Raw genomic sequence first — 144,179 nt, forward strand, 5'->3', positions numbered from 1 at the left:
GAGTCCAACTCAACATACCCACAGCAGTTAGAAACCTTTACATAACCATAGATATTTTAAAAATGGGAATGATAAACTATATTTCTTTGATAAGTAACTGGTATATAATGAAGCAGACAGCTATGTTCACCAATTGTATTTGATCCATCCTGGATTAGAATTCTATCCAATATACAGATGGGATCCCGCAAGTTTAGATAACAGATAGGTAACTGAGGACTGAATAAACCTGAAGACACTTAAATGCCAAGGATGTCTTCAGATTCCTGCGCGTGGGAGGGCAAGGGTTGGAGAAGCAGTTAAAGTTGTTTTGCTGGGTTGGAAATAGAAAGGGTCAAGGGGTGAGAAGTCGGGGGCACTTAAGGGAGTAGGAGGCTACTTATTTGAGTATGAGATCACTTTATCTTGGTTTATTATGTTTATGATATGTCATGTTTATGTATTGTACACTAACCTCCTTTCACTACAGACGGGGTGCAGCAAGGTGGGAAAGCACAGCTGACGGGGTCCATGGGTGCTGCAAGCTACGGTCATACAGCACTTTATGTCAATGTGTGGCTGTGGGGTCCTGGCAGGGCCGGATTAAGGGAATGGAGGCCCCTGGGCTAAGGGCGCCTCCATTCCCCCGTGAGGCCCCCAATGTGAGACACCACCCGCCACCTCCCGTACCCCGTGAGGGCCCCCCCCAAGCGCTTACCTGTCACTGTAGTCCTCCATCCCGCGGCGCGCTGTAAGCTCCTTACTGAGGAGATCTCGCGAGAGTTCACTCGCGAGATCTCCTCAGTAAGCAGATTACTGAGCGCCGGGGACGGAGGACTACAGTGACAGTGACTTTGAAGGGCCCCCTGGATGCCCGAGGCCCCTGGGCTATAGCCCAGTTAGACCTCGGGTTAAACCGGCCCTGGGTCCTGGACACCATCCTTGCGGGATTCCAGTTCTGAGCCAGAGATAGTTGGTTCTTCGAGACCTGGCACAACCGATGGTGTAGGGTCTCCCCCAATAGCTCACTTGTTGTTTGGCTGGAGTGTGCTTTCTTGCTCCCATTTCAGACATAATTAAAACCGTGACCTCTTTCGCCAAATATGTCTACTGGCTTCATGTTATTATCAGAAATAAAGTTATGGGATTTGAGTCATGTGCAGAAGTGAGAACATCAACCAATAGACAGCTCAATACTAAGAGATCATATATGAAATGTGTATATAAATTGTAACATATATACCAGTCACTGCGGTATTACAACTGCTTATAGTATATTTCAATGGAATTAAGAAATGAAGTATCCAGAAAATACATGATTCCAAATATTCCCAATATTAGTGGACACGATTCGACATCACATTGGCAAACACATATTAAGTGATCTCAAATAGAACTATTTTAAAAAATATAGAATGATTTAAGAATCATTACTATAGTTTCATAAAACTTCTGAAGGACTATTCGGTACATAAATATGTATAATAGGTGCTAAGATAATAATTGTCTAATTCTCCTGGGAAGGTTGAATGACAATATTGTACATGGAATTTAGTGCACAAAGCGAAAATGTGAGTGTCCAAAATGATAAAACTGTTCACATAATTGCGTCAAAAATCTTACACAGAATTACCATAATAATACATTTTTATTGCGAGAGCTCAGTTAATTGTTTTCTTCTAACACTCCACAAAAGCTGTTATTTCTGTATTGCACATAACGGGTCTGATTCATATCCGAATACAACCTGCACGTAAGTTGCGTGTTTAAAAACAGCACAGACCTTGCGGAGTTCTGACTGTATTCAAATACAAGTTTATCTAAAGAAAAATTATATTAGAAATATTCCTTCTCAGGTCAGTGGCAGTTGCAATCGCGTTTATTGGCGTATTGTCCGTTTCTGGGCATTCGCAGAGCTAGTTCATGCAAGATACATATCACACACAAGTGATGTCGGTGTACAGAATGTGTAATAGATATGTTATATATGTGCTATATAACAAGCATTATCAGGAGAGACTACAGGCTAAATATTGTACTGCTTAGAGGACAGAGGGGAGTGATAGAACCGTAAAGATATTAATAGATCAGGATGGCCGTATTCTTTACAATAAGAGAATTTCTAGAATAAGGAGAGACGTTCGGAGGGAAAAAGACTGAAAGGTAAATAAGGAAGATTATTACATGATGGATTCATGTAATAATCTTTCATCGTTTGTGGTAAGGAGTCATACCCCACTCCCCTAGTCGATATCACCCTATTTGTGTCTCCCCCTGTCCTTTAGGATGTAAGCTCTCAGGATCAGGGCCCTCATTCCTTGTGCTCTCCTTCTAATATCCCATCACCCCCTGTACCTCTAGGCTACTTCCCCAGCCCTGTTACCTTCAGCTCAGTCCTACTTCCCGCTGATTACTACTCTCACTGTCCCTCATATACTATGATCTACATTACTGTGTTACCTGTGTATTTATTCATTCAGTATGTCTGGTCTTTGTATTTTGTTCTTCATGTATCTTGTTGTGTGTTATGTATCACTGCTTTCTGTATATGTCATGTACGGCGCCTTTGTGGCGCCTAATAAATAAAAGATAATAATAATAATGATGATAATAAGATACGCAGTGCAAACAGAAGTACATCCGAACATGGATCAGCTTGGAATTAGCACTACTTCTGTGTGTTGCCTGTATGTGAGAAATGACTTCAGAGACAGAGATGGCGAACACTTCAGAACAATAGGGATATGGTTCTATTTTCTATGAAGATCCCTGAAAAGTCAGGATAACTGTGAGCTGTTTGAGGGCAGCGATATGTGACTAACATTTTAGCTTAGTTAACCCTTGATCTGGAAACATCAGTTTAGCAACATCACAGTCATGAGCCGCCGGGCTCGACCGTTGCATCCACTCCGGCTGCCTCTTGGTGATCCTCCTTAGTCTTCCAGCTATAGCGGGTTTCCAGGAAATAGCATCTGTGATAAATTCTTACTACTCTGAGCATCTGAGTACCTGTGAGAATATCGCTGTCTGTGGGAAAGGCGTCTTGCTAGAGCTGAAGACCTCTCAATGTCTAGTTGTAAGAATGTATCCGGTCTCCGTGTGAGCCGTTACGATCATACCCCGATCAAATAAATTAGATGATAAATCTACCAGTCTAAGGAGGGCATTTAATATTGCTGCATTGTTCTTTCTGCCTTGTGCATACGTAGGTGCTTGAACACTTTTTTGGGGACTATCCACCATGGAAAAGATTTGCGCAAACATTTGCAGATAATGAAAAAAAAATAAAAAAATCCTACCACACTTTTGGACTGACACGTTTACATTTGTCTTCTAAAAAACTGCTCATTTGTAGCTTCATTTACGTTACATTTTTATCTTTCTTTTCTACACTTTTATTTTCGTGCCCATAGATGAGATTTCCTGCATACATTGTACCTGAATGAAAACCTTCGATGTTGAAAGTATAGGAAAATGTTTCTCTGCGGTCGTTTGTTGAGTTTTTTGCCTTTGAGCACATTTTACGGTGCGTCTCCATGCTGAGCTCACGGACAAGAGAGAACACCCTTAAATATCAAACTATAGTCAGAACCATTTAGACAAACTAAGCAAAAACATGGCGTCACAAAACGGCCTTTATGATGTATATTTGAAGCTGCACTAAGGACAGTAACAGTTTCTAGAGCGGTTTCCTGTAGACTTCTCTAAAGGTTCTGGATTGAGAATGTGTGAGAACATGTGGGATAGTTCATGAACCAGTCAACTGCATTAGTTCATCTGGAAGCTCTTATTGCATGGAATCCCTTGGAGTAATACAAGACATAGGGGGAGAATTCAATTTCCCCCCAGATCAATGCAACGTTATTTAACCAGGCTTTCTGCTCGCAGCTCAGGGAGCTGAGATCAAAAAGCAATCGATGATACTACAGTAACGGTATTAAGCGTACTATTACCATAATAACCATAATAGTGCGCAGGCCGTGTTACTTTTTACAGTAATGCGCCCAATTGAATTCCCCCATAGGGCTAGTACACACGGGAATTGGGGGGGGGGGGGGAATCAGTACAGGGCCTAGGCAAAACCTAGTACTTGGTCCTCACTAATATGAGCACTGGAAGAGAATTCATAGTGTGCTGCGTATTTAATCATCTTTCACAAAGAACTTCAATGAATATTGAGGGAGGCATCGTCAAAATTAATGTAAAGTGAATGCTTAGTGGTTAGCACTTCTGCCTCACAGCACTGGGGTCATGAGTTTGATTCCCGACCATGGACTTATCTGTGTGGAGTTTGTATGTTTGCGTGGGTTTCCTCCTGGTGCTCCGGTTTCCTCCCACACTCCAAAAACATACTGGTATGTTAATTGGCTGCTATCAAAATTGACCCTAGTCTCTCCCTGTCTGTCTGTCTGTCTCCCTCTCTGTGTGTGTGTGTGTGTGTGTGTGTGTGTGTGTATGTTAGGGAATTTAGACTAAGCTCCAATGGGACAGGGACTGATGTGAGTGAGTTCTCTGTACAGCGCTGCGGAATTAGTGGTGCTATATAAATGATGATGATGATGTATTCATTGATATTAGTTTGTGGACCGTTAGCATCTAAGCATAATTGCTAGGTTTTGAGAATTAAACACTTCAATATAGTGCCTGTGAATACATTTGCATATTACTACTGTATAGAACTAAAAACAGAATGAAACATTTCTGTTCTAAAACAACATTTCTCTTATATAATACTAAAACATTCAAGGCTTTTGTACACAAATGAAGAAAAGCGCTTTATACATATGTTAGGGATACATTTGTAACGTGTTTCCCTCTTGCTGGAAATGCATGTATCCAACGACAGGGAGAGAGTAACGAAAAATACCTAAAATAAATCAAACAATGAAAATACAATTATAAATGTACATACATAAGTCCGTTTAAGGAAAACCTTTTATCTCAAAACCTTTGACGCCACTCTTCAGTTGTTTATATACAAGGAGTCAATGCTGTATTTCACAAGCTCTCGTGAGGAACACCAAACCAAAAAAGTTAGAAAATGGGTAAAATCATAAAGCTGATAACTTCATAAACACCAACAACAATAACATTATACCTCATGCAAGATGTCTTTGTGGGCTGTATTATGAAGGATGAACAAAGATGCGATTTATAGGACCATTAAATCTAGGAAAACATGAGATACTAATGACATTTTTAAATATATACTTTAAAGTTTCAGGAGCTCATCTGGACTTAAGATATTTGAGATAAGTTGTGTGGGGAGAGATATTACTCTACACACAATAGACTTCCATTGAAAGTACTCTGCAGTTACCAGAAAATGGTTAAGCACAATGATTTGCAATTATCTTCACATTAAAATAAACATTTGTCTAACGCCCCCTGGAGGTCTTGGAGCGTATGACGCACAGATGAGTGTAAGTGAGTCAGAGTTACTCAAATAGTGGGAGCAGAATGCTGGATAAAGGACGGGAAGATAATATAAGATTCAATGGTGACAAGTGTTTGTGATTCACACAAGAAATGTACATCTTTTATTATTAATAGTGTTATATTAATATATTAATACAATATTAATACATTACTATTATAATAGTATTATATTAATATATCAATACATTCAGAGGCTGTGTATATCTGCTGTAAATACATTTACTAATGCATTGACAAACCGAGGATGGCCTGGTGCCAATTACAAGCAGTAAGTTAGTCTATGCACCATTCCACCTGTCTGACCTGTGTTTTTATTTTACCACACCCACATATGTGGGAACTTCTTTGTTCCCCCCTTAACCATACTTGCCAAATTTTCCTCGTTGACTTCAGGAAGATCCCAGGGGAGGTGGGCGTGTGGGGGCGGGGCTTGACAAATTGCATCATTTTGGCCAACCCCCTAAACGATTGTTACAATTTTGTCCGATTACAGCAGGGGGCGGGGCTAAGATGACACGCTATTTGCATCATTAAGCCCCGCCCCCACCACTTATCTATTGCAGGGACGAGAACCGGGGGGTTGCCCTGCTCTCCCGGGAAGTCTCCTAAAAATGCGGGAGTCTCCCGGTGATACCGGGAGAATAGGCAACTATGCGTTAAAGAAAAGCAGCTAATGAATCTCTAGAGACTGAAGTGTCTTTTACATTTCTGTCTCCATTAGTGAAGTCATGTTGTCTTACCTGTCAGTTTTTGATTAAATCTTGGTCTCCATGAAAATGGCCACCTCCATAGGCATCAATACATGGACATAGGACACAATTTCTGAACTGTGTCATCATGTCACAGATGGCGAAGCCAACCACGTCTTGTACTGGCTCAGCATCAGGGAGAATGCCGGACTCTTCAGGGAGTGAGGGAGATCACCCCTATTTCAGGGAGTCTCCCTGACATTCAGGGAGAGTTGACAAGCATGACCTTAACCCTCGAACCCTTGGATGAGAGAGACTGAGCTACAGGTGGGTACTTGACCGCAGGAGATCACCAGGTAGGTGCAAGGGAGGAGACGGTACCACAATGCTTCTGTGTAAGCAAAAGATGTGTTGCTAATTTAGAGTAAATTGTGTAAATATAAAATGTCTCGCAATCCAAAGAAATACCTATTTGCACTTTCTGCAGTCAATTTTCTAACAATTTGAAGCCCTCGTACCCGTCTGTATTTTGTTACCAAATAAATAACACAAATTTGTTAAGAGAAAACATTTACCCAACGCTATAACCAAAGAAAAATAAGAGAGATGGAGGCGGCTTAGACAATTCATTTCGTACTCATTAGACTGAATTAGACTGCAAAAGCAATGTTTAAACCTGTGTTTGTTCACAGTCTGTCACCGTACATTGATTATTTCAAAGACTTCACACACAATTAGAGTGAGATGAATGAACTAGTAACCAAATGATTGATTCATACCTCCTAAAAAATGAATGTGCCAGAGTCCCTTATGCTAAATTGATATTTATATAACTCCTTTTGAAGATGAAATTAAATTTTCTTAAAAAGATTATAATAAAAGAGATGGGAATTTTCAAACGGTGGAACCATTCGTTAATAAATCCAAGGAGTGGGGGAGAGGAAAAAAAAATGGATACGTGTTTTAAAAACTTTTCTGAAGTGCTTTTAAAGTGATTTATGGACTTCTAAGCAGTAATTACCAAAAGTGCTTATCTAGATAGTCTTTCTTCTATTGATCCTTTCACGACTTCTGATGAAAAGCTCATAATTCATGGCTTTCTTGATGTTTAGCAAAGGATAGAATTATTTATAACCCAAATCCAACTGATCCAGTCCAATTGAGTTTAAAGGGAAGATGGATTTAAAGGGCAGTGAACTGAGCCTTGTTTGGGAGTCAACTGGGATCTGAGGAACAGCTATGAATCATCATCATCATCATCATCTATTTATATAGCGCCACTAATTCCACAGCACTGCACAGAGAACTCATTCACATCAGTCCCTGCCCCATTGGAGCTTACAATCTAAATCCCCTAACACACACACATACACGCACAGACCGAGACAGACTAAGGACAATTTAATAGTAGAAAATTAACCTACCAGTATGTTTTTGGAGTGTGGGAGGAAACCGGAGCACCCAGAGGAAACCCACGCCATGGTCGGGAATCAAACTCATGACCCCAGTGCTGTGAGGAAGAAGTGCTAACCACTAAGCCACCATGCTGCTCATATGAATCAAGACCCTCGCCCAGGTGTAGGGCTGTGTGTGAGCTATTTGGCAGTAGATGTTAAAAGGTCGCATCTGACTTGTATATGAATATTGTTGACATGTAAAACAACACAAAAATATTCTGTCCCCCGGTCAGCTTACAGACTCCATCCTACCCAATGTCAGATCAGTTGCAATTTCTACGTTGTCCAAACTATTTACAGACAAGGCCAGCGCAAAAATTGGGGTCACACTAAGCAGTGCGACCCCCCCCACTCAAAAGTGCCCCCCCCCCACACTTACCTACTAAGGCAAGAAGCAGCAGCATCCTTGGTTCCTCAGACTGGGTATGTTGCTTTGACATCATAGCCAAGCGTCACACTCCAGTGCAATCATCATCATCATCGCCAACATTTATTTATATAGCGCCAGCAAATTCCGTAGCACTGTACAATTGGAAACACTAATGTGGAGGAGCAGCAGCTTCATAGATAAGAAGCGCTACTAGCGTCGATTAATGGTAACGCGGCTCTGGACGTAGGCCAGCCCCTGTCTTATCTTAGCTCGTATAGTTTTTATTTACATCAGTATTCTATGTTTTTATGTGTAACTATCAAAGGAGGTTTGCCAGCAAAAAAAAGAATCAAAATGTGTTTTTTTTTTTTTTTTTTAAAAAACGCATGTAGTTTGGGGAGACGCACGTCCGTGTTCAACAAGGAGCGGCTGTAAAGATACATCTATGGTTGAATATGACTCTACAGACAAGACACTGTGATATACGTCCAATACATATGTGGAATATAAAGTCCAAAAAGCACACACAGAAAAAACTATTTTTCATTGATTGTCACCTGTTAATAATATAGTCATTAATGACAATACAAAGTTGTTTTTTTTTACAAAAAATACATTAGGATGATCTTAAACTCTCCTGTACATAAAATGCAATATTACAGTTGCTCCTGATTGCAAACACATGCTCTGGTCGGTGGTAATAGTAAAAATGATGCCGACATGGACAAGCCCTACAAAACAAAATCCGAAATGCTGCAAAACCGAAATAAAAATAAAAAGACTTACCTTCAAGACGACGCTGGAGATCTCCGATTGGATCACCATGCTGATAGCAAGTGATTCCGGTTGAAGAAGTGTTCGGCACTGCAGGCTGACGTCATCGCAACGTCTGTCAATTGAAATTTGATATTGGCGCTTTAAATTTCCGTGCCGAACACTTGTCCAATCGGAATCACTTGCTATCAGCATGGTGATCCAATCAAAGATCTCCAGCGTCGTCTTGAAGGTATGTCTGTTTATGTTCCATTCGGTTTTGCAGCATTTCGGATTTTTTTTGGAGGGCTTGTCCATGTCGGCATAGTCAGAATAGTTAAATCGTACCCAACCCGCTCTAGCATGTATACACAGCCGTCAACACTATCACTCAGCACTTACATCTGACCTGTAGCCGGTGCAAGTGATACAACAGAAAAAACACGTATCCTTGAGATGCCCAAAGCTTTGCTGCGTGCGCTTGAGCTTGGCACGTCCTTACTGTACACTGACTACGGGCATACGCCCAGTCCTATCCTCGTTCTGCCCCTGAAATCATAGACTGCAGATAGTATCCTTTGTGCTCGAAGATGAATTGGACGTTGTTGCGTTCTCTGGCGCATGGGTTTTTTGTGAGCATGCGCAAAGCAATTTTACGCACTTTATGCGTGAATGTTCCACACAATAGTTCTCAATATAAAATCCTCTTATACAGCACTCGCACTGTATACGGGGAAGTTCTAGGACATTTTGTATGCTATGTAAACTGGCGAGTTCACCATCCAGTCCCAGTTACAGTAATTACCCCACTGCATGTAGGGTCCTCTAACGCGATGCAAATACGTGAATTGTTTTCCCGAACTCCCCCCTCCCTCTCATTTACCAAACGAACGTCAGAATAATTGTTACAGAGATCAGCTGAAGCTCATTTCAAATCAGTGACTGTGTCAGCCTGAAAGTAATCAATAGCAATAAAAGTCTAAATTGGATATCACTATGGATTCAACTTCAGCGTTACGTTTCCAGCCTTGAATAAATAAACATAATTAAATTTACTCAATGATAAATTTTACAGATATTGACTTCAAAGACATTATCCAAAGAAATCGTTAAAAAAGGCAACAAGTATTTTTTTTTTGTAATGAAAATCCCAGTGATGTGCTAGGATTATGAGCGTACGTTACTGGCGCAGCATTTGCTGATATTTATTGCAAAACAATTGTTTAGTTTCTATTTAGTTGTAATAAGTTTAGAACTGACACAGATGACAGCTAATCTAACTGGGCTCTCGCACATCTTACCCGAGACTCCAATTCATTAGGTTCTCATATTAACATAAAATCTGTGGAAATGTTATAAACACTGATTTATGCAGGGCAAGGTCAGAAATGAATTTATTCAGCCACAAACGCTGTCATGTGACATATAATGTACATGCATTCTCTATTTCTCATTATTTTTATGGTGCTGGAGCACAGGTCAGAAATGGTTTAATGCATTAATCAAACCAGCAAAATCACTTTAATTGGAAACAGGTTTTTTTCAGAATCTCAGAAGGAAAAAGTTAATATTTGCTGCTATGGGATAATGTTATAGGCTCAAGCTCCTCCTCTTGCTGTCACTGTGAGGAGCACTGCTGCAAACAATAATGAGGGGTATCTCATACTCACAGATATTGTCTCCAAACTCGAGCTCTGCTACATGAAAAAAAGGAAATTAAATACCCCAAAGTTCCTCCTCCTACAGTCACTGTGAGAAGAACTGTTGGCTACAGTAAGGAGGGGGAATCTCATAACGAAAGACAAGATCACTGAGGGCTTCCTCCTGCAGTCACTGTGAGGAGCTCTGCTACATGTGGTAATAAGAAAGGGAATGGACTATCCCAAAGCTCCTCCTCCTCCTACAGGCACTGTGAGGAGAACTGTTGGCTACAGTAAGGAGGGGGAAGCTCATAGCGAAAGACAAGATCACTGAGGGCTTCCTCCTGCAGTCACTGTGAGGAGCTCTGCTACATGTGGTAATAAGAAAGGGAATGGACTATCCCAAAGCTCCTCCTCCTCCTACAGTCACTGTGAGGAGTACTGATACATGTGGTAATGAGGGAGTAAGTCTTACAAACGGACATGATCACTAAGCACCTTGTCATAAAAGTCACTGTGAGGAGCTCTGCTACACAAGATCAATAGGAAAATAAAGACAGGTAATTGTAAATGTACTAGAGCATGTTTTAGACACATTACCCTAAATTCCTGAAAAACCTCTTATGTAAAAAACACGAAGTTCGGAGCATTCTAGACAGTTGATACCTGTACCAATAAAACCTTTAGTTCCCCTGAAAATAACTCTTGATTTCCATCAAATGTAATGGAGATACAATTCAATATGACCCATAAAAAAACAAAACTGAATATTTCCAAACCAGGGATAAGCTCAAATATCTTTCAGAATTAAAAGACACCCATGTGGCACGAAGTGCTTGGGCCTTAACATCCACTGCATGTTTTTTATGGGTAGTAAAGTAGACAGTGATAGTTTTTTATTCCTGTGAAACTTGTTATTCCAGAGGTAACAGAAGTATTAATTCTAATAATATTTCTGAGCTACAATTCCAGTCAAGTCTTTGAGACAATTCTTGGCTGAACCTCTGCTCACGCCCACTCAAACTGTGATTATTCACTTTGAGGAAGGGTTGTATGTAATCTAGTTTTGCCACTAACTCCACTGTATTGTCCGCAGGTTGAAATTTGTACTCCAATTGCATTTAGGTGCAACATTTCCATTAAATCACAGCAACCAATTAGATCCTCGCTATGCAGTGTTAGTTAATGAGCCCAAGAGTCAGGATATGATGCACTGCTGAAATTGAGAGCCAGGTTCGGCATCGATAGAATAAATTGCCACAACTTCAGCTCATTTGTGATCTTCCAATGGTCACAAATTCCTAGGAAGAGTGAACGTACACCTGCTATGATTTGACGTATATTGGCGTGGAGTCTAACACACATCCTGTGTTCACCAGTCACCCCCGCAAGAGGTTTGATCTTAGCTGCATGGAACGTACAGGTCACGGCTCTCAATGCCAGTCGCTAGCGAGGTAGCTGGAAACACTAGAAGACAGTAGTGGACAAGCCGGAACAGAACCAGAACAGACAATTGAAGTACTGAGGAGAAATCAGAAGAGGAGTCTGGGTAGCCAAGGTCAGAACCAGGAGATCCAAACAGAACCAATATGTCCGGGAGAAGAATAGTCAGAACCAGGATTTCCTAAACTGGATCAGAACCAAGGAGTACTGAGGAATTGAAGCACAAGTACCAACCCCAAATCATACTCTGGCGCTGGGTATATAGGCAGTCCAATCATGACACTGGTGGTCAGTGACATCAGACTGACTGCTGATAAAATAATTAAGGTTGTGTTCCAATGCCTAGCAATGAGATACGCATGCAACGACTGACAGCAGAGAACACAGAAGTCCCGTCCTATTGCTAGGCAATGAGCGGGCACCTCTGCAACTAGAAGGCGCCTGAACCAGCGGCAGAGGAGGAGAGCGTGGATGGCACGGTGGGCAGCATAGTGGTTTAGTGGTTAGCACTTCTGCCTCACAGCACTGGGGTCATGAGTTTGATTCCCAACCATGGCCTTATCTGTGAGCAGTTTGTATGCTCTCCCTGTGTTTGCGTGGGTTTCCTCTGGGTGCTCCGGTTTCCGACCACACTCCAAAAAAAAACATACTGGTAGGTTAATTAGCTGCTATTAAATTGCCAGTAGTCTCTCTCGATCTGTGTGTGTGTGTATGTTAGGGGATTTAGAAGCTCCAATGGGGCAGGGACTGATGTGAATGAGTTCTCTGTACAGCGCTGCGCAACTAGTGGCGCTATATATATAAATAAATAGACGACGATGAAGATGATGATGATGATGACCAAGTAGATAGATGCGACCTTAGAGACTGCTTGAGAAAAGAAAGCCCAAAATGATCATGTTATGTTGCATTCAGAATTGGTGAGATTTTTTCTACTTTTCACTCAAAGCAGGTGACATAAACATACTTGTAAACAGCTGTACCCCTTGTGTGAGGAAACCACGTTTTTTGGCAGCCAATTGATGTGCCATTAGCAATGTTTTACTTATTATACTTCTGTTAGAATAATCATTAAGCTATATGCAGGATAATAAGGGGAATCAGGTCAACAAGCTCGTACCCGCTACAACCTTGTTATCCCAAACACGTCTTCAAGTCCTATGTGTGCACTGATGATGATCATGATAATGGTGGTGATGATGATGATGATGATGATGATGGTGGTGATGATGATGACGATGATGGTGATGAGGATGATGATGATCATGATGATGATGATCATGATGATCATGATGATGATCATGATGATGGTGATGAGGATGATGATGATCATGATGATGGTGATGATGGTGATGAGGATGATGATGGTGATGATGGTGATGATGATGGTGATGATGATGATGATGATGATGATGATGATGATCACGATCATGATGATGGTGATGATGATGATGATGATGGTGGTGAGATATGTATCAATGATGGAAAGTAAGAATCATTGTGGAAGATTACTGAACCCAGTAAGAAGATAGTTTGGGTGGTGATGAGAATGAACTATTATGAAAGTGAAATAAGCGTAGTGAAAATAATAAAATAAAAAGAAGTAGAATGAATACAAAGAAAAAAAAGAAGAAACAAGAAAACACATAATTATCTCATTACAATTCTGCTGGCTACAAGTGGCCAGTGGGCACAAGGGTCGTGCACATAACTGTCACAAAAAACCCTTCCTGGGAAAGAGAAAATCCATTAATGCCACTCGAGAAAAAAATTATTTTGATAGGACTGATGTAGACGGAATGATAAAATTTATGCAAAATAATAACAAAAAAATGAACTATACAAAATGTACTGTACAGTTCCATGATAGATGTAGGAAGGAGCATTCTACGTACTAGTGTGTCATGTAATACTCCAAAGAGTATAAAACTTTCTTTTATCCAGCATAAGGACAGAAATAGTAACGGCCCTGTCCTCACAGCGCTCTGTCCCTGTTTTATATAAAAAAAACACAACGCAATTTACTTTCTATTTCACCCACAGTGTTCTGCATAAATTGAAATGTGCAATTTGCTGGAAATAAGATTTGTGATTTCCTTCCCTAGTTAGCGAGCCCTGATGTTTATCCCATGCAGTCATTCTCCCCGCTTCTGTCTTGGCTGTTTTCATAACTTACCGATGTCTTCATTAAGGCTTAAATACTGCAGTCACCACGTTCAACGCAAATGACTCAGTCTTTGAATGCTTGCATCTAAATTGGTCTGTTTGTGTGCTGAACAGAGAGTGCCAGATGAGACATCTTCTGTGGAAATGAAATCAAAATGGGCGAGAGAAGAAATGGAAATATTCTAACTGCAATTCCCATCAAAGTACTGATTTATGTGCAACACTCGCATCAAGTCCCAGGTTTGTGGAGAGGCAACATAGGCTTTGTCCTAAGGCAACAGAATTGTAGGGGCGCCAGTATCAGGACAGCCAGAGGAGAGGAGAATTTCACAGTCTAGTAGCCGCCGTTAAACTCTTCAGATTTGTTGGAAATGGACCTTTAACTTCACCAAATTCCTATTAGGAACTAGGAGGCAATATACTGGATATCCATAATAATATCTCACACCAAGACTGGAATGTCACAATATAGATTTATTAAAACCTACACAGAGGTTTGTAGAAACAGTCATAACTAATACATAGACATCCGGGTAGTATGCCCAAGCCTCTTGTACTTTTACAGGGGGTGGGACTACCCACAAAATCCCTAACAGCCAATAAAAATTAAGCATGAGTTCTGTGTTTGGTGAGTCCAAGTTCTCAGTAACCCCATTAAACAATGATTGACTTAGTCCCATAGACAGGTGCAAATAATCTGTAATAATCTCTAGTTATAAGTAAGTTAGGACCTAGGTCTCCTATGAAATGAAGTTGCCAAAGTGTTTTAAAGTAGAGGAATGTGCCCTTCTAGAGAAACAGTGGGTGAAAAAGAATATAAACAATTTATCAAGGCCAGCACAGTGGCACACTGGTTAGCATTGTTGCCTAACAGTGCTGGTATTTGATTCCAACCAGCGAACTCTGTGTGCACAGTTTGTATGTTCTGCCCATGTTTGTTTAGGTTTCCTCCGGGTGCTTGGGTTTCCTCCCACAGTCTAAGGACATATTGGTAGGTTAATTAACTTCTGACAAAAAATTTCATTAAATATATTAGATCCAAACGCAGATATGTTCAAATACAACATGGAGCTTTAGATGAAAGGGAGACACTTCCTGCTTCCTGTGCTGTAATATTGTTTCGGTTGGTTGTGCTGGGGAACACACTCTGCTATGCAGCCTTGGGACTGTCTGGCCAGACCCTTCCCATTTTGTGGCACCTTCTCTGCAGTTGTTAGCTGTGGGCAGGATTTACTCACAAGCTGATGCAACTAGACTATTAGAAGCCTGGTGATGAGGTCACATGGGAGGGACTAGTGGGCAGCATGGTGGCTTAGTGGTTAATGGTTATGGAATTTATACTGTAAGCTCCAATGGGACAAGGACTTATTTGAGATCTCTGCACAGCACTGCGGAATTATTGGCGCTATATAAATAGTTGCTGCTGCTGATGATAACTGATAGTTTTAGTGCTGCTGATGAATGTATTCATTTAATGGTTAAAAGTACTTGTTGTTTATGTACCAATTCACAAACCTCCCAAAATTTTGATGTTTGTTATTTGGGACAGTGGTGCCTTTAAAAAGGGGGCCATGGGCATTGATGTATACATAGAGTTGTTTGAGGATGTGCCTATTGCTTCTGAAGTGCTAGACTGCTTCAATCCCATCTTCTAATTACACCCCTGTATCACTGCACGCTCCCGCCACTGGTGAATGGGACATATAGCTCCAAACAGTCGGGACAAAAGTCGAGACTTTTGGGACATTCGCTTAAAATTGGACTGTCCTCTAGAACATGGACTGTCCTGTCTAAATCAGATCATTATCAATTGCACCAGTACTATGAGGTCACTAAAGGCTGCCCCTCACCAGAGGTATTTTAAAAATGCCAGAAAACTGCTGCTAGGATTGACAAAAGCATAGTTGCCAACATTTTCAAATCATTTCCACTGACTATTTTCTCAAGAGAGGATGCATCTAAGAATGTTGCACATGATACTGACCAGATTGGCCTTGTATTTCCACAATACCTATTATGTTGTAAAATACCGTCTATTCAACATACCATGTGATTAATCTCACCAGTGTTATATGAACCAACATAGAGCCACATATAAATACAGGAACACATTGTAGTGTGAGTTCTTTGTGACAGTTTGCTGCATTCTCGAGGATCCGACCACAACAAAAGATACATCTATTAGGCAGAAAGTAGAGAAAGAAAGAGCATAATAGTGTAATAATGTGTGTGCGCCAAGTGGCGCATACAGTGATTATTATGTTTATGATATAACAATGTAGTAGATCAGCTTAGGGACAATTGTAGATACAAATGATTACAGGGACATATTTTTTTAAGAGCTGGGGCTGTCAGTTTGTAACTATGCAGAAGTGTCTAAAAATACTATTCCTGGAGACACAATAAGAAAATAAGTACAAACTCTTCTTGCAAATTACAATTCGTTTTGATTCACCAGGTTCCACTATGTGCAATCTTTGTGGGAGCAGAAGGCAGCACAATACAGCCAGTGAAAGTTCGGGAGGGTGCTGTACTTCTCCCTTTGTCTGATACTTCCACCAGTGATATCTGATGGACATACTGTAGCTTTGGCTAGTTTGGAATTTTAACATCATTCCAAGCATTAAATGACAATGAGAATTTACAGTCTATACCTCACAGTAGTCATCAGGTGCTGCTTCTGTTATAGCTAAGTTTTTACCAATAAGTGTTAAGTCAAAGTCATAAGCCAAAGATCCAACTGTGAGCTCCTTTACTGAGGAATACAAGAGTGGTTACAGTATTCTGCCAAGAGTCTGAGCGCCAAATAATGCATTTACACAGTCTTATATAACTTACTTGTTACTGGGCAACATTTAGTAGCACACCCTATTGTAGGACTCTCTCCTTGCAAGGCATCAGTTGGACAGATTATTTATATGAGTTCAAGATAGATATATATAGATATATATATATATATATATATATATATATATATACAAATATATATAAATCTACAAGGAAAAGACAGCACGACGCCTCATAGTATAATATAATACAAATATGACGTTATCTTCTAGAAGGTGATATGCGTACCAGATAGAAACTTGTCAGCGCTCATAACATATCATGTGTCCATCTGGTTCTTGGAGTCCTCACGTAATGACCGGCAAATGTAAAATCCGACTTTGACAAATCTCTCCAGCAGTAAATGACGTCACTTCTAATGGCCACAGTGAAAGTGTGGTTTTTAAAGCGGCAATGACCGGACCCGCTGCTTGGATTACATTATACAGGGGACGGGTGAGGCCCTTGCCTTTTATAATGGCAACGGTCTATGGTCAATACAATTATTTTGATACTGGGGGTTAGAGAGGTTGGACTGACTGACTAGTGACAGTGTTAAAAATTATTTTTGCACCAGTCAATGCGTTGTAAAGAGTACACCAGTTTAGTGACCGGGTGTTTGTATACCGAGGTAACTAATGGGGCTAAACAAAAGTGACTGTTTAACAAAAATAAATCAGTTGAGATATCAATCACATAAATTATTCAGCAAATTTTGTGCAAATCTTGACTGGATCCTGAATTGATTTTGCAAATTGTCAGTGGCTGAATTTCAGAATCAGCTAAACCAGTGTTGGCTAACCTGTGACACTCCAGGTGTTGTGAAATTACAAGTCCCAGCATACCCTTCCAGCAATAAACTGCTATATATTGGCAAAGCATGCTGGGACTTGTAGTTTCACAAACACCTGGAGTGTCACAGGTTAGCCGACACTGAGCTAAACCAATTCAGGGGCAAACGCAGGATTTGTAGATGGGGGTTTCCACACCACGCCATCAGTGGGCATGACCAGCATGCATGGGGGCGTGGCTATAATTTTAGACAGTGCTTGGCTGCTCTCCAACTCTTCCTTTCCTCATAATATGTGTGGGCAATGCTGCATGCACTACTGCTCGGTGCACACAGCTCTCTCTTTTCAAGCAGAGCTGTGTGAAGCAGGGCAGGGTCCAGCCACCTCAACTATACAGTGCTCCAGGCTTGGAGGGGGGTTTCCAGGCACTAGGACCCCCCTCCTCGGTTTGCCTTTGCAATTCGCCCATCTCTGTCCCAACCTCAGCCCTCTGTCTCTCGACGACCTTTCGTAACATCCCAGATTTTCATCCAATCGCACAGCACGTAGCTCTCTCACTGTCACTGTCACAATGTTCCATCTGATCTTTTAGATTTTCGAAGCATTGCACAGTTTGTCACAGATGACAGCCCCTGCACTGAATATTACTTATCTGCTGAATTTTGCAGTCAGGATAATCATCTCTCGGCTCCCATGGTTTTTTTCTCAGGAAATTGTCTTCTTATTTATTTTTGCATCTGTTTTGTGGCCTAAATGAATAAGGAGGAGGAAGAGAACCTTCCAGAGAACGGCTGTGTCGATAAATCTTGTTTCCTTTATGTAAATCCTTGTTAATTTCAGCTACAATTTATTTTATCCCTCAAACTTGTATTTCACTGAAATAATCTTTTATGCAATTTATAGAGAGCCACAGAAAGACGCTGTTCAAATTTAAAGGTAAGGATGTAAATAATATTATACTGCAGGCCCAGCACACTTATCCGAGAATTTAAACTTTATGCGTACAGAACTTTTATATCAGTTTCTCCCTTACTTGTATGTGTTATATGAGTGTAGTGTTTAAACTGTGATGTATTTACTTGTCATTGTGGATGCAAATACATCTGATTAAAGGGGGGGGGGGGGGGGATAACTAGGGCTGTACTTTTTCCTTTTGCAGCTTTTAGTAAATACAGCACATTTACATTATAAATTCATTCTGTGCATTTCAGTCATGCCTTTACATCACCAAAAAGGTTTTTTTTTTTTTTTATACTGCCTTGGCATATGACACAGAGCTATTCTTTGGATACTAACAGAAGTTATACAGCACTGATTAATAATATAAACACAAAGCAGACAAATAAGACAAAATATTGGGCCTGATTCATTAAGGGACGTAAACAGCGATTTTCTGCGTATAATCCGTAAACCAGTGAATGCAGCAACATTCAATTCATCAACAAGCGCAAAAGACCCTTACTACAGCCAACGATTCAGGCAGGGGACAGGGTGGGGAAGAGTTACAGTAAGGGGATGCCAAGCTCAAGCGCACGCAGCAGTGACAGATTCAAGGTCTGGGCACTTCTCAGGTACGTGCTTTTCAGCCATGTATCTTGCTTCAGGTAAAGGTCTAGTCTAAGTGGTGATTACTAGTGATGACAGCTGAGTATGCAGCTAGAACATGTGTATTTTATGTGCAGTAGACATTAAGCACGTCCTAATAAATTTATTTCATGGGAAAACAAAAAAACACTTTTGAAAGTTTTAAATGTTTTGTCATTAATGACTATATATTAACAGACAACATTAATTTAATAGTTTCTTTTTTTTCTGTGCGTTCTTTTGTGACTTTATATCCCACATATGTATTGGACGTATCCTGCTGTGTATTGTCTGTTAGAGCAGAGCGGACATAGACCCGTCATCATCATTTATTTATATAGCACCACTAATTCCGCAGCGCTGTACAGAGAACTCACTCACATCAGTCCCTACCCCATTGAAGCTTACAGTCTAAATTCCCTAACATATCACACACACACACACACACACACACACACAGACAGACAGACTAGGGTCAGTATGTTTTTGGAGTGTGGGAGGAAACTGGAGCACCCGGAGGAAACCCACGAAAACACGGGGAGAACATGCAAACTCCACACAGCTAAGGCCATGTCCTGGAATTGAACTCATGACCCCAGTGTTGTGAGCAGGCCCGGCGCTCCCATTAGGCAAGGTTAGGCACTTGTCTAGGGCTCCGGGCTCTGTGTGGCGACCGCTGACTATACCTGTCACGGCCGCCGCACAGCATTCAGATGCACGGGGGAGGGGGGAAGAGGCTATTGCTCACCACCGCCGCCTCTCTGCTCCATCCCCTCCCCTCCACTCACTAGTGTCAGTGAGTGATGGGGAGGAGACAGAGCAGAGAGGCGGCGGTGGTAAGGTTAGGAAAGACGAGGTGAGGGGGGGGGGAGGGAGGAGGGCGCCGATTGTTGCGGGGGGGGGGGGGGGGCTGGGGCGCCGATTTTGTAAAAATGCCTAGGGCGCCATGGAGGCTAGCACCGGCCCTGGCTGTGAGGCAGAAGCGCTAACCACTGAGCCACCGTGTTGTCCCATATTCATCACCAGACGTATCTTTAGATCCGCTCCTTGTTGAATTAGGTTGTGAGTATACTGGAATTATGTTTTTTTTAAAAAAGCATGTTATATTTAGTATGTACCTCTTAATGAATCAAGCCCATTATGTGTAGTAAAAGTTTAGGGAAGACATGTACAATCCAGTATATATATAATCATTGGTTTATATTTCTGGTGTCACTTTTCTCCCTAACCAGATATTTATTTTACCAATCGCAAGTTTAGAAGGAAGGTTCTATCTCTTCAGGTGTAACAATGTTTCAAAAAGTAATTAGTGTTAATGTAGCCCTTGTGTAAAGGAAGGGGGGGAATTTCATTATCTAAAAAAAAATCTTGGTAACTTTTATGACGTGTCTGATAAAGCTAAAATACACCAAAAGGAAAACAAAATATCCCATCACGCTGTTTGTCATCTATAATATTCTTAGGGAGAAACATTAGAATATTTCATTGACAAGTCTTGTGGAACAGATCTCTGTGACTTTGGCAGAGGGGTATTGTTGGGGTACGTAGATAGAGTCTTCAGCGATGGATATTGCTGAATGTCTTGAGGTTGCAGTAGTTAGGGGTGATTCACTAAACATTTGATAATTCAAATAGCGAGATGAATTAGAGAATCAAACAGAAAGGGTTGCGCTGTTGAGTCTACACTGAAGGTGGTGGAAAATATCATATGGATTCTCTGAAGAAATAGAGAGAGGCACTGGATGAGTAGTAAAAAACCTTTTATAATGATGTGGTCTTCACAATGTGAAACAATATATAAACATAACATAAAAAGCTAGATACATAAAACACACATATGACACTTATGCTGTACGATAAGATGCACTCCAAACTTGGAACTGCATATACCAACCGCGGCTGAATGGAAAAAATGAATGTAAGTGGAACACTGCAATACGTAGGAAAGAAAGTGTGGCCAACACTAATCTATCACAGTCTCCATTGTAGAAACATGTCCAGAAATAGTGCGTCCGCTATAAAAAATCAGTACATCCCACAAGTACAATAGTTGAGTCGGACCAGGAATATGTAGTCCTCCTTAGATAATGATCAAACAGAAAGGTCATCCGGTTATAAATTCGAGGACATTAAGGTGTAAAGACAATGATATCCCACGGCCTGCACTCTCATAGCTCCCTCCTTATATAGCCAGACAGACTCCACAGATTTTTGCGGGGGGGCGCCGCTTTTTTAAAAATGCCTAGGGCGCCGTGGACCCTAGCACCGGCCCTAATTATAAAAGGTTTTTTACTACTCATCCAGTGCCTCTCTCTATTTCTTCAGAGAATCCATATGATATTTTCCACCACCTTCAGTGTAGACTCAACAGCGCAACTCTTTCTGTTTGTTTTTTGTGTCTTTGACCGTTTTAGTGGTTTACAGCAATCCACTATGGGTGTGCAGCAGTTGTGATACCAATCACCAGGAGTACCTCATTCTCCATCAGATCTATAGGATCCATAACCATCCTCCCTTTGTCATCTCCTGTGAGCGCCAACTAGACCTCCTAGAGGGGTATTTGTGGAATTAGAGAATCAAACTGACAGTTTGATCTCTATATGTATATATATGTATATATATTTGTGTGTATATATATTTATATGTGTGTGTATATATATATATATATATATATATATATATCACAATACAAGATATAAATATGGCGCTAATAGCATAAATCAGTATGCAAATTATAGTCCAACATAAAAGTCTATATTCTTCTCAAATGTACACTCCCCATGTACAGGTGGCCGCCAATCCTCCTTACGCCAAGCGGTGTAGCATTGAAATACCTGTAAAGAAAAGATGGAGGAGGAGGCGCACAATAGTGTAGTACAATAATATAAATGGAATCATACATGAATCCAAAGTGGGACTTTAGCACCGGTGAATAAGGAAACCAGAGACCATAATGCAACACCCAAGTGAGCCAATGGGAGTAAAACAGGGATATAATAGATAATAGGCCCCTCAGCATATATTATGGGTCACCCAATCCAAATCTGTATAGGTGTATGCGTACCAGAAATAAAAGCTTTTTCGCTTATCTGCAGTAATATTCCATACAGCAACACGATCAGGTCACATTCTCTTCATTACCAGACCATATGGCAGAGATCCTCAGAATGACAAAATTGAACAAAGGAACAACGATGTAGTATCTCAAAAATACAATTTATTAAAAAAGGTAGCCACTTACATGTCTAGTAGCAGATATACAGCCTCTACAGACAGGACCGCCTTTCAACAAGTTCAAGAGCAACAACACAGCAAATGGTCTCAAATAGTCTCAACGCGTTTCGTCTGCAATAGCAGACTTCATCAGGAGAAGTTATATACATGTGTGTGTATATATATATATATATATATATATATATATATATATATATATATATATATGTGTGTATATATATATATATGTACACACACATATATATATATATATATATATATATATATATACATACATACATACACACACATATGTATATATATATATATACACACACACACACATATATATATATAGCAGGTATGGCATTGCAAGCTGTCCGAATTTCAGAGAAAAGTTATGTCCATTAGAATACACAAAAAAGACTTCGGTATTGAAAAGAGGAGCAGTCACTCCCAAATGAGATCCTTTCTATAGAAAGTGTTTCCCCAAAAATGTTATTTTTAATGCATTTTGGAATTGAAATGGAAGAAATTAAGTTTTGAAAACACTGGATTAATTATTTTGAAGTTGCACATTTCCAAAATATTATTACCCCTTCCATGGCTTTAGCAACTGAAACATTTGTGCTGTTTTTACACTGAAGTTTGTTTTTGTTTTTTTATACAATAGTTTTATTTAAACCATAAAAGATTTCTGAATTAATCTTGCTGCAGGTGAAAAGATCAGGCCCATTAAGTAACAAGATACTTAATGGAGTAGCAAGAAAGTAACAAACAAGAAACAAGAACCTCTAAGATGGGATTTCACACATCTATAGTTACTTCGGGTCTTTTACTGAAAAATCATTTTCGCAGAGCTCGGTGTCTTTAATGGAATGAGAGAAAGTTTCTAATAATATCATAAAGCTGCCGTAGGAGTTTGTCTGTGTAACCTCTGTCCTCCCATGTACTGTCCATTATAGGTGAGTAAACGGATCTGTACAATTCTGGATAAACAATGTGCACTGGAGATTCCAGCCAATCACAGTGCATGGAATGTGAAGAAGCCAATCAGAAAGATGTGAGATAACTAAAGTGGTCGGTCAGCCAGTCGGGGAGAGAGGAGTCTAGTCAGGAGACATAGAGGACAGACATAGGAAGATAGGATAGATAGGGAGTAAGCAGCAGAAAAGACAGTGAGGTCCAACAACACCAGAGAGAGAGAGAGAGAGGGAGAGAGTGTCGTCACCACAGAGGGAGAGAGAGAGAGTGTCGTCACCAGAGACAGAGAGAGAGAGTTCTGTCACCAGAGAGAGTGTAGTCACCAGAGTGAGAGAGTATCATCACGAAAGAGAGAGAGAGTCGTCACCGGCAGAGGGCTCATCCACAAGAGGGGACAGGATAACTCTACGTGGATCCATCCAACAGAAGGCTTCAGTACCACCCTTGCATACTACCAACATCAGACTTAGGCTGGGTACAAACTACAGAGAATGTCTCCCAATGCGATATCGTTAGTGATTTTATAAACAACTGAAAAAAATAAAGTCCCGATCTGCAGCCGATTCCTGTGTACACACCAGAGCCGTAACTAGGGTGGTGCGGACGGTGAGAGAGAGAGAGAGAGATTAACGTTCCGCAGTGGAACGCATGTGCGTTCCACCGACAGGAAGTTCGGCATTTGGAACGCTTTGCCGAACTTCCTGTCGGTGGAACGCACATGCGTTCCACTGCGGAAAGTTAATCTCTCTCTCTCTCATGACGTCCGTGTGTATTAGTCCCTTTCAGAAGCTGGATGGAATGCTGCAGTCACGCCAGATCCAGGAGTTAATCACTCTCCAATTTATATAGGAGAGGTAACAAGCTCTGCAGATAGAAACCGGACACGGAAAGGGATATACTGCCACTAACTGTAAGTGAACGTTTCCACTATTCCTGGACACCTATGCCAATATTCAGGATTTATAAACATTAGGAGGAATGTTCATTCAGGACATTGTTTATAAATAGAAGCTTTGTGAATTTTAACTGGTTGTCATCTTTTAACCATTTCACATGTTTGCCTCAGTGCTGAACACTGATAAGAAATAACTTTCATTTCATGTGGTGCATAATATTACAGAGACTTATAAATGTATACAATTGTGTTTTATGTATGTTTTTTTTCTGGACAGAATTGTACATTATGTAAGTTGAATTTAACCAAACATTTGAAGTAATATGTAATTAATATCCAATAAAGGATAATGAATTGTACAATCACAGAGCCCTAAACTATGCGAAATGGATTTTTCTGACATTTTTAAGTAATGTGGCCATTTAACAAAAGTCTAACAGGAGATAGCAGAGATATCTTCCTCATTAAGCAAATTATCGCACAATCCAGCAGTCCCCATAATACTCAATGGGGACTGTGGTGTCCCATTGGTATATATATATCTCATGCATTTGCAAATATGTGTAACAGAATTATTTCAGTAAGGTGCTAGCCACACCCCCACATTAGGTTGGCCACACTCACTTGCCAAATGCCACTCCCACTTAGATGGGGGGCGCCGGTGCCTTGTCTCGCCCAGGGCACTAAAATGTCTAGTTACGGCACTGGTACACACTATACACGTTTTACAAGATTTACCCTCAGATCTGTGCTCTTCATCTGTCATAACCATTGGGTGAAAAGATGGTGACTCTGCACACTCCACGGAGATCTATAGACACTGCTGGTTGTGAGTGTATACACACTGCAGGATCGGAACGACATTTTTCCATCGTTGAACAAGATTTTTAGTCCAGTTTAGAAGTCAAATCAAATGATACGATGAGCTTCGAAACAATAATCGTTCATCATTTGAGCTTACATACTAATGCGATATCGGGTTGAACGGTCGTTTATCATGTGATTGGCCCGATATTCGTGTGAAAAACCCGCAGTGTGTACCCAGCCTAAGTTGACAGATAAGTAGTATTACAACATAAAATTAAACTAGTCATAAAATTCACCCTAACATTAGAACCAAGTCCTGGCCAGGTCAATAACACCCAACAACAAGAGTTTTAAAATGCAGAACCTGAAAAAAGATAATAACAAAGTTACAATCTAATTTTTGTCAGAATCACTAAGTCTCAACTAAGAGCTCATAGTTAATAGGCTTTTTGCGATAACATTAATTATAGAACTATAAAATGTCCTAGGCTCCTGCTGTGCTTAATTAGTTACTTAATTACAGTTAATTTGCATATTAGTGATGGTAAGATTATAAACTAACTTTAATACAAGATAGGTTACTTGCTATTTACCTGTATAGTCCTAATGGATATAGGCCTATAGTATGCAAAGAGTAAGATATATAGTATAGAATAGAAAGTAACTACTTTTGTTTTGTAAATGATTTATTGCCATAATCAGGATCAGTGATCTCTGTTATTATCTTTAATTTCTCCTTTATACAATTCATTTCCTTAGACCATCTTAATAAAAATCATCCTTTTAAAAAAGTTTGGTTCTTTGTAGTGTTGTCCAGATTGGGGTCGCACCTGTGCCTGCATCAGCGTTGGGGCAGCTTGGTGGCTCAGTAGTTAGCACCTCTGTCTGCATCAGCGTTGGGGCAGTTGGGTGACTCAGTAGTTAGCACCTCTTCCTGCATCAGCGTTGGGGCAGTTGGTTGGCTCAGTAGTTAGCGCCTCTGCCCGTTTCAGCTTTGGGGCAGCTTGGTTTCTCAGTGGTTAGCGCCTCTATCTGCATTAGAGTTGGGGCAGTTGGGTGGCTCAGTGGTTAGTGCCTCTATCTGCATCAGCGTTGGGGCAGTTGGTTGGCGCAGTGGTTAGTGCCTCTATCTGCGTCAGCGTTGGGGCTGCTTGGTGGTTCAGTGGTTAGCGCCTCTATCTGCATTAGAGTTGGGGCAGTTGGGTGGCTCAGTGGTTAGTGCCTCTATCTGCATCAGTGTTGGCAGTGTTCTCTCTGAAGTAGGGAAGAAATCATCGCTATTGACAGTCACAGAGGGGATATAGGGTAATACCTAGAGAGATTTAAGCATGCTTTAAATGGACATAAGATTTTCCGAAATCTGGAATAAAGTTAAGAATCAAACAGAGTCAAAGGATTCAGGAATAAAAATGAATAGAACAGATATGGTTCTAATCTGCTGTCAAATTCGATATTTCTACCATCATAAGGGGATATGAGCGCATTATCTAAATTAACAGATATATACTGAGAATGAACTTGGGCAGCACGGTGTCTTAGTGTTTAGCACTTCTGTCTCACAGCACTGGGGTCATTAGTTCGATTCCCGACCATGGCCTTATCTGTGTGGAGTTTGTATGTTCTCCTCGTGTTTGCGTGGGTTTCCTCCGGGTGCTCCGATTTCCTCCCACACTCCAAACACATACTAGTAGGTTAATTGGCTGCTGTTAATTTGACATTAGTCTCTCTTGGTCTGTCTGTGTGTAGGTTAAGGAATTTAGACTGTAAGCTCTAATGGGGCAGGGACTGATGTGAGATCTCTGTACAGCTCTGCGGAATTAATAATGCTATATAAATAACTGATGATGATGAATGATATATTCACTAACACTATGAGAAAAAAATGGAGGTTTGCAAACTATTCTGTAGGGACAATATGCAAATAAGGTTATCAATAATGTTATTTACATCGTATCATTTTGAGTCAATTTTTTCCTGTTGTTTTAGAACAAGACCCATGTTTTTGCCAAAATAGAGTTTCCACCTTCAGACACACTGTTTTCCCCTTGTCAGGGCTCATCAGTGCACTAACTGAAAGCACTGTCCTGTAAATGACATTTCCCAGAAGTATATTCTCCTAAATAGAAGTGGCTTATTTGCATATAGATCAATATGAATTCAATTTGAAGCTAAAAAATGTGTCAATTTGTTTTAGACTTTGTTAAGCAAATGTGTTCCCTTTAGGTTCAGCTAGCAGCATAATGCTTCTATGTCTAACATACATATCGTACAATTCTTTAAAAAAAATAATGTAAGAAGCATTTCTACCAATATTGCCTCTGTCCTTGAAAATATCGAATGCATTATTCTAATTATCAAAGAACATTTCACGCAGTGCCTCCATCATAGGAAATTTAGCTGCAGATAACAACAAAGGTCTTTGCAATCATTTAAATAGAACGTGTGTTTGTGAAGAAGAGGAAGAGGAAGAAGTGGAATAGTGAAACACTGGTCAGGATGTACTCAGCAGTGAGACTTAGTAGAACATTGTATCAAACTGAGCGATGTGAAATCCATATTGTACCACAGCTTGAAATGCTCGTGTTAATCTAACCTTGCCGGGATGGGGGCTGTAATTCTCACCGAGCAGGAGCTGGAAAGAGATCCTTTAAAACATCTGCACAGCCAGATGGAATGTTGCTTTAATGAAAATTGATCAGCTGTTCATAGTAAGATGTGCATTACTATAGTCATTATATCCTATGTTCTGAAATATAAATGTGGCAAATGTTAAACAGAGTTTCAATGTAACAGAGCTTTAACATAACATTCCGGAATGTTCACTATAACCTGTTTTGATTTTATTTATTTATATCTACAGCCCATTCTTCACTCAAGGTTATGATTCCAGGTAGAGCTAAGGCAGTTAAAATATTGTACATTGCAGACCAATTACCAGTTTGTTTAGTCTTTCCAGGTAAGTTTTGTGCTGTAGGCGATGAACCATTTTAGTTGCCCTTCTTTGCACAGTCTCTAATGTATTTATATCCGTCTGGAGATACGGCCTCCAGAACTGAACACGGTATTCTAATGAGGCCGTACCAATGACCTATACAGTGGTATTATTACTTCTTTCTTTCTGCTACTTTCTGCCCTATACAACCCAGCATCTGACTTACCTTCCTCATTGCTTTGTTACATTACTTACCTGCCTTTGTCACCTGAAATAGTGACTCCTAGATGCCTTTCCTCCTCAGTAGTTTCCATTATTGTGCCATTAATATTATATTTAGCCTTTGGGTTTTTGAGACCCAAGTGCATGATTTTGCATTTCTTGACATTAAAATGTAGTTGCCACTCTCTTGACCATTCCTCTAGTATCTAGATCATCAAACATTTATTTTACCCCTCCTGGTGTGTCTACCCTGTTGCATATATTTGTGTCATCTGCAAAAAGGCATACTATCCCTTCAATACATTTGCAATATCACCAATACAGATATTAAAAAGCACTGGTCCAAGTATGGAACACTAAGGTACTCCAGTAGAAACTTTAATGTATTGATTTGTACATACCTTCATGCAATATTTACTAAATATATTGTATTTTCTTTATAACTCCCTTCTTTGCATTACAGCCATGCCTTTATAATATCAGGTAGACCTGATGGTTTTATGCATCCATAGACATAGGCTGATTTTTGGATATAAATTAACTTTGCAGTCAAAAAAGCAAAAATGTTAGTTTCATCAGAAAATAACCTATTATATGCTGACTAGATGCTAGACTAACATTAAGCAATCTTTACCAACCAAGAGAGGAAGACAATAAATGATGCACAAGCGATATATTACAGATATTATGCAGTCTGAGAACTCATGACATTTTACATCCATATAACTTACAGATGGGAGTGCATTATACAATAAATAATCTCTCTAATGACTTACAGATAATTCCAGATAAATGGTCTCATACATCGACTGTTTGACATATACATAATACCAGTGAGAGATATTGCTCAGTATGTCATAGAGAAGATGAATAAAGGCAAAGGTTGATTTATGTAATTAAAGAACATTTATGGATTTTAAAGGTGTTTTTCACTTTAAATTAAATTTTCCCCTATTTAGATCCCTGCTTGAGATCATATTTTAATGTTGCAACAGCCACTGAAGCAGAGTCTGTACTTGTGTCAGGTCCTGACAGTACGTTTTTATGCCAATAGTATTTTATATATATTATATATTTATATATGCATTTCATAAGTCTATATATTGGGACCTGCCTTCCTTGTAGAGATGGACAGATTTGCAGCAACATTTCAAGGGAATTGAGTTTCCTGGTGGAACAGCCAGTTTTGTTGAGAAGCGATTCTTTGAGTTCTGCACTATATCCGTAAATTTACATTTCTCTGACTTTATAGTCAATGAATGGAGTTGGGGTGACAGCTGTCATTGATCATTGCTGTGGGGTGTTGTTGGGGTTCGGCTGAGAACATTTAATGTCAAATTTCTCCTGCAGAACATGTGAAATTCCGTGACGGAATGTGGAATGTTTCTCAAAGTTCCGCTCATCTCTGCTTCTCTGATTAACTGGCTCTTAATATTAAACCTATCTGCCAAGTTACTCTGGGTTTGGCGGTCAAGTGGCAAATGAGATGCGTGAGGGTGGCATGGAACCATGACCTGTGTCACCCCCCCCCCCATGGCATAACGCCAGGGTTACGTCACCACATCATGGTGGGCAAGGCTAAAATGCCATGTTTCGCATCATCGAGGCCCCCATCCCGCTCACTTTATTAGGATGCGAAAGGATGGCCTGGTGTCCCAGGTCTCTTGAGAACGGCCCAAAACTTGGGAGCTTCCAGCACATTCCGAGAGAGTAGACAAGTACGGTATTATTGCACATTATGGTTTTGTTAGCTATCGGTGTCAGGACACTGGTGATGTCCAAACTCGGACATTGCAGTCAGGACCCGTCGGAGTAACAATCAGCCCTGGATTATAAAACAAGAATGATTGGTCACCAATATTAAAATAAGAAATTTAAGGTGGATAATCACCTTCTGCACATAATATAACACAAAATCCTCAGACCCTTTATTTGCACTACTGACTGTTAACCGTTTATCTGCTGAGAACATTGCTTAGCAGCTTAGTAAATGGGACTTCTTGGTGTTCATGTCTTGTGCACAGTTCATTTGTCAAATGTTTAGAGAAGAAATAAACAATTATTTAGCTACAAACTGCACTAAAAAGGCTCCCACTTACCGGGCAGCAACACTTAAGGCAGATAATTTATGTCTACACGCAATTGCGGTGTCATTACTTGCTAATGACTCCCATTTGTTTATTGAATGTGCTACACGCTGTTTATGTATATTTATATGTGCACTAATAAGATGTCACTGTTGATTAATTATGACTCAATCTATAGTAAGAGAGCACTCAGAATAATTGCCTTCTTCATTGAATAAATTCATGTCAGAAGTGAAATACTCTAAAATACATAAAAAATAAATATACGTCTATTACATCTAAGGTACAAGAAAAACAGGACTATATAGAGCGTGTGATAATTATTAGCTCCTAAATGTTCATGTTTTAAAAAAAAAAGAAATCATCCCACCCAGTTTGTCTTTTACTAATAATGAATAGTTCATCCAAGTTCGTTCAGAGAGGATTTGCTGATGCGGCGTTTCTGTACAGAACACAACGTGAGAAAAACGTTCTGAAAATACTGCAGGAGTTTGGATCGTTGAGGGCTTTGGGTAAGAGCAAAAATTCGGAAATTGAGCGTACATAATTTTCCATCATTTTACGCTGACCTTCAAATTACACAGCTGCCTTTGTGCATATCAGGGGGGGGATGTATCAAGCTGTGATTTTCCTGCCAATTTAAAATTTCTGCAAATCACCTTAAATCGCTGATAATTTGCATTTCCTGACCGCCGGATGTATTATCCTGTGGTTTGTAGGGTCCAAACTCAAATCGCCAGCAATGTGTGACGATTTCAAACTAAATATCTTCCCGATGGTTTAGACAAAATTGTCAGAAAATCACTGAAAATTTGCCGGTTTTTAACCTGCTTCTGATAGGCTAGAGAGCTCAAAGAGCATGCCGTTTGAGTTACCTTGCCATTCAACATAAAAGGAGACACTATAAACTTATGAATTATAGAGCAAACATTATTTATTGATTAAGGGGCAAAATTAATTTATAATGAACATATGAGTTGAAACTAATTTATAACAAAATTAAAAGTGCAACCTTATTTTGAATCTAAATTAAAGGGAAATATTAATTGATTATTAAAGGGGCAATAATAATTTTTTATGATGGTGCAAAATATATTATTTTATGACGGGAAAGCCATTTAAAGTGCACACTTGTGCCTATAAAAAATTATTATTGCTCCATTAGTGATCAAAAATGATGCCCCAATAATATTATTATAAATTATTATTGCCCCCTTAATATAATCATACATTACATTTGGGCCACTATTATAGTCAATGTAATTTTGCCCCCATAAGTTAATGAATAAATATTTTTGCTCCCTTAATCAAGAAATAAGGATTGCACCCATAATGAATAATTGTATTGTGCCCAGTGGTCGAAGTGGCAAATTAGAAGTGCTGGTATGGAAAATTAAGCAATTGTCCAGGGGCTGCTGAGGCTCCCAGACACTTTAGACAATTTGACAATGTAAAATAAATTTTAGATGCATTTTAACATATAGGGCTAGATTTACTAAGCTGCGGGTTTGAAAAAGTGGGGATGTTGCCTATAGCAACCAATCAGATTCTATCTGTCATTTTGTAGAAGGTACTAAATAAATGAAAGCTAAAATCTGATTGGTTGCTATAGGCAACATCCCCACTTTTTCAAACCCGCTGCTTAGTAAATCTAGCCCATAGTGTGTATATATATATATATATATATATATATATATATATATATAGTAACAAAAGGAGGCATTTAGCTGGCAATATACATAGAAAGCAGGGCAGTAGAGTAAAACATTTGTGCAGTAATGCACCTAGAGTGAAGACTTGTGTATGAAAAGCAATAGTTTAAATTTGGTTAAACTTACATGATCTGAAATCCTTCCTATTCAGCAAACAGACAGGGCGTGTCTGGTTGTGCAAACAGAGGCAGTGATGGGTGTTTTCTTTTAAAGAGAAGGTGGGTGTGTCACCTGTCCATCAAGCTAAGGCTGGGGGAGGAGCATCATGTATAAAAGCTTGTTTGTTTCATTTGTTCAGGGAGACCAACGCTGGGATAGCTGGCTGGTCCTGAGAGAGAGCTGGTCTATGTATAGCTAGCGTTTAGGGTCTCCATGATTGCTGTACAAGTATACGGTGTCAAACATTTACCATCCTGACAATAAAGCACCATAAAAAGGAAGTTGTTGCTCGCGTGTGCGTCTGCAGTAGCGGGCTCTTGCCACAATATATATATATATATATATATATATATATATATATATATATATATATATATTATATAATGTAAACAATAAATGATGGTAGATTTGTTCCCTACTTTCCCTGTGTCCAGTTACCTTTCTCCTGTGTTTGGCCACTTCTCCATCATGTCTCCTGTGTAACTTCACCTTTCTCCAATGTTACCTGTGTACCCACGTATCCTTTGTGTACTACTACTTACATTCTCTAACATATCTCATGTGTCCCTTCAACTGCCCACAATGTATCCCCTGTGTTTCTTCCCCTCTTCTGTATGTTCTCCATAAGTTCCTTCTCCTTCCCCCCATATTAAACAGCAGATGGAAGACGTGTCATATACTGCCGATACCCCTTACACAACGTAAGACCTACTAGTTAAACCATAAAATAACGACACAGGACAAGAGTTTTGTCAAAATAGTAGGTCACAGTTTATTGAACAATAAATGAACTTAAATTGGTAGTGGAGAAGGCAAGTTGTGAAATAGCACAACCAATATACAATGTACAGCCATACGGCACTAACCACTGGTCTCAGGACCACAGTCCTATACAATTGGCTGGTGCTAAATCTGGCGACAGAGTGACTATACCTCCTCTGGTCCCACAATGCTGTGCCCGCACAAGGCCTAACACGGGAACCCCCAGCCGGGGGAACAAGAACCAAAGAACTTCGAGGAAGGCATTCACCTGCGGAAACTCAGAGTTAGCACCGTATTACTGGTCGCCGGCTCACAAATGCCTTTCTGCCAACTGTGCCTGTTCTGTATAGGAGGAAAAACAACTATAAACACAAACCAATCGCCCTACTGTACCGGCGGCAGGGAGGGAATTTCCAGCCAGGAAGAAGCTTGCACACATGCTGTGAGATCCTATATCATTGTTGGTTAACCTGGGACACTCCAGGTGTTGTGAAACTACAAGTCCCACCATACCCTTCCAGCAATAAGCTGCTATACATTGGCAAAGCATGCTGGGATTTGTAGTTTCAAAACACCTGGAGTGTCACTGGTTAGCCAATACTGTCCTGTATACTAACCAGGACACTCCCACAAACAAAACCATTGGCTGGAATCAACAGTGGGCTTAACCATGGCTGTGTCACCTTCAGACATTAACCCTATCCTCTTCGTTTAAGGACGTTCAGCTGAAGGCTTCACTTGTCATTCATTTATCAACTCTCCCCATGTGCCTCTGCCCTCTTCCAAGTCAATCTCCTGCTCCTAGACAATATATTATTCCAGGGTGCAACTTGGTGGGTCAAGTATGATTGATGAATTTGGGTACTTAGAGAAAGATCTTATGGTGTAATGAATATGTATCAGAAATGTACAATTAAAAAGGAATGGATCAATCTTGGTGTAATAAAGCTGTGCCAGTATTATTTGTATATTGTGTAAATAACAAAAGAAAGTTAGGACTTATTTCTCTTTTATGTGTATATATATATATACAATATTACAATACTTCCTAACTCTGAGCAACTGACAGTTAGGTATAGGCAAATGTACTAGAATTTAAGTGTTGCAAAGACACAATATATATTCAAAACCAAAATTGCAGACAGAAGAAAAGGCAAATGTAATAACAACTTTCAACACAAACATAATAATGAAAAAAATAAAATTAAATAAAATATGCTTATAACTCTGCCTTCTCCTAGTCTTTCCTTTCACTAGTGTCAGAAAATAAATCTCACTTCACCTTATTTTAGGGTGAACAAACTCACATTAACAAACCTATAACATTCTATGTAGCTTTTAAGGACAGGCAAACATAGAGCCCTGGGATTGGCTGGTTCACTGTCAGGTGCAGAAAGAATGCAGAGTGACACATGTCGCTGGAGCTCCCCCTTCCCCACTAGAGCTCCCCCTTCCCCGCTGGAGCTCCCCCTTCCCCCACTGATGACACATCAGCTGTCTGCAATCTCTAGTTTCGTTGTCTGCTCTGCTTATAACACTGACAGCATCCGACCCACATCCCCATACTCCCCCCTGGACCAAATATACAATCTTGGAGTTTCTGCATCCTGCTGGGGCAGTAGTGTAGTAAATGGCAACACGGTTTCTCAGTGGTTAGAACTCTGCCTCACAGCACTGGGGTCATGAGTTCGATTCCCGTGCATGGCCTTATCTGCGCAGAGTTTGTATGTTCTCCCCGTGTGTTTCCTCTGGGGGTTCTGGTTTCCTCCCACACTCCAAAAACATGCTAGTAAGTTAATTGGCTGCTATTACATTGACCTTAGTCTCTCTGTGTGTGTGTTAGGGAATTTAGACTGTAAGCTCCAATGGGGCAGGGACTGATGTGAGTGAGTTCTCTGCACAGCGCTGCGGAATTAGTGGCGCTATATAAATAGCTGATGATGATGCTCTCATTCTGTGCAAGCAAAATGCCTGCTTGCAGAGTGGGCAGCATCTTCAAAGACAGTGACAATTTACAAGTGCCGGTATGTCATACACACTTCGAGCACTGATTGTGCCTTTTGTCATGTAATGCATGGCCAGATATATCATAACACTGGCAATTTGAATGATTTGTATTCATATCATGGCTAAAAGTCGGGATGGAGCTTTTGAAAATTGCGTTTTTTTTAGCTTTTTTCTTTTAATCAGATCTCCCTTTGATACATCAGAGATTTGCATTAAAAAGTGTTGAATACCAAGACCTGTAACAAAATTTTCTGCACAAATTGACAACAACTTTTTTCCATTGTTGAATCCCATCACGGCCACGCCCCGTAATAACTTTTTTTTGACCATATACAGGGCTGTTCATCCTAGATCGTGGAAACATGGATTTCAGAGACAAGATTCTCACCTAACCTTCCAGCCTCCATACTGCCTTCCCTCTATTCTCAGTACCTATGGTCACCAAAAACTGATTGCTTTAAAAAAGTGACTTCATGAACCTGCGTTACCATTATGAGGGTGTTAACCCTGTAATAGGGATTCTACTCTATTCACTTTATCAGTCAACGGATGCGTCATTGCAGAAGGAGGTGCAGTTGACTGGTCTCTACTGAAGTGTGAGGAGCATCAACGAGCAGGGTGCGGTCTGTTAACTGATGACAGACGCATCAGGATCTTCCAAGACTTCTTCGTCTCTGTGGCTCATAAAAGAAAAGAGTTTTTGACAGTAGGCCGACACCTAATCGACAACAACCAACGATTCGCCCTCCTGTATCCAGCAAAACTCTGTGTCAATGCCAATATGCGCACGTTATTCTTCACTGATCTGAACAAAGCCAAAAACCCGTTTTCTCCAGGCCGTTCTCCATCCCAATCAGTTGCTGAACAACACAAATTTAATTGGTTGGAAAAATGAAAATGCTCTGCACTCTGAGGCATTGCTTTTTATAATGCTACTATTTGCTGTTTATTATTCCACTGTTTTAGGCTTTTTTCCCTGCATTTCCGAGTCTATTGATGGCTGCTTTGCGGGAAACCCTATAATTTCTGGCTCCATTGCTTGCTTGGACAAGGGGACCACCCAATTTCAGATGAGTACCTGTTCTGATAACAGACCTACTGATGGGGTAGGATGAGCTCCACTTCTTATACACATACCCCCTCACAATTAGGCCACAATCTAGTCTATAAGTTAACGTCCTAGAACATTGAAGGTCTAAATTCACCACTTAAACACAAAAAGGTTACCTCATTCTTAAGAAAGACATTGTGTTTCTACAGGAGAAACACTGGAGGGCTCAGGGACGACTGCACTCTTAAAGACAATTAGATAGGCAACTTTATTTCTGCTCCTTATGTAACAAAATTAAGAGGAGTGGCTTTACTCTTAGGTCGCAACCTTCAATATACAGTTTTGAACAGATGCTTAGATTCCGAAAGACGTTTCATTCTCCTGGATATTTCCACTCAGAAATCTAAATGTACCCTGTTGAATGTATATGTCCTCAACAATTGCACCACCAGATTTTTTCAAGACCTTTTATATTTGCTAGTACAAAGGGACACCCCGAACCGTATATTAGGAGGAGAACTGACTACAGTTTATGACCCAACTATAGATAGATAAGGCTCCACACTCACCTCTGTGGCAACATATCCAGAGGCTTAAATCTTCCCACCAATTTACAGACTCCTGGGGCCTCCTCAATCCAACAGACAAGTCTTATACTCACCTCTCCGCAGTACACAGATCATTATCTAGAATTGACTATATCCTGGTGGCGGATGCCCTCGTGACACAAATACACTCATAGTGATTTCAGACCTGATGCACATATCTACATGGTTGAATTGGATTAGTGGGACTGAATTGGATAATTTGGTTACCAGACTAGCATTTCCCTGGTTGGCCAAGAATGAGTATGCTGTTGTAATGCTATAGGTGGCTTGCCCAGGCTTATTTTATATATATTTTCTTTCGCACAGTTACACTTTCCTCTAGTCTTCAAACCTTCAAGCGTTCACTGAAAACCCACCTCTTCAGACAAGGTTATGATATTCCTCAACCATCATCTTAATTTCCCTAGATTAGCCTATTGCCATCCTCTACACAGCTAACGCAAGACAACAACCTTCTGACCAACATTGCAACACACACAGCCCACTCAGTACTTTTACCTTTGCAGTCTGGCTGGTCCATTGTGCAATATGATGTAGCACATGCCCTTGTGTTTCTAACTCCCATTGTCCTATAGATTGTAAGCTTTCGAGCAGTGTTCTCTTACCTCTCTGTCTGTATGTATTACCCAGTATTGTCTTATTAATGTTTGTTCCCAATTGTAAAGCGCTACGGAATTTGCTGGCGCTATATAAATAAATGTTGATGATGATGATGATGACCACGCTACGGTCTATATCTCAATTTACCACGCCTCTCCATCCTCTTTTGCTCATCTTTGGTGCTTCCCATCCTATCTGGCTTCTTCTGAAGATTTTCAAAGTTTTCTTAATGACAAATTAATGAACTATGTTGGTGACAACATTGAACACTGGATAACCCGGTTCTGCAGTAATGAATTGACAGATCATAAACTATTCCGCTAAACTCAAATGTGACACACGTGCTAAATGCCGCTCCCTTCAATAAGCAATGTCCTCTGCTTTCAGGACTTTTGTTGCTCGGTTGAGAGAGATGTCTACTTCACCACATACAAACAGTCGCAACAATTACTCAAAATGTTTCTCCACTACCAATCACAATGCACCTTAAATTACGCTACCCACAAATATTATTGCTGGGGAGGTAAACCAGGTAAAGTCCTAGCTAACATGATCAGTCAATGAAAAAGGAAAAAATTACATCACAGCTACTGAAGACCCCTCCTCAGGTGGTGTTCATACAAAGTCCAATGACATCGCCGACCAGTTTAGTAAATATTATGAAGTTCTCTATCAAGCACGTCCAATCGATCCTGTTATACCACGTCAAGTGTTGAATGAGGCCCTCTTATCGAAATTGACCCCCACTCAAAGAGATATCCTTGATATGGGCAATACCTTAGCAGAACTTACCTCCACTATTAAGGACTTACTCTCCCATAAAGTGCCTGGTCTAGATGGTCTCACAGGTGAGTATTATAAAATGACACAACATAACATATCATCTGTTCTCTTCGAATTATACAGAACAATTCACAAACACTCCTCATTACCCCGCTTTTAATGAGGCGCATATAATCTTTCTTCCAAAACCAAACAAGAACAAAAAACAAAAGTGCCACCTCAGGAGGCATAAGGAGGCATAATCCCCTGGGAGCGTTGGAGATAATACTGTACCTATGCAGAAAAATAGCAGTGTGCTACACTACCTAGCCGAATAGTTTTGTTCCAAACACATAATTTTTTTTTATGTAGAGATGTGCAGTAGAAGACAATCCGAATCAGAATGTTCTGTACATTATTCCTGGGAGTTCCGATATTGCAATGTTGTCAGTCAGCAGACGTTTCCTATGGGCATAGGATAATAATTTTAATTGTCCTTTTGAGCCTGTTTCTGCTTGATTGCAAACGCAGATCTGATAGACATGTCCGTTGTTCTGTAGTGTTACATTTTAATTAAGCCTCTTTCAGACATACTTTCCTCAGATGTTAATTAAGGCTAAATGCATATTATTATGTGAGATAATAATATAGGTAGACATCAATGTTGTCTTTTTATTATTATGATTTTTATTTAGAGTATTACAATGTTTTTATATGTCAGGTTTAGCTTCAGTGTAGAGAGGAATAATATACTTTTATATTTGTTTTTATTATATAAATGTTAACCACTATTACACAAAGAAATATATATCAAAGAACAAAATCTTAGATTTAGGGGATTGTAACTTCAATATTGTATGTGCTTTATTGTGTCTAGGATATGGGGATAGTATCTATATTATAGACATAGTTTTATGTCAACCATCGGCGCAGACTATACGCTAACTCTGAAACTTTGTTCTATCACCTCTCTGTTACAGTTTAGGTCACTTTTGGACCTTGCAATATCCCCGACCACCATCGCAATTTTAACAATGATGAACATGCAAACCACCAGATTTACTTAGCTGGGGTTTGCAAAACCGCCACAAAGCCGCCATCCACATGGCCAAAATAAAAGAGGCGAGGTTGCAGCATGCTGTGATATTTTGCCATTCAGAACATAAGAGAAATCACCATTGACATTTTAATTATTTGGGAAATTGTTATTTACAAGTTAACCCGTGCATGATACTCATGCATTCTAGTCAAATCAAGCTACTTAAGGTGTTAAAAAGGTTCTTGTCATGCATTTGGGCCTAGCCCAGGCCTCCTCAGGGGAAGAGCGTTACTTCCCGACGCAAGCGCCCTTTTTTAACATGGTTTTGTCCACATGTCACCACCTCATCATTTTTCTCCATCACCTCATCCATTATCTTCATCGCCACATCCTTCATCAAGCAACTTAAGGTGTTAAAAACTCCCCACTGTCACCCCCGGCAACCACTCCCAACTGTCACTTCTCCTTCAAGAAATATATAGGTCAGTGTATAACTCTGCCCAGCAGGTGGCGCTGCAGCTTGGTTTTTTTTTTTTCCACACACGCCACTAGGCATTTTTGTTATTTCTTGATTAAGGGTCAAAACTAAGAACTCATTCACATCAGTCCCTGCCCCATTGGAGCTTACAGTCTAAATTCCCTAACATATACACACACAGTCCGAGAGAGAGAGAGAGAGAGAGACTAGGGTCAATTTGGTAGCAGCCAATTAACCTACCAGTATGTTTTTGGAGTGTGGGAGGAAACCGGAGCACCCAAAGGAAACCCACGCAAAACAGGGAGAACATACAAACTCCACACAGATAAGGCCATGGTATTGTTGTTGTTTTTCATTGAAAAAGCTCTAAAAACATACAAATGTTCTGCAGCAGTGATTTTATTTTAATTTCTTATTTTCTAGCACTCCCCACCTGCAATAACCCATTGTGAGATACTTGTTGCAGCAGCACTAGTAACATTTATAACACCGGATGATTTGATCTGAGTTTAGGGTAATTATAGCAATCCCTGAAGCAACAAATATAAATCCTTAATGTGTATCCTGAGCCACGTTGTGTGCGCCGCGGATCTGTGGCAGACATGAAGATCCGCTAATGAGGATGAAACTCCTGCCTATAATACCGTGCAGCAGGAGGTTTAGTTCAAAGCTCACGGGAATCTCCCTTTAATTAATGTATTTTTAGATCTTAGAAACCTAGTTATTTAAGTAAAGATAACATTTTTTCTGTGTATCCACAGTCGTCTCGGTGAGATAACAGTCATGTCTGATGTCCCTCGATCTTGTAGAAGAAGTGACTCACATAGCTGTATTCATGGAATGTATTTATATATTTGCAATTTTTGCAATCAGTTTGTGAGCTCCCGTGTATCTTATATCAATTCGTATCATCACTGCTTTGCCTGCTGATGGAGGAGATGGTGTTTTGAACTTCAACAAAAGTTCTGGATACTGCGGTCTGTGCGGTTTGTATGGGGTCATCAGTGAGGTGGGACGAGGGGGGGGGCAATACGTAACCAAAGCAGTAAAATTTACATTTCACTCTAGAGATGTCCTCTGTGACCTTCTGACCAGAACTTGAAGCTCGAACAGCATTCCTGTGCTCATGCACAAGCCCCCACTCATGTTCAGAAGAGCAGAGACCTCTGTAACAGTAAGTATTTCTTGGGGACTGCAGATACTGGAGTGTGGGACCTCTTAAAAATATAGCGATGGGACCTGTGATTGCTAGCCATGTTGTCTCAATGAGAGAAGTATTTTGTTGGACCTCTGTCCAAAGTCTACAGTAACTTACCTCGGCCTTTAAATGGTCAGACCTGTAAATATGATTTTTTTCTGGTAGGATTCTTTTGAGTAAAAGCAGGATTCTTTGCATAACTGGAGAACTTAGTGCAGTGCTCCCCCTGCTGCAGAGGTGTTAGAGTAGTTACAGTATTTGATGTACATACCTTGTCATGGTGAACACCCCACATGATACATTGAAGTATATAGACTTGTACTGTATGACATGGTAAAAAAAGATATGGTTATTGTGGTGTAAAAGTGAATACACAGCATACTCGCTATCTACTTAGCGTGTCATGTGTAGCGCAGAACATGAGCAAAACTGTAGCATAAGCGGTATAGTAAATACAGCGTAGGAGACCCAATAGTTGACATATAATACCCAATGTCCAGCACATACAATGCATCCATATGTTAGACCTATAATGCCAACATATAGTTAATAGCGATTGTCTGGAGCGCACTAAGGACTAACTTAACTAATGACATCTTTCCTAGTAGCATTTTACCACACCAATCAACAATCTCTAAGCATCTGTCTCCCCTTCTATTCTCATGTCAAGAAATGGAACCCTGAAGATGGTAAAGAGATATTCAGACCCTACCTACAGGGGTAGGTAGAGAGAAGATCCGCTCATTGGATGTATACATGGATGTCTTTCTTACAGGAAATACTATCTGCAGGTATAATTGGTAAATGACATTATTGTGGTAACTGATCAATGAAGTAACTCGATGTACACAAATTACACTGTGTAACTGGTCACTGCAATGTTTCAGTCCGATTTTCAATTGTAAAAGATCCATATGTATCTCTATGCTCCCTCAAAGCTCATGTTTTCAAACTTGCCTACCCCACCCCATCCTAAACAATCCCCTCCTCTCGCTCCATCTACCTCTTCCTCTCATTTTCCTCCACCCCTGTCATCTCCGTTTACTCTTGAATGACATTTTGGCCCTCTCTACCTCCTATCCCCTCTTCCTCTATGTATCGCTTCCTTTGGTCTTCTTATGTAGTTGCATTCTCTATAATCTATTTTATTGCTTTTTAATGATCCTATTTTTTCTCTTGTCCCTTACTTATCTGTATTATATTCTATTTAGGTATTTTTGCTTGTGCCTCACTGCGGATTCTCTGGTGTCCTATATAAATAGATGATGATAATGATGATGATGATGATGATGATGATGATCCATACTGAGACTTAGGGCTAGACTTACTAAGCTGCGGGTTTGAAAAAGTGGGGATGTTGCCTATAGCAACCAATCAGATTCTAGCTGTCATTTTGTAGAATGTACTAAGTAAATGAAAGCTAGGATCTGATTGGTTGCTATAGGCAACATCTCCACTTTTTCAAACCCGTAGCTTAGTAAATCTAGCCCTTAGACTTTGATTATTTTTCTTCTATGGCTGAATAAGACTTTCACCTTTTGCATACATTTTATAACTGCTAATTTTATTTCCTACTATGGTGGTTGATTTTTTTTTTTTGTCCTAATAACTCTCAGATCCGGTGCCGCCGACAATGCACCACAATGAGAACGCATCACGACTAATTACAATTGATATGTACCGCGACTCTGGCTTTACAAAACTACTTGTGTTTGATCAGTAGGCGGAAGCAAATATCTGAGGCGCATCTGTTTAAAGAGCTTTGATTGCTGAAGCACAAAGATATCTGTTATTTTTTTTACCCAAGTTCTGTTTTGTACTTTGTCATTCAAGCAAGCTGGTAAAAGACGCTTAGTTCCCCATTGGGTAGTATGCAATTAAATTGTTCATTACTTAAAGAATAACAATGTAACAACACGGGCTTATTATGAAACATATCAGCATTAAACTACTTTCTGAATTCAGCCATTAATTACTGAATAATTCATTAGAGACTTCAGCAGGAGTTTAACTGATGTCCCTTCGCTAATTGTCAAAGAAAATTCGCTAAGGAGTAAGATGGAAACCAAAAGTAGCTGTTTCCGGAGCACCTGATAAGTTTATCGCGTTGGGACTGTGGATTTCAGATCAAGGATTGGAAAACAGATAATGAACTCATAGATTAATGACACGTTTGTGAAATGTCATCCAGAATGTCAGGTACGGCCATGCCGTTATAATCTTAAAAAAACAAAATAGAGGACGTGGTGATGAGACGAGACGATCGTGTGTGACTCAGATTAGATTCTGTCACAAACCATTTCTGAATAATACAATGGATTTTTATAATGTCCTGACTGTCAGACAGGACGCTGTGATTTTTATATCGCAGGTATATGTGCATCAGCCAGACGGCTCCTCTGCTGACAAGCTTCAAAGTTAATTTAATTTATTCCTCAATGTTCCGTCTGTATTCATATTTTTACATGTCTGCCACTTGGCTATTGTACGTGCATGTACTGGGTACATATGAGAAGAGATAGTTGAATACAGAGGCAGGGTAACGGTCTTTTGCTTGTCTCAATACCCCCACAAATGGTTTTGCCAGCATAATCCAGAGCTTTGTACTTAATGCAGAGGGACAGGCATAGCAACGAGTTACCCCGGATCCTCCTAAACATCATAAACTTCAGTCAATGCTGAGGCTGCTGCAGAGATCAGTTAAGTGTCGGCAGCATCAGAACACGTCACAGGTTAGGATAAGGCAACCTAGATCAAAGAGAGTCACTAATAACTTCCAATAATCCAACATTAGGTAAATGTGGAGGTATAGCAATGGAATCGAGGGAACTGGCTTACCTTCCCCATAATATAATAATAATAATAATAATAATTAATTTAATAATACTATGAGCAGTGTTTTGTCATGTAGCATCTAGCGCATTAGAATAATCATGTGTGAGATTTTGTTTACCAAGTTTTTGGGCTTAGTGTACTCTTTTTATTCTTGGTCACATACTCCGGTGGTGTCAGGTGGACCACCTGTTGAGTATGTTCACCTGGCCTGTACTTAATGTATTGGAATGTAGTATATAAGTCCCTTATCTATTCCTGGCTGATATTTCAGGGAGTTCCAAGTCGTCTCTATCTTCATTTCCTGGTGTCTCTCTGTGGCCACAACCAATATCGCTGGCTGTCCTCCTTGGATGTTGGCGTGGTCATAGGTAAGGTTATCTCCATGCTTGGGTGCTCTGGTTTCTGTCCCAGTTGCCTCTGTTTCACTTTCCCTACCCTATTCTATCCTGTTTACTATCACTTGTTCCCTATGGCTAGTCAGCACATGGGATGCGGCCATATTTTTGACAATGGAAATGTCGACAGTTATCCTGTCAGTGTAAAAATGTCAGCAGTCTAAGTGCCGATACTTCCATTCTGGAGACAGCTTCAAAATGTCGACAGTGGGATTGTCGACATCACAATGACAATTATAAAAGACCAATGCCAGGCATTTACCCTGCCGACATTTACATTGTCCACATTTCGTACCCAAACCCACCGCACTGTACATCTACTAATCCCATATAGTTATTGTCCCTATTGTTTCACTTTCTGATCAAAATTCGTCTTTTCTTTTCTTTCTTAAACATGTTCTCAGTCACTGTCCCTTGCAACTAACTACTTCTCCATCTCCTACTTCCAATACTTAGGGCTAGATTTACTAAGCTGTGGGTTTGAAAAAGTGGGGATGTTGCCTATAGCAACCAATCATATTCTAGCTTTCATTTATTTAGTACTTTCTATAAAATGACAGCTAGAATCTGATTGGTTGCTATAGGCAACATCCCCACTTTTTCAAACCCGCAGCTTAGTAAATCTAAGTCTCCCTTTTCCTTACACCGGTCTCCTGTCATCTTTGTTGCTTTTCTTCAGTTTTAACTTTACACCTCTCGTATCACTTAGATCCCATATCCCTTCCTTGTCCTCTCATCCTGTTGATTAACCTCTCAATTTCTTAACTCTTCTCCTCCATATTTTCCTTCTATTTCCGCCTCCCTCCCTCTGTTACTACTTGTTGTTTGCCGTCTGTGCCACTCTCTTTACCTCACTTAGTCTCTCAAATGCTTCTCTCATCGTGTCCTCAGATTTGACTGACCTCTGCGTGCTCTGAAATGTTCCTTGTCCTGGTATAAAATAACATTCCCGATCAAAATTTAAGCAATGAGATGTTTCTTCTTATGAGACTACAGTTGCATATACCTGAAAACACATAGATGTATCTCTGATTCCTTGTTCTCATTAACTAATTGTTTTTTGCAGTTGGAGCGCCGATTTTAGCAAATACCATGTAATCTTATCATTTTTATAACAGGCTTTATTATAACTCATTATTTTTAAAAGTCTGTACCCAAAATTTCTTAACCAACACCCATATGTTAGCTTTTCCTTAGTACCACCCAACGCTAGTTAAAACAAATTCTTCATAACCCTATCAGTCACCATATTGATCTAAAACCTGTCCCGCCTATGGTGTAGCACGCACTCACGCACTCACAAAATGCTACAGTTTATTTTAGATAAAAAAGTTTTAGTTATCTTTCAAGTGATTAATATCACTCACCAAGGTTTGCATAAGCTCGGGTGAGGATATTGTGATGCTATTGTGTTACTATAAGCCCCACCCAGGAACCGGGAGGGTTACCCAAAATTCATGAGTCTCCAGAACATTCTGGGAGAGTAGGCAAATGTGAAACAAAATAATACAACCTTTCTGCATGAGACCTCACAACACGACTTTGTGCTGCTGAGGACCCTGCTCAGTCTGTGGCTTCCTGCTGCCTCCATTCCCCTCCTCACATCATGTCACTACCCCTGTCACATGCAGCCCTGTCCTCACTAACGCATCACTCATCTCCTGATATACTCTGTGCTGTTGGGGACCTTACTTCTTCCTCCATATAACTCTCAGTCTGTGGCTTCCTGCTTCCTCCATTCTCCTCCTCACATCACGTCACTGCCCCTGTCACATGCAGCCCTGTCCTCACTAACACATCACTCATCTCCTGATATACTCTGTGTTGCTGGGGGACCTTACTCCTTCCTCCATATAACTCTCAGTCTGTGGCTTCCTGCTTCCTCCATTCTCCTCCTCACATCACGTCACTGCCCCTGACACATTCAGACCTGTTGTCACACTTCTGTGCTAAAGGCTGGAAATGACAGCTAGCAGCCTGCAGAAGTCCAAGGAAACAGGAATAGTAACAACAGCAACAATGACAACAACAACAATAACATCAATGACCAGCCAAGGTGAGCTGTAAGGAGGCAGGCATAAATAGGGAGAAAAGAGGTGCAGCAATTAACAGAAGCAGAAGGTTAACCCTTGTAAATGAGGGAAGAGGCAAGGATACAATAGCAGCACTTCTGGTGAGTCAGAGGTACTGCAAGGCTAATGCAAATAATTCCAAGTCCAAAATAGTCTAGGAGAAAGGAGCTGCCGAGACAAAGCATCATCTTAAGGCGGAATCAGATCCTGACACCTGTCCTCACTAACAAATTCACACAAATGGAAAGGTCACTGCCTCCAACCAGATCAGCTCACACCTCTATTTAAATACTTTGTACTGCTGTGAGCAGTCTGATGAATTTTTGGCATTTAGTTATATTGACGAAAATTGATACCAATCCTTTACTGCTGCCTCCTAGATTGATTGAAAGCCGCACTTCAATGGCTTGCATTATAATATGGCTCTTTAAATTGTCCTATGACACCTGTTATATTTTATATATCTTTATATTTTTTATTTTATTTTGTATGTGCAATTTTCTGTGTTATATTCCTGTTCTATGTACTGCACTGCAGAACAAGTTGGAGCTCTGTGTATAACCCTGCGCTGTGCTTTCTCTTTCTGCCTATGGTTTATTATAATGTGCTGTTTATTTATTTAGCCTTGTTTCCACTTCATTATTCCACCTGCTGTGACTTTGTGAATTGTGATACAATTCTAATAATAACATTTATGAATTAAACAGCCTTATAAATAACATTCCAGGACCGTACGCTTACTCCTAATTGCCGCAGCACATCCGGTGAGTGATATATGGAAATATTTTGAGTAATTAAATTACCTTGGGGTAGTGTAAATGGATCTTAATAAATAAATATTAGTGATAATGACACAAATTAGTGGTATTGAAACCCCAAATCTGGCCTTTTAGTTAAACTGTGCATGTACCTGTCAGCAAGTCATCTGCAATGACTGGCCTGGGAAAAAAGTTAACTCTTACCAATCCGTGCAGATATCGTCAAAGCATCAGTGTATCAGCTGCCTCTGCAATCCTTTTTCATTAAATTTCTCCAATTACTGATTTTTCATAGACCAGTGATGGGTGACTTGATGCACTTCAGCTCAAAAGAGCCGCCCATTACCCTCAATATCAGACATAAGTTAAAAGAACATATTTAATGATAGAAAGACACCTATCTCTAATACCATATCAGCAGGCATTCTAAACAAGTGTTACAAGCTATGACAAACACATCTGACAATAAAGCAGGAAAGAGCTGGAGTCCGTGGGCGACATCTCGGAGGGCCGTCTGTTGCCCATCACAAACATAGACCCTTATTAAAGTTATTTTATTGTTTCCCAATAATCATTGTGTATGCGATTTGTGTGGTTCCAAAGCACAAAGCGATTTATTATCAAAAGCAAAATGAATAAGTTCAATAAATAAGTACAGCCGATACATATGCTGCGCTCTGGATCCAGCATACAGTCATTTAATCCTGTAATCTGTGGTCAAAGTGACTGCCTGCTGGTCCCAGAGCTCCTGATATATACACTCAGTGATAGAGTGAAAACAATACAGATGATTTGGCATGTTTCCATAGGTTCAGGCTTCAGGAAGGTCCAGGTAATGCAGGTCATTGGCCAGTTAAAACGACACCTTCCAAGGGTGGGGGTCAGCTCTCCAGAAGATGCATACTAATCTTCCCGCCAAGAATTAGTTCAAACTGGTCTATTAGCATTACACACACAATACCATACATGATCATTTATTCCCTATAATCCATATCTAGCATACGCAAGGTGTGATCCTTTCGATGATTGAACCGGACGTCTGCGGATAAATAGGGGATTAGAATGATATCAGACATGATATGTTTCCTGTGTCCTGAACCTTAGATCTCACTAACGTTTACATAACTTTATAGTATTTAACTATAAACTCAACAACATTTGTTCATAAACGACTGTGGATTGGAACTATTATAAAAATGAACTATGTACAAGTGAATGTGTAAGTGTATGCGTGCGTTATTTATCGCGCGATTGCGCCATGACACGTGGCGTACTGATCGCAATCGCACGGTAAAACAATATTAATCAATATACTTTCTTTCATCCAATTATTCGACTTTGACACCCTCAACTGGAGGGACTGCGGTAAGGGCAAGACACGATAATGGACAGAGTAGGAGAAAATGACTAACATTTCAATAACAGGACAAAAAGGAAAATATAGACAGATACTGTGACGTTAATTACCAGAAGTGGGAACCTTTAATAGCGCAAATATCATACACTGATTATAATCAGTACTACAGCTCGTTCAGGGAGGAATATGCAACAGCCTTAATACAAATTCCATGAAAAACTGACTAATACTTCATGTACTGAGTATTCCTCCCTGATAGCTCTACGGATCACATATATCATATGAGCAATCAGCCGCTATTGATAGAACTCTGTGTAAACAGGCATAAGATCTATACAATGAACATTACCGTTATGAGGCCATGTAATGTCTGCAAATAGAAACATACTACACGTAATAGTGAAATTGTTCCCTATTGCCCACAAAGATCTCTGTCAACAGAGAAGGGGGCAAGAGATCTCCCTTATTGGAAACAGAAAACCCAGCAGGTCGTCAACTTTGCATCCGTTTAATACTTTTTTAATGTCTTTAGCTCTTTTTGTAACTAAAATGTCAATAAACAAGACAATGTGCTCTACAGAGGAAGTGAAAAGACGACACCAGGAGCAACAGCAAAGGACAAATTTCAGAAAGCATCAGGATTTAGCTGACTGATATAAACTGAATTAATTGTCCGTTAAAGTAATTCATATATAAACATAAAATAAATATATAATGAAGGTTGCTTTATAGGAAAGAAGTTACGTAGGTACAAATATACAGAAGAGTTTCTGTAGTTTATCAGATCTGGTTTTCGATGCTGCCCGGCACAGTCAAAAATTTGTTTTTTTTTCCCCGGACTTTAGATGCAATTATTAAACAGTTTATTAAAAGAAAAACTCTTCGGAATTTAATTTTATTAAAATTTTAAAAGAACATGTCACATTTTTTATTTGTTTAATATTGTATTTGAACATTATTAGCTAAATATGTATTTGTTTCCTCTTCTCCTGCAGTTTCCACCTGTACTGCTTTGTTACATGGTAATAAATATCTAAGCCCCTGGTGATAGCGTCATCTACATGGCGGTGGCCAGCGCTAGGTCCAGAGTGGACCCCAAAGAGAGGTACTTAGGGACCTGGGGGGTCCTCAGTGTTTTAATGACTAAGAGGACAGGGAGTAATAAAACAGAGTACTTGTCACACCCCAATACCCCATTGAAAAATCTCCTGTAGCTCAGGTTGCCCAACTGCATAAACATCCAATAATTGGTCTAACGATTATGGTATTCACATTTTGGGCTAACAAAAATGTCTTCTCCTCCCTCCCTTTACCCTTCTTGGTCACAATTCCTGTTGGCTCCTGTTTATTTTACAGATTAGATCAGTGGTGGAAAAATTCTAGACCAACATGTTATTTCTTGGGTTGATTTACTTTTGGATTCCCTGCATTCTATGTGGCCTATAGGGGTGGGGGATGGGGGAAGGGATGTGAGGCTCGTAGAGGTGTGTATTTGACAAATGGAAATTTTACCAAATTTAAAATCATTGCTCCTGTAAGGTTGTTCGACTGTCCACCCTAATTATGACAGGATGGATGCCAACTGTCTTTAATTTCTAGGGTCAGTTCCAGGTATTAAAGATTTATCAAAATTTTTCTTCCTTAAAATGTCTATAATTTTTAGCATAGACAATGCACACCATAGGCAAACCGAGGGGGGGGGGTTCCTAGTGCCTGGAAACCCCCTACAAGCCTGGGGCACTGTATAATTGAGGTGGCTGGACCCTGCCTACGCTTCACACGGCTCTGCTTGAAAAGGCGGAGCTGCGTGCACCTAATAGTAGTACACGTAGCATTGCCCATGTATATTATGGGGATAGGAAGACTTAGAGAGCAGCCAAGCACTGTCTAAAATTATAGCCACGCCCCAATGCATGCTGGTCACGCCCACTGGCGGCGTGGTGTGGAAACCACCCCCCCTCTGCAAATCCTGCAATTTCCCTTGCACAATAAAATCCCTATTTTCCAGCACGTTGACTGAAATTCTTACCATCCATTTCTATTTTCTGGGTTTTATAAGTTAATGTCTACTGTGGAGGAATGTTTCAAATGCCAAAAAAAAAGCATGCTATAATTAGATTCAGTAAACTTGTTATGATCGGGGACTATGGTTCTCCAAGTTCCGCCGAGGATAGGACATGATGCGCTTAGATGCCCCAATTTAGCTTTAATGCTTCCCTGGAAACTGCTTGAAAATGTTAGCAACTATGTGACAGCTTCTCGGACACTTTGCAATCTGGCCGTCAGGCTGCTCCGTTCAGTTGCTGATGACCCTCAGGTTGCTGAATCCAAAGGTCACTTTCCTATTTTCATCCTCTCTGCTGATATCAACACTACTCACAACTTTCTTTTATGTTTCATTCTCAAGTTATAATAGAGAAGGAGGAAATAAACAATTACTTGTTTTCTATGTCTGGACCCAATGAGGCTAATTAACTATCATTACAATGTAGATAGGAACGTTTGCATTAAACCGTAGCAACCAATGAGACACTTGCTTTCATTGTGTAACTTGCACGGCACAGATGAAAGCTAATTGCTAATTGGTTGTTATGGTTGGGGTTTTCACCTAAATGCAATGTTAGCAAATGCACCATATTATCTTTTATCAATCCATTTCCATGTATGAGATTGCCCCAAATTTTTATTGTGAGTCCTCTACAATTATCTTTTTACATGTTCCTGTTGATCTTATATAGTCTCTTTACTTTACCATCTTCATACAGCGACCTCCTTCATATATTTAACCTTATCATGGATCAGACAACATCATCTCAAAACCAATTTAGATAAAACTTATTTTTAATCTAGATCTGTCTGTCTATGTCTCCCTCATTCCACCCAGTACAAAAAGCTCTGCTCCATCACTAACCACCTTTTTAGCATAGATGACTGCAATACAAATTAAGGCTAGGTACACACTACAGAATTTTCCAACGATTTACTTTCAGATCTGTGCTCTTCGTCTTGACCAAGAGCAGTGTAGTCGGTCGTTCCTGTCACACTGATTATAACTAGAGATGCTCACTGATTGCTGTATTGTAGTTCAATATTGTAGTACAATACAACACCGCCGCGGATGCTTCTTTGACAGCACCGCGGCTGCTGTACAGTATAGTGCTGCTGTGTAGGGGCAATGTTAAGCGTCTGTTTATTCGCGGAGGGGAGGGGTTCCTGGAGAACCATAAACCACCCCTGCGTGCGCCCTTGTGTACAAAGATGAGCAGGAGCTCGTAACAGCCACACTCTGCATCTCGTCGGTTGTTCCTGACACAAGTGTCAGAAGATATCTAAACAATGGAAAATGAAAACGAGGGAGTAAGTTATTGGATGATGTGATTGTATCCCTGATAGTAACACAAAGTACACATGACCTACAATCTGCAGTAACTATTACATACAATGTGTCTATTATTATATATAGGACAATATTATTTACTATGGTATAAATCAACCAGACTGCAGACCACAGTGTGACCTTCTACAATCCCTCTGGGGGCTTTGGAGACCCCTTTGGGAGTTTACGCATCCTGGAATCACACGAATGATAGACGAGACAGCCGACTACATATAGGAGTGTGGAAAGTTTTGTGAAGCAGCCTGTAAATTATAAACTGTGCTTATTAGGCGACAAATCATCTATGTTTGTGAAATAATAAACCAGTGTTTAAAAAGATCTATACAACCACAACACTGCTCTTCAGAGACACAAGTCCCTCCTGTGTGCTGCTCTGTAAGCACTAAAGCGAGACAGTAGATAACAAACTAAATAATTCAGAAACCCATTACTGTAAGTACAGTAACAAACTGACAGCAGGAGAAATCATGTGACTGCATGACGGGCACCCGATCTACAGTAATACTCTATGTCTTGTGACATTGAACCATTATATTTAAAAGGTACATCGCTGTTACTGCATATATAAGTTACCAAAAGTTCCAAATACATATACCAATCTGACCAGAACTACTATTATTGCTATTTTGAGTATTATGTTGATATTTTATTTATTATTTGATATTATGACATTTGAAGTTTATGATTCATTTTTCAAATTGCTCTTTTAGATTTTATTCCTGATTTATATAAAATTGTTTTTCACTTATTGACATTTACATTTACCGACACTGCGCCGTGGGATTATCTAATGGTTTATCTCTAGTGTTTTTCTGGAGTTTTCAGTAATTTGCTCCCTACATCTCTGTACTGACATGAACAAGTGAATTGAAGTTTGAGAAGCAGAGCTAACTTTGCCCAGACAAAGAGTCAAAGCATTTCTTATGCTCAAGACGGGTAGAAGCGTATCTGGCTCTCCTGCCAAAATAGCTAATATCAGCTGCTATGTGAAGGCCATGCGCACCCATGGCCAGCATTAAGGACATTTATATCTGGCAATAGAAGAGTAGCAACTGGACCTACTGCCAACATTAGCTTTCCATGTCTGTCCAATTATGGGTTTTGTGTCTCTACTTCATTGTTCTTTCTGGTTGTGGTAATACTGTGTTGTTTCAGCATTATATCGGTGAAGAGTTTGAAGAGGATTCGGTAGGGGAACCATTGTAAGGCTTGGCAGAGAGGGGAGGGAGATGTGGAGCAGCAAAAGAGGTAGACAAGTCTAGCTGCAACATTAAGTATAGATCGAAGAGCGGGGTGGGAGCGGGGAAGGCCAGTAAGGAAAAGGTTGCAGTAGTCAAGATGAGAAATGATCAGTGAGTGGATTGGTGGCATCCTGGGAGAGGAAGGGTCTAATTAGGGATATGCTTTAAAAAGCCTTTTAGATTTGGACATACAGGTAGGGGATCTATTATTAAGAAACCCATTCTCCAGAAATAACTACTGCTGTCCATTGATAACCGAATAAACACAGACATCATCATGTATATCCTCAAACAGGTTCTCCAAAGGGGCTGTGGTATGTATTAACGATCCTGAAAATTCCAACAGGCTTTAGTCCTAAAAAAAAAACCCTGAATTCTGACAAAAACGAATACAATATAAGCAGACTTACCTGAACACCGAAGCTCCAGATCTCCAATGGAAGCGACATGCTGACAGGCAGTCATTTCGAAGATACAGGACTACAGCGCTTCAGCTTGACGTCAGCGTGACTTACATCAATGTTAATTTAAAGCGGCAGTGTTTTAACACTTAGCCTAATTAATGATCTCCAGAAGTTCAGATGGTACCACAAAGTCTGATATATTACATCCAATGTTTAACATCAGGATGTAATATATTCGCTAAACTTAGATTTAACAGAATTTAAACTTAACAAAATTCACATCAATCTGTGATTTCCCAAATTACTTGCTTATTCAAATAGTCTCTATCTGTGTATTCAGGCTTAAAGATGTGTTGGTGAAAAGACTTAAGTAGCATGGGTCTTCCTTTCTTCAGAAGAGTGACAGAAACAAATTTGCTCCATAATCTAATTAATAAATCTATTCATGACCAAATGCATTTACACTCCCACTGCCTAGTACCTGGACGTAACCTTTTCGGCGCTGCGCGGTGGTTGCTAACCGGCGCCACAGTGCCTATATATCAAATATATATGTTTAAATTAATAAATATTCCCTTTAATACATTTTTACATCCCCTAGCGCTGGGGGATTAACCTTCCTGTCGCTGGAGCACATTCCAAGATAGACCCGGCCACAGCGGCCCTTTAAAATCAATGTGCAATGGAGCTCACAGTAGGTGGGCCTGTGTGCTTTAAATGCCAGGGCTGACTTTTAGTCCCAGTCCGGCCCTGTATAGAGATATATATATATATATATATATATATATATATATATATATATATTATATATATAGTGAGATGGTGACTGGCAGGCTCTCCCAGGACATTTTCTCATAGAACATTGTCCCTTTGTCCTTTGTTTGTATTGCATTGTTTGATTGTCCACAGACTATAAACATGGTAATGTTTGTTTTGATGCAAGCCAGGCAGACAAGTGGACTATGTGACTGACTAAAAGCTGCTGAGTCTACCTGGAAAGTAACTAAAACCCCAATATATATATATATATATTATTTCCAACTAGTGTCAGGTGAGTCCCGGGTCTCCCATGGCTGCAAGTGCTTGGGAAAGACTTGTCTTTAAAAGTTGTGTGCAGGTAAAGCCTTCAGCCCAGATAAAAAAGTATAGCATTAGATCATGTTAGGGCTGACCAAAAGGGGAAGAGTTCGCTGTGAGTTGGACAACTTAACATATACGTCTATATGTGAAACTAACATTCCCTGTTTTTAAAATGGAAAAGTAGTTACGACAGCATCAGTTGTGCATTTGTTGATTTAAGAGTATTAATGATTTTTCTTTTATATAAAATGTGAGAAGTCCCCTCTTGTACTCCAGTTTGTACATGGTGGCTCTAACTCATCAATGAATATAAATGCTGATTATATGCGAATAATAAACAAATTTAATCTGCCAATGCCCAGAACTGGACCATATGCAACAAAACGCAGCAACGTTCAAATCATATTCGTGCGCAATGGACACTTTCTGTAGCTTATGATTTCTGGGAGAGAACGGGGCTGAGAAGGAGCGTTCACCCATATTCAATGTACAGTAAGGGCGTGCCAAACTGGAGGGCACGCTGCCACCTCTGATTCAAGCTTTGGTCATCTGAAAGTTACTTGTTTTTTTGCTGTACCTCTTGCTCCAGCTACAGGTCTAGTCTAAATGCTAATTACTAGTGATGATAGTCTTGTATGTATGCTATAACATGTATTTTCAATCAGGAGCACCTATTTTATCGTTAATGCCTATATTATTAACAGGTGACATTAATTGCACAGGTTTTTATTTTCTGTGTGTTCTTTTGCGAATGTATATCCTACAGAGGTATTGGACGTATCCTGCAGTGCATTGTGTAGTGAGCAGACCGACACCCGAATTCATCGACACACGTATCTTCAGATCTTTCCTTGTTGAATTTGAGCGTGCACAGACCCGAATCCCGTGCGTCTGAAAATAAACGCACATTGTCATCAGTATGTATGCCTTGATTATTCAGACTAGGTGAGTGCAGAGGATCAATGGGCCTGATTCATTAAGGATCTTAACTTAAGAAACTTCTTATTTCAGTCTCCTGGACAAAACCATGTTACAATGCAAGGGGTGCAAACTGGTTTTCTATTTTGCACAACAGTTGAATACTGTATGTTTTTTCATGCAGCACACAAATACTTGATAGCTTATTTGTACACTGAAATTTAAAGTTGATATTTGTGTGCTACATGAAAAACAGTCAGTATTTAACTTATATGCAAAATAGAAAACTATTTTGCACCCCTTGCATTGTAACATGGTTTTGTCCAGGAGACTAATTACTCAATTTGTTTTACTTAACTTTCCTTAATGAATGAGGCCCAATGTCTTTTTGTCCATTCATTATATTAAGGCCTGCACCTATCCATATGGAACGTTATATGTATGGTGAAGCTTCGCAAAAGTTACAATAAACCTCTGCCTTGTATATGTATATTTTGGAATAAAGAAGTATAAATGCAATGGACATTGTTAGTCACAAACCATCCCTATCACAGACATTAACTATTCCTACACCATTACAACGTTATACATTATAATACTTATTACAATGCTACTTTACAATTTTATTTTACTTTCCTACATCTATACTCATGTTTGTTTTTCCTGCACCATTCCTACATTATAGTAATTAAACAAGGCTTCCACATTTTATTGGCTCTCCATGGGCCTCACGCTATGACTGTAGAGGCTTAGTCAAGTGAGACCAAATGTTCCCTAAATTAAAGTTTCTACAATAGATCTGAAAGATATTGTTAGCCAGGACCATCAGGAGAGTGGAGGTTTGTGCGTTGTGAATATTACATGAAGCGTAGACAAAAATGCGCAATACATTTTATTTACACTCGGAAAAACAAGATGTTTTCAGTGGCCTCCGCTGTGTGCGATAAACAGATAACTACCTGAGCTTCTCAGAGCTTTTCCTATAAAATCTTTCTGTGAAGGTAGAAAGCTGGAAATAAATGAAACCCGGGTGACTCGTTGATGCTGTCAGGACTTACAAGGCTGTTTAGCTCAAAAATTCTCATCAAATGTGCAGTTAAAATTGGCCTGATCCAATACAGGCAAAGTAACCGGGCTTAGCAGAATCACAGCAAAGTATCCAGAACTTTCCATACAATTTTATTCAATGAATGGCTGATTAAAAATGTAATGCTTTATATTCCAAGGATACTATAAAGCTCAGAATTTTAAAATACAATTCAGAAGATTTACATAAAAAATACTACAGAAATGGTGCAGTATAATTGCACAATAGGCTCAATAAGCTGCAATGATGATGAGAGAAGAAAAAGGAAAAGGAGAGGGAATTGCCCCTGAATCAGGGGCAAACGCAGGATTTGTAGAGGGGGGTTTCCACACCACGCCGCCAGTGGGCGTGTCCAGCATGCATGGGGGCGTGGCTATTATATTAGACAGTGCTTGGCTGGTCTCCAACTCTACCTATCCCCATAATATACATGGGCAATGCTGCGTGCACTACTGTTAGGTGCTCTCCCTTTTCATGCTGAGCCGTGTGAAGTGGGGGCAGGGTCCAGCCACCTCAATTATACAGTGCCCCAGGCTTGAAGGGGGTTTCCAGGCACTAGTAAAAACCCCCCTCGGTTTGCCTATGTGAATGGTGAAGTTTCCTTCGCCTATAGTCCCTTCAGACCTGCTATTATAATATGCTATGAAATATAGCACATTTCAGTGTATTGGGAGGTAGGAGGATAACACTGGTCAAAAGACCCGTCAAATCTGTCGACATACATGGTGGAGCAGGGATTTGACCAGCGTATACCGAGTGGTCAGTGCTAGATTTCTGGATAGGTGCAAATAGGAACCAAAAGTCCATGTGGAAAGGGAGTCATAAAGGTACCGAGAGGTATGTTTTTCATTTTACTAAATACAAACGTGTTTTTCTTTATTGATGAGCTTATGAAATGTCGTGCCTTAGACCCATGTCTATTACAGATGAGCGAAACCTTCAGCGTATAGTCTTCATTCGGGAAGGATGGCTTTGTTCCCAGCAGTATAAATTCCCTTCTATCCTACAGCTAATATAAATACAGTACATTCTAATTAGCGGGACACCAGATTATTTGTGCAGTATAAAGCAAAAGACGTGGTTCCCCAAAACAAAAATATTCTATTTTGATTATTTTAGCAGAGCCTAAATGATGATGATGAACTTTGCGGGTTATTTCAGACTATGGCCCCTGTTTACCACAATATGAAATGTTCTTTAGGAAGTGACTGCAGATGTCCCTGTTCCAAAGAGCTAGCACTTTAAGCCTGGGGACAGAGAGAGCCGCTGCTTGCTGACATTGTTGTGCTGTCAGTTTACAGTTAATGTGGGAGAGAAAGGAAGAGACTACTGGAGGGAAGAGACGGTGGAGATCAGTGGTTAAAAGAGAGAAAGTTATATGAACATAAACTCACCATAGCGGGGTAACCACAGCAAGTAACAGGAATGGGGCAGTGCTAGCTCCATACCCAGGGAAAGGATAAGTAGGGAGGAGGGCAGAACTTCTGAGTATAGTGGGAGAGGACGTTAGGAAAGGAACATACATGGGAGAGAGGAGGGTCAGAATCTTAGGAGTGTCTCAGACTCTCAGGCAGTACCTAAAGCAAGGACGAGAAAGACCTGAGCTCGACACACGTGTAACCCGCAACCCGTGTAACCCGCCCAATAACCCGCAACCCGTGACCTGCAAATAAAAAAATGCAACTTGAAAAAAATACAAGCCCAATTCCGCTTGTTAAAATCAGAATTGGCAACTATGGCCGCAGCAACAGCAGAGAGATAAGGAACACGCTTGCGGGAACGTCACATGTACGCGATACATTCATAAGTGTCACCCCCATAAAATAATAATAATAAGAATGAACTCTAGTCCACTAAAATATTTCACAAAGAAAACATATGATGAAATTATTTCCTTAAGGTAAGGTCTTCCAGTTAACCATAGCATGACGTATGTACCGCCATAAATCTTGTGCTTTTTTTTATCTCCTGTTGGAAGCATAGCGCTGCGGCCCACTTAGCAACATCACTGGTTGAGGAGCAGTGATATAAAGTGTCTAGAGTATCATCATCATCATCATCATCATCATCACTATTTATTTATATAGCGCCACTGATTCCGCAGCGCTGTACAGAGAACTCATTCACATCAGTCCCTGCCCCATTGGAGCTTACAGTCTAAATTCCCCAACACACACACACAGACACACAAACTAGGGTAAATTTGTTAGCAGTCAATTAATCTACCAGTATGTTTTTGGAGTGTGGGAGGAAACCGGAGCATCCGGAGGAAACCCACACAAACACGGGGAGAACATACAAACTCCACACAGATAAGGTCATGGTCGGGAATTGAACTCATGACCCCAGTGCTGTGAGGCAGAAGTGCTAACCACTTAGCCACCATGCTGCCCATATACCGCAGATCTAAACTTGTCTGTTATCGGCCACTAGAGGCGCCGTTGTACTGTATTTAATTATCAAGCAACCCTATGAGACATGCAGAATAATCCTGTTCTTATAACTTCTCTTTAAACGTTCGTGATTCCAGCTCCCCTAGTAACCCTGTAAACTGTGCCCGAACCAATCGAGAAACATGTGATTCTAACTGAAGTTACTTCCAAACCAGCTAATAAGATGCATCATTCAGAACTTATTTACCTGCCATGCACCATTAGATACCCCTAGGGAGACAGCAGAGAAACTGATAAATGATATCACTTTAATTAATATAATTAAGGCAACAATCTTTAGAACATATTGGGGATCATTTATCAAAGGTAATAAAATCCTGATGGTGTTTCAGGAGAGCTGTTTGCATTATAATCAGTGTAACAAAGAAATGTAGGAAATACTATTCATATAATAATAATAATAAAAATAATATAATATATATCAAGCACATTATAAATTCCTTCTCTTACAGAAGATATTTGAACAGCTAAACTTTAAATTATTTCCAACAAGTTATTTATTCCATTCGAGCTACGTAAATTTATGAATCATTGACAAATTCTTTCAAGTATTTTACAAAGGGCGGCAATCAGCAAAGCATCTTTGTATTTGAGAAAACATAGGGGCACATGTGTAAGCTCTGTGTATTCTTGAGCCACCCCAATATTTGTGTTGCCACTAGGGGCTGCCAAGAGAAATTTCTCCACCCCGGTAGAGCAACTTTTTGTGGCTCCTTCCACTGAAGGTCATGGGGTCACAAAAGGTTGATGACTCCTCCCAACCACTGGTACATTATACCTGCTCTGCCCCCCCCCCTTTATTGACACCCCTGGCTGCCACTAACCATCTCTATGCATGGCATTATTCAGTAATATGACATAGTGGGTTAACATGAGCACCTCCAATTATTTATTAAAGTTGGCCACCATGCGTAATATGTCTGTGTTGTATGGTCCAAATAAAAGAAAAATCAATTTTGGATTTAATTTTTGTCTATAGGAGAGAGCCACACTCACTAATTTACCACAGGAAACCATATGTCCAAGAGTACGGTGGCTCAGTGATTAGCACTTCTGTCTCACAGCGCTGGGGTCATGAATTCAATTCCCGACCATGGCCTTATCTGTGAGGAGTTTGCATGTTCTCCCCGTGTTTGCGTGGGTTTCCTCCGGGTGCTCCGGTTTCCTCCCACACTCCAAAAACATACTGGTAGATTAATTGACTGCTAACAAATTTACCCTAGTTTGTGTGTCTGTGTGTGTGTGTTGGGGAATTTAGACTGTAAGCTCCAATGGGGCAGGGACTGATGTGAATGAGTTCTCTGTACAGCGCTGCGGAATCAGTGGCGCTATATAAATAAATGGTGATGATGATGATGGTGATGATATATAAGATATCAGGTACCTGTTTTGCTTAAAAATGTGAATCAGAGCTTAACGGTGCACGCAGAAAGAAATATTTTTCGGCACAGGAAAGCTGGTGGGACACCCTTACAGGGCTAATGCATTCTGCCAGCATGGCTAAGGTTCCACATTTGTGACCTCTAAAGTTTGGGAAACACTCCCTTCTTAAATTCCCCCATGTCCTTTGTTTCAGCCCTCTGCTAGAACACATTTACCATAAAACAATGGCTATTATAGCAGCCGTTTTGCTGGGAGAGCTTAAAAATAGTGAAGGGTCCCCATAATTGAGGTCTGCTAGTTGGGACAAGAGGGGGATTCTGTAGGAAATTCAATAAAGATGGAGGTCTCCATTATGTGACTTTTATCTATGAACTTTTTGTGTGGGTCAATAAGGTGACATCTATTATCCAATCTGTGAGACTGCCATTAAATGTTTCTTTTCTCGTGGTTTGTCCTGAAAGCTTTTTCTATAAAAATAAATCTAAATATATCTTAATAGAGCCCAGTTTAATTTGGTATCGGCACCAGCACGCTGCTAATGTGCAGATACAGCTCCCATGTATCACCATCAGCCTGACCTTCAAGAGGCATCCTATTCTCATCTAACATCTACCATTGTCATCCTGGGATTTCGTTTCCTCCTTTGTCACCGCTGCTGTTTACAAAGTATTCAACCAGAGCCAATGTTTTAGGTTTTAAATAAACTATCGATCCACATGCCAGAGAAAAGATCAGTTTAATAAAAAATGATTTGGCACCAGAAGGAGTCCAAATGGCCATGCGATAAATCACAGTCAGAGCTCTGAAGTTTCTCTGATGATCCATTCTCATCCCTGCTGCTGCCGTGACAGGGCTGGATGCGGCCAGCGATGCAGCAGCAGAGATGAGAATCAGCTGCAGAGTGATACTGATACAATGAATGAGGCATTAGGTAGGACGTAGGAATACACTAGTGCTATCTTTGGCTCTGTGTGACCCACTTATGGCAAGAAGCACAGCTACCACTGTAATCTGCATGTGTCAAAGACTTTGTAATATATCTAGAGCCCCCGTTATTTCAGTTATTGTGTCAGTCTTAATCAAGCTGAAAAAAGGAAAGGGTTTGGGCTGACAAGAAAAATCAGACAAGAGTCGAGGGAAGCGGTCAAGGAGAAGCAGTCAAAGATAAAGGGGCAGACAAGGGGAAGCAGGCAACTGGCAAGGGGGACAAACAAGGAGCAGCAGGCAAAGAGACGGGGGGCAGACAAGACGGAGCAAGTAAAGAGCAAGGAGGGCAGATAAGGAGGAGCAGGCAAAGAGCAAGTTGGGGCAGAGAAGGAGTGTAGCAGATAAGAAGGAGCAGGCAAACAGCAATGGGGCAGATAAGGAGGAGCAGGTAAAGTGCAAGAGAGGCAGACAAGGAGGGGCAGGCAAAAAGCAAGAGAGACAGACAAGGAGGAACAGGGCAAAGAGCAAAGAAAGCAGATAAGGAGGAGCAGGTAAGGAGCAAGGGAAGCAGACAAGGAGGAGCAGGTAAAGAAAGAGAAAGGGGGCAGACAAGGAGGAGCAGGCAAAGAGCAAGATAGGCAGACAAGGAGGGACAGACAATGAGAGCAGTCAAAGAGCAAGAGGAGCAGACAAAATGGAGCAAGCAAAGAGCAAGAAAGGCAGACAAGAAGGGGCAGGTAAAGAAAGAGCAAGGGGGGCAGACAAGGAGGAGCAGGCAAAGAGCAAGAGGGGCAGACAAGGAGGAGCAGGCAAAGAGCAAGAGGGGCAGACAAGGAGGAGCAGGGAAAAAACAAGAGACAGACACAGAGAATCATATGAGACAAGGGGAAAGAAAAGAGACAAAGGGATATCATTTATGAAGTGCACTGGATGCGTTCCATATAATGCATTGGTTTTACATTGCTGTGAAGATACGCACTTAAAGCTGAGCACCGACGCACGCTATAGGCTTAGGATTGTTGTGAAAAATCTGAAGGGGCGCACTGTGCAAAAGTGACCTCCTATCACTTTAAAATGACCTCGTTCATTAACTTTTCCATTTCTTGTCTAACCTCATTTATAGATTAAATTACCCATGAACGAGAGTGACTGTCTTTATTTTACATTTACAAGTGAACCTAGAAATGTCATTCTCAGCTGAGGTGCAACTGACAGGTGCGAAGTGTCTCCTATTAAAAGTATGAGAGCAGATATAGTGCTGAATCCTAACCTTGCAGAGTGAAAATGGCTGCGTGATCTTCCACAAAGCAAGGACCAAACCTCTTATCCCCTTAATTTTAAATTATCTGTCATTCTTTTACTGTTCCACACATTGCCGGCAATGGGATATCCAGTGCCCCCCCCCCCTTGCCCAGAGTTGGCGCTGCACTGCACTTGTGGCACTCTGCCATACCACCACACTTGTTCTGATACCTGCTCAGAGCGGAGCCTCAGAAGATAAGGGGGCACATCATCAACATGGTGCAGGCGTGCTGCCGAGGAGCCCTGGTAAGCGCAGTTTCCTCCTGCCGAACTTGCTGTGCTTATTGTGTTCCGCTGGCCCTCTGGCTACACAAAGAGACTCACCGCTAAATGCTCAACCCAACACCTAAAACTGACGGAAACATGGCCATCTCTCACCACAAACAATGCACTTTAACAACTATTTAAGAGCCTCAGCGCAAAATGACATTACCAAAGCGGATTTATTTGCACTTCGAAACTGAAGCTCAAAGAGAGGAGATTAGACCAGGAAAATTGGGGGACAAATATGAGACATTTATGAAAACTGTTCTGTAGATAACTGTGCCATAAAGGTGACGTTGTCCTTTGGAACCAATTAGATTGTAATTCATTTTTCTGGCACAATTTTATTTAAATGAAAAGAAATATCTGGAAGTTATGGACAACAAAACCTTTTCTACACAGTTCCCTGCAGAACCTTTTTTTTTTTTATTAAAAAAAACATCCCATGATTTTATTTTATCAAATAGAAACCTATTTCTACACTGATGCACTGTGGCTAAACGCTATTCACTCAGTTCAGAGGTTTATGCATATTGAAAGTACTCCTGACACGGGCATATATCTTGCCTGCAGTTAAGTTACTGTTTGGTTAGGACTCCGACTCTCATTAAAATGCAAGTCGGGAGTCACACTTTCGTTACTGAATCAGGATGCCAATGTTTTGATTAATGTAACTATTTTTTCCTAATATGTTTCCCTGGCTGTAACTTTTCATCTGCTTTTCCCATTATTAATGTGTTGTTGTGGTAGAGGTAAATGGATTGAACAAGCGGGAGAACGAAAGAAAGAAAAGAATTGGGAAAATACAACCTAGTTTGCGGTGAGAAGTAGGAAGGAATTACGTCTTAAATCAGATGTTAGTTTACCAGACAAGTCCTACAAATTCTGTTTTCTATGTACCAGGTTTAAAGTGAAAGAAAAAAAAACTTACTTTGATATGTTTTAAAGGAAGATAAACTATATTTGTCTTGTTATTATTGTCAGTACAGTTTGTTTTATTATTTTATTACAAAAGCATTTAAAATTTTATCGATGCACACTATCCTATTTCTGTGAATTTAACTGGCTTATTCATTGAGTAGTGTGGTTGAGCTAATGTATCCATGCCAAAAAGGGTATCACCTTTGCTGGTCATCCGCACAGCAGAGTTCATTCTCAGCTAATCAAGTAGAAATTCATGTATTCTTCTGTTTTTTATTGTTTTTTTACCAGTAGGGGGCAGCATTGGGATGCAACCACTGTGATGCAGGATTCCTCTCATGGAGATGTACCGTATACGCAGCTAGCATCAGTAAGGCTTCTCAGTGAAAATGGTGAAGGAGAGTAAAAATAGGGGGAGATGGGGGTACGGCAGATACTGGGCCCAGAAGTGCGGGGGGCATGCGAAGTCTGAGTAGACTCACCCTTCCAAGCCCCGCAGGTGCAATAGAGCAGAACGGAGAGCTCTGCATGGGTTGAACCACTCATCCCCAGAAAAGGCCCCATATGAAGAGCAGATTGGAGGGTCCAGGAGACGAGAAAGGCATTGCCAGGTTCCTATCTAAATTTTAGTATGGAGCCTAGCGATGCATTGCTCTGACCCTGCAGGGGTGGATATAGTATGAAGGGAGGAAGGCCCTGTGGTGTCTGAATAAAATGTATTAAATTAGCGTCTACTGATCCTTAGAGCTAATGGGCCTGGAACTCAAAGTGAACGCAATTTGCGTTTTCTAAATTGGATGGAAATTGCACCAACTACACCCGTACTTGGTGCAGATCTGAAGAAACGTTTCCATTTGAAAACGGTATAAGTACGTTCTGGCTCTACTTGCCGTATGACTACTGTACATAAAGTGCATTTTTACAGCTGCTTCTGATTGCAAACACATGTTGTAGCATGTATACACAGCCGTCATCACTATCACTCGGCACTTACATCAGACCTGTAGCTGGTGCAAGTGATACGGCTAAAAATCACGTATCTGCAGTAAGGATCTTTTTGCAAAAATACAGCACGTATTGGCATTTGTGTGCCTTAATGAATCAGGCCTGTAATGAGGAGACTTATATAACATACAAAGACATGATCACTGGATGTCTCCAGCCACTATCATCACAACACTGACTTCTAAAAATATAATGAGAGGAGGAATATAATATACATAGACATGATTGCTTTCTTTCACTGTCACTGAGAGGAGCACTGCTAAAAAATGCAATATGGAAAAGAATATCGTGTATACAAGTAAATTTGCTTATTGGAAATAATATTGTCACTGCTACATATGTAAAAAAAAAAAAAAAAGGGATATGAATACAATACATACAAACAGTTTTACCGATTTCTTCCTCCTCATATCACTATATTCCCAATACGGGTGGTGTACGTTAAAACGGCACTGTCAACTCCGACAAGGTTTTAAACGATAGGGGAATAACGCTGCCTGTAATCCCTACAGTACTGAAATTACTACTTACCATATGTCAGACATGCAGTTTTTCCGGAGCTTGAAATCACCGTCCAGTGACCAATCCAAATGGCCTAAACACCTATAGTATGAAATGATGTTATTTAGTATGGACAGACTTAAAATGCCAGTTTTAAAGCGGCAATACCCGGACCCCACACCTGTATAATAATAAGTAGGCGCTTTCGGCGGTGGACAGAGGTCAGCATGGGTTCTCTGACTGGTCTGCAGCTATGCAGCCCCATAGGCAGCAAGCTGCGATGCCCTGTGTGTTCTGACACCTTTGCATCATAGCCAGCAATAACTTTTTTCAGTAATTTGTGCTACAGTAGCTCTTCTGTGGGATTGGAGCACATGGCCTAGCCTTTGCTTCCCACCTGCATCAATGAGCCTTTGTCGCCCATGACCCTGTCACCGGTTGACCAGTTGTCAAGCCTTGGACCACTTTTGGTAGGTACTAACCACTGCATACCGGAAACACCCCACAAGACCTGCCGTTTTGGAGATACACTGACCCAGTCATCTAGCCATCACAATCTGACCCTTGTCAAAGTCGCTCAGATCCTTACACGTGCCCATCATTCCTGCTTCCAACACATCAACTTCAACAACTGACTGTTCACTTGCTGCCTAATATATCCCGCCCCATGACAGACACCATTGTAATAAGATAATCAATGTTATTCACTTCATTTGTGAGTGGTTGTAATATTGGGGCTGATCGGTGTACATGTGACTGTTGCAATTGCTTTTTTTTTTATATTGGATCAACTTGTGTTTTAGGTCTAGCTTCCCTTTAAGAACTTTATACAAAATAAATTGCAATCTAAAAATAAATTGACTGTTATTATATAAACCTTTTGACCTGAAGGAAACTTCTGTGCTTTCCACCTGATTACACAGTTAATGGAATAAGAGTGACCTGCCTGCTATGTAATTAAAATTTCTCAATACTCCTGTTGACTGTTTGCTATCACTTAACGATCTGTGATGGCTTACTCTATAATGAGATTGAGTATTTAAAGAAAATTAATATTTATAAATATATAAAAAATGAAACCAGAGAGATTATGCGAGGAAATGTAATTAACTGAATTAAAACCGAAACCCTTGCTCGGAAAACGTATGAATGCTCATCAAGTGAGCTTTCGGCAGCAAAATCAAAAGTGTTAAATTATTAAAATTCATGGCTATAGATAAATGTATTATGGATTAATTGTGAAATCAGAATGAATGTTTTATTGCAGTCGCTAATGAAATATTTAACACATCTCCTCCTCTTTATAAATACACCAGAGTAATTAAAAAGATGTAACCTCTGGGTTAATATACCTCGTATCTTTTACAGTGTGTAAAATGAGATCTAGAAGGAATGGTCATGTTTGTGCCAACCTTTCCATGCCATCAACCAGTATCCTAAAAGTTTGCAAATATCAATATCCCAAAATAATGCAGACACATTTGTTGAAGAACTTTTAGAACTCAGGGAATGACGAGATTCTAGAACACATCTCAAATGCAAATTAGGTTCTTTACTTATGTAGGGAAGACATTGTGCTATATGGGCAGTTAAATAAATAAAATACAGCAAATTGTTTCCTCTAAATGCCGTGCCCCCAAATGTTAAATTATTTTCAGTTCTTCTTCGTAAAGCCGACTTCCCAATTTCTTCTAAACACAATGGGGCTGATCCAGAGTTAGATGCAAAATAGGCTTAAAGACACTGTTGCATGAGCATATCTTTACTGAACCCCCCTCCCCTGCTTTTGTATGTCCTTTCCCTCCCCTGTTCTTCCTTATCCAGGCACAGGCGGGTATAAGTGCCAGATTCAGACAAGTATGCATAGGAGTATATAAGTATGTCAACTTTCTGGGCAGCACGGTGGCTTAGTGGTTAGCACTTCCACCTCACAGTGCTGGGGTCATGAGTTCAATTCCCAACCATGGCGTTATCTGTGTGGAGTTTGTATGTTCTCCCCGTGTTTGCGTGGGTTTCCTCCAGTGCTCTGGTTTCCTCTCACACTCCAAAAACATACTGGTAGGTTAATTGGCTACGATCAAAACTCACATTTTCTCTTTATTTATGGGAACCTTTCTTGTTTCTGAGTGTTCTTAATAGTAACACTCTATTCATTAGTTCCCCTGCTGATACAGCATATGTTAAAATGTATATATTCCACTTATTGCAAAATAAACTTGTTTCAAAGACACAGTTTTGTTAAATAAAAAACTAACTACGTATCATAGAGATATGCGCTGACCCCGGTGTCTTGGATGCGGTCTTGGTTTTGTTACAGGTTTTGCTCAAAAATACTGAAAGGTTTTGGTTATGATTTTAAATAAAAATTTTGACACATAGGTAAAAAGCTGTTTTTGCTCCTATATTACTATTTGTAGCATTAACATTCATTTTACAGTCTATTTTCTGTTGATCTCTTCACAACTGTCCAAATTTAGGCTAATTTTGGCCAAAGTCTGCAGTGAGCTGGTTGACTAAATTTAGTGACGGCAAAAGTACATGTCAGTTTACTAAAAGATACAATCACCATCGCTGCTTTCATTTTCTTTTAATTCAGTTCCTTACCTCACATTATAAGTTGACGTTTCTGTCCAACATTTGGACCTTTGACAAGACAACCACAGAGAACAACAGCAAAGACAGATATTAAAAAACACATGTAGTTACCTGACTCCTTATGTAATCCCAGATTGTCCTGACCTGCAGCTCATGGTCCATCAACAGGTGATAGTCTGCAGATCATTGCAGAATATATGAGGCAATGGCTCCCTTGTATTCTCTATGAGACACTCCAAACAATATACATTCCACCCTGGAACGCATAAACCAGAGGTGTCAAAACTGGAAGTACACAAACGGGTATAACAACCAAACACAGCGATTCCTAGGTGAGTCACTGGGACACCTGCCTAGCAGGTGTGTATTTCCCATGTACTAAGGAGGTGCAATAACGCACCTCCACTATCAAATGCACACTCCGGCGGTATGTGATCCAGCTTGGAACACATTAACCGGAAGTACAATAACACACTTCCTGTATAACAAACATTTTAGTTCCAAATTTTCCTAGAAATTATGATTTGCCTCATTTTCATAACTGATTTGGGGCGAAGAATTAAGTCGTGTTTTGCATCTACTTAGAACCCCAAATCTCAGATCTGTTGGATTTCTCCGAATCCGAACCACTCATGTCTAACGTATCATATGATAAACTAATAGTAATATATATGACCCACGCTCAGTCACATGATCCACGCTCAGTCACAAGATCCACACTGAGTCATATAATCCACACTCAGTCACATGACTCACGCTCAGTCACATGATCCACAGTCAGTCCCATGATCCACACTGAGTCACATGATCCACACTCAGTCACATGACCTGCGGCTATAGAATGTAAAGGAATATGTAAAATATTTATTCACTCCCCCACAAAAAGAAAGCTACAAACCCACAAGGGCAAAACTGTATTCATCTTTAGCTCCTCATATGTATGGTGTAAATGTGAAATCTTAAGATAGGTACACACTACAGGGTGTCACACTTCTGGTATCACAAACGAACCCAATAGCCAGGTATTTCTGAATTCAAAAGGATTTATTTTGGTATACAAATAAATCTCCAGTGTCCAACAAATAAAGTCCAAAGTAACAAGAGTATAAAGGTCTGGTGGAAGTATCAAGTACTTGTAGTCCAAATCACAAGGAGGCAAGGGTCTGTGGAAGCATCTGGTTCAGATACAAACACAATACTCGTGCAAAGGCTTCATAACAGGAAGTGCCTTTTCTAGGCCCAAACAGGAAATGGGATCCAAGATGGAATCTTCATGAGACAGTCCCGGCCATCTTGGATAATGGCTATTGTAAGGGCAAGTTCATAACAGAGATCCAAGATGGAAACTTCATGATGCAATCACGGCCATCTTGAATGAGGGCAAAACTAAGGGCAAGTACATAACACAGGGTTTTTGTCCAATAATCGGCTCAACCAGCCGACATACGACCGCTCGTTCAAAAGTCGGGTCAGTGTGTGTAGTGACACGATGGTCAAAGGTCTGCCCAAATGGACGATTGTCGCCTCATTTGGTTGGTCGTACCATTAAATAGTTTCGTTCCAATCTCGTTTCCGTTGTGTAGTGTGTATAAACTTCCGACCGATCCACGACAATCCTCTGATACTTCCTCATATACTTCCGAAATAGCAATCATTGCTCAAGACAACATGGCTGTAAAAAGTCACTAAAGGAACGTCCGCTCTTCCCTTTATCGTCTAAAACAAGGCTAGTGTGTATGCAGTCCATGGACTGAGCGATCGGACTATCGATCACATGTAAAATCGATCGGCATAAAAAGTGGTGGAAAATTCTGTAGTGTGTACCCAGCTTTACTTCTCTTGCAGTTAGAGATTTAATCCCCCACCATGAATAGGATTCTTCTCAGTAAGAGCAGTGAAACTATGGAATGAATTCCAATTAGTACTGGCATTGTCAGAGGTATAGATAGATTGAAATAAGGACTGTATATAGCATAGTGTTTCGAGAAAGTGGTTGGATAGCTGGTATTGATTTGGAAATAATTCTTTTACAGCTTCAGGCAAATTGGATTGTGCTCTCTTGGCTGTTCTTGGCCTTTTCCTGGTTTCACTGACGAAAGATTTTGACAATAAAGAATTAAAATAGTTGGCCGTGTCTTCTTCCCAACTAAATGAATGTCTTACTATATACCTTGAATTTCAGCACTTGTATATCAGGATAATCGATCAGTAAGTCATAACTTAGAACATGAACATTGTAATCATAAGTGATACCGAGGGCATTGAGCCATCTGTTTGCAAAGTAGACACTTCAATTAGTTGGAATATATTACTGCTTGTGTGTCAAATCACTTAAAATCAGCAAATGTGGGTGTCATTGTAGCAAATAACCAGATATTTCAATATGTGGCTGTTACAGTTTAATTGGTTAATGATTTGATCATTTTCCAAAGAGAATTTGGTCCATAAATAACAAAATGTCAATGCATGTATGACCAGCTTAAATTGTGGACATTCTAGAATGAAGCCTTATAAGAACATCGAGGGCTAGGCTTACTAAAGGGCGATTCGTTGAAACCTCCAGTTTCGGGCATTTTTCTGGCAGTTTTAAAACCGTCGCATTTACTAAAGACCAACCCGACGATAAAACAGCCAGAATTGACATTTTTAATAACCACCACTTTACAGACATCACGATTTTAACAATGATGAACATACAAGCGGCTAGATTTACTAAGCTGAAGTTTGCAAAACCACCACAAAACCGCCATCCAAACAGCCAAAACAAAAGAGTTGGTTGTGAGAGGCGCGATTGCTCAAATTGAATGATGTTGCAGTTGCCATTCAGAACATAAGACACAGCACCATTGACACTTAAATTATTTGAACAATAATTAGGGCAAGGTTAATTTATAAGTAACTTAAGGGGGTACATTTTATTTTTCATTATATTATGGGGACACCATTATTGTATTATATTATGGGGCAAATATGAATATATAATTATATTAACTGGCCAATACTATTTCATTGTTAATGGTGGATATAATTATTTATAATGCACAATGCATACAATAATTTTTTCCTCATAAAATAATGAAAAATAAAATTTGCCCACATAAGTTAATTAGAAATTAATCTTGACCCATAATCAATAAATAATGATTGCCCCATAATTTATATGTAAATGATGCTTCCTCATGTCTGAATGACTCGATAGCTCAAACAGCATGTTTGAGCTATCAAGCCAATCAGAAACATGTATAAAAAAACCTGTCTTTTAGAATGCAGGTTTAACTAAATTGCCCGCGGCTTGGACTAAATAGCCGGCAGTTTGGACTAAATAGCAGGCGGTTCGGACTTAACAGCAGGTGGTTTAGCTGTTTTCAATCCGCCTCCAATTGCCAGGCATTTTACATCGCAGCCTCAAACCGCCCTAGTATAAATGCGGTGGTTTAGAGCACTAAACCGCCGGCGATGTGTGGCGGTTTCAAGCCGCCACCAGACATGATTCTTAGTAAATTTAACCCCCAGTCTCCAAACACAAGCGTTAAACACCAATGACAGCAAAATGTGCCGGGTATTTCATGCAGTTTGAAACGTAAAATATATTTCCTTCCCTGCTGTATCTTTTGTGTTGATTTCTCGGAGAACATCCATCACTGCTTTAAGACTCTTATAAAACACAATATGAAATGAAGACTATATGAATTGTCAAGTAGAAGATTGTAGCTCATTTTTACTCACCGGTGCGGTGATCGGATCTTATTTAGTACGTGTTCTGGCTGCACAATTCATGGACTTTCCCCTCATTCTTTGGCAGAGAGAGATTTAAGCGTATTTGTGAACACTGAGTTGAAATGAATATGATTATGGATGTAATTGGGCAGCCTAATGAAGTGTGGGTGTCAGTAGCATCTGCCACCCGTTGGATAAGTCTGCGTGGACAGAGAAAATATTTATATATAGGAAAAGATGCAAAATAAACCAAAATATAAAATCGTATATTGTCTATTTTTAAAAAAAAATTCAGGGAAACTTGCAGTATTTTTTTGTCAACATAGCACATTTTGTTAGCCAACAGATCATTAGCAGCCTAATAACATGATAGACCCTAAGGCCACTTATATTTTTTTCAGTCCAGCTGTCACTAGTACCTTGTGAAGCTGTCACGGGGAGCGGCTTTGCCAAATGAGAAAGTCCAAAGACCACAGCTTGGCATCGGTTCACTGTAGCAAAGAAATGAAAGACTGGAAATCAAAGATTGGAAGTGACAGAAAGTGTTGGACAAAGGTGATGTCTATCAATCATAGATTCTGTAACTGCTGGAAATTCCATCACTGAGAAGAAGCGGAGGGCAGGCAAATTTTAGCCCGGGGGGCAAGACTCGACTCTTAACCTATTAGCAAGGAACATTTTAAGGAAAAAATGCAAGTGGCCCAGTGTCACGAGAATACTGCTACCTGCGGATATTGGCACTGCAACACTAGGAGGTTGGGTTTTGCGGCAGGCGACGTGCAGGTCGCGGCCCTCCATGAAATCCATGAAAATCGTGGTCGTACAGGCTGTGGTCAGGCAACGTGCGGGCAAACAAGGTACAGAATCAGAATTCAAAGAGTAGTCAGCAAGCCAGGGGTCAATCCAGAGAGAGTGGTATAAGGCAGAAGGGTAATCCAAAACGAGGTCAAAGGAATTAGGGTCGGTACACAGGAAAACAACTGGATATACAGGAATCATGGAATGCTGGAGGCTAGGTAAACTAGTTGCTCTGGCACCCTTAGGGTGTCAGAGCCATCTTTAAATAGGAAGGAGACAGTGTTCATTGGTGGACAGAGAGCAGCGGTCAGCATGTCTGACCACAACAGGGATTCGCCCAGCGCTTCCCGTTTCCATGGCAATGGGTGCGCATTCGCCTAGCGATCCCCAAAAGTGGCGTCTCCGTTGCCTAGAAGCAGAGCGCCTAGGAGGTGGAAGACGTCCATCCCCGGACAGTGTGGAGGCACGGGGACGGCGTCTGACACCCAGTCACCCAGCCCAAAATAGCCCATGATGGGACCGGACCGGGGGGCAGATGCTCACCCTGCCCCTGCTGGGAAGTACCAATCTCTCTAAGATTAATCTGCACAAACTGAGCCTATTATAGAACTAGTGTCAGATAAACCTCTTTTCTAACATTCCAAATACAAAGCATCAACAAAACTCAAACATTCCTGTAACTAGTTTACCTTTTACAGCGATAATGGGCAGCAGACAACCTCCGGACTAGACGGTCATCAGCTCCTATGGTCCATTTTCAGAGTAAGCTCAGTTCCTTCACGTAGTAGGCGAGGGGGGCATTTAGGCAACAAATTTGTGAACGGCCAGCAAGGCTGCATTAAAGGAATGGAGTCCCCTGGGCTAAGGGGGCCTCCATTCCCCCGTGGATCCCCTCTATGACCCCCCCTCAAGTGCTTACCTTTTTCTCCTGGGACTGTAGTTCCTTACTGAGGAGATCTCATGAGAGTGAGACTCACGAGATCTTCTCAGTAGGGAGACAACCAGCGCCGCGGAAGGACTACAAGGACCCCGCCCCCGGCCAGATTAATAGTGCCACTGAGCACTGTCAAGGGCCCCCTGGATGCCCGAGGCCCCTGGGCTGTAGCCCAGTTAGACCTCGAGTTAATCCGGCCCTGACGGCCAGGCTTGGTGCTTGCCCTGCTAAATGATACAATGCACAGATGATCACTGCTGTGCAAGTATCTACAGATAAAGGAACATATATGGTGTGTATTATACAGTAACTAAGAGTTAGGAGAGATGCCGGGAATAACCTCAAGCTTTTGGCAACACGTTCCTCTCCAGGAGACAGGTGGTGAGCGTGTATTACACAAAGACCGTCTCTGACTTTCTGCTTAGAGTTGGACGAATTTATTGGCCAGAGTCTGAAACTTAACTTGAATTTCAGAGATACGACGTCAGCAAATGAATTGTCGAATTGGTCCCAATTTACCAACAATGTTAAAAATATATAAAGTGCTCACTGGAGAATCAAACCAATCACAGTGCACGAAATGGCAAGGAGCCAATGGGCAAGCACCAACAAATGTCACATGTTTATAGATTTTGTTAAAGTAGATTAGAGCCCCTTCGAAACTAACTCTGTCTGGGATGTACTAGAAGAAAATATCTGAGCGTGCTTTTTGTGACTTGTGGTGGAAGCTGCAATTGACAGTGACCCAGAGTATTATACACGTTCCTGCACACTGTGTATGGTATATACCTGACCAGTACAGCAGGATTACCTCATTGCCTTTGTTGTACAATATTTAGCAGTATAATAGAATTATAGTTATTTTTGTCCTTTTCCTCACAGTTCCTTTCCCCTTTTTCATTATTCAGTACTATCATATGTCCAAAACTCAATTATTTTCTGTACATGCCAATAACTACGTTAGCTATAATGGTGTACAAATACCCAGGCCCACTTTGTAGTCTTACAAATCAATAATAATAATTATACTTTGTGATATCAACCAGTGCATGGCAGACACCTACCTCACAACATGCAAGTCCCTGGTACAAGACAGGGGGCGCTCCTGATTCCAGGGACTTGGATGTTGGGAGGTTTGTGGCTTGAGGGAGGCGTGGCCATGTCACAATGAGGGCTTGACCCCGCCCCCAAGGGGCTGCTTAATGCTGAAAGCTCTAGGTTGGCCATTAGTTATTCCCTTCCCCCAGCATTTCCACCACTGGGACAAAACATGTCGCCCTGAAATCGGGTCATTTGGGAGGTATGCAGACAGGAAGTTGGAAAAGCAGCTTTGGAATCCAGCGAATCAGAGGAAATTTCACTGTTTGTTGGTTAGAAATAGAACAATGCAAATTTTATTGCAAATTGTAAGCAAATCGTGGTGAAGTGATTTTTGGGGGATTTAGACATCTATATTTCTGCCATAAGTGCATTAACACTATAACAAGCCTTTTCCCTTGAAAACATCAGCAATCTTAGAGCCGGTCTCTTCCAGTTATAATATAAATATATATCAGCAACCACCTCCAGTGAGAGCTGCAGGTTGTCAGCTGCGATTTATGATAAGTGTTTCTTCATCTACACCCCTGAAAATTCATAGCACACCCAGATACAGTCACTTTACCGTTTATGATCATTCACTGTCTCCGCAGCGGTATTTCATCGTAACGGCAGCTCATGCTCTGTAGTGTAATATACCAGTATGTATAGGAATAATATGTAGGTCGGGTGTTTTTTTTTTCACAGGACAGATAGAAGATGTAAATCCGGCCTGCGTGTGACTTGATTTAACTTCCCAGAGAACACATTGCAGAAAAGTTTGGAAACAGATGTTTGTACGTCTCTCTGCAAAACCCAATGAAGAGCCAGTAGGTGCAAAGGAGGGAGACTAAAGGGAGCAAATGCAGTTTAGCGACCTTTTAAGCAAATTAAATAATTAGAGGATATTAAAAGAGAATATGGGCTAGATTTACTAAACTGCGGGTTTGAAAAAGTGAAGGTGTTGCCTATAGCAACCAATCAGATTCTAACTGTACATTCTACAAGATGACAGCTAGAATCTGATTGGTTGCTATAGGCAACACCTTCACTTTTACAAACCCGCTGTTCAGTAAATGTAGCCCTATATGTTTTTTTAAATTGTAGGTGAACAGGGACTGATTAAGGGTTCAGGCAGCTCTAGATTAATATGCTTATAGCACCCCCTAGCCTTCCATGACAGGCTAAAGGTGAAAATTAACACATCTTGATTTAAAATCCAGTTTTCTTCACCCTCCCCCCTTCACAAGTTTATGTTCAAGTGTTTTCGAAACTCAGCTCCACTTGGCATTTTAAGGGTCATGGCAATCTTTGTCGCTCATTTTGATTTTGTTAACTTCTGAAACCCTATAGCAGAGCGGAGACATGAACGAGCGCTACGGAGGGTGATGATGTGATGGGGGAGGGGGCTGTTATACCTGCACCTGTCGCCCTCCCTTGTCTCTCCTACTCGCTTATCCTCAAGCGCCCGCCTATGGATGACTCAATGTCCTCAGCCTTTACCCTGGGAATACGTCAAGAATAAAACCCTTACTACATGTTTTCTTTTTACTTGGAGAACAACTATTCTATTTTAAAATTAATTTCAGTTTTTATCTCTCACAATTTCTCAGCCCCCCAAATTTTCCTCCCTCCAAAAGCCTCATGTCCTGGCCTGACCACATGTAATTTAGGTTTTTACACCACGATGGCAAAACCAGTAGTTTGAAGACGAAAATCTCTGCGATATGTGGAGATTTGCAAACCACCAAAAATATGATTGCTTATATTTCCCCTAATATTTTTTATCCTGCTTAACTGTATTTGGTGGAAATATATTTTCCTCTACCGCATATAATATATATCAAGGGTTATAACAGGGTACAGGAAACATTCTACAAAGGAAAAGAAGTATTAGAACATGAGGACATGTACTGACACTGGGGGGAAGAGAAGTATTAGAACACGAGGATATGTACTGACACTGGGGGAAAGAGAAGTATTAGAACACGAGGACATGCACTGACACTGGAGGGAAGAGAAGTATTAGAACACGAGGACATGTACTGACACTGGGGGGAAGAGAAGTATTAGAACACGAGGACATGTACTGACACTGGAGGGAAGAGAAGTATTAGAACATGAGGATATGTACTGACACTGGGGGGAAGAGAAGTATTAGAACACAAGGACATGTACTGACACTGGGGGGAAGAGAAGTATTAGAACATGAGGACATGTACTGACACTGGGGGGAAGAGAAGTATTAGAACACGAGGACATGTACTGACACTGGGGGGAAGAGAAGTATTAGAACACGAGGACATGCACTGACACTGGGGGTAAGAGAAGTATTAGAACACGAGGACATGTACTGACACTGGGGGGAAGAGAAGTATTAGAACACGAGGACATGCACTGACACTGGGGGTAAGAGAAGTATTAGAACACGAGGACATGTACTGACACTGGGGGGAAGAGAAGTATTAGAACACGAGGACATGCACTGACACTGGAGGGAAGAGAAGTATTAGAACACGAGGACATGTACTGACACTGGGGGTAAGAGAAGTATTAGAACACGAGGACATGTACTGACACTGGGGGGAAGAGAAGTATTAGAACACGAGGACATGCACTGACACTGGAGGGAAGAGAAGTATTAGAACACGAGGACATGTACTGACACTGGGGGTAAGAGAAGTATTAGAACACGAGGACATGTACTGACACTGGGGGTAAAAGAAGTATTAGAACACGAGGACATGTACTGACACTGGGGGGAAGAGAAGTATTAGAACACGAGGACATGTACTGACACTGGGGGGAAGAGAAGTATTAGAACATGAGGACATGTACTGACACTGGGGGGAAGAGAAGTATTAGAACACGAGGACATGTACTGACACTGGGGGAAGAGAAGTATTAGAACACGAGGACATGTACTGACACTGGGGGGAAGAGAAGTATTAGAACACGAGGACATGCACTGACACTGGGGGGAAGAGAAGTATTAGAACACGAGGACATGCACTGACACTGGGGGGAAGAGAAGTATTAGAACACGAGGACATGTACTGACACTGGGGGGAAGAGAAGTATTAGAACACGAGGACATGTACTGACACTGGGGGTAAGAGAAGTATTAGAACACGAGGACATGTACTGACACTGGGGGGAAGAGAAGTATTAGAACACGAGGACATGTACTGGGGGGAAGTAGGTTCAGAGGAAATCTGAAGAAAAACTACTTCACAAAAAGGGTAGTGGATAAGTGGAATAGCCTCCCATCAGAGGTGGTAGAGGATAATACAGTAGAACAATTTATACATGCTTGGGACAGACATAAGGATATTCTTACAAAGAATAAAGGATAAATTATGGTTTGAAAATTGGGCAGAGTAGATGGGCCAAGTGGTTCTTATCTGCTGTCAAATTCTATGTTTCTGTGTTTCTATGTTTCTATGTTTCTATATGTGCAGTTAGTGGAAAGAGGAAGCACAGCGACTAAATTAAAACTTAATTTGTATTATTCTAAGAACTATGATGTCCAACCAGGAGAAGATAAACAAATGTATGGACAGCTGGTGTACCTTCTCCAGCTTGTCTTATGTTGTTATCGGTTACCAGCACAGTACATCTGCTTTCTCTTCATTTTCACAGTAAAATTCACTGATGGAGTCTATTTGTGTCTTTAATAAATCCTAGTATGGGTTTTCCATCATCTAAACTATGTTGTGTCAGAATAACATTGACCGTAATTAGAGCACTGTGTGTCCAGGGATAGGAATTATCAATTATTCAGACCAGTCAGGGGCCGCTGCACAATGTATATGGAAGATATTCTTATATTTATACAATACACCAACATCTAAAATTAATCTGTGAATATCTATAGCTCGGTGCAGGGGGTGAGTGGGGGGGGGGCATCATTTATTGTTGTAAATCCAAAATGCATGGCTCTACAGCAGAGGTAGGTTGCATGCTGGGACTAGTAGTTCCACAATGGTAGAAGAACAACAGGCTGCTACTGCCTAATGTGTGGAATGTTCCAAGAATTAGGAAACAAAATGATTGCAGCAGTTAGACTGGGTACACACCACACCCGATAATTGGGCCAACCACATCATAAACTAACAATATTGCATCAGTCTGTTCGCTCCAACGATGAAAGATTATCGTTTGAAAGCACATTGTATCATTTCATTTAATTTTATTAACAGACTAATATCTCTATAAATGATGGAACGATGTCAGGCAAATCCTGCAGTGTGTAAGCACTCAGCACCGGCAGTGTCCATAGATCTCTACGGAGGGTGCAGAGTCACCATCTTTTCAGCTGATGGTTATGACAGATGAAGAGCACAGATCTGACAGTAAATCTTGTAAAACGTGTATAATGGGTACACAGGAATCGGCTGCTGATCGGGACTATCAGTCATTGCTAAAATCGTTAATGATATCCACCAGAAGAAATTTTCTGTAGTGTGTACCCAGTTTTACTTGATAAATCGTTTTATTAAAATACAATACACATTTTGAATTTGTAGGTGATCATATCTTGCTTCATGTTTTTGACATTTTAATACTAAGGTATAATGAAAAATTGATCTGTAAGTGTATTGTTATATGTTTGTTTTGTAATTTTATGAAGGGATTATTACAGGCTAATTCCAAATGAAACTGAAAATTCTGTTTTAAATGTAACTAGATAAACCTTTTATGATACTAGCATTTCTACTCTCCCAGAATGTCTGCGAGACTGTCAATTTGGGGTGAGATAAATAGGGGCCCCGGTGCGCTGCTTTGCCCGTGGGCCCATGATGTTGTTAAGATGGCCTTGTTGGGAGGTATGCCTAAGAGCCTAAGGTTTTCCATTTCTGACAGTGGGGTGGATGGATTGAACCCTTTGTAATTCGCCTCCCACCCAACATTAAAAATAGCAATGCTCTCATAGACTTAAATACTGTATTTTTACATTAGGCATTTCATAACTGTTAAAAAATATAAACTTAATTTAAAGATAATCCCACCATCCAGTATAACAACTTCACCCATGATAAGTGTCATAGACACCTCTTCTGTTACCGGTTTTTAATTCAAGTACAAAAAAAAGTGTCATAAATATATATTTTTTTAAATAACTTTATCTCAAAATTGGCTGAACAGTCACCTGAAATCTACTTCCCAGAAAGGAATCAAAAATTCTGCAGATTTATTATTGCAAAGTAATTAGCATAAGGCTGTAGAGGAAGGCTCAGCTAAACCTTAACTATACTTATCATCATCGCCATCAGTATAATTCTCTAAATTATTATATGTAGCTGGAGACCTGGTTACTGCAATAGGAATACAACTGTGAAAATAATCCTTTAAACTGGGTGAAATTGGTTGTATCGCAGGGCTACGCTGGCTTATTCTGGCAGCAAAAGGGATTAAGGTTAATTCCATCCTTAAATAGTGACAGTTTATTTTTGGCCAAGAAATTGGTCCTTATTTTTTTATGGTTTTACTAATGGGACCTAGAAATAACTTTAGTATGTACAATTGTGAACCGAGTAACAGTTTTCCAGATTTGCATATTATCAAATTCAGTCCTAGAAGAGCCTACAGTGATATCACAACACTGTATGCTCATGCTCATTATAGTAACAATAATAACAATATTAATAATAATAATAAAAATCTCTCTCCCTATTGCTAGTTTTAGTACAAGTTTTCTCATTAATTATTCTAAATAAGGACTCATCTGATTAATAATAAACCGAGCAATAAATTGCAGACTTGATTCATAAACGGAAGTTGGATCACACCCGGTAAAAGCTTCAGACCGTGTTATACAGATGAAAACGTTGTTATTCCAACTCAAACTCCCCTGCGGTGCCTGATAGTGAAAGTTCTGTTTATAAACTTCAGCCAAATAGCTTCCAAAAGAAATTATTCCACATAATTAAACCATCAGTGGAGCAATCTTCTACTTTAGTAAACTTTCTTTTCTAACACAACAGTGAGCTGAACACGTAGATATAATTGTAAACATTATCATCCCCAGGCGACACAAGAATTGGGATTTGGATTCTCTTGGACAGGAACCAAAACTAATTTACAATGTTCTCTTTCCAATGTGGAAATGAAGCACGATTTCTGCGATTTAAAATTCTTGAAATAAAGTTTAATCTATTGTGAAAATATATTTGATAACTTTCCCAAATATAAGTTCTTATAACATAAAAGAATCGGGGCCATTACTAACATGAGGAGAGAAAGATGAACTCAGGTGCAGAATTTTAGGGGTAACAGAGGAGACGTTCCCCCCACTCTCCACAATGTCACCACATTCCTCACTTAGTGGATGACAGCAGGAGGAAGTGTTCTGTGACGTACTGTAGAACCAATCGCTGTACGCTTCCTCCTGCAGGATCTGAATGAAGAGTGCTGTAGGGACTGACAGTGAGAGTAGGGAAGGTAAAAGTAAAATGTTGGATATATGAACTTTGTTTGATATAGGAATTGATTTTGAGACCACAATATTCAGTAAATATAATCAGTGTACTGGAGACATATCATTACTGTCGCTGCCTAGGTGTGACACTTGACTCGGAACTATCCTCTGTTCCCCACATCGACTCTATATCTAAATCATGTTACATACATCTATAAAACATTTCCAGATTACGCACATATCTCACACAAGACACTGTAAAAACTCTAATTCATGCACTTATCATCTCCCGCATTGACTATTGCAATTTCCTCCTTATTCTCACCCCTACAATCTATTTTTCATGCAGCGGCTAGATTGATTTTCCTTGGAAATCGTTATTCCGCTGCTGAGCTGCTCTGTCACTCTCTATAGTGGTTGCATGTTTTTTAACAGAATCCAATATAAAATTCTTCTACTAGCATACAAGGCCGGCAACAAAATTGCACCAACATCTCCTCACTTGTCTCAAAATATCTCCCAGCTCAACACCTCCATTCTGCACAAGATCTGCGTCTCTCATCCACTCTCATTGCATCCTCCCATTCCCGGTTACTGGACTTTTTTTGGGCTGCAACCACTTTGTGCAATTCACTCCCTCGCACAATAAGACTTTCCTCTGGTCTTAAAACCATCAAGCATTCTCTGAAAACCCACCTCTTCAGGCAAGCTTATAATATTCCTCTACCACCCTCTTAATCTCCCTGGGTTACCCTATTACCACCCTCTACACAGCTAACACAAGACAACAACCCTCTGACCAACATTGCTGTGTGACTGATCACACAGCCCACTAAGCACTTTGTACATTTGCAATCTAGCTGAACCAGTATGTAATGTGTAGCACTTAGCTTAATGTATCAGACTCCCATTGTTCTATAGATTGTAAGCTTGTGAGCAACATCCTCTATCCTCTCTGTCTGTATTACTCAGTATTGTTTTAGTACTATGCTTCCAATTGTAATGCGCTACAGCATTTGCTGGCGCTACATAAATAAATGATGATGATGATCCTCTCACGATATAATGTATTGTTCCATTAGCTAATTCCATGTTTCCTTGTTTCCATTATGAACAGAGAGACCCAGCAGTCTTCTGTCCCCTGTCACTGTCCATCATCACCATTACTAAGAAGGAGAGACATGTGAACTGCACCCTGGCAGCTCCATACAGATATCTTTATGTGAGTTTAATCCTCCTGGTAAAATCTGTTTCTCCAGTGCTCCCTTCCATCGCCCTCATAACACAGCTGGTGCCACATGCAGCCTTCACTAACAAAGTCACAAGTGTGGACAGGCCACCGCCTCCCACGTGATCAAATACTAAAATACTCTGTGCTGCTGCGAGCATCTCAATGACCTGATTGGCCACTGGTTGATTTATCCTCAACTGTTTAATAACTGGAGACACACAGATATGTAAAAGATGACCACTGATAATGAAATCTCATACTACTCTGCCGATTTACGTCACCTCTTTGATTGCTCTATTTTTTTATTTTTCCCTGTCCTGTCTACATTCCCAATTATCTCATACCCCACCCCTAATAATGCTATATTTATGCCTTGACACTAGGTCATATCACCAGGCTATTGCACTGTGCGAGAGCTCTCACACTTCAATGATATGGATAGGAGAGCTCCGGGAGGAAATAAGAGGGTTGCAGGGACGAGAAAAGAAACAATGGCAACTGTACTGAATGGTGAGCCGTGCAACAAGACACCGTAGTACCATCCTAAAGTAAAGTCCTATAAAAAGAATAAATGTGAAGAGAGAATAAAAATATAAGGTTAGAGTTAACTGATAGGCAGAGGTCATATGCCACAAATCAGGTAAACAAAGTTTTGCATGTTACCCCCAATCAGTTTCACAATAATGTTTGTGCAGGGTTTCTAATACAATTTCATTTGCAGATAAAATATATATAACATTACTTTTAGAAAGCTTTTGAACTACAATTCCCAGCATGCTCTTCAATCACTGGAAAAACATGCTATGAGGTGCTGTCTAGCAAGAGCCCATATGCATATTACAGTCTCCTAAGCCAGCTTTAAATAACTGTTAAGGTTTTGCCGTTGTATATTGAACTGCAGATTGTTTCATAGTCTTATTTCCAGACATCACTCAGTGCTGACTTGAGCATAATATAATACAGCGATTCTCCCTTGTTAATCACACTTTGTTTCCTTTCCACTAGGTGTCACTGTGTTGATATCACTTATGCAGTCTGCATTAAATGCTCTTAAGTTATGGTTTTCCATAACCTTGTATTGTTTACACACTGCGGAGAAAGTGAATTACATAGTGCAGGTCGGAAAATTAGCATTTATTCTAGGTATGACTAATAAAGTTTATATTTAAGCTGTCAACAGGAAAATCACTTCTCAATCTGTCATTTCCCAGAAAAACACACAATGATATTCATCTGCAACACTTTCTGATCAGCTCTGCGGATGTTATTAATGCTTATTACACTTCAGATTAACAAGCAGAGCAAGGGAAGTAACCAACATTTGCAAACCCCAGATGTCTCATTTTGTGATGCATTTAAAGAGAATATCATTTTCATTTTAAAACATTTAAACATGACTGCAGTATCAGCAAATGAAACTGTTACAATTGTTACATTGTCAGTATAATATATGTAGCTCATGGTTAGTTTACACCAGTCACTGTCAGCCTGTCCCTCACAAGTGGCCCAAGAGAGGGCTGGAAAAGGAAGCCCAGGGGCATTTGCCCACTGAGCCACATTTATTGGCAACTACTAGTCAGACGAAATGTGGCCAGATCTTCCCTCCAGGGGACCTGGTGCCAGAAGGGATCAGCACGTTACAGGACCGTTGCAGGATTGCATCACATCACATTATGAGTGATAACGGTAGGTTAATCATCAGGAGGGTACAAGGGGGAGCTGTAGGCTTCTTCTACCACAAACCTTCTGTGCCCTCTCTGTACTTGCTTGTTGCTAGGGAGAAAAGAAGCCAGGGGCTGTCAGTAACATCTACCTGATGTCCTGGGGGTCTAAATTGTTTATAGTATCAGAGGTCAAAGTGTACAAATATTTGACTGCAACATTACGGATAAATCAGTCTCGGGACCTCTCTGTTAGGGACATTCTCTGCAGCCTCTTCCCCCAGTAAAAAGCCATTGATAGAGTGGGACAGATGGTGAGGACATCACGGGGGTGGGGGTGATGAGGTTTCCTATAGACTGGCCACCAGAGATTGGAGGTCTGCTAAAGATTGGCCACCAATTGGTGCCACTAAACAAAAGATTTGAGGCCTGCTTCATGTGCCACCATTACATACATTAGTCACTATATTGGAGCTTGCTCTACATACTAGTCTCCAGATTGGACCCTGCATTATATAAAATACCATGATTGTGTAATGGCCAAGAGAATTTCCTCAGTTTTTTGGCTCTCCTTTGTATTCTAGCTACCAAAGAGGGCACTGCGTTGTAAAAAGTGATATGAGTGGATGGGCTGAAAGGGGTCCTGTTTATTAAATTGAAGTAAGCTCCAAGACTTCTGATGCCGAATAAACCTGCTACATAGACTGTGTGACTGCGCTGTGACATCACCATCCAATCACACACTAACCTGCTACATAGACTGTGTGACTGCGCTGTGACATCATCATCCAATCACACACTAACCTGTTACATAGACTGTGTGACTGCGCTGTGACATCACCATCCAATCACACACTAACCTGCTACATAGACTGTGTGACTGCGCTCACTGTGTGACATCATCATCCAATCACACACTAACCTGCTACATAGACTGTGTGACTGCTCTCACTGTGTGACATCATCACCATCCAATCACACACTAACCTGTTACATAGACTGTGTGACTGCGCTCACTGTGTGACATCATCACCATCCAATCACACACTAACCTGCTACATAGACTGTGTGACTGCGCTCACTGTGTGACATCATCATCCAATCACACACTAACCTGCTACATAGACTGTGTGACTGCTCTCACTGTGTGACATCATCACCATCCAATCACACACTAACCTGCTACATAGACTGTGTGACTGCGCTCACTGTGTGACATCATCATCCAATCACACACTAACCTGCTACATAGACTGTGTGACTGCTCTCACTGTGTGACATCATCATCCAATCACACACTAACCTGCTACATAGACTGTGTGACTGCGCTCACTATGTGACATCATCACCATCCAATCACACACTAACCTGCTACATAGACTGTGTGACTGCGCTCACTGTGTGACATCATCATCCAATCACACACTAACCTGCTACATAGACTGTGTGACTGCTCTCACTGTGTGACATCATCACCATCCAATCACACACTAACCTGCTACATAGACTGTGTGACTGCGCTCACTGTGTGACATCATCATCCAATCACACACTAACCTGCTACATAGACTGTGTGACTGCTCTCACTGTGTGACATCACCATCCAATCACACACTAACCTGTTACATAGACTGTGTGACTGCGCTCACTCTGTGACATCACCATCCAATCACACACTAACCTGCTACATAGACTGTGTGACTGCGCTGTGACATCACCATCCAATCACACACTAACCTGCTACATAGACTGTGTTACTGCGCTCACTGTGTGACATCATCCAATTACACACTAACCTGCTACATAGACTGTGTGACTGCGCTCACTCTGACAGCACCATCCAATCCTACACTAACCTGCTACATAGACTGTGTTACTGCGCTCACTGTGTGACATCACCATCCAATCACACACTAACCTGCTACATAGACTGTGTGACTGCGCTCACTGTGTGACATCACCATCCAATCACACACTGACCTGCTACATAGACTGTGTGACTGCGCTCACTGTGTGACATCATCATCCAATCACACACTAACCTGCTACATAGACTGTGTGACTGCGCTCACTATGTGACATCATCACCATCCAATCACATACTAACCTGCTACATAGACTGTGTGACTGCGCTCACTGTGTGACATCACCATCCAATCACACACTAACCTGCTACATAGACTGTGTGACTGCGCTCACTGTGTGACATCACCATCCAATCACACACTAACCTGCTACATAGACTGTGTGACTTCGCTCACTGTGTGACATCACCATCCAATCACACACTAACCTGCTACATAGACTGTGTGACTACGCTGTGACATCACCATCCAATCACACACTAACCTGCTACATAGACTGTGTGACTGCGCTCACTGTGTGACATCACCATCCAATCACACACTAACCTGCTACATAGACTGTGTGACTGCGCTCACTGTGTGACATCATCATCCAATCACACACTAACCTGCTACATAGACTGTGTGACTGCTCTCACTGTGTGACATAATCACCATCCAATCACACACTAACCTGCTACATAGACTGTGTGACTGCGCTCACTGTGTGACATCATCATCCAATCACACACTAACCTGCTACATAGACTGTGTGACTGCGCTCACTGTGTGACATCACCATCTAATCACACACTAACCTGCTACATAGACTGTGTGACTGCGCTCACTGTGTGACATCACCATCCAATCACACACTAACCTGCTACATAGACTGTGTGACTGCTCTCACTGTGTGACATCATCACCATGCAATCACACACGAACCTGCTACATAGACTGTGTGACTGCGCTCACTCTGTGACATCACCATCCAATCACACACTAACCTGCTAGATAGACTGTGTGACTGCGCTCACTGTGTGACATCACCATCCAATCACACACTAACCTGCTACATAGACTGTGTGACTGCTCTCACTGTGTGACATCATCATCCAATCACACACTAACCTGCTACATAGACTGTGTGACTGCTCTCACTGTGTGACATCATCATCCAATCACACACTAACCTGCTACATAGACTGTGTGACTGCTCTCACTGTGTGACATCACCATCCAATCACACACTAACCTGCTAGATAGACTGTGTGACTGCTCTCACTGTGTGACATCATCATCCAATCACACACTAACCTGCTACATAGACTGTGTGACTGCGCTCACTATGTGACATCATCACCCAATCACAAACTAACCTGCTACATAGACTGTGTGACTGCGCTCACTCTGTGACATCACCATCCAATCACACACTAACCTGCTACATAGACTGTGTGACTGCGCTCACTGTGTGACATCACCATCTAATCACACACTAACCTGCTACATAGACTGTGTGACTGCGCTCACTGTGTGACATCACCATCCAATCACACACTAACCTGCTACATAGACTGTGTGACTGCTCTCACTGTGTGACATCATCACCATCCAATCACACACTAACCTGCTACATAGACTGTGTGACTGCTCTCACTGTGTGACATCATCATCCAATCACACACTAACCTGCTACATAGACTGTGTGACTGCTCTCACTGTGTGACATCATCACCATCCAATCACACACTAACCTGCTACATAGACTGTGTGACTGCGCTCACTGTGTGACATCACCATCCAATCACACACTAACCTGCTACATAGACTGTGTGACTGCTCTCACTGTGTGACATCATCATCCAATCACACACTAACCTGCTACATAGACTGTGTGACTGCTCTCACTGTGTGACATCATCACCATCCAATCACACACTAACCTGCTACATAGACTGTGTGACTGCTCTCACTGTGTGACATCATCATCCAATCACACACTAACCTGCTACATAGACTGTGTGACTGCTCTCACTGTGTGACATCATCACCATCCAATCACACACTAACCTGCTACATAGACTGTGTGACTGCGCTCACTGTGTGACATCACCATCCAATCACACACTAACCTGCTACATAGACTGTGTGACTGCGCTCACTATGTGACATCATCACCATCCAATCACACACTAACCTGCTACATAGACTGTGTGACTGCGCTCACTGTGTGACATCACCATCCAATCACACACTAACCTGCTACATAGACTGTGGGACTGCGCTGTGACATCACCATCCAATCACACACTGACCTGCTACATAGACTGTGTTACTGCGCTCACTGTGTGACATCATCCAATTACACACTAACCTGTTACATAGACTGTGTGACTGCGCTCACTCTGTGACATCACCATCCAATCACACACTAACCTGCTACATAGACTGTGTTACTGCGCTCACTGTGTGACATCATCCAATTACACACTAACCTGCTACATAGACTGTGTGACTGCGCTCACTGTGTGACATCATCCAATTACACACTAACCTGCTACATAGACTGTGTGACTGCGCTCACTCTGACAGCACCATCCAATCCTACACTAACCTGCTACATAGACTGTATGACTGCGCTCACTGTGTGACATCACCATCCAATCACACACTAACCTGCTACATAGACTGTGTGACTGCGCTCACTGTGTGACATCATCATCCAATCACACACTAACCTGCTACATAGACTGTGTGACTGCTCTCACTGTGTGACATCATCATCCAATCACACACTAACCTGCTACATAGACTGTGTGACTGCGCTCACTATGTGACATCATCACCATCCAATTACACACTAACCTGCTACATAGACTGTGTGACTGCGCTCACTGTGTGACATCACCATCCAATCACACACTAACCTGCTACATAGACTGTGTGACTGCGCTCACTGTGTGACATCACCATCCAATCACACACTAACCTGCTACATAGACTGTGTGACTTCGCTCACTGTGTGACATCACCATCCAATCACACACTAACCTGCTACATAGACTGTGTGACTACGCTGTGACATCACCATCCAGTCACACACTAACCTGCTACATAGACTGTGTGACTGCGCTCACTGTGTGATATCACCATCCAATCACACACTAACCTGCTACATAGACTGTGTGACTGCGTTCACATCACCATCCAGTCAAATCTCGTGGCCGGTATCTTGGAGCTGTCTGCACGTTATTAAACAGGACCCCTTTCGCCCATCACCTCATATCTCAAAAGTGCAGAGTTCTGTCCATGCAGTCAGAGTTCTGCTTCGCTGTTCCATGGAATGATATTCCTCGATTTATATGTAAATTTTGCATTCCAAATTTATATGTTATAAATAGAGCAATGATGGCCTTGTCAATTCATTCTGCTCTATGGTCTTGTTGGAGTATATTGAGAGAGTAGTCTGGGTGTAACAAAAAAAATATAGTGCAGTTCTGGACAGACCAAAAATTATAGGTAGAATTCCTCTCTTAAGACCATATTACATGTAACTCCCATGCTTTAAAGTGAAAGGAGACCAATTTTCCATGTCTAATTTTGAAAATGTAGGGTCTGATTCATTGAGGCACGTATCTCTTAAATTACGTGTTTCCAAACAAACGCAAAATGCGCTCAGTATTATCATAGTATTAGGCTACGAAAGGGGTTGGGTTTTAGTCTGGGAAAGTTGACGTTTAATTGCAGGATATCATTGATTGGAGTGCGGCATTTGGAGTTTTTTGCTGTGTGACTGATTGAGTTTGGTTTGCAGGTTATGTTTCAGTTCTTGGGAATTTAAAGGCTTCTGGTCCATAACAATTATTGCATACCAGATGTATATTTGGAAGGGTGTTCTGTGTTTAGCTTGGTCTGTGTGTCTTTGTGTTTGTTACCTAGTCTTAAGTAAAAATTTCAGCTTCAAAGACGAACCAGAAATGTTCCGTTCAACGTTGGCCTAATGCATGGCTGGGACTCCTTGTTCAATGAGACCTAAAGACAGATGGGCTGAGTTGGCACTGTAGCCATAAACAATGTATCAGAGCTCATTAGTAATGATATATCACACGAAAGCGGCTTGTAAGATGGAATCACATAACTCTACCCTGACCTCACTATTGCTCTCATTGATTCCTATAGCAGTTTAATCGTGTAGCCACAGTCATTGCCCGTGGCCCTATTGATTAATTCAGTCCCTTATGACATGGGTCACGCGCTTAGATCAAAGCAACAGATATTACACATTCACAAGCTTTAATGAAATCAAATCCTATTTGTTTTTATACAGGAAAATCTGCAATGACTTGAAATGGGGCTTTTAAAATATGGCATATTTTAAAATATCATTAGTTGTTGCTTAGCTGTTATCAAATTATCTGAAATAGTTTATTATATATATTTTTCTTAGATTTATTTCATCCAATTTCAGTACCGTTTGGAGAACTGTTTTTCCCCCTTTAAAAATTCCTCTACCACTTGCTGCTTTTTCCTTAACTTTCTTTCGTGTTGACAAAAGTTCAGATAAGCAGATATGTTTTAGGAAGAAGAGAGATAAAAGCACAGAGGCAATTTATTTACTCAGTGGCCACAGAGACGGACTATATGTTCCGCCTGAAATGATACATTTATTTATATAGCTAAATATGTCCGTGTCCTTTTTCTAAAATGATGTTACGCGCGATGTTATAGGATTCAAAATATATCCAGATGAGTAAATATGTAACAGAAATATGACCTTTTTGTTGTAAGAAAATAACAAAACACAGAATCTATATCGTTATCACGCCTTTATATAGCACTGATGTTTGCATCACTTGTACGGATGAAGCCGCCTTTAGAGCAAAATTGATCTCACTCGGCTCATTAATTGTTGACAATTATACAGGATGTGTCACATTTTTTCCACTGAAGTGGATGAGACTGAGCTATGGCAGAAAGTACACAGAAGATTACCCCATCCTTTGGCATAATTTAAGAAAGCTCTGTGTCCTGTAGTTTTCTATGTGTTCTGAGCTTCAAATATCTCAAAATATTTTATTTAAAGGCCCTCTCCCAAGAAAACTTATACCGCCCAAGTGCCTCCATCCTAGGCTGATACTGTCAGAAAACTGGGGGACAAAAATAGTGTGATCCCCCTCAATTACCGATACCAGCACATGACTGTGTCATCCGGGTCTGCTGGCCCTATAGCGTGGGTTCCTCCTGCCATCGTGACAACCTGACCTAGGCTCGTTAGCATGGGGCTGGATTCTTAGGGCCTGCAAAGAAAAAGCCCCTACCCCCCCACAAGGTTTACCCAGCCCCATGTTGAATAGCTCTAGGACAATTCCCACACTCCTGAACAGTGGGTGTAGGTTACAAAAATCTATAAAAATATAGATTTTAATAAGAATTTTGCACTACCGGTCCTAGCATGCTTAGGTCAGCAGTAAGTGTTTGGGCATGCTGGCACTTGTAGTGCTACCACAACCAGAAGTGTCAACATGTCCTGATACCCAGCTGAGACCTGTAGTGCACCAGTGAAAATGTAAATAATAAAGAGACACCAGGTTTTTTTTAATAAAAATAAATATTTGAAATAAAAACACCTCTTCAATGCCCTCATTCATCCTCATTATTGATCACCTAGATCCAAGCTGGCATAGCTCATATTCCTGAAGTATAGATATCGGGAGAATACAAGTAGCAACATTTTTTAATTTAAACATATATGTGCTGCCCCTAGTATAATTCTGCCCTAGGCATGTGCCTAAGTGGCTGCCTGGTACATACAGTCTTGTCTCCATCTGCAGTTATGTCACAAGATGTCATGGAGTCTTCTTTAGCTGCAGTATGTTGCACAGGTCAGTGCTGCAATAAATTGCGCTCCATCTGTATGTGACACGTTGCTTAGCATGCGATAGTTTCACAGGATGTACTTTATTTCATGCGAGAACAAAGCAGTTATCTACAAGTCAAGACATCTTATTCTTTAGACACAAAACATATACGGTAAAGCAAAAATATCAATCACTCGCACTGCACGGTCATCACAGAATAAAAGTTCATTGATTCTAGAACATTTTGATGCGCGGTTTGATGAGATGATTGCAATTTGTCAGAAGAGAAGCTGGATTCTTGTCTCTTCAGGGAAATACAATCGTATTATACAATGTACTGCTCTTGTCATGCACACAACAGACAGGATAAACAGGAGTTGCCCAATTATGACATACGGCAAATCAAATGTCTTGTTTAGATCATCTCGACAGGTACTTGAAAGATTCAGGAATGATTCAGAGGAGGTCAGAGAGACAACTTCCATATTAACTCATAATGATTGGAAATATTGGGGTATTTACTAACATTAGTGGAAGCTGTCAAGACATATTATCCATGCGCTCAAACTCTAACTTCCACCTGTCCTAGTTTGCGGACCTCATACAAGAGGGCGGAGAGTAGACAGAAACTGGTTGTTTGGGAAGGGTGAGGTGGGGGTGGGTCATTTTATGTTCCAGATTTTCTTGTATAAATGCTGGGAGGTGTGCTTTTATTATTACCATTTATTTATATAGCGCCACTAATTCCGCAGCGCTGTACAGAGAACTCGCTCACATCAGTCCCTGCCCCATTGGGGCTTACAGTCTAAATTCTCTAACACACACACACACACACACACACACACACACACACACACACACAGACACACACACAGAGACTAGGGTCAATTTGTTGGCAGCCAATTAACCTACCAGTATGTTTTTGGAATGTAGGAGGAAACCGGAGCACCCGGAGGAAACCCACGCAAACACAGGGAGAACATACAAACTTCACACTGTAAGGCCATGGTCGTGAATTGAACTCATGACCCCAGTGCTGTAAGGTGGAAGTGCTAACCACTGAGCCATCGAGCTGCCCATGCTTTAACATCTGTTCTACAATTGACCTGTAGTGTTTCCCAAACCCAGTCTTTGGGTCCCATAACAGGGCAGGTTTTTTATATCTCCTTGCTGGAGCACAGGCGTAATAGTTACTGACTGACACATTGTAACAGATCCACGGGTGGTGTAAGTATTTCAGGTGAGACCTGGAAAACCTGCTTTATTAGTGGTCCCTGAGGACCGGATTTGGGAAATACTGCTCTACCTGCACAGCTCATTAAGTGCTGAAATTGCAACAGGCCAATTGTAGGATCAATGTCTCACTCTACCAATCATTTCTTAAACGTGAGAAAGCTTCTTTGTTAACACAGGATTGGTTCTAGAAGGTGTGCATTCAGTCTAAAATAAGTTATATTTGCATACAATCTATTTCGCACGCAGCGGCAAGATTGATTTTCCATGCAAATCGTTATTCCTCTGCTGAATCACTCTGTCAGTCTCTACACTGTTTTCTACCAAATCCAGTATAAAATACTTTTACTAACCTACAAGGCCATCAATAAAGCTGCACCAACATACATCTCCTCTCTTGTCTCAGAATATCTCCCAACTCGGCAACTCCGTTCTGCACAAGATCTGCGTCTCTCATCCACCCTCATTACATCCTCCCATTCCCGGTTACAGGACTTTTTTTCGGGCTGCACCCACTCTATGGAATTCTCTCCCTCGCACAGTAAGACTCTCCTCTGGTCTGCAAACTTTCAAGCGTTCTCTGAAAGCCCACCTCTTCAGGCAAGCTTATAATATTCCTCAACCACCCTCTTAACCTCACTACATTACCCTATTACCACCCGTTACACAATTTCACACAAGACAACTACCCCCTGACCAACATTGTTGTGTGACGGGATCATTTAGCTTATGAGTCACTTTTACCTTTACAGTCTGGCTGGGCCGAAATGCAAAATGTAGACTTAACCTCATGTATGTTTTACCCAGTTTGTTTCTTACTGTATTTGTCCCCAATTGTAAAGCGCTACGGAATATGTTGGCGCTATATAAATAAATGATGATGATGATGATAATGGCCCCTGAATAAGGTTCATGTCGAAAAAAAAATTAAGTTTGAATCAAATTGTCTTTTTAATGAACAATCATACAGTACATACTTCTTTCTTCTCTCAATAAATCTCATCAAACATCCAGAACACTTCTTAGGTTTTAACTTTGTTGCAACAATGTTGCAGTTCTCTACACAACAGTTAATTCTTAGAGCTGAAAAGAATCTGATACATTTGAAGGGTCTCTAATCCTATATTTTAGTTTCATTTTACTTTTGTATTTGTCTAATGCATATATGAATGAATGAATGTATAAAATCATTCTTGTATCAAATATTGTTGATAAATATTGCTTGTAACACAAAATAGTCTTGTTATAAGACTTTACCAGGTTGTTTCTGTGGTGGTAACTAGTAAATCTATGTGCAGAGTTCACCGCTCAGTACAGTTGCCGTTGTTTATCTACTCTTATCCCATCATTTTCTCCGCCGCATGGGTTTTATTCTTATTTAATGTAGTGGTCCTGACACAATACAATAGTTTGGGAGAGTGGCCAAGTGGCAAGGGATATGTGATCATATTAAGCAATGTATTACTATATGTGAGCATCAACCAGTTTTCTATGAGAACCGTGAGCGCGCAAGTTCTTTGTGTTGTACGGTTTTCATAGTGTTTGAAACTTCGCCTGTATGTGTTGTTCTAACAAATATACATCACTGTCTGGCCCAGATAATGACTTGTCGGCCTCTGATTATGGTAAGTCAAATCTGTCGCGCTTGGCAGCGTGGCGTCAACAGGTGTACGCTAATTTGCCTTGGCAGGGGTCCTCATTAAAGGGTCTTCCAGCTTTTTTAAAATAGACATTTCAGTTCTTGGGAAAAGTGAGGTCGGCTGTCCATCTTCATTCTCCTCTGCTTGGCAAACGTTCCTCGATGACACTGGCGCTTGTGCGGGCACGGTGCCACCCTGACAGATGTGCTGGTATATATGTGTGCAGGCACAAAACGGCCTGTGCGAGTATCAAATGTGCTGGCAGCTGCGGATTGCCAACCTGGGAGAGTTTGGGGCAGAAATGTGGATTAAATCATTTTATGTCGGAGAAGAGATCAAAGAATTGAAACAAAACAGTCCATATTTACAACAAAATGCTGTGTTCATTTAAAATGTTGAAGCTTTTTTTTTTTTTTTATTGCAATTTGATATTATATATTAATGCACAAAATTAGGGGAGAAGTCCACTTTTGCAGACTGTTCGTTAAATGTGCAAAATATATTTAGAAAATATATAACCCACTGTCCTACATCTATTTGTAGATTCACTCTCTAGCAGCCGCCTCTCCACCTTACGGGGCACTACATATAATGTCACCATCTTGGACTGAGCATTATAAAGCGTTCTCCAGCTACTCAATTCAAAACACTGACATTGATGATGCAGCAGTGGGGGTCAGATGTAGCCAGTGAGCTGCATACAGCCAGCACCCGAAGATGGAGAGTGCATAGTAAAGGTCAGCATTAGAACAATTATATAGAAAGTATAATGTTTTAGACTAACCATTGTTTATCAATTCTCATGTATGAGTCTTAAGAGAAGTGTACACAGAGGTACAGGAATGGGGAGAGGGCAGTTGTCCCCCCATGATTTCTGTTGGGTGGGCAAAGACTGTGTTTTGCCCCCCCATGAACTTCCACACAAAAGCCATAATGCTACTTTTTGAAGTCATGGGGGTATATTTACTAAACTGCGGGTTTTAAAAAGTGGAGATGTTGCCTATAGCAACCAATCAGATTCTAGCTGTCATTTATTTAGTGCATTCTACAAAATGACAGATAGAATCTGATTGGTTGCTATAGGCAACATCTCCACTTTTTAGTAAATATACCCCATGGTATCTGTTCTAAACTTGTGAAACTTTTTCAAATAATAGATTGTCTTAGTATAACTTCCAAATGTTCTTTAATATAGATTGCCTTAGTATAGATTTAATACAGATTGATTGATTGAATTGTTTATTTAAAAAACTCTAAGTGTTCCGTTCATAAACATTTAATAAGTAACCTGTGTTGATGATGAACAACTATTCACTTTGCTTTTACCGAGAAGGGGGTCATTTGTCATTGCGTCATTTTGTCGCTGGGGCTGGGCCAAAATGATGCAATTTTCTGCAATTAGCGCCGTTTAGGCTCCCGTCAGGCAGGTTGCGGGAGAAATGCCTCCTGGGAGTCCGGGAGACCTACCTAGAATTGGGGAGTCTCCCAGACATTTCGGGAGGGTGGGCGAGTACGCGTCACTATAGGTGAGAGAAGTCTTAGGCGTCTTTGAATATTGCCAGTTGGCAGAGAAATGTTTTCAACTCGCAGAATACACTTTATTGTAGTAGTGTGATCCTATTGAAATCTTGAAAATTTACATGATCCATTCAAAGCAACATTCTATAAAGTGAAAGAGGAAATTGAGTTTGAAAATAAAATATAGATAGACAGAAAGCAGTTTTATTACAAATATTTATATATATATTTGTTTGACAACTTTGTATGGTGCAATTCTCATCACACAAATTGTATTACGATTGGTTGTACCTGCCAACCTTTGATTATAACATACTTGTGTAATTCTCTTAAACTAAGGAACCCTGACAATTTTGCTAATACTTTTTTTTTTACTACCCAAAATCACCTATAGCTCTGTGCTCCACATTTATTAAATATCTGCCATTGAATTAGGTTTGTGTTTATTTTGTATTGCCCCATTAATTGCGCTCTAACCTCAAAAATGTGCCTTATTGCGCTTAGTGCAAGGGAAATTTGCCAGACAGTGTTTAGTTTAGGGAGTTCTGTCAGCTTTCTCTGTCTAATTGACATCCTCAGCCCCTGGATACACCCCCAAATTACATTATACCCCACCCCGGATTATGCTATATCACCCTTTGCCACGAACTCTCATTATTCTAGCAGCACAGTGGCACAGTGGTTAGCATTGCTGCCTCACAGTGCTGGGTTATAGATTCCATTCCTTATGTGGTTGTATAATCTCCTGTGAGTATACCACTCAATCATATTGGTAGGTTAATTGGTTTCTGACAAATTGTACCCTAGTCTGTGGGTGGTAGGGAATTTAGATTGTAAGCTCCACTGGGACAGCAACTGATGTGAATGGAGCAAATTTCCTGCACAACATTGTGTATCCTGCGGATGCTATACAAATAAATTATAATAATCACAAATGGATAACATGAGTAAAATAAATAGCATATTCCTAGCAGGATATAATGGTATTATGAAACAGAGACAAAAGGAAAGCCATCTACTGAATGTTATGCTGAGCAAACAAACATAACAGGCCGGATTTATCAAGGAACGTATCTACCGATTGTGAGCGTATCGTCCGCAAAAACTCTACACATGCCCAGAACCGTGAACTCAGCCCTGTCCGCTGCTTGTTCATAAGTAAAGGACACTTACTACAGTGTACAATTTCGAGGAGTGAACGGTGCGGGAAGGAACGATTGGTTGTAGTCTACGTACAGTAAGGGTGTGCCAAACTCAAGCGCACGCAGTCACGTCCGAATCAAGCTTTGGGCATCCCAAAGTCACTTGTTTTTCTGCCGTACCTCTTGCTCCAGCTACAGGGCTAGTCCAAGTCCTGATCAGTAGTGATGTCAGTCTCGTATGCATGCTATAACATGTGTTTGCAAACAGGAGCACCTGTAAAAACATACTGGTAGGTTAATTGGCTGCTATCAAATTGACCCTAATCTCTCTCTCTCTCTCTATGTCTGTCTGTGTGTGTGTGTGTGTGTGTGTGTGTATTAGGGTATTTAGACTGTAAGCTCCAATGGGGCAGGGGCTAATATGAGTGAGTTCTCTGTACAGCGCTGCGGAATCAGTGGCGCTATATAAATAGCTGATGATGATGAATATGTATTTTATGGTTAGTAGACATTAACAACATCCTAATAAATATGTTTCATGGAAGAAAAAAAAACAACACTTTTTTTAACTATTTCATCATTAATGCCTATATTATTACCAGGTGACATTAATTCAAGATTTTTTTTTATTTCCCTGTGTGACTTTATAATCCACACAGGTATTGGATGTATCCTGCAGCGTCTTGTGTAGTAAAACACAGCAGACCTACCTCCAAATGTGAATTGGTGACTTGGTGATTCAGGTTCAAAACCTGCAAAGAAAACAGGTAAAGTTGGTAAATAAACATATTAATATAAAGTCATCTTTAAATATTTTCATTAAAAAAAAATAGAAATAGAAAATCATGTTAGGGTGTGTTTATTAAAAACTGTGAAATATCAGCGGATAATTAACTGCAACTGGAAATGCACATAGGAACGGCAGCTTTATATCTAGTTAATGTTTTCCTTCTGGTTTATAGAAGTAATTTATCCTGTACGTCTATAAGAGTTTGGTACATGTGCATATAAAACAAGCTGATATTTGTAGGGTAATAACCTTTACTAGATGCACTAATACTGATCAGAATATCCACATATGTTCTGTGCAGAATATATATGGAGTCATGTGACCTGTACACATCTACATGCACCCATCAATCAAATCAAACCTGATTGTGTTAACTTGAAAGTCAAATCAATCACAGACATATAACACTATAATCACCTGAAATAAATTGCAGACAGGAGCAACTTACAGATGCCGGATGATATATTCAATTATAATGGAATCAGGATTGGATTAAGGACAAATAATGGAGAAATCACTTTAAGACAAACTATCTTCAGGACCCAAATGTTAATGCTGATTAAAATTAAATTAAGTTTGTAATTTACTTAATTAGAAAGAAGCTATATATGATACTTGTACAGCAATTTAGTACCACAATAGGCAATTCATTGTCTTCTATTGAAACCGAGACTTTTAATCTTAATTAATGATGATAACTACGTCTCAAGCAAAAACTAGGATTTTGAAATAGATGCAGGGACTGCTTAAGAGATCAGACCACCCTCGGCTGATACGTTTGTAACGCTCGTTAACCTTTCATGCCAGGCTAATATGCAATTATATTTGACTTCCCTCACACCCCCCCGCACCAATGTTTATGTTCCTGTTCTTTCAAAACTCAGCTACATTTGGCTTTTTAAAGTGTTGCGGCAATCTCTGTCACTCATTTAATTCTTTCATTAAAGTCCCAACTGTATAGCAGAACGGTGGTCAACGAGCGCTACTGAGCGTGAGAATGTGAAGGGGGAGGGGCTGCCACGCCTGCGCCTGTCGCTTCTGTCTCCTATTCGCTTATTCTCAAGCGCCCCGCCCATGAATGACTCATTGTCTTCACCCTTTACCGTGGGCATACGTCAAGATTTAACCCTTACTTCTTATTTATTTTATGTTTTCTCTTGACTTTGAAGAACAACTATTCTCTTACACTTTAACATTAATTTCAGTTTATACCTCTCCCCCCAAAATGTTTTGCACCCTCTCCCCCAAAGGCCTCATACCCTAGGCTGCAGCCTGGTCGGCCTATTGGATGATCAGGCCCTGCATAGATGTAATAGATATAAACATGGGTTCGACAGTAAACTTGCAGTAGGATCCATAGCAAATTAGTTTTCCACATCTGACACTAATTCATGTTGAGACGGTCTTTATAGTACAGCCATTTGGCTGCGCTTAGTAGATTAACCCAGTGGATCCCAAACTTTCTCAGTTCAAGGCACCCTTAGGGTCTTCATAATTTTTTCAAGGCACCCCTAAGCCCAAATAGTTACCAAGTAGTCCCCCGCATTGCTTACCACTGGCTCTGTCTGAGGCACCCCTGTGAGATCATTGAGGCACCCCAGGGAGCCTAGGCACACAGTTTGGGAACCACTGTATTAACCCCTTCAGATCCGCGGATGACTTACTCCCTAGGAGTCAACAGAATGTAAAAAAAAATTTGTAGCATTGGTTGTGCTGAGAGTAACATTTGAACTTCTCAGTCTATCCAAGTGTTTTTATTTGAAGTATTTTGGAAATGTCAATGTTTATCATATTTAAGTAGTTATATTTTTATTTTGTGGACATTAGAAAAAAAAAATTGCAAAAAATATACTTTTCCTTAATTCTTCCCATAGTTACTTGTATGTACCCCGAAAACTGACCCCAAAATTCCTAATGTGTACAGATATAGACAAAATGAGTGCTATATAGTCTGGGTTTGATTCAGGTACATGGACAGATATAGAGAGATAAAAATTAAACTTGCTGCAGTTTTAGTCCAGCATTTTAGCAGTGAGGGGACGGATGTAGCAATGCATAATATGTGTTTTCAGTCCGTTCCAATATCATCATCAGCTATTTATATAGCGCCTCTAATTCCGCAGCGCTGTACAGAGAACTCCCTCACATCAGTCCCTGCCCCACAGGAGCTTACAGTCTAAATTCCCTAACATACACAGAGATACTGAGAGAGACTAAGGTCAATTTGATAGAAGCCAATTAACCTACCAGTATGTTTTTGGAGTGTGGGAGGAAACCCACGCAAACACGGGGAGAACATACACACTGCCCTTGTGAATCAAACAAGAGGACTCATCACTCGTCCATGCAATATAAATGAAAAAGATACATTAAAAGATAATTTAAGAAACAAGCGCAAACACATATAATAAAAGGTGTGAACAATATGTGTTCTAATTTGTGCTAAATGGTGAAGAAACACCTGTTTGTAGTACCCTTAACATCTGAGGTTTGATGCAGCACTAACTGTATTACAGGGAGCTGCAACATTGTTACAAGAAGGTAAACAAGTTAATAGGAGCAGGATGATGATTGAGCACTTTGCAAATCTTTACAAACTGAACTGACACCTCTGCTGACAACTACATCCCATTAGTAGGAACAACTTTCACAAGTTCCCTATCTCTATCCTGTTAGAATCCAGCACACTGACAGGACATAGGTGCTCTGCAATGATTGCTGAAATCAATTAATGTTAAAGTAGGCTTCCCAATGCATAAGTACTAGATTTCCTCCATAAGGGAATCTCCACTTAGCAGTAATAGATCATTGCTAATAACAGCTAGCATTAGATTACTATTACTATTAGAGATTGTATAACATTGCTGAGGGGTGAGAGAGATCTTGATCTAGAGCCTGATTCATTAAGAATCTTAACTTGAGAAACGTCTTATTTCATTCTCCTGGACAAAACCATGTTACAATGCAAGGGGTGCAAATTAGTATTCTGTTTTGCACATAAGTTAAATACTGACTGCTTTTTTATGTATCACACAAATATCAACTGTAAATTTCAGTGTACAAATAAGCTATCAAGTATTTGTGTGCTCCATGAAAAAACAGTCAGTATTTAAATTATGTGCAAAACAGAATACTAATTTGCACCCCTTGCATTGTAACATGGTTTTGTCCAGGAGACTGAAATAAGAAGTATCTCAAGTTAAGATCCTTAATGAATCAGGCCCCTAGTACTCATAGTACAAATAAGTATTTAAAAAAAAATAAAAATGAAAAACAAAAACATGAACTGTGTCCTTTCACAGATCATCGACAGAACAAAAGTTCCACAACCCCAGTTTTTTTGTCTACCTCTATTTATACTATAAAAATTTTGCATAAAATGCTGTGCACCTGTGTGCAGATACGACACACCATAAAGGGTGAACTTCCATCGTAATTAATAAAATAAAGTGTAGGATTTCGTTTAATATCAATAACAACTTATAGAACACACCAAATAAGGTTATATAAAGCCCCAATTCGGCTGAACTCCGGATCAAAATAAGAGAATCGAGAGTTAATAGTTTTTTTTCTGCTTGCAAATCATGACTTGTTTCATACTATGAGACCACATCTCCAATTCACCCCACTCACCTCGATGTTCGGATGATCATATTTCACCCATTTACAGTCAGGAATCTTTGCTTATTTTTCTGCGCAGCTTTATGTGAATTCGAGGCAAAATTAGTTGAGATTTCAGCCAGAACATTGCGGCGTTGTGTCTCTGCAAACTGTTTTAGAGACACATCACGTTGAATTGAATCCCCCATATTGTCCTCAAAGTCTACAAAAATGGGAGCTAATAAATAATAAAGCTCAGTGTCATGATTAGATAGACCGGACATTAGAGATTCACAAGTTTCATTATCATAACCATCATCATCATCATCATCTTCATCTTAGTATGTTTATAAGGCGCCTACATTCATTGTCATCCAAACGTCCAACGTGGGCACCCAGTCCATAATTTCATGTGCTTAGTTAATATCTACAAAACCAGCTCATTGGCTTCAATGTAATTAAATCATATTTTTCGGGGGGTCTATTAATTTCTTTTTAGTTAGAATTCGCTATAAAATAACCGACAGCCAATACGGTACAATAAACATGGCATTGGGTTTGCCCAATACAATAGCTGGTTACTCTTGTCCATTCGATGGACAAGAGTAAGCAGCGATAGTTTGCAAAAAAAGAAATTGTTTTCTTAGCAGCAGTTACTGTGTTGTGGTAACACCAGAGGAGGTGGCTGAGTTTCACAATCACGTGGACTGTAGGTTATTAAGTCTATAGTCATGTGACATTGGTTGAGCTTTGCCGATTGGCTTATTTACATTCCACGGATTCTCGAGCAGCCATACATTATTCTGAAATTTTTTTAATAACTCTGGACCAATTGCCCATTGGTTATGTCATATAGGAACAAATACGGCCACATGTAGAGTCGGATACAGTTTCCGTCTAAAACATAGACGTAAAGTGCATCAGGAACACATACACATCTTACGCGGATGTACTGAGCGGGACGTATCTGAGCTTACACATTCTTCCCTCTTCAATTGGAAGAGGCCGCAAGTGGACCTAAGTGTAAGATGTGATTTTGTGCATAGGCACAGAACTATACAGTGTATTATACATAGCCACTTACTATTGTTTCATATATGGACCATTAGATGTTGAGATTTGTTGTCTTTTACGGTTATGTCCAGAAAAATGTTTTACTCTTTATATATTACCAATACTTGGCACATTTAACAAAAAATATATATAAGTTAATGGAAGGACCTGAGTCATTAAGGAAAGTAAGGCAAAATAAGGAGTAAGTGTTCTCCAGGACAAACCATGTTACAATGCAAGGGGTGCAAATTAGTTTATTATTTTGCACATTAGTTAAACACTAGCTGTTTTTTCATCTAGTACACAGATACTTGATAGTTTTATTTTTGCACTGAAATTTAAAGTTGATCTAGGTCACATCCTACCCCAAATATAAATCTGTCCCCACCTTTTACATTTACCTCCCCCTGGAATGCAACATGGTTTTGCCCAGTTGTGTTACTCTCCTTAATGACTCAGGCTTAAAGTTTTTAAAGTTTTTAAAGGAATATAAAAGAGATATAAGATATATGTTTTGGTTCTTTGAGATCTCTGAAGAAGAGAGGTGAAACTCCCCTGGTGTACAGACTGCTCAGTAGTAGAATTGTGTTGTAATCTCCTGCTCGCTGTTCTTCAGAGCTGATTTGTGTAAAGCTCCCCTTACAGTCTAGCTGCTGCTGTATATTATCACAGAATGTATTCAGAAAAGTATCGGTCATTGTTGTTGAAGCATAAAAGCACATTTTAGTCCTCTGTGGCTTTAAGGAACGCATTGAATAGGTCCCTCCGGTGTTTGGGAAATAGAAGAGAAATCAGGCAGAGAGCGAGCAGGCATTGAATAGCTAACACTCGATTACACAACCTACCAGGCTGACATAAGACGCTTCCCACAGAACAGAACTAACGCAGACACAGGACCTAGACGCCAGCGTCATGCTAAGCACAGCTACGCTCCTCATTACAATCTTCATGTCCCTGTCTTTTGTGAAGTGAATCATGATTTAAAAAGTGGGTTTCTTAAATGAGTTATTTTGAATTTCTTTTACAAGTGCAGTAAACCAACAGCAGAATTCTGATGTTGTGTTAGTACTTAAAGGACCGTTAAGCCTAAAGCAGAAGCTGAGTATATTTATGCAATGGAACAAGCATCTACTTAGAGGAAAGTATCCTGGTATCTTTCAGAACAGGTATATTACCTACACATTTATATTTCGTGCATATTTCTATGCAGGTTAAAGAAAATTGCCTTGCATCTTTTGCTTGTCAATATTTATCTTTTAACAAGTGTAATATTAAATATACTAAATATTGCAATGTAAAAAGTAACCCAAGTTCAGAATGTCTAAAACACTGTAATAAAGATAAAACTTACTGTAGAAAAATATAAAATTGTCAAAATTCCATTATACCTAAAATATTAATAAGCATTCCAGCATCAGCTAGCTTCCTTCTCTCAGCTAGATCCAAGCACCTGCAATCTACACTGTCATCATCCTCACCCTCATCCCCATCCTCACCCTCATCAGTGTGTACATCATCCTCTCACAATACTAATTCATCCCCGCTGGAATCCACCATTACAGAACTCTCTGTACTTTGATGTAATTACCGGTAAAGGCCTTCTTCGTGGATTTTGTAGTACATTTTGAGGAATGTCATCTTTTGATGATTTTTAAGAAGTAGCCTCCTACACCGATCGCTGACAAGGTTCCCGGCTGTGCTGAAACTCTTTCCGCGTACACACTGGAGGGTGGGCAGCTTAGGTATTGCAAAGAGAGTTTATACATGGGTCTCCAAATTGCCTTTTTTTTTCCTCCCAGTATGTAAAGGGACTGTCTGATGTGTCTATTTTTTTGCTGTCATTAAAATAATCCTCCACCATTCTTGGATGTTGATAGTAGGATCAGGTGGAGTTACGGCAGAAGTGCCATGTTTTTTGGGCAATTCTTTTCGCCCCAGACCAAATGTCAGAATGTTGTGCTGAGTCATCTGCATCACCACTGGGTCTCTTAGAAAAACTTAGTTTTTTACTAGCAGCAGTAGCCAGAGAAACTGATGGAGAGGACAACATTGTGTACCACTTCAGCTGTCAACTTGCTCACCAGGAGCTCATTGCATTTTTTGTGATCTGGGGCAGTTGGAAAGAAAGAGAAGACATAGCTCTTAAAGCTAGGATCAAGCATAGTCGTCAAAATGTAGTGATCCATTTTCAAGATGTTGATAACTCTTTGATCCTGGCAAAGCGATTAAAGTACTTAATCTACAAGTCCGACATACTGCGGAATTGCTTTGTTTCATTTCTTCCTTCAATTTCTCAAGCTGTTTTTCCAAATTCGAATTAAGGGAATCACTTTGCTCAAGCTAGCAGTGTCTGAACTCACTTCACAGGTGATTACTTCGAATTGTTTCAGCACCTTGCACAACACGGAAAGTATTCTTCACTAGGCTGGACTAAAATACATTCCCCTTCCTTTTCCAATGTTATGGCTTATGAAGTAAGCGTGGCTGGTTTTTCACTGTTCTTCCATCCTCACAAAGGTGGAATTCCACCTCGTTACCACCTCTTACTTCAATTGGTGGCATGGAAAAATAAATTATTCTTGCAGCTGCTGTAATTTCCTAAATGCTGTTGCAGAATGCCGAAAATGATTTTTTGGCATTCTGCAACAGCATGTAGTAGATTGCAGCAGCTGTAAGAAGAATAGAATTTGAGGGGGAATGTACTTTAGTCCAGCGCAGTGGAGAATACTTTCCGTGTTGTGCAAGGTGCTGAAACCACTCTATGTAGTCACCTGTGAAGTGAGTTCAGACACTGTTAGCTTGAGTCAAGAGATTCCCCTAAAAACAGCTAGAGAAATTGAAGGAAGAGATGAAACTAAGCAATTCCACTAACTATGTATGACTTGTAGATCAAGTACTTTATATGCTTCGCCAGGATCGAAGAGTTATCAACATCTTGAAATCGAATCACTACATTTTTGCAACTGTGCATGATCCTATGTTTACGAGCTATGTCTTCTTTTTATTTCCAACAGATCCAGATCACAAGAGATGCAATGAGCTCCTGGTTAGCAAGCTGACAGCTTAATTGGTACATGACACGATAACGTCTCCTCCCTCAGTTTCTTTGGCAACTGCTACTAGGAAAAAGTTAGCTTTCCCAAGACACCCATTGATGATGCAGATGAGTCAACACAACATTTTGACATTTGGTCTGGTGTAAAACAATTGCCCAAAAATCATGACAGCTCTGTCGTAAAATTAACTACAAATTCCACTACGAAGGTTATTGCCAGCAATTGCATCAAAGTACAGAGACTTCTGTATAGTGGATTCCAGTGAGAATTAATTAGTATTGTGTGAGGATGATGTACACATTGATGAGGGTGAAGATGATGACAGTGTAGATTGCAGGTGCTGGGATCTAGCTGATAGAAAAGAACTAGCTGATGCTGGTATGCTTATTAACATTTTGGGTAGAAAGGCATGCTGGCCAGTTTATGTTTTTCTGCAGTAAACTTTTACCTTTATTAGAGAGGTGTTTTTATCTTTAAAAAGATAAAACTGTTTTTTTACATTTTTGTTTCCCTGTCTTAAAACCACTATGCATTTGAACATAGGCTTTAGCAGATGATGTAGAGGGATTAGCATCATAACGACTGTTGATAGCAGCTACATGGTGCTTCTAGTCTTCTGTGGACTGATCTGAATCCATATTGATTGCACAGAGCAATGTGACTGGAGGCTGGAGAGTGACAAGAGCAATGTGACTGGAGACTAGAGAGTGACTAGAACACTGATACCCCTGTTTCTGTGTGACCAACAGCACTAAGACTGGAGAGTGACAAGAACAATGTGATTGGTGACTGGAGAGTTACAAGAACACTGCTACCCCTGTTTCTGTGTGGCCAATGGTACTGAGACTCAGAGCCGGATTTAGACCTCATAGGGCCCTAGGCAGGATACTGTTTTTGGGCCCCCTCCCTGAAACAATCCATAGCACTATATTTTTGCAGCCTACCATATACCCCTATAGTTACGTAGATATGAAAGCATGTGCCGCCAAAGGAGGTGAGGGCGTGGCTTGCATCTTTGGGGGCGTACCTAACATGTGAAAAGAGCAAGGCCACCCTGCTGCAGAAAAAGGCACCCCTAAATAATTACCAAGCAGTCCCGTTTTTTTAAGTAGTTGGGTCAAAACAACATAATAAATATTGAAGTCAGGGCAGAAATACTTACTTAAGTTGTTTGCAAAAATAATACGCATAAATCCAAGTATGTGCTCTTGTCACTTTTGTCCCTCTATCATCACACTGTGCCCCTTCATTGTCACTTTTGCCCCTTCACAATATCACATGTGCCCTTTCCCCCTCACCTCTGTGCCCATCACCATCCCCACCTCTGTGCCAATCACCACCACCACCAATGTGCCAATCACCATCACCGCCTCTGTGCCCATTACCACCTCTGTGCCCTTCACCATCACCACTTCTGTGCCAATCACCATCACCACCTCTGTGCCCCTTCACCACCTCTGTGCCTCTTCACCATCACCACCTCTGTGCCCCTTCACCACCTCTGTGCCTCTTCACCATCACCACCTCTGTGCCCTTCACCATCACCACTTCTGTGCCAATCACCATCACTACCTCTGTGCCCTTCACCATCACCACCTCTGTGCCTCTTCACCATCACCACCTCTGTGCCCATCACCACTTCTGTGCCAATCACCATCACCACTTCTGTGCCCCTTCACCACCTCTGTGCCTCTTCACCATCACCACCTCTGTGCCCTTCACCATCACCACTGCTGTGCCAATCACCATCACCACCTCTGTGCCCTTCACCATCACCACCTCTGTGCCTCTTCACCATCACCACCTCTGTGCCCATCACCACTTCTGTGCCAATCACCATCACCACTTCTGTGCCAACCACCATCACCACTTCTGTGCCAATCACCATCACCACTTCTGTGCCAATCACCATCACCACTTCTGTGCCAATCACCACTTCTGTGCCAATCACCATCTCTGTGCCCTTCACCATCACCACTTCTGTGCCCCTTCACTACCTCTGTGCCCCTTCACCATCACCACTTCTGTGCCCCTTCACCATCACCACTTCTGTGTTTTACTTACCTTTCTATTGCGCGCTGCTCCTCCTCCGTCAGTCCAGATGTAAAGAAAAAAAAAAAGAAAGAAAGAGTCACGTGATCGCTCGTCGGGTCCCGGCAGCCTCTCCTCCTCTCTCTATCACTGAGACACTGAGAGGAGAAGAGGCTGCCGGGACCCGATTTGCGGCACCCCCCCCCCTCCCCCGACTCCCGGCACCCCCCCCCCCCCCGCACGAGTCGCGGGGGGGGGGGTGCCGCGAGTTGGGGGAGGGGCCGAATTTTTTTTTTCATTTTTTTAAAAATTACTCCTGTCCCCCCCAGCTGTGCCCCCCGAGAGTCGCTAGGCCCTAGGCAGGTGCCTAGGTTGCCTAGCGGTAAATCCGGCCCTGCTGAGACTGGAGAGTGATAAGAACACTCCACTCCTCCTGTTTCTTTTTCAGCAATGGCACTGACACTGTAGACTGGCAAAAACACTGCCACCTCTCCTGTTTCTGTGTGAGCTATGGCACAGAGCAATGTGACTGCAGACTTTTCAGAACACTGCCACCCCTATTGTTTCTGTTTTATCAATGGCAATGAGCAATGTCGCTGACACTGTAGACTCGCAAGAACACTACCACCTCTCCTGTTTCTGCGTGAGCTATGGCACAGTACAATGTGACTGCAGAGTTTTAATAAAACTGCTACCCCTATTATTTCTGTTTCAGCACTGAACACTGCCACCTCTTCTGTTTCTGTGTAAGCTATGACACAGTACAATGTCACTGGAGACTTTTAAGAAAACTGCCACCCTTCCTCCTTCTATTCATTAATGATGCTTCATAACTGCACTGGAGACTGCTAAGAACCCTACTACCCCTTCTGTGTCTCTCTGTGAAATGGCGCCGGATTTCCATGGAGGGCGGTACTTATAGAATCCAAAACTTGCAAAAAGGACATTTTGCCTCGTTTTCCGTTCCGAGGGCGCGCAAAAGTACCAAGCCAGCTCGGCTCGGTACTCGAATCTCCGATGTTCGTGTGGGCGCGGTTTTCGGAACACCGAGCCCGAGCATCTCTACTTTTTTCTCTAGTTCAGTATAATATTATACATTATATTTGTATATATAAAATACTGACCTTTTATGTATATATCAACAAACAAGCTATTTAGAAATATGTATGTATTCACAGTGTTCAAAGTGGGAGAGGGAGCGGTATACAGTGGTACTTCTCCTACTGCCTTCATTGTAACACTATCACATTCCAGTCACTAGTAATCGATGATTTGGATGTTTCTGGGTTCTCTGGCTTATGGCCAGGTCTGGGCATGTGCAGAGTAATTGTGTGCAAAATACACAATTTATCACAAGTTACACTTTTTAATGAATCAGGCAAGATAACTTGCTTTAACACAATAAATAGGAATATTTCCCTTAAAGTGACTATTTGCGTTCATTCTGTTGTCTAATGAGAACTAGGTCCCCTAGAAAGCTTGCAATCCACTGTACATCTCTAGAGTTTGCCATTAACATTGTTGGCAATGACCTTATAAGACATTCAAAGACTGATAAGAATCTGTCTTATAGACTGGAAATCACAATTTCTATGGTTTTGCAGGAAATAACATAGTAAATAAAGGGAAAGAAACAATTTTTTTGCATTTTGCACCCTACAGCAGTACAATCATATCATTCACTCCCTGCAACCAGCTCACATAAAGATATAAGCGACTCTTATAAACTATTAACCCACAGGAGAAACAGGTCTCTGACACCAATATTCAGTTCAATTCTTTACTATAGCTCATCGAGTGTCAAAATGAACTGAAGCATAAAATAGGACTTATTCTCCTGAGCTGAATCCTCCTGACCTCCTCAGTTCCGGCAATGGTGTCTGTAACCGTCAGGGTAATGCTTTCCTCTCCAGCGGGTTGGGGGAGGCAACTGGTCCTGACATTTCCACAACATGATTCTCTCTCATTTTCTAATCTCAAGGTGAAACTGCAGCGAGGATGCAAAGATGAACATTATAGGTTGTGGGATCCTGAGGAGGAAACAGGCCATGTGAAAATGAGGGTTTTATATTGTGACTGTGCTGTAAATTGCGCTGCCCGCCAGAAATACGGTGACTTCATGGCAACATTCTGCTTTCTTATATGTTACTAACAAAAATTGAGAAAACTCTTTACGTAGACCAACAATGTGGATAAGTCAAAGGTTTGAATCAGTTCACTTAATGAGAGACAGGGAGTCCACATAGAGGGGATTATAGTAATGCTTAAACAATTCATTACATTTAATTATGAATTAAAATGCTATATTTTAATATCTATCAAAAAAAGATAACAATAGCTGCAAAGTTTAAAAATATACCTTAAAAATAAACTTTTAACCTCAAAAGGTGTTTTTGAAAAACTTTGCCTGTAAAAAAAAAATCAAAATAATAATAATTTTATTATTACAGCAATAATTACCATCATCATCAAAGACAACTTGCAAAAATCAGATCTAGTGGCACGAATTAGTGAAACGTGTAGAAACAGGGCGGAATGGCTCTCAGGACAGTTTTCAAAATGTTTTCAGCAGACCTTTGTAAACTCTTTCGCCATACACGAAACGCTCTTATTCAGAGGACCTTGAAATTGCCAATTTTTTTTTAGCAGTAACTACTGGAAATCCACTTGTCTCTAACTGTGCTATTCCGGGTAATATTGGATTTCATAAGAGTAAGGCTGGTACGTAAACAGTTTTGAGTGAAACTCTGTTCTGTTCTAATTTCAGATAGAAAGAACCCATTAGACTGCTGGGAAGTCACATGGTCACTTTGTATAAAGGGGAAATGCTGATTTAGATGGAAATGGTCAGCAGATCTGAATATTCAGACTGAAATAGCATGTTTTGTGCAATTCATAGATAAAGATTCATGAAACATACAAATAATAGTGGTTAGGGACTAGTCTGCAAATGAAATCCCTGCAGGTTTGTTTGTGTATAGTGCATGTATGCAATAAATACATAACAGGAATAGTACGCTTGTTTAAGGTCCTGTAGTCCACGCACATCCGTATTTTTCTTGTCTTCTTTTTAGCCACCACAATAGGAGAAGCATAGGAGCTCTCAATCATATCATTCTCTAGCATCTCCATTAAATGTTCCCAAACATTGTCCAAATCAGCAGGTGCTAGGCGTCTTGACCATTCTTGGAAAGGCCTGTCATCCGTCAGCCTGATGTGGTGCACTACCCCTGTTACTAGGCCCAAATCCCAGTCCCCTGATGAGCAGGCAGCCTCTTTTTGTAGCAGTTGCTTAACTAGCCAATGTCGGTCTTCATGACTAACATCAATCCCATCAAAGCATTGATCAAAACTTTCCATTTGTAATGGGGTATTTTGCAAGAGGAATCTTTCCCTCTATCTTCTTATAAGTAGCAAAGCACATAGGGTGAATCTTAAGTTATTTACTATAACTTGCCCCTCCCACCTCTTGGTTCCAGTTGGCCAGTATCTCGAACAAGTGGGAGTTAGTTCCAATAATCACTGGGACATTTCGAGGTTCTCCGTCGGTCTCTTAGGTCATTTTATATATATATATATATATATATATATATATATATATATATAGATACAAGTTAACCTGTGCATGATGCTAATGCATTCTAGTCAAATCAAGCTACTTAAGGTGTTAAAAAGGTTCTTGTCATGCATTTGGGGCTAGGCCAGGCCTCCTCAGGGGAAGAGCGTTACTTCCCGACGTAAGCGCCCTTTTTTAACGTGGTTTTGCCCACATGTCACCACCTCATCATTCTTCTCCATCACCTCATCCTTCATCTTCATCGCCACATCCTTAATCTCCATCGTCTTACTGTTCTAAAACCTCCTCATACACAACGTTTCTGCTAAACACCTATATCGCTGTGCTCAATCAGTCTTCCTTGAAGGGCAGTATTCATAACCTGCACTTTCACATCACTGCTTCTCCGTATTTGGGAAAATGCGACATACAATTGTCCATGACCAAACACAGGCTCTGGTAAATAAATACCTACACGGTCAAGAGTTTAAGCCCTCAACTTGTAAATTTAGCCTTTACTACCCCTCCCACTAGGGGGAAGGGGGGATGATGGAAGTTAACTGACTTCACTATTATAATTTTTTTGTCAAATAATGTCAGTATACCAAATGTCAGGTCAATTGGATGAGCCCTTTCTGTGAAAATAGTTTTTTCCACACACACACACACACACACACACACACACACACACACACTAACACACGCCGCTAGGCTTATATATATTAGATATTATATTATGCCATCAGTCCTATTCCTAACCCTCCACTGCCAGTTGTTTTGCTTATAGTGAGGCCTTAGAGGGTGGAGATTCTTTATTTGATGTCACTCTAGATCAATCCAAAAGACAGACTGTTAATAGCAGACGTGCTGCTTCCTAGATTATAGAAATGATCAGTACATACTTGTGTTACTCACAGAGATTGCTACTAAACTACTTTGTACTTTGTCCTCACTTTTCACAGAGCATTCAAAGTGTGTTCTTGATGTCTCCCTGTAGCACAGTGTACTGTGTACTTCATAAGTGTTCCCATAGAATTCCATTATATTGTAACAAGTGTTAACGCTGCAGGTAACGTAGCAATTCATGCAACAGTCAGAAAGTGTGTACAGGTCTATGGGCTCAAATTAGGCCTGATTCATTAAAGAGAGTTAAACAAATTATGTTTAACTGATGGCAGATTTATAGTTGGGGTAGGGCATGTCCTAGATCAACTTTAAATTTCAGTGTACAAATAAGCTATCAAGTATTTGTGTGCTACATGAAAAAACAGCCAGTATTTAACTTATGCGCAAAACAATAAACTAATTTGCACCCCTTGCATTGTAACATGGTTTTGTCCAGAAGACTTGAGTAAGAAAACTTACTCAATTTTTTGCTTAACTTTCCTTAATGAATCAGGCACATTATTTTTTGGACTATCGCACTGATAGTCCAAAAAAAAGAGTATTAAACCTCTCTTTGTTTGTGAGACATACATTTTACTTTTTAAGCATTAAGTAGTAGAACAATGAATGGCAATTAGGGTTGTAATTTAAAACAATAAGTAGACAATATTCTTTAACTGCACTCTTCAAAAAAAAAAAAAAGGATGTGGAAATATGACTACACACATGCGCGTGAACATCTTAAGTTGATGTGCAACTAAAAATCCAATGTAAAGATGTCTCGTCGTCCACTTCTTGAAGACGTTGCTTATGATAGCGGCCATATGTTTGCAGTCTCCAAATAAGCGGAGGAGCAATTCTGCAAAAGTGGTATGTTACCCAGTTCCAGGCTTCTCCATTGGTGGAACTGAACCTTTAGGGGACAGTCCGCCATCTCTGAAGCATTACCCTCACTAGCTCTTGACCTGTCTGTGATGAAGGAGCAGGAAATATTATTTCTAAGCTTAATTTCTGAAACATTAAATTCATTGAATTAAAGCTCCCTCTTGAGTGCATCACTCCTTACAATATTATACAACGTGTCAGGTTGCAATATATCTATAATAACCGTAATGTGTAAAATGAATTAAAAATATGCTTAAAAAACTCTCTGCAGTCCGCTGATGTAGTCGAACAGATATGCAAATGTGTCTTAAGAAAACTTTTAGCAAGTGAGTGTAATCAAAATGTCACTTGTGAGCCTTTTATCAGATAAAAACCCGGAACAATCTGATGGAGGAGATCCATTCTTCGGATCCATCTTATCGCCTTCCAGAAAATTACCATATCTTATCAATACTTGTGTTCATTCCAACATACAGTCTCATTAATTACTCACAGGACAGGATGACATTATACTGTTCTTATTTTGAGTCTGTACCTTGTCCTCCACCCCGGTCTCATTTTCATTCACAGGGTCTCCTATGAGTGTCTTTGAGAGAACTCTGTAACAGATAAGAGATACACAGAGATATACAGAAGAAGTAAACAGGGAGTTCTCAAAGAAAAAGTGTAATTTTTCAGGGAAATTAAATTTATTACTCTAGAATTTAAATACATATTTTGTATCATTGATAATGGGAGTCAATTACAATCCTAAATGACAGTTGGCAGCTAAGTACTTTTTTTGTTAGCTGCAATGAGTCCTATTTTATTGCACTACACGAAAAAGGTGCATGAATCTGCAAACACAAATAAACAAATCTGCAAACACAAATAAACTACAATCACAGACTACAATCCTGTAATTAAGTTGAACTTTCCTTTCTAAACACTTTTTGTTAACTTTATTATTATCCCGTTAAAGAACTGTACTAAAATCTACAAACTTAGATGTGTGTGTAGTTTAAGCATTTTTTAAGGCTCTAATGGTCCCACACTCTACTCCTCTCTTAGGTCTCTATGCATTCTAAAACAGACCGAGCTGTTGTCAATGCCCCTCCCACATGAAGTATCGTTGGCACACAATGCATTGGGACTATAAGAAACACCTTGTCGGGTGCATGCATGCCTAGGAAGGTGCCAGCCAAGGAATGCACCTTATACCATCCTGTGGCATGATGTGAAAATGTAGCCATTTTGAGAGGCTTCAAATCTCTGTGGATATTTACTCCTTGACGTCCCTTATTTTATTTCTTCCCCAAAGCTAAAGTGTAATGCTTACACATAATTATGAACATTATTTAAAAATGTCTAGATTTCATATAGATGGCCTTGTTATGCTATCTATATGACCTGAATAATTTCTTATCCTGCATCAAGACCATCTCATTGCACTAATCTATGTGGAACTGTGCACAGGAAGCAACATTCAAACCCCGATAAATTTATTGAGTCCACATTTAGATCATTTGCCCATGCGCTCTAATTACTCTAGCTGGTCAGTGTTGCAATTCACAAGGCATACGTTCATACATCCAATCATGGAACACAAATAATATTGTGAATGATTAATGCATCCAGCAATGGAATGCAATAAAACTAGCAACACCCCTACGTCTGAATACAAGCATGAGAATCCTACGCAGGGCATAAAACATCCCCTGCAGCCATGCCGGATTATTGAGCTCCTTAAGTATTTAATCCAGAAATTCTTTCTGTTTGACCATGTACAAATTGGTCTTGGTTGACTACTACCTCTAGTTTTGACCTTTTGACTTATGTTCCTTACTAAGCCATTGTCTCACTCTATGGTAACCAGCCTTTGGGATCTTAATTCCGTGTACTGTCACTTCCCTATGGTGTTTTTTCCAATAGTGGGACTAACCAAGTACCAATAACGTCTAAAAAGGAAGCTTCTACTGTAGAAGCACACTAACCTCGGTCATTATGGTAGATTATACAAGGGGAATGTGACAATTATCTTGCAGTCAGCTATCACTACTAATCAAATGAAACTCTGTCACTTGCTCCTTACCCTCGTAGATCTAGGCAGCGCCTGACAATCCCCCTAATAATCAGATTTTTTCTGTGGCTGTGATATACTTGAACATTGCCTGGATCAGCCATGAGCATGATGGAATTATGGAGCCATGTCTAATTCAATCATGTAGTGATAGCAACAGTTATAACAGTTGAGAAAGGACGTCAAAGTTATAATCGTCATATCCTGATGTCAGGATTCACTAATTATACAAATAAGTAAAAGTGGAATGTGTATTATACTATGTAAAACTAAATTTACAGCCTGAATCACAAAGGAACACAAAATGAACGTGATGTGCGTGTTTTAAAAACAAACAAATGAATGTACATCAGGTATGCGCATGTCCGTATTCAACAAGGAGGGAATGTGAAGATACGTCTGATGATGAATACGGGTCTAGGTGTGCTGCACTATAAATCCAATACAAATGTGGAATATAAAGTCCCAAAAGAATGCACAGGAAAAAAACCTATTCAATTGATGTCACTTGTTAATAATATTATTATTATTATTATTATTTTTTATTTATAGGGCGCCACTAGGTGTCCGTAGCACCTTACAGGGACAAACAAAATTACAATACGAGGAGAGACAGCACAGAACAGTAAACAATAATCACAGTAACTCAGTGAGCTCAGGGCACAGCTAGAGAGGTGGGGGAGGGGAGAGGGGTAGGTCCGCCAACAGCAGCACCTAGGAAGGAGGGCACGGAAAAGAGGGAGACCCCCAGGGGGAAGAGGAGGGAGTGAGAGGGGGCGGAGGAAGGGGCTCATCGAGGAGGAAGGCTAGGTAGCTGGAGAGCAGAGTTAAAAGTGGTGGAGACAGGTGGAGAGAAGACCCTGCTCAAAGGAGCATACAATCTAAGGGTCATTGATGACAAAATTAATTAGTATAGTCATTGATGACAAATATAGTCATTGATGACAAAATATTAAACAATAAAAAAGGTGTTTTCATTTTTCCCCATAAAATACATTAATCATGATGTTATAAATGTCTTCTGTACATAAAATACATTTTTAGAGTTATCCTAATTGCAAACACATGTTCTAGCTGTATACACAGTCTTTATCACTAGTAATCAGCACTTACACCTGACCTGTAGCTGGTGCAAGTAATATGACAGAAAAACACGTACCTGAGAGATGCCCAACGCTTGAAACGGATGTTGCTGCGTACCCTTTACCTTGGCACGCCCTTACTGTACATTGACTACGCGCATACGCCCAGTCCCCTCCCCGTTCTGCTCCTGAAATTGTGGGCTTTAATAAGGGTCCTTTGAATTAGAAGGTGAGTTGGACATGCACAGGGCGATTTTACGCAATGTACGGCACGCATCGGCATTCACATTCCTTGATGATTCAGGCCCTTAATGTACACATGTCTTTAACCATTCATTCCTAACTGTGAAACAAATTATTCAATAAATATAGAGACTTTAAGTATTTCTACAGTACCTGTTACATCCTCTAATAACAGAGCTGTTCATATATTGCACTACATAAAAAAATGATAGAAACAGACATTAGACTTAAAAGCTGTAATCAGACTGCCCAGGGACTTTGAATGCAGAGGATTCTATTGACCTGCAATGTTAGAAGATTCATATTAATATGTATCCAGGAAGAGCAACTTGATAATATTGTGTGTGATGTACATAATAATAATTTACGTGTTTTTATGTCTAATCCACTAACTGCACAACAGAAGCTCTTTATAAACACCTTGGTGTATAATCTGTTTCATGTCTAATCTTAAAGGACTAGCAAAATGTTCAGAAAGTACCCATGAAGATAAAGTACATTTGTCACTGGTCATCTCACATTCCACTCTGCTAAAAAATAGTTTTACCTCCCACTGAATCCCAGACACCTGGAGCTCCTCCCACTTCTTTATGTTACAGTCCTAATGGAATCTAATAAAGGTCAAAAGGTTGAGGATGCAGTCAGTTGAGCTGCTGTGACATAACTGATCCAGATCTTGTGTATGAATTCATCAAATTCTCAGTGCACATTTTAAAAGCTGAGGTTTGTGTACATAACTATTTGGCCTCACTAACGGTTAACTAAGCAAGGCGGTGGTAATGTCAATGCATAGGTCAGGGAGGGGGCAGGATCAAGGGGACAGACAATATAAAGACAAGAAGGGGTCAATTAATTATCTTGGAATCCAGACAAGCAGCTCTCCCACTCATTCCCAACTGCTGGATCTGGTGTTCTTGTTGCCTGTATTACGGTACTGGCCCAATGCTGTGAGCTTGGAGGTGCACGAGTTCTGGTAACTTGTAAGGGTGTGCTGGTCTATCCCTGGAGGTATGATGGGCCACTTGGTGCGTGGGTCGAGGTATTGTATGGGTGTGCTGGTCTAGTCCTGGAGGTAATGGGCCACTCGGTGAGCTGGACGTGGTAATAGTGCACAGGCCAGGTATGGTACGGGTGTGCTGGCCTAGCCTCAGAAGTATGTGGAACCGCCTGGTGCATGGGATCGATGTTGGAACTGGAGTCCCGAAGGCTGGGGCAACTTTTGGCTTGGCAGGAAGACACTGTACAACCGATAAGCAAGGATGGTAAAGCGCACATGGATAGTAGTCAGGAGTTTGGAACCCTTTCACTTCAACCAGTCACCTTAGGTTTGGTGCAAGTACAGTCGCTTTGGGCTGGCTTGTGGTGCATTACGATTATCCCAGAAAGGTTCGGGTTCGAGAATGCCTGGGGATCATTGTCCCAGTTTAAGGATACACTACAACTGTGATGAATAAATACGAATGTCCCGAGGTTGGGACTCGTGATGGGACATCCTGAGTAATATTGATCAGTAGCCAAGGCTGAGTACAGTGTTCTCCCTCCACCATATCAGTGCAGGGTAAATTCAATAAACAATGTTGATTTGTCAGCAAGTCATTGTGGTGTCTCTTTTATATGGCACAAGGGTTAAGGTAAAGGCTTATGGTTATGTTATTAACTGAAAAGTATTTTAAATGAATACACATATTAACAAAAAAAATACCCACAATAAAATAGAAAAGGAGTGAAAGCACTATTAGAAGTTGTACAAGGAGAAATAAACAAGTACAATCAAAACAATGACAATAACAGATACATATGAGGTAGACAAAGATGGTGCAAATAGCAGACATAGGGCTAGATTTACTAAGCTGCGGGTTTGAAAAAGTGGGGATGTTGCCTATAGCAACCAATCAGATTCTAGCTTTCATTTTGTAGAAGGTACTAAATAAATGAAAGCTAGAATCTGATTGTTTGCTATAGGCAACATCCCCACTTTTTCAAAACCGCAGCTTAGTAAATCTAGCCCATAGAGTAGTGCTATATTGAGCTTTAAACATGGAAAAAGAATCAGAATGAATGAATGGAAGCATTGTATTGGGTTTACATTATACTAAATATTTTATTCTAAACAATACAACTCAGCTCACAAGCTATTTAAAATGACATTTCAATATACATGAGCATGTCTTATTCTTCTACTTTTGAAGCTTTATTGCAGCCGTGGAATGTGGTTTACTATTGTCTTTCTACAAGTATTTTAATGCCAAGGTTTAGTTCAATATTTTCGCTGTAAATTTCTATTAGTGTTGTGTATTCAGAGAAATCGGAACAAATGGTCTATTTGTCTATCTTTTTGAGTGACAATGGTTACAGGTTGATTTTTGTGTTTTGTATTTCAAATCTGCCGACTATTGTAAAATGAAAAACTAATGTACAAAATGTTCATTTTCTGTACTCATGCCACTGGATATGCCCATGTTTAAATATCTGTAAACTTTAATTTACAGTGGACCTCATTACTGAAGTGCAAAATGGTCACAGGCTCAGCAGGTAATCTCGTTTGGCAGAGGAGGGGCAAGGTTTTCACTGGTGCAGCAGCAAAAATACAAGATTTCATTCCACAGAGAGAAAATATTGACATGAGGTAACGAGATTTAAAGATCACATTTTAGAGGTTTTCTTTGCTGTACAGGGAGTTGTTCAGTTATTTTAAGACTTGAATTTTGCACCATCTCCGAGCTGGTGGAGATTGGGTCTTATCCCGTAGTTTTAATGCATTTTGCATTTTTCAGTTACAATTTGGTGGAGAAACGCGTTTCTGTAGACACTTTGCTCAATATAAAACGAAGCTTGAATCAAAAAAGTGCTCTGATAAATAAAGCAGCCCAAAAGCCTCCCCCACTCTTATGATTAAGTTAGGCAATATATGATTCTAAGCCAAGCAGTAATTTAAGAGAAAACTGAAAAGTTTCATTTAATAAAAGGGTAGTTCTAAAGTAGTATTAGGTGTAAGAGGCTGGACATTGATGTGACATCTAAACACTCTTTATAGAGCATTTCATGAGAGCCCTTGGATATACGCTTGTTAGGCCATCCAAGTGCACTAAAGTCATGGCCAAAAGTTTTGAGAATGACACAAGTATTAGTTTTCTGCTTTAGTGTTTTTAGACCTTTTTGTCAGATGTTGCTATGATATACTGATGTAACATTACAAGCATTTCATAAGTGTCAAAGAATTTTATTGACAGTTACATTAGGTTTATGCACAAAGTCAATATTTGCAGTGTTGACCCTTCTTTTTGAAAACCTCTGTAATTTACCCTGGCATGCTGTCAATCAACTTACTGACTGGGCCACATACTGACTGATCAATGCTTGGAGTTTCTCTGAATTTGTGGGTTTTGCTTGTCCACCCACCTCTTGAGGATTGACCACAAGTTCTCATTGCAATTAAGGTCTGGGGAGTTTCCTGGCCATGGACCCAAAATTTCTACGTTTTGATCCCCGAGCCATTAAGCTATCACTTTTTCCTTATGGCAAGGTGCTCCATCATGCTGGAAAATGCAGTGTTCATCACCAAACTGTTCTTGGATGGTTGGGAGAAGTTGCTCATGTAGGATGTATTGGTACCATTCTTTATTCATGGCAAAATTGTGAGTGTGCCCATTCCCTTGGCTGAGAAGCAACCCCAAAAATGAATGGTGTCAGGATGCTTTACTGTTGGCATAACACAGGACTGATGGTAGCGCTCACCTTTCCTTCTCTGGACAAGTTTTTCCAGATACCCAAAACAATCTGAGATGGGATTCATCAGAGAAAATGACTTTACCCCAGTCCACAGCAGTCCAGTCCCTGTACCTTATGCAGAATATTCTCCAAATGTCTTCGCCTCACTGTGTGTGCAGATGAACTTACACCTGCTTGCTGCCATTCCTGAGCAAGTTCTGCACTGGTGGTGTCCAGATCCCGCAACTGAATCAACTTTAGGACCTGGCACTTGCTAGACGTTCTTGGGTGCCCTGAAGCCTTCTTCACAACTATCGAACCTTTCTCCTTGAAGTTCTTGATGATCCGATAAATGGTTGATTTAGGTGCAATCTTACTAGCAGCAGTATCCTTGCCTGTTTAAGCTTCCAGTCTGTTATTTTAACCCAATCAACATGACAGAGTGATCTCCAGCCTTGTCCTCGTCAACACTCTCACCTGTGTTAACGAAAGAATCACTGACCTGATGTCAGCTGGCCCTTTTGTGGCAGGGCTGAAATGCAGCGGAAATGTTGTTTTGGGGATAAAGTTCATTGTCATGGCAAAGCGGGACTTTGAAATTAATTGCAATTCATCTGATCACTCTTCATGACATTCTGAGTATATGCAAATTGCCATCATAAAAACTGAGGCAGCAGACTTTGTGAAAAATAATATTTGTGTCAGTCTCAAAACTTTTGGCTATGACTGTAGTTGACAAGCCAACACATTTTGCAAATTGTGTGTTCAGAGCTTCTATTCATTGGATGAATTCACTATGAAATCACTAGTTTGTAAATAAGTCAGCTTTCATTTCCAAGGCAGTGAGAAAGATATAGTTTTGTCCAATTTATACAGAAATACATTTGTAGGCACAGATTTACTAATGTAATGCAAACATTGAAAAATACAAGGTGTGACACATGGAATAGAGTTAGTGGTGATAAAAGCAGTATTTTCCGAGAACATAGCTCAGATTAGAATTAATAGAGATGGGGGAACACAAGTGGACAGTGGCCCTGTGTACAGAGGGCGTTACGTACGTATGCACGGCGTGCCAAACAAGGGCATGTGCACAAAGTGTACTGTACTGCACGTCTATATATTTCTGTTAGTAAATGAGCATTATTATGTAGTGGATATGAAGGCTGTTAGTGAGGTCATTATTTACATATTGATTTGATTTTTTTTTTATTCTTTTATCTAATAAGTTGTACTCCCCAAACCCCTTTCTCTCCTACCTGTTTTCTGTCTGGGAACGACTGGCATGAAAGTTGTAGCCACTAACCTACAACAATCATCAATAAGGTTCTTGCAGTAGTGCTACCACTGAGAAGGAGAAAGAAACAAGAAGCTGGATTCCTAGGTTTAGGATTCATCAAGGAACGCAAATTGAGCGCAATGTGCGTTTTCTATTAAACACACGGACATCAGGTGTACACGCTTCTGTATTCAACATGGAGTGGATCTGAAGATACATCTGGTGATGAATGCGGGTCTAGGTCCCCTCTGCTCTAACAGACAATACACTGCAGGATACGTCCAATACATATGTGGGATATAAAGTCACAAAAGAAAGCACAGAAAAAAATGATATAATTAATGCCACCTGTGAATAATATAGTCATTAATGACAAAACATTAATAAAAAAAAAAAATTCCCTTCCATAAAATACATTTATTAGGATGTTATTAATGCAAACTGTACATAAAATACATCTTTTTCAGTGCTCCTGATTATAAACACATGTTCTAGCTGTATACACAGCCGTCATCACTAGTAATCAGCACTTACACCTGATCTGTAGCTGGTACAAGTGATACGGCTGAAAATCACGTACCTTAGAGATGCCCAAAGCTTGAATCGGACGCTGCTGCATGCACACGAGCTCGGCACGTCCATACAATACATTGCCTAAGTGCAAACGCCTAGTTCCCATAGGCAAACCGAGGGGGGGTGTGGGGGGGTTTCCTAGTACCTGGAAACTCTCCTCCAAGCCTGGGGCACTGTGTAATTGAGGTGGCTGGACCCTGCCTCCGCTTCACACGTCTCTGCTTGAAAAGGGAGAGCTTTGTGCACCTAACAGTAGTCCACGCAGCATTGCCCATGTAAATTATGGGGATAGGAAGAGTTGGAGAGCAGCCAAGCACTATCTAAAATTATAGCCACGCACCCATGCATGCTGGTCACGCCCACTGGCTGCGTGGTGTGGAAACCCCCCTGTACAAATCCTGCGTTTGCCCCTGGTCCCCTTCCCCTTTCACCCATGAAATTGTTGGCTGACAGAAGTGTCTTCTGTGCTCTAAGATGAATTGGGCGTTGCTGCGTTCTCTGGCGTATTGTCCTGTTCTAGGCGTGCGCAGAGCAATTTTATGCAACGTATCAGCATTTACGTTCCTTAATGAATCAGACACCTATTGTTTGACTAGATTAGCAAATGTGTTTCACTGATGCTGTGCTTCAAATACAGCTTCAAGCTGCCCACAGCAGGGGACTGTGTACAAATAAGCACATCCCTTGGATTTACTTTAAAGAAATTAGCCAGGACAGAGTGCAGCTGAAGTCTAAAACAGTGTCAAACTCTATTTCATTTTGTATGATTCACAAAAGAAAGAAGCATCACTTAAGGGCTCAATCTCAGCAGATCTTTATCAATAGATAATACCCACTGATACAATGTGTCAGAAGCAGTTACAATGCTGCTCTGCAGATGCTAAGCAGTTTGAACTGTTGCTATACACACTGTGCCAGGATCTATATTAAGAGGCTTCTGACAGGTTATTTTCAGTTACAATAAAAAATATTGTATTGCTGTCTTAGGCGTATACAGCCTGTACCACCATGACATGGTTCATGGAGTAAGTACTTTGAAGATTCCCATTTCCCAAATTGGAAAATACTTTTATGAGTAAAATGTATTTCACAATGTGCGACTTTTGTTTCGGTGTTGCCAATAGTGCGGAAGTGGAATTTATCATAGGCTAAGTGAAACCAATAACACAATGCTGGATAGTGATGCTAGTTCTTCATTACTTACAACCTTAGAAACCCGTGCAAAGAACATTCCCAATTCACAAAATAACGCCATGCATTATGTAAAAGGCCAGTTGCCATTGCAAGAGAGAAATCATTGGATTGGACGTTGATTTGTTCAAGTGTTACATCCTATAAGTGCACAGCAGAAAATTGATGGCTTTAGAAATTATGGCTTTAAGATTTGTTGCATCTCTGTCATTTTGGGAATTGTTGGTCTGTGCAAAACAGAAAATGACAGGTAATTGTTTGATGTTATTTTTCAAGAAATGCTGTACCCATTATATAGACATAGAGCAGTCCAAGTTATTTTTCACCAGCCCTATCGCCATTATCAACACTTCAGTTGTCATTATTCTCATCACCATTGGCTTTATTGCCATGCCACCTTACTTCTACGCGTTTGATAATCCCATACATTGGGAGCCGCGTATTGGCACGGTGGTTAGCATTGCTGCCTCACAGCACTGGGGTCATGCATTCAAATTCTGACCAAGTCCTTATCTCTGTGGAGTTTGTATATCAACTCTGTGTTTGCAAGGGTTTCCCCCACAGTCCAAAAACATACTGGTGGGTTAATTGACTTCTAACAAAATTAACCCTAGTCTGTGTGCGTCACGGGTAACTTAGACTGTAAGCTCCGGAGGGGTAGGGACTGATGCGATGGCTTACCCACTTCAGCAATATTAAGTGCTTTGAGTGCTATTGGGACAAAGGTGCTATATAAATAAATTATCATTTAAAAAAATAGTTTGCTAATCCCCTGTGTATGAAAATCTGGACCTACTTTCTGCCATCACATAATAATAAAACTGCATCATCTATCACACGAGACAGCAGTCCCTTGTACTTATTCCCTCACACTACATGTTAGGTACATGCTCAGTTATTTTTATTTTATTTATTAATATTTATTTATATAACACCAGCATACTTAAGACAAAGAGGTCTGAGTGGCCTGCTCACAAGCTTGCAATCTATCAGTGGACATTTGCTTTCCTTTATCTGGTAAGAGTAAGATTTGTTTAAGGCTCCTGTAAAAACTTTATTTGAATTCTCCAGAATATATATTTCTATCATAGTATTATCACAGTATTTTATCGTTCAACATTAGCTCATCGCTATATATTCATGTTTTATAGAGGAATTATACAGGATTATGGGAACATAGTGATGAGTGTGTCTTTACTAGTAAGATTACACCACGAATCAGCCAAGCTGCTGTCCGAGGTGCTGAATGTTATATGTTGAATAATGTCTATAGCAGGAGTATTTTAATTGGATCCTTCATTTGGACACAGAGAAAGGATCCATTCCATGGGATGAATCATTATTAAGTCTACTAGTAACTAGTGACATCACTGAATTATTAGGCATTTTGACCATAATGAGGATCTCCGTGGGAACCTATTGTTTACTAACAAATAATACCAATTAGTAATCATAATCTCATATTATTTTGTACAAGCCCTCAATGTATTTGTAAGGCCATACTTAATACTTAATTTTGAGGAAAACAGTAAAGTAATTAAAATGAAGTGCACATAGGGCCAGGTATTGAAAAAGAAACAATTGGTCCACAAGGCTGAGGGCCAATTGCTGTATGTATTTGAGCCTCTCACTCTCTCTAATACATTTCAGTGAGCATGGGAGAGTAAAATGGTTGAATAATTTCGGTAAATTATAGGAGAGGGAAACATTCAAAGTTCATCATCAAGTTTAACGTGCTCGATGATGCACATAACCAATATTTAATGGCCTGAAAGACAGAGCAGGTTTGTGTTATGAACAAATCTATCGTCAATGCGGTCATTGAAGTCTTGTTTATTATAAGAACTAACTTATATACTAGTATGCGCCTGTCTGCAACCTTTTCTTACCATATGACTTAGGTCATCTACGCTCTGTTTATTTTAACCAACTGTATACAGAAACTCACAGAAGAAAAGGTAAAAGTATGAAATATATTTAGCAACCAATGCAGACTGGTAGCCAATGAATAAAAGTTAAACGTGAGAGGAAAAGTTTGCAAAGAGCAAGAATAAAGCCGGTTACTTCTATGGTGACGCAGTCCATTTCTTTTCATAATCACCACAGCAACCATCTTGAACGTAGTTGACATCGTCAAAAAGAGGGTTGCAGACATGTACAGTTATGTGTACTTAGCTTCTGACCCAAAATATGTTTATTACAAAGGCAAACCGGGGGGGGGGGGGTTCCTGCTGCCTTGAAACCCCCCTCCAAGCCTGTATAATTGAGGTGGCTGGACCCTGCCCCGGCTTCACACGGCTCTGCTTGAAAAAGGAATTGCCCATGTATATTATGGGGATAGGAAGAGTTGGAGAGCAGCCAAGCAATGTCTAAAATTATAGCCACGCCCCCATGCATGCTGGTCACGCCCACTGGAGTCATAGTGTGGAAACCCCGCTCTATAAATCCTACATTTGCCCCTGGATTAGTCAAATATTGTATTTGAACATTGTCTGAGGCATGGTAGATACAGTGGATGGAAGATCTAGATGTTAGAGTTTGAAGTTTTAGGTGATGCACAGATCTAATTAAAAAGTTTTTTTTTGAACTATCCACAGAGAAGCAAAAATAAATTGCCTTCTAAAATGATTTCCAAAATGAATCAATATCTGCCATGAGATAGGGGAATTAACAAAAAGACTCCAGCTGATACTTCACAATTTAATTCACATTTTAATCACCGCATGATTGAAATCTGAGTATCATGCGACAAATGATCTTCCTGTGTCTATATTTGTATGTAAATTTAGAACAGTGTTTTCCTCTCCTGGCTCATCGCCTCTCAAAAGATTCTGCTGCCGATGCATCTTGTCATGAAAATAGGCCAAAAATAAATGTATGTTAGTAATTTTCACTGATTTCAAAGATTAATTTATTGTAGCACAATCTGCTTGAGACAAGTTACTGGGAGTGATTTGCTATGAACAGGACTTACATAACTCAGCCCATCTAGATGTATGGAACTGCATCACTTTTATGGGTCACACCTCTGTTTATATAGAAACTATATGTAGAAAATATAGTACTGTTTAAAATTATGTATTTTTTTTATTAAAGACAAAGAAATAAAAACATTATTTTTTTTATAAAATTTTAAACCTTTTAATATTTTATTTCTCCACGGGATAATATAATGGATGGTGGAATATTATAATGCACTTCCAGGATTGGTGTCGGGAACTTCAGCGCCCCCTTGTGCCGATCTCCTATACCCCTTCACTTTTTCCGATACCCGTTCTATTTAGAGAGAGGACTTGGAACATAATGGGACAAGTCGACCCGCATTGGGAAAAAAAATTCAGCTCGGGAGGGCTGACGGCGGGGGAGGGCTGGCAAACTTTAGCCCGGGGGGCAAGACTCTTCTCAGCAGCCTATTTTAAATGAAAAAAAAAGGCAAGTGGCCCAGTAACCCAGCCCAAAGTAGTCTACTATGTGACCAGCCCGGGGGGCAGATATCCCCCAGTCCAGCTTGCCCCTGGCTGACGGGGCGCCCCGGTAACTGTGGTGACCTCCTGTCCCATTTACCTGACTTAAAACTCCCCCTGCCCTGTGCACACCAGTTACTAATCAGGAGATTTACTCGTTGATGTAAAGTTCTGTAAGCTGTCCACTATGGCTGCGGTTACAAACTGCTGATCTCATGAAGAAACCGCTATAAATGGAGCAGACGTTAGAACTGAAGTTATCCAAAGACAATCATTATCATCATTTATTTATATAGCGCCACTAATTCCGCAGTGCTGTACAGAGAACTCACTCACATCAGTCCCTGCCCCATTGGAGCTTGCAGTCTCAATTTGATAGCAGACAATTAACCTACTCGTATGTTTTTGGACTGTGGAAGCAAACCGGAGCACCCAGAGGAAACCCACGCAAACACAGGGAGAACATACAAATTCCACACAGATAAGGCCATGGTCGGGAATTGAACTTATGACCCCAGTGCTGTGAGGCAGACGTGTTAACCACTGAGCCACCGTGCTGCCCAACAATCATGATCATCATAGATCAGCGGTTCCCAAAGTGTCCCAGGGGTGCCGCGGCGCTGTCACTGGGGTGGCGCGGGCCAGCCCTAGAAAAAAGAAAGAAAACAGAAACTTACCAATCCGCGCGGCGCCGGGACCCAGCAGCCTCCTCTCTTCCACAGCTGTCACTTAATGACGTCTTTTTTCTATGGCTGGCGCCTGGCGCAGGGCAGAGTGAGAGGCATCATAGCAGAGGAGAAGGGCAGGGGAGGAGGACAGAGAGCAGAGGAGGGGGACAGATGGCAGAGGAGGGGGACAGAGGGCAGAGGAGGACAGAGAGCAGAGGAGGGGGACAGATGGCAGAGGAGGGGGACAGAGGGCAGAGGAGGGGGACAGTGTGAGAGAGGGCAGAGGAGGGTGACAGAGGGCAGAGGAGGAGGACAGTGTGACAGAGGGCAGAGGAGGGGGACAGAGGGCAGAGGAGGGGGACAGCGTGACAGAGGGCAGAGGAGAGTGACAGTGTGAGAGAGGGCAGAGGAGGGTGACAGAGGGCAGAGGAGGAGGACAGTGTGACAGAGGGCAGAGGAGGGGACACCGTGACAGAGGGCAGAGGGGGCAACGTGAGAGAGGGCAGTGTGTCTGGATGCAGAGGGGGCACTGTGCCTGGATGCAGAGGGAGCAGTGTGCCTGGATGCAGAGGGGGCAGTGTGCGTGGTTGCAGAGGGGGCAGTGTGCCTGGTTGCAGAGGGGGCAGTGTGCCTGGTTGCAGAAAGGGCAGTGTGCCTGGATGCAGAGGGGGCAGTGTGCCTAGTTGCAGAGGGGGCAGTGTGCCTGGTTGCAAAGGGGGCAGAGTGTGTGGATGCAGAGGGGCATTTTTGCATACAACTAAATAAGTATTTCTGTCGTGACCTAAATACTTATTACAATTTTTTGACCCAACTACTTCTAAAACAGGACCGCACAGTAATTATTTTGGAGGGGTTCCTTGAAAAAATTTGGAGACTCTAAGGGTGCCGCGAACTACAAAAGTTTGGGAACCACTGTCATAGATAATAATATTCATGCAGAATGAGTTATCTTGTATGCAGGTCAACGTAAGTTGTCTGTTGTATGCAAAGTAACCCTAATAACTGTTAGCGAGTAGGAATGTCCCAATAACCTTACAACAAATTTCTCTGAAATAAAGCTACTATGCTTTAGTAAAGATATATGTCATTTGCAAAAAAACACGCAAATACTTGTTAATCTCTTTTGTAATTAAACTTGCATCACCTCAATGTTTACCAAAATACAATAAAATCCACAATAGATCAGTGTGTCTTATTGGTATTCATCTACTCCTAATATCCAAATAGCCACAATAGAGGTTGTGGAATGAGCTGAACAGGTCTCTTCATGTGATACCTCAGTTATAATCCGTTCGTGGTGTTTAAAAATATGAACCTGGGTCCTATGAGTCCTATCACAAACCTAACTGGTCCCTTAAAAAATTAGTGACTGAATGATACATTTTGTATGAAATAATGATTGCTAGTAGACCGATCACTATCTCTTTATCCTACATTTCTACGCACACTGTTACATTACCAGCCCAAAGCTGCTGAGATTGTGGTTTTTAGCTAATGTGAATGCTAATTCCATTGATCAGAATGACAATACTGTCAATACTAACTCCTTGTATGTCTAATGTCAGCCTAAGGGACAAGTGATTAAGATTAATTACTTTATTTGCCTAATTTCTAAGCCTTATTACATTGAAGCCAAAGTGTGTTCTTTCTTTATTCTATTAAAAGTACTATACCTTTCTTTCTTCCATTTAAAATGGCAATAAGACATCAGTGTATAAAACAGATCATTAGATTATATTAGAGATTATAAATATGTACATTTAGCATTGTATACTGGAACTATATTTTTGCTTAAAGAAGCAAAGTATCACAGCATCCAGGGTCTACTCCAGGGTTAGGTACAGTAGGGAGCCAGCACAGATTAGGCGTAGTCGCATGAGGGCGCAAAGGCAGAACAAACTGCCTAGATTTTGTTTTGTGAACTGTAACAATGGTTTTTGAATTACAAAACAATTATTGCTATAATGTTGCTATTGTTGCTTTAATGCATATGGGTCTACTCTCCCAGAATCTCAGTGAGTCTCCCGAATTTTGGGAAGTCCACCCTGATTCCCGGAAGAGCAGACAACCTCCCAGATGACACAGTTCGGCCGTGCAAATACCGGAAAAATATAAAAAATAAAATTAACCACCCCAAAAGGAACCTTGACTGTTTCTGCACCTATAACTTTATCCCCTGGACTAAAAATGCACGTATTTGGTATCTCTATATTCAGGAGAGCAGGATAAATACATTTCAGGATGATTTTCTAGGATCGCTCTGAATATTTTATTTTAACATTGGGAAAAAAATAAGAAAAATAGTTAATTTATGATTTACGTCCATTTTTCGCCTGGCTAGTGGATGTAAAATAATATATCATTATATCATCATCATCTATTTATATAGTGTTACTAATTCCGCAGCGCTGTACAGAGAACTCACTCACATCAGTCCCTGCCCCATTGGAGCTTACAGTCTAAATTCCCTAACACACACACACACATAGACAGACAGACTAGGGTCAATTTGATAGCAGCCAATTATCCTACTAGTATGTTTTTGGAGTGTGGGAGGAAACCAGAGCACCGGGAGGAAACCCACGCGAACACGGTGAGAACATACAAACTCCACACAGATAAGGCCATGGTCGGGAATTGAACTCATGACCCCAGTGCTGTGAGGCAGAAGTGCTAAACACTGAGCCACCGTGCTGCCCTTATCTCACTAAATTACACAGCTGGTTGTTGCAAAAAACAACACATTTGCATGTTTAGATTAATAAATCAAAGAACAAGCCAATATAGTGCAATACCATGAAAATGGGCCCCATCATGGAGATGTCAACTGTCTACTTTATTCTGAAACCCCCAGTAAAAGTTTTGTGACAACCAAAAAACATTGATTTTTGGCATTTATTGAAGATCCCCCATCGAATTAGACGCCAACTCAACAAGCTGGAAAATAAATGCAACAATGTTTCTTAGTATTTGTTTTACTTTACAATGTCACCCACTGTTCCACAGGTGTCAGAATGAGCCCAAACACTCTTCATCATGGGGTGGGTGTGCCCTGGGGGGTCCACATAATATTTGTGCAGACCTTTTCCCCTAGGTAATCCTGCCCCAAGTTGTCCAGGCTTATCTGGTTTTGTATTATGACGGGAGGACCCCACACTGTTGAAGGTGTGACCAGCCCAGACTGCAGGTCCTGGTACTGGTTGCCACTTTTGAATGCTGCTCCCATACCCCATATCCCACTGCTTTAGTGGTAACAACTCCAGGTGATAACATTGGTGCTGATTACCTATATTAGGGGATCAACCCCCACTCCATGGCCCTCCGAAATCCAGGCTGCTCCCAAAGAGCAGGGCTGAGGCATCGCCATAAAATATGCTGGTCTGCCATCTGCGCCTAGTCAGGCCTTATCTGCACATGCGCAAAACCCACACATCTTCATCTGAGGCACCCATGCCGCTGTTTCAAAATCGAAGTGGGAACCACAAGAGTTTCATCACCGAGCTCGTATCCGAACCTTCCAATGGGCCCAACAATGCAATGTTCTGCCCCTGTTTATATATTAAATTAACCATGTCAATGAGGTGACATTGCGAATGACTTGTACCCATGTCATCTATAAACTCTTTTATTATACTGCTCGAAGAAAAGTGATTTTCCACCAAAGTGCAAAATATAATATGAGGCACAACCTCAGAAAGATAAATCGGGAGGGGGAAAGCACCCCGCTTACCGTGCTTACCACGATCTGCAGACCCTGGAGACACCTGTTAAACTGGAAACGTCTCCTTAAATACACTTTCTCCACCCCCAGCTCATTTAAATAAACACATCCCACAACACTTAATCTCATTATCTACTGAACGTTATTCATGACCATAAACCACACTTAATAAAGAACCTAATCCGCCCAAGCCTTCCAATCGGCAAGTGCATATTTTTGCACCAACAAAGATGTCTCCGTTTTGGCCGACATATTCATGCAGCTTTCCATAAAATTCTAGCACCCTTGTGCAGAAGTAGGGACATGAGGTCAGAGGAGAATTGTGCTCCTATTTAACATTCTGCGCTGTTCTACATGATCTTTATAATCTTGGTCAGCTGATTTAGTTCATAAGGTTTCTGTGTCGTCTAAACGTGGATGATGACTGAATCGATCTCTCTGTGCCCATCGATCTCTAGACTATCATTTGGGATACAACACAAATATAGGAAACATATTTGCATTATATGATAGTAAAGAATAATATCCAGTCCCCAAATGTAAGTAGATTGTATATTCCCTGTAAAAGTGCTCATAACGCAGCTGGCAGATTATTACATTGCACCTATAAATGTGTCTCTTCGATAAAAATACGGGTATGTGACATCCGTCTTTTCCTCCTGCTTTAAACAGGTTTAATGATTGTTCAATTTAACAGATGCACACTTGGGATTGGGATTGGAATAATTGGTGCTTGATTTTTATTCCAGCTCGACCTAAATGGTTTAGTTATACACAGATAGGTCTATGTCAGCTCTGCTCTAACAGATAATACAGTGCAGAGTACGACTAATACATATGTGGAATATAAAGTCCCAAAAGAAAAAAAAATGATTCTATTATTGTCACCTGTTAATAATATGGGGCCTGATTCATTAAGGATCTTAACTTAAGAAACTTCTTATTTCAGTATCCTGGACAAAACCATGTTACAATGGAAGGGGTGCAAATTAGTATTCTGTTTTGCACATAAGTTAAATACTGACTGTTTTTCATGTAGCACACAAATACTTGATAGCTTATTTGTACACTGACATTTAAAGTTGATATGTGTGTGCTACATGAAAAAACAGTCAGTATTTAACTTATGTGCAAAACAGAATACTAATTTGCACCCCTTGCATTGTAACATGGTTTTGTCCAGGATACTGAAATAAGAAGTTTCTTAAGTTAAGATCCTTAATAAATCAGGCCCATAGTCATTAATGACGAAGTATTAACTAATTAATGTCTACTGTGCATAAAATGCATTTTTAGAGATGCCTCTGATTGCAAACACATGTTCTAGCTGTATACACAGCCATCATCACTTATAATCGACACTTAAACCTGACCTGTCGCTGGAGCAAGTGATATAACAGAAAAACACGCACTTTTGAGATGCCCAAAGCTTGAATCAGATGCTACTGCGTGCGCTCCAGCTTAACAGACCCTTACTGTACATTGACTGTGTGCATACGCCCAGTTCCCTCTCTGTTCCACCCATGAAATCGTAGGCTGTCGTAAGAGACCTTTGCACTTGAAGATGAATTGGACGCTGCTGCGCTCACTTGCGTATGGTCTGGTTCTGGGCAATCTCAGAGCAATTTTGCACAAAATTCTGCATGTATCAGCATTTATGTTCCTTAATGAATCAGGCTCTGGATGTCCTCGGATTACAGATTTCTGATGTTGAGCTCTATAAGTGAACTAGTATTTTGCTATGACACTATGCAAAATGTGAAAAATGTTTCACTTCTCTAACATCTAAGCATATTAATAATCTACCTCCCCTTCCTCGTATTATGGATATTCATTCTAAGGTGAGTTTTTCTAGGTACTGAACACATTGTATTTACTTTTTGTCACCTGCTTGTTGGGAAGTTCTCATTTTTCCAGTGGGCAGGGATAGAACCAGTGTCAGACTGAGGCTTAGAGGGCCCACTAAGTAAACCAATGGTAGGGGCCAATGGGCTATTGGAGGGAAACCACCTGAGATTTCCCCCGTATCCTGGTCAGCAAGTCCAAGCCTGTTTAGAACAAGCTGTAGCCAATCAGATCATCAGAATGTTCCTAACAGCAGAAGATGAGTATTCTGATCTTGTGGAAGACAGTGACCTGTCTATTCATGTGATTGTAGTGAGGATAGGGCAGGAAGTCACAGACTGAGCGTTAGAGAGTGGAATAGAGGGTTCCTCCTGCAGCACATAATAGTGAAGTGGTGCATGAAAACTGTGATGTCATTTGCACGGCCAGATAAAGTCCATACATTCAACTTATTTTATTTATATTTTCCAGGTCAACAATTTAAACCCTGACTGAGTGGTATATAAACACTCAACACCATTTTGCTCTCTGCTTCCAAGATCATCATCATCACCATTTATTTATATAGCGCCACTGATTCCTCAGCGCTGTACAGAGAACTCATTCACATCTGTCCCTGCCCCATTGGAGCTTACAGTCTAAATTCCCTAACATACACACACAGATGACAGAGAGAGAGAAAGACACTAGGGTCAATTTTGATAGCAGCCAATTAACCTACTGGTATGTTTTGGGAGTGTCGGGAATTGAACTCATGACCCCAACGCTGTGAGGTAGAAGTGCTAACCACTTAGACACCATGCATGCTATTCTCTTGCTCGTCCTGCCTGTTATAGTGCAACCTACCCACATAAAGCACATTATGGTCTATTGGAGAGGGAAAAGAGTACAACCCTCGAATAACTTTAATGCAGCTCACGAATAAAGGGCTGAGGAATTGCAGGAATTGCTGCCTTGTTGGTAGGAAATACAAAAATATTATCTATTATGATTAGGGGGAATTATAAATGGTTAAGGGGGCATTTATTAATTAGGATATAAATAACTCTTTAAAGACTTCCATTAAAACTGGTTACATTTGTAACATAGGTTCACGTTCTCCTATCTAATCATGAGTTTCCTTTCTCACCAGACACTCTCGGAACCTCCAAAGGTTTAAACACTCTCTGAAAACCCACCTACAACCTTCTCAACAACCATCTGTCTCAAACCCTACGCTGCTGTTCCAATCTCCTACCTAAATCACATTTGCTCCTTAATTTTATCCCCATCCTCACTAGACTGTAAGCTCTTCGGATCAGGGCTTTTTCCACTGTCTTTTCACTTCCAAGCACCTCTCATGCTACTGTCCATGTCACTGTTTTGATGCACGTCGTTTTACTGCTCTCCAGGGTTGTGCGTCTCCGTACTGCTTCCTAAATAAACAAATAATTTATAAGAATGTTAAAAATCACCTGACAATAAAAGAGCAAAGGGCTAATGGAATTTTTTCGTAATGTGTCCTGTGCAAACAAATGTGTGAATTAGTTGGGAAATTCATTACAATACTATATATATTGTCACTGCTTCTAATGCAATGGCATGGACTGCAAATAGGGAAAGGACAGGTATATACATCATGAGAACTAAGACAATGACATTGTAAATAATTTACCAGCATCCTGGTATTCAGGTTTCTAGGTTAGAAAAGGGATATTTAGCTGACTGTTGTCTACAGCTCTCAGGATGAACAAGTTCTATATTGTATGGGCAAAGAAAGTTGGCTGCTGATCTGGATATCTAATATAACTGAAGGATTTGTGAGAGTTCTATGTTTTAGGATTTGGAACAAACAGTAAAGAATTCTCATTGTATATGTGCAAAACAGCAAAGCCCTTGATAACCAGCTCTGCTCTCTAACAGAAACTGATAGGGCATTTCAATGCATATGTTCCCATTAATTAAACATTTCTGATTCAACAGTGCCATTGTCTTCAATAGTAAAGGTATAATAACGCATCTAATTGGCGTAAATTGGTGAGCCAACTATGGCAGTAAAGATCTCTCCATTTGTATATACAGATTTAGAATCTAATGTCTAGACTTAGGAATTAAATATGTTTATTTTCTATACAATTTGGAGCACCAAAATATATTTGTATGCCCCTTTCTTTCCCTACTCTGCTTTTTGCTTTCTCCTACTTATCATCATTTCATCATCATCATTTATTTATATAGCGCCAGCATATTCCGTAGCGCTTTTCAATTGGGGACAAGTACAGTAAGAAACAAACTGGGTAAAACAGACAGAGAGGTGATAAGGCCCAGCTCGCCAGCTTACAATCTATGGGACAATGGGAGTTTGATACATGAGGTTAAGTCTACATTTTGCATTTCGGTCCAGCCAGACTGCAAAGGTAAAAGTGATTCATAAGCTAAATGATCCTGTCACACAACAATGTTGGTCAGGGGGTAGTTGTCTTGTGTGAAATTGTGTAACGGGTGGTAATAGGGTAATCTAGTGAGGTTAAGAGGGTGGTTGAGAAATATTATAAGCTTGTCTGAAGAGGTGGGTTTTCAGAGAACACTTGAAAGTTTGTAGTTTTGTTTCAATTGCATAGCCCTGCTCCTCACAGTGACTGTCGGAGAAAGCACTAGATGATCAGGTTTGTATGTTTCACAGTAGAATTAACTATTTATTTTTTTCCTTTCTATGTAACCCCTCCACAAGTCTGGGCTCGACTACAAGGCACAAGTATATAAGTGATAGTAAAGTAAATAATGTTGGTCCTTGCCTCAAAGAGCTTACATTTGAATGCTTTGATGGGGAGATATACTAGTCTGGCACCATGGCTGTATTTACCAAATAGGCAGACTGACCTGATGACAAGGGCATCCCTAGTCATGGCTTTATGTACATTTTATTTCCTTATTTGCTTTTAATTTTGAGTATAGGATAAAGGGCCACAAGTACGTGGGCTGTGCTGTTACTAAGTCACAGCATTTTTACTGTACTCCCAATAAGGAGGTCGGGCTACTGATTGGCTATATTTAAAGGTACGATATTTAATAAAGGCTTCTGCACAAGCTTAACATTCTGTTTATTTTACTGATGAAGAGTTGACTTTTAACCCATTACAAGTTTGCAAATAATTGCATAAAATATACTAGTTAAATTATAGTATTTTATGCCATTAATGGTAAAATGGAGGACAATTAGGAACATTGCCAGATACGCACTGTAGATCACTGTTTTGTACCGCAAAGCATGGTGCACCCAGTGCTCTTCAAGGTGCCCGCCTACCTCTTGTTAGCAGAGAAGATGTGCACAATTTCTGCTAACAGCCTTGGCTACGAACACTAGTGCAGGTAGCAGGTTTTTGTTTAGGGGAGGGCACAATTTTTAATTTTTAAATGTATTTATTTTAAACACTAGCAAGGTCCGTGATGATGATTGTCAGCTCTTGTCTTGCACCAAGGGTTGAGCACCCTCAACAGATACAGATATCTGTGGATGATTCCGCTAAAAATGGGTCATAATTACCTTACCACTGCTTTACTAGTCCTACATTTGCTCGCCCTTCACTCCCCAGTTCCGCTTCTCTAGTAACTCTAATATGCATTTGAGTGCCTATAGGGACTTACGCTTACGCATTTTTCGTGCACACGCACAGTGTGGAAATTTCTATTTTGCAAATGAACTCTATGGGCAGTACTGGAGTCATGAGTTCGATTCCCAACTAAGGCCTTATCTGTGTGGCGTTTGCATGTTCTCCCCGTGTTTGCGTGGGTTTCCTCCGGGTACTCCAGTTTCTCCCACACTCCAAAAACATACTAGTAGATTAATTGGCTGCTATCAAGTTGACCCTTGTATCTCTCAGTCTGTGTGTGTCTGTGTTAGGGAATTTAGACTGTAAGCTCATATGGGGTAGGGACTGATGTGAGTGAGTTCTCTGTACATCGCTGCATAATTAGTGGCGCTATATAAATAGCTGCTGCTGCTGAAGATGACCTCACGAAGAGCCATCATCATCATATGTTCAGCGTTATTATTAAATTATATTAAAACCAAACTAATTTCTCGTGGAAATTGGTTGCACCTCGAAAAAAAAAAATCACTGTTTATAGCATACGTTGCTTTCAAGAAGGCTGTTCCCATGAAAAGTAATTAACAAAATAGAGAATAAAATAGTATAATTTGGCACAGCCTGGTGGCACCAATTAACTGTGGCAGTAAATTCTGCATCGTGATAAGCTCTTACTGAAATTTGGTCTCCACCTTGCATACAGGGTCGTTAAGGCTGCAAATGAATGAGAGTCTTAGGGAGTAAGCCAGCCTGCCAGGGCTGAGCAGTTCTCTAAATAAGCTCAAGACTATAGCTGGAGGTATTAATAAGTAAATGGCCCTCATATTCTGTGCTTAACTAAAAGCATTTTTTCTGTTTTAAATTTAGGATCGTATCAGCGTGACAGATGTTTTATTGAAATTGTCGCTGTTTTACTGTTTTGTTAAGTAATTGTCTAATTAAAACTGTTTTTCACACTTCACAAGAGACACGTTAAAATATGCCTAGCTATGTGAATAAAAACAGCTTTACGATAGTGTCGAATTTAGAGTTTCTATCGTACAAAGAGAGCGATCCCTTAAGTACTTTGCTGAAACAAATACCGTCGGTATGAATGCTTTACTCTAATAAGATTTATCTCATCTGCTTCCTGAGGGATGTGTTATATATTTTTGTTCGTGGATACTTGTAAAAATATTTTCAATTAGTCAACTGAATATATAAAATATGGCTGTATAAAATATTACAGCTACAAGATTTTACCTAGCTTCTATTAAGGTGTTATTTAGCCTTATCATCACCATAATTTATTTATATAGTGCCACCAATTACGCAGTTTGCTATGTATTGTCCTACAAACCAACCGGGACATCCGAGAGTAGGATCACCATACTCAAATCCACTCCTGATACTCCCTCTTCACTTGTATACGTACCATCGCTGCTTAAGTTCCTCGGTCACTCTCAGTAAATATTGCCATGTACCCCTCCTTTAAGAGTTATACGGAAGCACAAGCTCAGGTAACCTCAATCTGTCTGGTAACATCAAGCGGGTCTAAGATATGCTAAAATATTTGAGAAAGCCATTATTGGATAAAATGTACTTGTACCATCTTTATGGTCATAGTTGACTTTGTAGCTTTTGTTTTTGTGTTGATTTTTTTATATTTATCTCTGTTTGCTGTGACTGCAACAGTTTATCTGATAATCATCAAACAACCGGTTGCTTTATTCCAAGCCGTACCAAGCATCAGAATTCAGTCTTATCTTATGGCGTATCATGCCGAGTAGGAAATCTCAGCACATAATGGGGTGATCCCGAATTAGCCACGAGGTTAATTCGGGATCTTCCCCAAATTAACAGGGACATTAGCCAGGAATGTTCGTGAGACACTTTGCTGCAGAGATTTGAGAGAAATGTCTGCCAATATTTCCTGGCACCTCTACGAGCAGAGATTTCTACCATAATTGCCGGCCATCTGTGTAGCGTGATATCCACGCACCACATCAATGGCAATTGAATTCCCCCCAATGAGTTATATATTCCTTACCTTTACAACACGTATATCATCATCATCAGCAGCTATTTATAAAGCACCACTAATTCCGCATCGCAGAAAGGAGAGACACTAGACCAACGGTAAGTAGAACTCTGCATTTTTTCATAAACAATTTTATATTTGGCCTAGTGGCTAGCACTTCTGCCTCACAGCACTGGGGTCATGAGTTCGATTCCGTCCATGGCCTTATCTGTGTGGAATTTGTATGTTCTCCCTGTGTTTGCGTGGGTTTCCTCCAGGAGCTCCGGTTTCCTCCCACACACCAAAAAAAAAAACCCATACTGATAGGTTAATTGGCTACTATAAAAAAAAATTACCCTAGTCTCTCCTTCTGTGTCTGAGTGTGTGGTTTATATTAGGGAATTTAGACTGTAAGCTTCAATGGGGCAGGGACTGATGTGAATGAGTTCTCTCTACAGCGCTGCAGAATTAGTGGCGCTATATAAGTAAATGATGATTATATATTTGGGCTGAATTCTTCTTCTTTGATGTGTACCCATCATCAACCCACAGTGGAAGAAGCCATTTAGTGGGTTGAAGTAGACTGATGTTTAGATCACTTTTGATATGTTTTCATTACTTCAGCCTACAGAATGTTCGTCTGTGTCTGTATTTAGTTTACCTGCTGATCACTGGCATGATGTAAAGTTTTTCTATGTATAACTTTCTATGTTCACCGTGGAGTTACAAGTTTTCACACCAGTAATGAATAATATTTGAGATTAATGCTGTATCTGGAATTGTTCATCCTGGCTAATGCAATGTTCTATCTCTGCAGAATATTAATATTGGTTTCCTTTGCAGCATGACAATAAAAGATCCTGTTTTCTGAGAAAATGACACTTCAAATATTCTTATCCAAAATCTTGGCTATATTATTCTCCCACTTATACATGTAATTTTATTTCATGATTGGAAATGGGGATTGCAATTCTATGTTCTCAGAAGAAAATTATTATCCCAAATGGGATAGACTGAATACTAAAGATATTTATGGGGAGAAGTGAGATGAAAGCTCTCCCCCTAGGAATATCCTGGGTAACCATAAGCAAATGGTCATCTACCATCACCTTTTAATGTGTTAAGTAAAATCACATATAAATAGAAATTCTAAATTTATTTAATTAGCAAATTATGTGTACTTTTGGTGATTGTTTAGTGATGATTTTGCATAATGGGTGCCACTTGTATGTTTTCCAGACATAGTCAACAGTGATCCCTACAGGAGAAATCAAGGTAGTGCACTCCATTAAATAAAATGATTAATGATTTATTTATTTTTTTAGAAATTTTAAAAACACTATCAGAAAGAAAGTAGAGATGCCCAATATAAATTAGTAGGAGAACAATTATTACATGAGAGGCAATGTTGTGAAAGTCTTATGCAAATTAAGTAAATGTCTGCAGAACAATGAAATTCATATAAACTTGAATGAAGCATTTAGCACCAATTAGCAGAAGATATTCAAGTACTAGTAATATGGTGTTTGTATTTATCTGATATTTTTATAACATTAAAGGCCACCAAAACTCACAAATTTTAATTTATAGATATGAATCATAATTTTTGTAATCTAACATTACAAGGCAGCTCTGATAAGAACTAAAGAATTATTTCCCTGCTCCATAACAATTGTCTGAAGCCCCTCTGAAGTATTCAGGACTGTGTCCTAAATGAGCTGATGCCGCTTAGATGAGACTACAGTTTTTTGAGCTGCTGTGACCTGCCTCTATGTACAGCACAGCAAGTCTGCCAAGCTGTCATTCAAAGTCTGCCTGCTCAGGGTAGCACCTCCATCCTAATATGGCTACGCGATGTATAAGAGTGAAAGACAGTTCAATGCACGTGTTTAGTTAAGTATAAACATTACAGTTATTTCATGTATATTATTCCAATCAGTAATAAACAGCATTTGATATATAATGAAATCAAAACTGGCATTAATTGTTCTTTAACACAACATGTATTACCTTCTGCAGTGACTGGGTCTTCCAGCAAGAGATTGGGAATGATTTAAAATATCAATAGAAGCTCCAATGTTCTGACTAAACATTTCACAGGAGCTGTCATTGAGGTACAATATTATCATCATCATCAGCTATTTATATAGTGCCACTAATTCTGCAGCGCTGTACAGATAACTCATTCACATCAGTCCCTTCCCCATAGTAGATTACAATTTCCTGACACTCACACACACACACACACACACACATTAGGGTCAATTTGATAGCAGCCAATTAACCTACCAGCATGTTTTTGGAGTGTGGGCGGAAACCGGAGCCCCGGGAGAAAACCCACGCAAACACGGGGAGAACATACAAACTCCACTTAGATAAGGCCATGGTGGAGAATCAAACACATGACCCCAGTGCTGTGAGCCAGAAGTGCTAACCACTGAGCCACCGTGCTGCCCAATATTAGTGATAAAGAGTTCTGGAGTCCTAGCTGAAGTTTCAGATTATTGACTATGTGATATTGAATACTTTTGTTTCAAAAAAGACAAAAGTATTATAGGAGTGATACCTTTATTGGCTAACCAAAATAAATATTTTTATTTGCTAGCATTCAGAGCACAGAGGCCCCTTCATTAGTCCTGTGGGATACAAGTGTAAGCACCATGGAGAAGCCAAAGGAGGGGTTATTACCAGGTCAAGTAAGGGGTCATGGTCACACAAAATAAAGTGCTTTGTCCCTGCCCTTCAACACATTTGCCCCCACGTCTTTGTAATACATTTCTTACCTTCACCTCTAACACATTCCCCCCACCTCTATAACACATTTCTTATGCCTATCCCCTAAACAGTAGAGTACGGTGATAAGCACATATCTGCCCTGGTCCCAGGTCCACTGTCTGCATTATAATCATCACTCTATTTACCTGTCTTGCGGTGAACCCAATGTTACTCTCAGGCCACCGACAGGCGTAGTCTAGACTTTGATTATGAGTTCTGCAGCAGCCGCTTCTTTCAGATTGGCTATCAGACTGCCACAGTCCCCACACCAAAAGGCAGAATAGATTTTCTGTCTCGCCCATCCTGGGTGCCCCTGTATCACTTTTTGTGGACATTGTGTAGTTTGTGAGCCTTGGATCTATGCTTTATAACTACAAAACTATTCTGCCTTCTTTCTCTGATATTTAATTCTGGCTTCAACACTGTAATAAATGAATACTTCACTCAACTGTTAAAGTTTATCTTGTGACCGAATCTGTTGCCCAAAACTGCCCATAATGGCCCAACAATTAGAAGCAAGAAAAGGTAGAGGTGCAAAAACTGTTACCTATTAGAAATCTGTGCAAACTTGTTCCACAACTGGGTCAGGGACACAGAAAATACGCGATATACAACATGGTTGTCGAAGTCGATTAATTGGATGAAGTCATTTTAAATTAATGAATATCAGTTATTATAGAATCCTGTGCGATTGTGATTCACACGCATCAGGGTACAAATGTTAAATACGCCATTACATATGAAAACAGAATATATACACTTACACTCACTTCTATAATTGTAAATAGTACACTTTTAATAAAGGTCCAACTCACATAATTTTATTAGTAAGACTTAAAGGTTGTTTAAACAAAGAAAACTTTACCTTAAAGGTATTTATGATTAATTTTCTATGAAATATATGGTATTTGGTCTTACATTAATCCACATTTTACCAGCAGGAATCCGATATCATCAGAGAAGCGATCATACATAACGGTTGCTAGTTATGATTAGTATAGATTAATTGTCAAAAGTACTCTAATAATGGGTTGGTTTAAACCAGTTCTAGTCGGTTCCCTTAGGCAAGACATGTATACAGCTGATGGAGTGACTTGCCCCCACCTCTGGAGAGGAATCCTTTACACTGATCTATGGCCTGCATTGTTCTGGACTTTCTTAAACCATGTACTAATGAAGAATTTTCTTAGTGTTATCCTTGTGTACATTGTAACATCGTCACTGTTTTTTTCAGACCAAACTGTACATAAACAAGTACTGGACCTAGTAACTGACTCTTTGCCAAGACAGACTTCTGGACTGATGACTGTTCCTGGATCCAGGGTGTGCAGCGTATGTTTTGGTTATACTTTGAAACATTCTTATTGTATTTTGCTGCTTATTGCTATTAAATATCTTTGTGCGTTGGAACTACACTGAACGCATAGGCCAATCTTTATTGGTGATGATAGAAAAGGACATAATGGGGCTGAGGTTGAGTTTGAATGCAATCGAATAAAAAAAAGCAGCCATAATATGTGCAAAAAAACCGAACAAAATAAAACATCTCAAATATAGCGCAAATATGGAAAGTTGGATGAATGGCAAGGTGCACGCAAGTGTGCCCGGGCAGCATTTGGCCCATGTTTAGATCACACATACATCAGATACACTTAAAAGCAAAAAAGGGAAGCATAAGATATACTGCGTATACACCTTACAAATGCACAGTGCAGATTTTGCGCTATGCAATAAGGCACACGTCCAATTCAGCATCAAACCGAGTGAGTGCAGTTAATTTGCCTGAAATTAAAAAGATATATTTACCGTAAGCTGTTACGGATTAAGTGGTTTTATTCCATTGTATGAAACACTAAACTTTATTTGTACTCTCCTTAATGCTTCTGTAAAACGTCTTGTGTAAATACACATATACCGTTATTTTGCTTCCCCGGTAACAAACACAGATTAATAACCAGCAGCTATGTCTGGCCGCTGCCCAGAAAATACTGTCCATATACAAGCTGCTCTGCACTGCAGCCAAATAGCTGAGACAGCAGGGAAACCGAAGTACATTAATATAAAGCAGTCATATGCTCTGGAGGGAGACCAAAATAACTTCCCAAAACACGCTCCTCTGAGCCGCCATCAGTAAACATCAAACTTTGGTCTATTTGCACTATTTTTCGATAATGTTACCCATAATTAGGATGTGTGCACCTGCAAAGGGGTCATTTTTTTGAGGCACCAACTATACTGTGTTGTGGCTGCATTTGTGGGCATAGAAGCAAAGGTCGTGTAACAGGGAAGCCAAACTTTAGGCTGTCAACATGTTGGTACACCTGGTGGTGCCATCTTTAAGCTCTGCAGGACATTGAGATAAGATCTGGGGGTAAATGTATTAAAGTGCGGATTTTGCAAGTCGACGAGGGGACATTTGCAGGGGACATTTAAAACGGCAATGGCTTTAAAGGCAAGTTTTAAAAGTGCTTTTTGCGTCCGAATCTACTTAGGGGGAACTCAGTTGACCGTGAGATTTAATTTTTTCGCGCCACGTTAAAAAAAAAAAATCACCCCCGGGTTTTCAACTGGTATACCGACCGTTTTTAGTTTACGCAGTGTGAAAACTCGTGCAATTTAATTGAAAAAGAGAGAAGGTTGTCCCCTCGCGTTAATCATTGTGTTTGCGAGTCTTTAGGGGAGTGAAGGGGAGTTTTAACGCGGTCATGTAAAACACAAAGAAAAGTATTTGCATACATTTTATTGCATTACCCAACCATTCTAGTTGATAATATCTACATTACAGTACTTTCTTTAGCATATTTTTTATTTAACTATTTTTTACTATACAATCATCTATACCATGTCAAAACACATTAGTACAAACATATTTGTACCAAAAACATAAATAAATGTAATTATTGATTTTTTTAAAAAAAATAAAGAAAAATGTTTTTTTATTTCATTATTTTTTCACAAGAAAATCCCCTTTTACATGTTGGGCATTAGTGATGAACATATTTTATCTTTTTTTTCTCATTATTACATGATTTCAAATATTTTTTTTATTTTTAACACACCCCAAAGAGGTGCGAGATAAAACAGCATACTGACCTGTTTTACCCGCCGCGTTAAAAAACAATTGTATTGCTTTTAACGCGACTGCCTCTCGCACAACCTATACTTTCAATAGACCTTCTACTGGAGTGCGAGAGGACTGTTTGTTAAAAAAGACTGGAGCGTTAAAAATGGAATTGAATCGCAAGTAAAGTTAACCCGCTTGAAAATGATAAAAAAAAACAGCGTTAAAATGACTTAACGCGGTCAAAAACAAATTCTCGCAGTCAATTGAATACTCCCCCTAGTGTTCAACAAGTAGTATTTTACCTTAGCTTTCTCAACAGCATCAAAATTCATTATTATTATCATCCCCACATTCTATCTATCTCCACCCTCCCCTCATTCTCTCCTGTACACCTTTTTCACCTACCTGACCTACTAGACCCCAATCCCACTGTTGTATTCACATGATCATGATACCTCCGA

The sequence above is a fragment of the Mixophyes fleayi genome, chromosome 6, assembly GCF_038048845.1.
Source record: "Mixophyes fleayi isolate aMixFle1 chromosome 6, aMixFle1.hap1, whole genome shotgun sequence".
In the NCBI taxonomy this organism is placed as follows: domain Eukaryota; kingdom Metazoa; phylum Chordata; class Amphibia; order Anura; family Limnodynastidae; genus Mixophyes; species Mixophyes fleayi.